This window comes from Nomascus leucogenys, chromosome 21, assembly GCF_006542625.1.
Source record: "Nomascus leucogenys isolate Asia chromosome 21, Asia_NLE_v1, whole genome shotgun sequence".
Classification (NCBI taxonomy): Eukaryota; Metazoa; Chordata; class Mammalia; order Primates; family Hylobatidae; genus Nomascus; species Nomascus leucogenys.
Genome location: NC_044401.1, coordinates 48,216,990 through 48,353,825, shown reverse-complemented (window position 1 = coordinate 48,353,825; position 136,836 = coordinate 48,216,990). Strand labels below are relative to the sequence as shown.

Here is a 136,836-nt window from a genome sequence, read left to right as displayed (position 1 = left end):
ATATCATTTTAAGGTTAAGGAATTCCCCTTCTAGTCCTAGGTTTTTGAGTATTTATATCTTGAAGCGCTGTTGAATTTTGTCAACTTGTTTTTTCTGACTCTGTTGAGATGATAATGTGTTTTTCTTGCCGAGGATCTTTGCATTTATATTCATCAGCAATATTGGCCTGTAGTGACTTTTTTTCTTTGGATATCAGGGTAACATTGACCTCATAAAGTCATAAAGAAAGTTTTCTTTCTTTTCTTTTTTTTTTTTTTGAGACAGAGTCTTGCTCTGGCTCTGTTGCCCAGGCTGCAGTGCAGTGGCGCGATCTCGTCTCACTGCAAGCTCCGCCTCCCGGGTTCATGCCATTCTCCTGCCTCAGCCTCCTGAGTACCTGGGACTACAGGCGCCTGCCACCACGCCCAGCTAATTTTTTGTATTTTTAGTAGAGATGGGGTTTCACCGCGTTAGCCAGGATGGTCTCTATCTCCTGACCTTGTGATCCACCTGCCTCGGCCTCCCAAAGTGCTTGGATTACAGGCGTGAGCCACTGCGCCTGGCCAAGAGTGTTTTCTTAATTTTTTTTTTTTTATGAAAATTTTTGAAGTACTGGTATTAATTCTTTAAACATTCTGTTGAATTCACCAATGAAGACTTTGGACCTAAATTTCCATTGGTGGGATTTTTTTTTAATTGCTAAATTAATCTCTTATAAATACATGCATTCATTTTCCATTTTCTTGAGTTAGTTTTGGTAGTTTGTGTCTTTCTAGGAATTTTTCCATTTCATATAGGTTATGTCTTTTTTTGGCATACAGTTGTTCATAGTATTAGTTTATAATCTTTTTTATTTATGTAAAATTTGTAATTATGTCCCTGTTTCATTACTGGTTTTACCAGTTTGAGACTTTTTAGTTCTTAATCATCTAACTAAAGATTTTTCAATCTTGTTAATCTTTTCAAAGAATAAAATTTTTGATTCTGTTGATTTTCTCTATTTTTATTTTATTTTCACTCCAATATTTATGATCGCTTTCCTTCTGCTTGCTTTGAGTTCAATTTGCTCTACTTTTCTAGTTTCTTAAGGTAGAAGGTTAAGTTATTGACTTGAAATATTTCTTCCTTTTTAATGTGGGCATTTATAGCTGTAAATTTTTCTTTAAACTCTGCTTTGATTGCACCTATACATTTTGGTATGTTGTATTTTTGTTTCATTCATCTCGAATTATTTTCTTTTTTTCTTTTTTTTTTTTTTTAGATGGAGTTTCACTCTTGTTGCGTAGGCTGGAGTGCAATGGTGCGATCTTGGCTCACTGCAAACTCCACCTCCTGAGTTCAAAGGATTCTCCTGCCTCAGCCTCCTGAGTACCTGGGATAACAGGTGCATGCCACCACACCCGGCTAACTTTTGTATTTTTAGTAGAGACGGGTTTTCACCATGTTGACCAGGCTGCACTCGAACTCCTGACCCCAAGTGATCTGCCCGCCTCAAAGTGCTGGGATTACAGGCGTCGGCCACCATGCCCGGCCCTCAAATTATTTTCGAATTTCCCCTGTGGATTCTCCTTTGACTCATTCATTTTTCTTCATTCGTTTTTCTGTTGTTTTTTCATAATGGGTACTATCAATTGGCTTATACTGAAGTTTGCTTTTCTTTCTTTCTTTTTTTTTTTCTTTTTTTCGAGACAGAGTTTTACTCTTGTTGCCCAGGCTAGAGTGCAATGGCGTGATCTTGGCTCACTGCAACCTCAGTCTCCCGGGTTCAAGCAATTCTTCTGCCTCAGCCTCCCAAATATTGCTGGGATTACAGGTGTGCACCACCACGCCTGGCTAATTTTGTATTTTTTTTTTAGTAGAGACGGGCTTTCACCATGTGGTCAGGCTGGTCTTGAACTCTGGACCTCAAGTGATCCACCTACCTCAGCCTCCCAAAGTGCTGGGATTATAGGTGTGAGCCACTGCGCCTGGCCTGTTTTTCTTTCTTCTGACTGCCGAAAATCTGCTGTTGAACCCCTCTAGTGAATTTTTCATTTCAGTTATTATAATTTTTTAACTCCAGAATTTCTGACGGAGTTTCTCTCTTGTTGTCCAGGCTGGAGTGCAATGGCGTGATCTCTGCTCACTGCAACCTTTGCCTCCTAGGTTCAAGCAATTCTCCTGCCTCAGCCTCCCAAGTAGCTGGGCTAACAGGCATGTGCCACCACACCCGGATAATTTTGTATTTTTAGTAGAGACGGGGTTTCTCCATGTTGGTCAGGCTGGTCTCGAACTCCCAACCTCAGGTGATTTGCTCCCCTCGGCCTCCCAAATTGCTGGGATTACAGGTGTGAGCCACTGCGCCTGGCCTAACTCCAGAATTTCTATTTTTAAAATATCTCTTTCTTGGTATTCTTTATTTGGTAAGATAGTGTTCTCATACTTTCCTTCAATGCGTTAGACATGTTTAACTTTAATGGTTTGTACATATTTAAAATTGATGATTTAAAAATATTTTCCTAATAAATCCAGCATCTAGGTTTTCTCAGGAATAATTTCTGTTGATTCTGTTGATTTTTTTCTCCTTGTGTATGGGCCATACTTTTTTGGTTTTTATTTATTTTTTGCATGTTTAATAACTTTTTGCCCAAAACTGGACATTAAAAAAATACAGTGTGTCAACTTTGGAAATCAGATTTTCCCCCATCCCCAGGGTATGTTTTTGTTGCTGTTTGTTATTTGTTTGTTTGTTTGTTTAGTAACTTACCTGCACAAATTCTGTAAACTCTGTATTCTTTGTTCTATGTGGCCACTGAAGTCTGTTTGAATAGCTTAATGTCAGCTAAATGATTAGACAGATTTCCTCAAACACTTGAAACCAGTAGGTCTCTTAATGTTTGCTGAGAGGCTCTGCGTATGTGTTCAACACTCAGCATACGGTTGACAGCTGTGCCTTAGCCTTCACTTTCTGCCGGTGTAGATCCTCAAGGTCAGCCTGATGTTAGAGTTTAGGATGTTCTCAGGTTATCCCAACCATGTGAACAGCCATGGGCATAAATATGTGCTCTACCAGTGCAAATGGCCTTCTAGATTCACAGGAATATGTTGGAGCTTTTCCAAGCCCCTATGGATGCCCATTTCCCAGTTTAAAAAAAAAATCCTTTTGGGTAACCTATTAATTGTTCTAAACATTACTCACTGCCTCAGGCAGTTGTGAAATTAAATAATTCCCTCTAAATGTTTTTGAGAAATGCCCCCGGGCAAAGGCTTTTTGCGCTAGGTGAGCTCTGAGTTTCAACTCAAGTCAAATAAAGACAGCCTTGCAAGTGGGATCTTCAGAGAACTTCCAGACAAGTCAAATAATAGGACTTCTGTTGGAATAGAGCATTGAAGGAACTCTAACCCTATTCTGCTTCCTCTAGAGACTGCCAGGCTGCTGGTATTCAAGGTAACTGCAGAACTAGGAAACAGGGAGAGGATGAAGGAGGACAAAGCTCACTGTTTTCATCATGACTCAAATGTTTTTCCAGAATAAGTGCTCCTGGACTGCTGCGAGCCTTTGGTTACTTTTCAGAGTTCTGAATTCGTGATTTTGACCATTTTTGCTAGGCTTCATGTTGCTTTTATGGAGGAGGGAATTTTCAGAGGTCCTTACTCTGCTAATTTCACTGATGTCACTAAAGTTACAGTTTTAAGTCTTGTGGGTATCTATCTTTTCAGGCAATGTCAGTTTACTAAAAGGGACAGGACGTTAGCAAAGGAAGGCATTACTAGCAATAAGAAGTGGTAGCTGCCACAGGAAGCAAATGCAGAAATAGCAGCCTGGGCTGTTCCGTGCAGGGGTAAGTGGTGGCTGTATATGAATTGCTCTTGAGTGTACTCATATTTAACCCAGGTTATATTTGTTTGCTAGGGCTGGGGTATTTTCTTACAGTTCTGGAGGCTCGAAATCCATGATCAAGGTGTCTGTGGGGTTGGTTTCCGCTGAGGCCTGTCTTTGGCTTGCAGATGGCCCTCTTGCTACTGCTTCACATGGTCTTCCCTCTGTGCACATGCGCCCGTGGTGCCTCTTTGTGGTGTCCAAATTTCCCCTTCTTATAGGGACACCAGTTATATTAAATTAGGACCCACACTAATAACCTCATGTTAACGTAGTCACTCCTTTAAACCCTGTCTCCAAAATGCAATCACATTCTGAGGTACTAAGGGTTAAGGCTTCAACATATGAATATTATGGGGACAAAATTCAGCCCATAATACCAGTATATAAAACTTATTCATATTGATGTCCATGAGACCTAAAAAGGGGAGGAAAGTTTTCAGTTTGGTGTAGCAGTCCTTGAAGGGAATTGTAAGGTGTATTTTATATGTATTCCATTCTCATTATAGAAAAGTATATAATGATCATGGGATGGACTCTGGGCTTCTAGAACAGCTAGTCTCAATAGTTTTTTCCTGCAGGGATGTCTGTTATGGGTGACAGTTATATGTGCAAACAGTCCCTTGGGCCTCTGTACCACCTTCATTCCCTTTTCAGGAAACCACTTTAAAAGGACAAATGATGGCTCAATCTGATTTCTACCAAAGAAAACCATTACTAAGAGCTTACTCACGGTGCACTTCACCATGATCTAGTTACATATATGATTTTATGTATTTTGCAACGTATAGTTAAATACTATTGGTTGGCCAGGCATGGTGGCTCATGCCTGTAATCCTAGCACTTTGAGATGCCAAGGTGGGCAGACCACTTGAGGCCAAGAGTTCAAGACCAGCCTGGCCAACATGGCGAAACCCGTTTCTACTAAAAATACAAAAATTAGCTGGGCATGGTGTCATGCGCCTGTCGTCCCAGCTACTCGGGAGGCTGAGGCACAAGAATCACTTGAACCCAGGAGGCAGAGGTTGCAGCGAGCTGAGATTGCACCATTGCACTCCAGCCTGGGCAATAGAGTGAGACTCTTTCTCAAAAAAAATAAAATACTGTTGGTGTACAAATTATACATATTAGAAAATCTTGGCTGGGTGCAGTGGCTCACACCTCTAATCCCAGCACTTTGGGAGGCCAAGGCTGGTGGATCACCTGAGGTCAGGAGTTCGAGACCAGCCTGGCGAAACCTCGGCTCTACTAAAAATACAAAAATTAGCCAGGCATGGTGGCGCACACCTGTAGTCCCAGCTAGTTGGGAGGCTGAGGTAGGAGAATTGCTTGAACCTGGGAGGCAGAGGTTGTAGTGAGCCAAGATCGTGCCACTGCACCCCAGCCTGGGTGACAGAGCAAGACTCTGTCTCAAAGAAAAGAAAAAGGAAAATCTTTATACTCCTATGCTGAGAGATAAATGAATGACTTGTACTACCAGAGCTGTTTTTGATGAACCGTGGTGTCAACTTGTATCTGTCTTCCAGGAGTTCAGCTCAGGTGGGCAAAACCAGGTAACTAACATGAACAGTGGAACAATCAGTGAACCAATACAAGGGTTAAATAAGCTAGCAATTAAAAACTGTATCACTGGTCTAAAGATAGAAGATCAAGTAGAAAATCAGCACAAGAGGAAAGATATACGAAAACTAATGACCTTCAAGGTTTGGCTGAACAGCTGAACTGCAGGACGGATGAGAATGCCTAGAACCAGAAACTTAGGATGCCTGGAACCAGAAACTCAGCCATTGCTGAGGTTCACTGCTTCTCATTGCTGCTGCTTTATGCACACAAACTGCATTCTCTCCCACTGTCTTGTCTTCTTTCATAAAGCAGGAAACATAGGTGCTCATAACTTGTGAGTTTTAAGTCTTACTCTAGAGTTTACAAATGCAAATGCCTCTAGGTGCCAGGAAAGTGACATAATTAAGTGAAGCAAGCTGAATGTGCCAGTCCTGAGTGGTGGGGACTCTGGCAGACTGGAAACCCCATGCCCTGTGTCCAGAGTCAGCCATGACTCACTGCCAGTCTATTGCCAGGTAGGAATGTGGGCTTAGACTTTCAGATTTTTCCAAAGAAACCTGGCATCTAGATTTTTATGTGAATATCCTGATTTCTAATGCTGGCAGTGAATTCAAACTAAAAACCAACACTGTTGTCCAAACAAAACACGTTTGTGGGTTACATTTGACCTCTTGATTCATGTGTTACTTTTGGAGTTAAATAACTCGAGGTCTGAAAATTGACCACTGAGTTTGGCCACATCAAGCTTATTAATGACCTTGACAAAGCCAATTTCAGAAGATGATGGGGTGAAGCCTGAGTAGAGAGGGTTCAGTAGAGAAATGGGGATGAGGAAGCAGGTATGACCTATATGGACAGCTCTTTAAAGGATTTGGCGTAGAGAGGAGCAGAGAATTGGGGTAAGAGCTGGATAGCACAGGAAGTTGCTAGAGGATCTAAAAAGATGGGACAAATGACAGCATGTCTGTCGATGCTGATGGAAATAATTCACTACAGGGTGAAAATGTCATGAAAGAGGAGGATTATGCTAAGACATGAGGAATTTCATGGGCAGGAAGAAATGGGGACTGGTTTACAAATGGAGGAGCTGGCCCTAGATAGGAGCCCTTGAAGCTCGTGTATTGGAACAGGACAGCAGAATATATGGGGGCAGATGCCTGTAGATTTAGTGGCAGCAAGATGAGGGAATTCTCTTCAGATTGCTCTAATTTCTTGTGAAAGAAGAGGCAAGATCACCATCAACTGAGGGTGAAGATGGAATAGGAAGGGACAGGAGAGGTTGTGATTCTGTCATCTTGGAGTAGGCCCACCTCTGGGGGGCTATCTTGGGGTGCTATGCCTTACTCCTCTTTTCTGAACATCGTTAAAATGTAATTTTGTATTTTTGCATTTAATGCTATCCCACAGGCCCTGAAAGATGCCTAAAAGGCAGCCTTCCCTCAGGTACCATTGTGCTGAGGTTTGCCACCCGCATCTTCTTGAGACAGCCCCACTAAGACAATGAGAGTGTGTCCTGACCCATTAATGTGCACAGGTTCCCAAACGCCTCTGTCAGCCTGTGGTCTTGACTTTGAAGTAAAACCAGTCGCCTGGTTGCTGTTTCCCCAGCAACATTAACTGCTGGAGTGCAGAGTGAGGCAGGAGGAGAGTCAGACTTAGCCAGGCTTTGAGTTGTACCAGGCAGGTAGTGTAGAGGGAGGGGGGCAAGTCATACTTTCCTACTTGTAGAGTAGTGCTTACTTTACAGAGTACCTATGAAGATTTGTAAAAATGCACACTTGGCTTCTGGCCTAGCACATAGGTAATCCAGTCATTACTTGGTGAAGGACATGAATAATATATGTAAAATATCTGGACATTAGAAGAAGCTTGGAAGGGCTAACAGGATGTATGAGAGACTACTTCTGAGTCTTAATGGCCAGGCATTGTGCTGAGGCTATGGGCCATGGAGGAGCTCCCATCTTGGAACAGGAGAAAGAAATGTGGACACGCCGCTACCGTGTAGTGTGATGAGTCTAGGAATTAAGATATACCAGTGGTAATTAAATCTCAAAATAATAGTGTCTTAACAGAAATAAACCCATGCATAAATGGTTGGTTGACTTTGACAAAGTGCCAAGTGCACACAATGGGGAAGGACAATGGTGTTGGGACAATTGGACATCCACATGTAGAAAAAGGAAGTTGGCTCCTGTCACGCCACATGTAAAAGTCAACCCAAATGGAGTGAAGACTTAAATGTAAGACCTGAAACTATAAAACTGCTGGAAGAAACATAGGAGAAATGCTTCATGATGCTGGTCTAGGCAATGACTTTTTGGATTTGATCCCAGAAGCATAGGCAAGGAAAGCAAAAATCAACAAATGGGATTATATGAAACTAACAAGCTTCTGCACAGCAAAGGAGACAATTATCAGAGTGAAAACACAGCCTATGGAATGGGAGAAAATATTTGCAAACCATATATCTGATAAGGGGTTAATATTCAAAATGTGTAAGTGTGGGCGACAAGCCACCCAGGCGCCGAGGCAAGAGACCGAGGACATGAGCTGTTCCAGTATAATAAAATATAAAACAAGAATAGTTATACCAGATACAGGTCTTAGATATGATTATATATCAGTATCAATAATCATTAGTTGGTAGTACTTACTCTTCATTCCAATATTATAATAATCCTTGCTCTATAATCATAGCCTAGGAAAAACCAGGCCACACAGAGATAGGAGCTGAGGGGACACAGTGAGGAGTGACCAGAAGACAAGAGAGCAAGCCTTCTGTTATGCCCAGACAGGGCCACTAGAAGGGCTCCTTGGTCTAGCGGTGACGCCAGCATCTGGGAAAACACCCGTTGCCAGGTGGACCGTGGTCTAGGGGTAGCGAAAAGTATCAAGGAACAACACCTGCTACTTAGCAGACCGGGAAAGGGAGTCTCCTTTTCCCCGGGGGAGTTTAGAGAAGACTCTGCTCCTCCACCTCTTGTGGAGGGCCTGACATTAGTCAGGCTTGCCCACAGTTATCCGGAGGACTAACCGTCTCCCTGTGATGCTGTGCTTCAGTGGTCACGCTCCTAGTCCGCCTTCGTGTTCCGTCCTGTACACCTGGCTCTGCCTTCTAGATAGCAGTAGAAAATTAGTGAAAGTACTAATAGTCTCTGATACACAGAAATAATGGCGTAAGCTGTCTTTCTCTTTGTCTCCTCTCTCTCTCTGCCTCGGCTGCCAGGCAGAGAAGGGCCCCCTGTCTAGTGGACACGTGACCCACATGACCTTACCTATCATTGGAGATGACTCACACTCTTTACCCTGCCCCTTTTGCTTTGTATCCAATAAATAACAGTGCAGCCAGACATTCAGGGCCACTACCGGTCTCCGCGTCTTGGTGGTAGTGGTCCCCCGGGGCCCAGCTGTCTTTTCTTTTATCTCTTTGTCTTGTGTCTTTATTTCTACACTTTCTTGTTGCCACACACAGGGAGAAGCCCACCGACCCTGTGGGGCTGGACCCTACATGTAAGTAACTCAATAGCAAGAAAACAAATAACTCTATTAAAAATGAGTAAAGAAGGCCGTGCATGGTGGCTCATACCTGTAGTCTCAGCACTTTGGGAGGCAGAGGAGGGAGGATAACTTGAGCCCAGCAGCTGGAGACCAGCCTAGGTAACAGTGAGACTCTGTCTCGACAAATAATAAAATGATTAGCCAGGTGTGGTGGCATGCACCTGCAGTCCCAGCTACTTGGGAGGCTGAGGCTGGAGGGTTGCTTGAGGAGGCTGAGGCTGCAGTGAGCCATAATTGTGCCACTATGCTCCATCCTGGGTGACAGAGAGAGACCCTGTCTGGAAAAAAAAGGACACAGGACCTGAATAGACATTTCTTAAGAGAAGACATACAAATGGCCAACAGGTATATGAAAAAATGGTCAACATCACTAATCGTCAGGGAAATGCAAATAAAACCACAATAATATATTACCTCACATCTGTTCAAATGATTATTATCAAAAAGACAAGAGAAAAGGGAACTCTTGTACATTGTTGGTGAGAATGTAAATTAGTACGACCATTACGGAAAACAATATGGCAGGCCAGTTGCAGTGGCTCACACCTGTCATCTCAGCACTTTGGGAGGCCAAGGTGGGCAGATCACCTGAGGTCAGGAATTCAAGACCAGCCTGGCCAATGTGGTGAAACCCCATCTCTACTAAAAATACAAAAATTAGCTGGGCATGGTGGTAGGTGACTGTAATCCCAACTACTTGGGAGGCTGAAGCAGGAGAATCTCTTGAACCCAGGAGGCGGGGTTGCAGTGAGCCGAGATCGCACCATTGCACTCCAGCCTGGGCAACAGGAGCAAAACTCCATCTCAAAAAAAGAAAAAACAAAAAAGAAAAAAAAACAAAAAAAAAATACGGCAGTTCCTCAAAAAACTAAAAATAGAACTCCCTATGACCTACCAATCCTACTGCTGGGTATAGATACAGAGGAAATGAAGTCAGTATGTGCAAAAGATATATCTGCACTCCCATGTTCATTATAGCACTATTCACAATAGCCATGGCCAGGTGTGGTGGCTGATGCCTGTAATCCCAGATGTTTGAGAAGCCAAGGTGGGAGGATCACTTGAGGTCAGGGATTCAAGACCAGCCTAGCTAACACGGCAAAACCCCTCCTTCTACTAAAAATACAAAAAGTAGTCAGGTGTAGTAGTGCATGCCTGTAATCCCAGCTACTCGGGAGGCTGAGGCAGGAGGATTGCTTGAACCCAAGAGGCAGAGGTTGCAGTGAGCTGAGATCATGCCACTGCACTCCAGCCTGAGCGACAGAGCAGACTCTTTTTTTTTTTTTTTTTTTTTTTTTTTTTTTTTTTTTTTTTTTTTTTTTTTTATTTTTTTTTTTTTTTTTTTTTTTTTTTTTTTTTTTTTTTTTTTTTTTTTTTTTTTTTTTTTTTTTTTTTTTTTTTTTTTGCGATAGTTACTGAGATATGTTTCCAGCCCTGACAAGGACATGACTCATCATTTTTTATGGCTGCATAGTATTCCATGGTGTATATGTGCCACATTTTCTTAATCCAGTCTATCGTTGTTGGACATTTGGGTTGGTTCCAAGTCTTTGCTATTGTGAATAGTGCCGCAATAAACATACGTGTGCATGTGTCTTTATAGCAGCATGATTTATAGTCCTTTGGGTATATACCCAGTAATGGGATGGCTGGGTCAAATGGTATTTCTAGTTTGAGATCCCTGAGGAATCGCCACACTGACTTCCACAATGGTTGAACTAGTTTACAGTCCCACCAACAGTGTAAAAGTGTTCCTATTTCTCCACATCCTCTCCAGCACCTGTTGTTTCCTGATTTTTTAATGATGGCCATTCTAACTGGTGTGAGATGGTATCTCACTGTGGTTTTGATTTGCATTTCTCTGATGGCCAGTGATGATGAGCATTTCTTCATGTGTTTTCTGGCTGCATAAATGTCTTCTTTTGAGAAGTGTCTGTTCATGTCCTCTGCCCACTTTGATTGTCTGTAAAAATAAAATAAGTCAAGATAGTCAAAAAAAAAAAAAAAAAAAAAAAAAAAAAAAAAAAAAACTCTTAAAAATAAAAAAAGTAAGTTCACAGTAGCCAAGATACTTATATGTGGAATCTAAAAAAGTCAAACTCACAGAAGCAGAGAGTAGAAGGTTGGTTGCCAGAGGCTGGGGAAGGAATGGGGAGATGTGGTCAAAGGGTTCAAAGTTTTAGTTAGACAGGAAGGATAAGTTTTTGAGATAAATTGCACAGGATGGTGACTATAGTTAATGTATATTTCAAAATTGCTGAAAGTAAATTTTAATGTGTACTCACCACAAAAAATAAGTGAAGTGATGAATATATTAACTAGTTTGATTTAACCATTCCACAATGGGTACATATATCAAAACACCACATTGTACCCTATAAATATATACAATTAAAATTTGTCAAAAACAAAACAAAATCATAGTATCTTGGACAAGATAGAAGTTTCTTTCTTGGGCATCAGTCTGGATATGAGAAATCTTGGGTTGGTATGGCAGCTCCATGATTATGAGGCAGCTCCTTCTAATGTCGCACCACCATCCCTAAGGTTGCCCTAAGGTGTCCCTAAGGCATCTCTAAGGCATCCCTAAGGCATCTCTAAGGCATCCCTAAGGTGCTATCTTCTTGTGGCCCAAAACAGCTCACCATCACACGTGCATTCCAACCAGTGAAGGGAAGAAAAGGAGATGCCTGGCACAGTGGTTCCTTGTGCTCTGGACATCACCCACGCACATCTCTTTGGCCAGAACTTAGTCTACTTGGCCATAAGGGAGGTTGAGAAATGTAATCTTTATCCTAGGCAGCCATGTGCCTGTCAAAAAATGGCAGGTTCTGGAACTAGGAGAAACTGGATATCTGGGGACAACCAGCAGTCTCTGGTAAGCTATAACAGTCATGGGAACAAAGTGCTTTGGGAAAGCCGGGAGGGGAACTGTGGAGAGGGTGGAGAGGAGGATTAGGAAGATCTTGGAGAAGAGGGGAGGGTGAGCTGGGTTTTGCAGGATGATTGCTAGTTGAGCATAGAGAGCCATGCAGTCTAAGAGAGGAGGTCCAGAAGATTGCAGCGTGTATGGTTCTGTGGTTGCCCCACCATCCCTGAATAGACCTCTGATCCTTTGCTCCTGGTGCTCCTTTTGTCTGGAATAATTTCTTGTTTCCACACGTGGAAATCCTTCAATTCTTAGCTCACAAGCCACCTCCTCCATGGAGCCCTTCCTGATCCCTGACCACTGGGATCGCTTTCCCTACTCTGAATTCCTGGCGTTGGGTTTCTTTTATAGCTTTTGTCTGATTTTTGCCATACTTGTCTCTTCATTCATCCATTCACTTATTTATTTATTTATTCATTTAACCTTCCCTCTCTTCAACATTAGATTTAAACTCCTTTTTGGGTGTCTATAATAAATGTTAATGCAGAGACTGGGGCATCCCCAGCGCAAACAGGGAAGATCCTTTTGGGTCAAGGCCCGACTCTGGTCTGACTTCCCCGTGGCTCTTCTGTGAAGCTGTAGCACTTTTGGCGAGATCAGGTCTCGTGTGTAAGTCCCTAACTGCGTATGGTCTTGCGTTCCTTCCTGTGTCTTGCCTTGTTTGTGAATCTCCCTGGCCGGGTTGTAAGCATCTGGAGGGCGATAGCCACTGCTTTCTTACACTTCTTTTCTACCGCCCCAGCACCCAGGGCACTTCCAGGCAAGCAGCTTTTCAGTACGTTTTCAGGAAAAGGGCCTTGGTGAGGGCAGCATGGAAAGGAGGAGAAAGTCCTGACTCAGTAGGTTTAGGATGACGCCCAGGAGCCTCATTTTGTTTTGTTGGTTTTTTCCTCCCTCCAGCTCTCTCTCAATCTCTCTCTCCCTGCCCCCCCTCTAGTTTTTCACTTTCTCCTTTTTTTGGTGGTAAAATACCCATAACATAAAAATAGGCTATTGGGGCTGGGTGCGGTGGCGCATGCCTATAATCCCAGTACTTTGGGAAGCTGAGGCGGACAGATCACTTTGAGGTCAGGAGTTCAAGACCAGCCTGGCCAACATGGTGAAACCCCATCTCTACTAAAAGTACAAAAATTAGCTAGGCGTGGTGGTGGGCACCTGTAACTCCAGCTACTCGAGAGGCTGAGGCAGGAGAATCGCTTGAACCCAGGAGGTGGAGGCTACAGTGAACTGAGATTGTGCCACTGCACTCCAGCCTGGGCGACAGAGTGAGACTCCGCCTCAAAAAAAAAAAAAAAGGGGGGGTCTACAGTTCTGTGGCATTAAGTGCATTCACATTGTTGTGCAGCCATCACCACCATCTGTCTCCAGAACTGCAGCCTCCAACTCCTGGGCTCAAGTGATCCTCCCACCTCAGCCTCCTGAGTAGCTGGAACTACTGGCACAGGCCACTGTGTCTAGCTAATTTTATTTTTTACTTTTTGTAGAGACAGCATCTCCCTATGTTGCCCAGGCTGGTCTCAAACTCCTGGCCTCAAGCAGTCTTCCTGCCTTGGCCTCTCAGTGCTGGAATTGCAGGTGTGAGTGCCCAGCTGCTTGTTGTCTTATTATTGAGCTTTAAGAGTTCTTTATATATTCTGGTTACAGATTCTTTATCAGATATATGATATGTCATTATTTCTCTCAGTCTTGGGCTTTTCTTTCATTTTCTAAACAGTGCCTTTTGAAGAGCACAAGTTTTAACTTTTGATGTCCAATTTGTCCAATTTTTTTCTTATGTGAATTGTGCTTTTGGTGTCATATCTAAGAAATCTTTGTTTAATGCAAGGTGGCAAAGACTTTTCTTCAATGTTATATTCTAGAACTTGTATAGTTTTAGCTCTCACATTTAGGTCTATGAAAAATCTTGAGTTAGTTTTGGATTATGCTATAAAGTCAGTGATTTTATATTTTAGTTTAATTTTATGCAATTCATACATTTACAAGGCTTGAAAAGTCGATGTGTCCTAAAATGAAAAGCAGCAATCCTGTGCTCTTTTTACTTCACACCTTCATTGCTCATATGCAGTCATTATCAACTCACTTATATTTTTTCTTCTGGTATTTACCTCCAAGTAACCACTGCATATACTACTACTGATTGATTTCTAACTTTAGACATTATCTACTGATTTCCTACCATTGAAGAGTAGCTTGGTTTACTAACACCTTCCCACAGTCCCCCCAACCCTACCATGATCCCAATAGAGATATCTCACAAATCTCAGCTGATTCAGTGTTTAATGCTTATGTTACTATGATTATGTACAGATTACCCACAGTGAAGCAAAATAGCATATTATACTGACATTTCCTTCTTTAAACTTTTTTTTCTCCTATAGTTAATAATTCGCCCTTTAATTTGTTTGGCTTTGTAAGTGCCAGTCACTAAGTTATTCCCATGTTCTCTGACAAAACTCTACAGTACCTCCCAACATAGTGAAAACAATCAGGCTGTCTCTAAGTGTGTCTGTTCTTGTGTATTTGATTTTTGGATCCTCTCTTGCTTCTTTGGCTCCTGTCTGGACTGGTGCCCTCTATGCCCACAGCCCACATGATGTTCTGGGACTTCTCTTCACCAGGGATGTTCTTTCTTCCTGTGTGCTGAATCTTGTTTCTTGGACATCATGTCTTCTTTTTTCTCGGTGGATTCCCTGTTTTGGTGGAGCACTTCCCCTATAGCACCCTAAAGCATGGTGCATGGGAGGGGAATTTTCTAAGATCTCGTTGACAGAATTGTCTTTATTCTACTTCCAGCCTTGTGTGAGAGTTTGGTTGCATATAAAATCTAGGTTGGAAATCCTTCTTCTTCAGAATTTTAAGGTCATCACCCATCATCATACAGCTTTGCTGGTGCTGTTGAGATGTCTGAAGCCATTCTGATCGCCAGTTCTTTGTATGTGTGTCTTCTCTTTTCCTCTCTGGAATCTTTAGTGAAGCTGTGGAGGGCGGTGTGCAGGCCTGGCTACCATGGTCTGGGAGTTGAGTGGGGAGTCTTGGAGTTTCCACTTTCACTCACACCCTCTCCCAAACACTGCCCTGCCTTCAGCTGGGCCTGAGTGCCCCGTACAGCATCTCCTGGTTCGTTTCTCCAGATGTAGGGTTGCCTACTGATAAAACACAAGACCCCTGGTTGAATTTGAATTTCAGATAAGCAACAAAGAAAGTTTTAGAATAAGTCTGTCCCATTGCAACATTTGGGATATACTTTTACTAAAAAAAAAAATGTTGTCTATCTGAAATTCAGATTTAGTTGGGCATCCTGTTTTTTTTTTTTTTTTTCTCGAGACAGAGTCTTGCTCTGTTGCCCAGGCTGGAGGGCAATGGTGCAATCTTGGCTCATGGCATCCTCCACCTCCTGGTTCAAGCAATTCTTCTGCCTCAGCCTCCCAAGTAGCTGGGATTACAGGTGTGTGCCACCATGCCTGGCTAATTTTTTGTATTTTTGGTGGAGACGGGGTTTCACCATGTTGGCCAGGCTGATCTCGAACTCCTGACCTCATGATCTGCCTGCCTTGGCCTCCCAAAGTGCTGGGATTACAGGTGTGAGCCACCGCGCCCTGCCGGGCATCTTGTTTTTTTTTTTGTTTTGTTTTTTGTTTTTTGGTTTTTTTTTTTTTAACTGGCTAAATCTGGTAACCCTATTCAGATGGAAACCTCCCTTTTCCTGTGAGGGAGGGACAGTCACCTAGCTGGGAGAGCTGGGGGAGGCATCTATGTTTAACTACCACAGTGACTTTGATTTCTAACCCAGATTTCTATACAACAGCCAAACTCTCACACAAGGCTGAAAGTAGAACAAAGACATTTCGCTCAGACAAGATCTTGCAGATCGACTCCTTCTGATTTTAATCTATCCCCATATACCCCTGCCTTCACAGGTGTTTGACATGTTTAGTTCCTGAGGTTTCCTCTCCCTGAGCCCCACTTTGCAAGCAGTTGCCAAAGAGAGGAAAACGAAATCACTTCATGTTTGTCTGTTGTCCAAATTCTGAAGTTCCTATGACATCTCACACCTGTTATTCTCTTTCCTTCTCTTTGGCTTTGTGGGTTTTTACCTTTTTATTCTTGAATTATCATGTCAGGGGGGTGACTTGAAGGAGAAGAGAGAATTTTAGGGGCAAACTTTTGCTAAAAGACGTATAGAAAATTGTGCAAATCATGAGTCTGAGCTCATTGAAGTTTACAAAGTGAACACAACCATGCAAGTAGCATGGGGATCAAGAGGAAGAACATGACTAGATGCCTTAGATGGTAGTTCCAGTTACTACCCACCTCTCCAAGGATGCCTACTATCCTGCCTTCTAGAAAACTTTTTATAAGGACTAGATAGTAAATATTTTAGGGTTTCCAGACCATGGGGTATGTGTTGTAGCTATTGAACTCTGCCATTTTAGCAGAAAAGCAGCCATAGATTATAGTAAATGAGTGGGCATGGATGTGTTTCAATAAAACTCTATTTAGAAAGAAAGGCATGGGCAAGATTTGGTCTGCAGCAGGCCTGTACTGTTAATGTTCATCTATTCCTGACCCTCTCCCCTCCATCTAGCTACGTGTTGCAGAGACTAATTTCTAGGCAATGTGGTTGAGAAGTTAGGGACTCCCATCTTCCACCCAGATTCCATCCATAGAGCAAAGGTTCTACCTCAGGCATGGCACACTGAAAACACGGGTCTCTATCATCATTGCCCCAGCTTGTTCATAGGGTGGAGTTTCTACACCAGGAGAGACAAGCAGAGAAGAACAGAGGCTTTGGCCCCTATACAGCATTCTGTCCCTAAAGCCGGATGTCACTCCGAGAGGTGGATCACTGCTCCTGCCCTGGTTTTTGAGTGATGGCTCAGAGGATTTGCCCAGGGAGAGAGGCAGACCATGAGTTCAGAAAACTTATAAATTCTCCCCAAAGGAACTAGCTTTATTTGCCACAAGATGTGGGTAAGTTCAAACCTAAGGGCACTCTCAAAAATGATACAGATTTTGATGGTAAGCATTTAAGAAGAGACTGGTAGCTCTGTGAGAGAAGTAAGATAAACCATAGACCAGCTAGTTTTCCAAAGAGAACCAGGGACAAAGACAGATAGGAAGATCTCTCCTGGGGTCAGAAGAAAACTCAAAGGCTGGCCTCCAGAACAAGGGCTGGAAAGTGATCCAGACTCAATTGAATTAGACTGTGGAGCAATTTAGGCACCAGACCATTGTGGAAAACAACAGAGTGATCAGCTAATGGTTAGTGGAGGCTAACATTTAGGTGCTAGGTGTGATACCAACAGAGGCAGACAGCTCAACAGAGAGATCTGGAAAAGAAGATGGTTAAAGAAAGAGCTGCTGAACCTATTGTCATCCCAGGGTGACTGGGCAAGCCAGAGGCTGCAATTTCTGAGGAGCAACATCAGAGGCTCCACGTTGTGGGGAAAACAGACTTCACTAAAACAATCAAGCCAAGCCACTAAAGAAATAAGTAAACAACAAAACTCATGGGCAGGTGCAGTGGTTTATGTCTGAAATCCCAGCATTTTGGGAGGCCAGGGTGGGAGGATTGCTTAAACCTAGGAGTTCAGACTGGGCAACATAGTGAGACCCCCATCTCTACTTAAACAAACAAACAAAGCCCCTGAAGAGAGGCTGGGAAATCAGTATGCAGAATTGATGTATTATCTAAACTGTCCACTTTTCAAAAACAACTGTGAGAAATGGAAAGAAATAGGAAAGTGTGACCTATACACCGGAAAAACAAAGCAGACAATGGAAACTGCCTGTGAGAGGCCCAGTGTCAGGTTTCTTTTTTTTTTTGAGTTGGAACCTTGCTCTGTTGCCAGGCTGGAGTGCAATGGCACAATCTCAGCTCACTGCAACCTCCGCCTCCTGGGTTCAAGTGATTCTCCTGGCTCAGCCTCCCAAGTAGCTGGGACTACAGGTGCATGCCACCACGCCCAGCTAGTTTTTATATTTTTAATAGAGACGGGTTTCACCATGTTGGTCAGGATGGCCTTGATCTCTTGACCTCGTGATCCGCCTGCCTCTGCCTCCCAAAGTGCTGGGATTACAGGCATGAGTGCCTGGCCCCAATGTCAGATTTAACTTGCAAAGATTTTAAAGCAGCCATTGTAAATATGGTCAAAGGACTAAAGGACACCATGCTTACAGGAGCAAAGGAAGGTATTATGATGTTGCATCAAATAGAGAATATAAATAAAAAGGTAGAAATGATAAAAATAACCAAGTGGAAATTCTGGAGTTGAAAAGCACTGGGAAAGGGGCCATGGGAGCCTTGCTGGGCAGAGTCAGCGCCCCCATGGTGACGGGAAAGGTGGGGCAATGAGTGAGTTGGCCTTGGAGCAAGGCTAGGGACTGGGCCCCTAGCCTGCCTTGACAGTCTTTGGGGTGCGGCTGTCTTGGGGGCCAATGGGGACAATAATTCCTTACCTGCCTGAGGGCCAGGGCTGGGGCTGGATCCCCACACTAGGTCCAAGTCTGCATTCCAGATGGCTGTTGGGTTTTCCTGCTCACGGTGTTACTCTTCATCCTTCCTAATTTGTTTGTTTTTGAGACATGGTCTCACTATGTTGCATAGGCTGTTCTCGAACTCCTGGGCTCAAGCGATCCTCCCACTTCAGGCTCCCAAAATGCTGGGATTATAGGCATGGGCCACGTGTCTGGTCCCTTCCTAGTTTTAAAGGAACCAAAGGGCAATCCTGGCAGCATGACCTGTCTCCGTGAGAGCTCCTGATGTCATTAGAGTTCTTGGCTTGGAGTTCTAACTCCGCTGAGTCTCACATCCTGCAGGTGGCTGGCTCCCATCTCACCTACAGCTGCTGTCTGCAGAGCTGGACTGAGGCTGGCACCTGGCACGGGGGAGCCAGGCAAGTCGAAACACCAAACAATGTGGCCTGGTTGGGAGTGGCTCTGAGCAGACAGCCTGGGGTGGAGGGCTGCAAACCCACCAGAAGTCAGCTGGGGCTGCTGCCAGGCCGTCCACTCAACTTGGACTCCTAGGTTTTTAGGACAGAGGAGGGCTTGGCCTCGAGGCACATCTGTGTGTGAGCCCCACCCCAGTGTACTTCCACTCCGGTGACCTGGGGCAGGCATCTGGTTTCCTGTCTCTAAGATGGGAATGATCATAATAGCCTCAACCTCCTTGCAGGGCAGGGCAGGGAAGGCTGTGCCAGGCCATTCGAAGGGCGAAATGACCTCATGTATAGGGAGTACAGGGCACAGTGCTTGGAGCTGGGCTGGTTGCATTCACTGCCGTGATTATTAATGATGTAGAGAAAATCCTCCAGCAGGCGCTACAAAGGGATCCAGAATGAAGTCTTTTCTATAAGATTATACAGTCACGTGTCATATCCCTGCTAAAAGAAAAACTTCAGCCGAATTAAATGTAAAGGAGTTTAATTGAGCAATGAATGGCAAATCGGGCAGCCCCCAGAATCACAGCAGGCTCAGAGAAACTATAGGGGTGCTGCCTCGTGGTCAGAACAAATTTATAGACAAAAAAGTAAAGTGACATACAGAAATCGGAAGTGAAGTACAGAACAGCTGGATTGGTTACAGCTCGGCGTTTGCCTTATTTGAACACAGTTTGAACACTGAGTGGTGTATGAGTGGTTGAAGTATGGCTGCTGGGATTGGCCAGGACTCAGCGATTGTTACAGGTGCATACTCCTAAGTCAGATTTTCAGTCTTGTCCACCTATTAAGTTAGGTTGCAGTTCATCCACAAGGACTCAAATATAGAAGTACGAAGTCCTTCTCAGGCCATATTTAGTTCGCTTTAACAATTTCCCCGCTTTGGTTCATTTTCTCAATTTGGAGAGATTGACCAAAACTTTAATTATTGATGTTACTATCACCATTATAAATGTACTTACTTGGTTTTGAAACCCACTGAGAAACAGTAGAACAGTGGGTTCTGGAAGGTGGGAACAAAGACTGAGTAGTGGGTACCCCCTTATGCTGGAATGTCGTGTTTACAGGAGAAAAACAAAACCTGGTCTGTTCTAGGATCTATGTGTTTCCTTAAAGTCTTAGTTTGATTATGTTACATTTTGCATGAGCAATGCCATTTTTGTTTGGTTTGGTCTGTTATGGCCTACTGCATCAGCTTAGTATAAAACAATGGTCTCCCATAATTTCGTTTTTAAAAATCCCCCCCTTGTGGCCAGGTTCTCACTTAGGTGAGAGTATGAACAAAACTTTCACAAGAGAATTTAAAGTCTGTTGTGTAACCATAGCCTTTACAGTAGAATCTGCTATAGTACCTATTATGAGGGATACATTTCTAATCATTGCCTCTTTTATTCCAAACCATGGAAAAAGGACCTAACATATAATCTCCTTCTATCATAGAAGAGTGAAGGCCTCCTAGCAATGTTCTCTTTAACCCATGATGTGGGTTGAGAGGAGTGAATCAGTGTTCTGTTTCTGACTGATTATGAAGCAACATATGTACCATTAAAGTTTCTCAAATACATTGGACCTTCATCTTTTACCTGTCAAAGTATAAGGTTATCCCTGTAAAAGACTGGCTGTAAAATCCTTCACAAATAAAAGTATACCCAATAAGTGCGCACAACAGACCCCCTTTTCATTTCTATTGTTCGTAGAGGCATAAACAAGAAAAAATATTTAAAGAGTCTCATGATACTAGAAGTCTTGATCCCTGATCTTAGGAAAAGCTGTTCACATCAAGGATGCCATCTTCTTATGGGGAGAGACTTTCCTGGCTAGTTTTACCTTACGAGTTCCAATGGGTGTACAGTTCTAAGAGTATGGAGGGAGCCTTCTCAATTGTGAGATTAGGAACCCAAAGTTCAAGGTTCCAATCCTTGTGGATGGCAAGGACAGTCTTTCTCTGATGTTCTCAGAAGATCCAGTCTTCAGGTTCTAGATTGTGAAGGGTTTGATTGTCCTCAGTGAACCATAGAAAACTTTCTTTGGTGAAAACACACTGTAGCATAATAACTTAGTGTTATAACATCAGCCTTCTTGCATGGGAGAGCTTTTATACAACCAGAAAACATGCATTGAAAATAACAATGGATGGCTGGGTGCAGTGGCTCACGCCTGTAATCCCAGCACTTTGGGAGGCCGAGGCAGGCCAATCACTTGAGGTTGGGAGTTCAAGACCAGCCTGACCAACATGGAGAAACCCCGTCTCTACTAAAAATACAAAATTAGCTGGGTGTGGCGGCACATGCCTGTAATCCCAGCTACTTGGGAGGCTAAGGCAGGACAATTGCTTGAACCCAGGAGGCAGAGGTTACAGTGAGCCCAGATCTCGGCATTGCACTTCAGCCTGGGCAACAAGAGTAAAACTCTGTCTCAAAAAAAAAAAAAAAAAAAAGAAGAGCAGATCAGTGATTTAAGGGAACCCTGTTTGTGCCTTTATTTTGATGTTCAATTTATGGAAAAACTGGAAAATACTCCTTTAAATTTAGTCAATATATTCACATACAGAATTTTTTTTAACAACATTAATTTTTACAAACCTTCCACAACTTGTTCAAATCTTTAGCTTATTCTTATCTAAAACAATCCTTTGGCTCTCTAAACTATGCAAAAATTTACATTCCCATGCCTTCTTAGAATCTTTTACCAAAAACACATTTCATTCTCCTCACACACCTTGCATGTAAAACTATTTCTTCAGTAGTCTCAATCACATGTTATAATGGTAACTCTTAGCAACTTTTACTTTTGGTGCATAAATTTTCTTTCACAAATCCTTTCACAATGTACACAAGCCATCTACAACATGCATAGACTTTCTGACTTGTCCTAAACATCCTGCTTTTTAAACAACAAGTTATTTTACTGGTTGTCCCCAGGCCTTATTTGGAATTTTTTTTTTTTTTTTGAGACAAAGTCTCCCTCACTCTGTCATCCAGGCTAGAGTGCAGTGGTCTGATCTTGGCTCACTGAAACTTCTGCCTCCCAGGTTCAAGTGATTTTTCTGCTTCAGCCTCCTGAGAAGCTGGAATTACAGGTACATGCCACCACACCCAGCTAATTTTTGTATTTTTCATAGAGATGTGGTTTCTCCATGTTGGCCAGGCTGGTCTCGAACTCCTGGTCTCAAGTGATCCACCTGCCTTGGCTTCCCAAAGTGCTGGGATTACAGGCATGAGCCATGCACCTGGCCCTTATTTAGAATCTAATGCTCCAAAGTAGGTAAATTGAATAATTTTCAAAAGCCTAAGAAGCAGTTTATGACCTTAAAGCATTTAGCAAATCAAATATCTAACCTGCCTAATTTAGACCAAATGTCTTTATTTTACCAATAATCTTTAAAGCTGTTTTTATTTCCCCAAGGTTACTAAAGTTATGTGAACTAAGACATTACAGTTTTTACTTTTCTGCCAAATTATTTGATTTAAGTGCTTATTTTTGTTAAAGCCAACTAATTAGAGCTCTTTTATATAAACATCACACACACAGAACATATATAACTACATAGACAGAAGTAGTGGTAAGATTTTTCATTTGCCAATTTTTAAGTTGTGTGTATGTGTGTGTGTGTTTTTTGTCTTGAGACAGAGTCTCGCTCTGTCACCCAGGCTGGAGTGCAGTGGTGTGATCTTGGCTTACTGCAACCTCCGCCTCCTGGGTTCAAGGGACTCTCCTGCCTCAGCCTCCTAAGTAGCTGGGATTACAGGCGTGTACCACCACGCCAGGCTAATTTTTTGTATTTTTAGTAGAGATGGGGTTCTACCATGTTAGCCAGGCTGGTCTCAAACTCCTGACCTCGTGATCCACCTGCCTCAGCCTCCCAAAGTGCTAGGATTACAGGCATAACCCACCGTGCCCAGCCAATTTTTAAGTTTTTTAAGTTGGATTACTGGCTTTAGAGTGGAGTCCTAGGGTGGAAGAACAAGGCCAGGAAAGCCTGCAATTTCTAGAGCCTAATAAGCAGGCACAGTTGGAAGGGAAAAACAGATCCCATTTTTATACCAGATCCTGGATCCTAAAAAGAACAGAGTCTTAGATTTTGAGGAGGATCTATCCATTTCCAATTCCTGAGGTTCCATGAGGAAAACAGATTTTTTTCCAAAACAGGTCTCTGGAGCCTCCTGTTTTTCCCAAGGATTCCCAGGCTGTTAGTGCTTTAATATCCAGTTTTAATTAAGCTGACTTTTAACTATAGTGCTCTTTTTAAAAATTCCTTTTAAATCTTTTATTATGCAACCTTGCCTAGGCCAAATGCACAATATTTTTGTGCTCAGAGAAAGGAAAATTTAAGATGGTTTGTGGAGGGGAAGAAAATCAACAAATGGTAAAGATTACACAGATATCAAACCAGAAAGTACTCATTTCCTAAGGGAATTGAACCCTGAACCTGGGCCTCCATTGAGAAAAGGGAAAGCATGGCCGCATGGTTATAAGGTCAGGCTCCCAAGGACATGACTGACCAGTTTTCTGGGCCATCTTGAACGTGGGTTTATGGTGTCCTAGACACATGCTTTATCCTAAGGTACTCCCTTTCATGACAGAACAATGCAGAAAGACACATAAACACACCACTTTCACTACAGCTTAAGACCAGCCTCAGAATTCTTTTTTGTATTAATCAAAACTTTAGAGAGGAGATAAACAGTGATTTTTACCATTTATTTAACCAGTTTTCACAGAGAGAGAAAGGCCAGAGTCTGGTAATAAATTCTTACCCTTTTGCTGGCATGCCAGGCTCCTGGGTTCCCTTTCCCTGAGCGACCCTAGTGACCCTGCTTGCCACACTATAGCCCTGGGGGCCAAGCCACATCATAAAGGAAAATCATCTTTTTATTGTTTTATGGAATCACAGGCAAAAGCCTCTCAATTTTGCAAGTTGCCGCTCAAGGAGTTGCATGGGGTAACCCAATTAACATTTTTCATTCTGGCCAGAGGAAAATATGAGTGACAAAACATAGACATTAGCCACTCTGTTTAGCACCCAATATTGAACTGGCAAGGCTTGCCCTCAGTTGGACCTTGTCATCTTTAATCCATTTTTAACCAAGAGGGACTTTACTGAGGGGAGGCCCTCTAACCCAATCTCATCCTTTACTCAAGTAAAATGTACCCCATTACTTATCCAAAGTCAGCCAATTGGTGCTGCAGTGTATTTCCTTTGGATCGGGATTCCTGTGCCTAATATATAAACTGGAAGGAACTCAGTTTTTCAGAAATTAAGAATCCCGGCTGGGCATGGTGGCTTACGCCTGTAATCCCAGCACTTTGGGAGGCCAAGGCGGGTGGATCACCTAACCTCAGGAGTTCAAGACCAGCCTGGCCAACATGGCAAAACCCCATCTCTACTAAAAATACAAAAATTAGCCAGGCATGGTGGTGAGTGCCTGTAATCCCAGCTACTTGGGAGGCTGAGGCAGGAGAATCACTTGAACCCAGGATGTAGAGGTTTCAGTGAGCCGAGATGGTGCCGTCGCACTCTAGCCTGGGCGACAGAGCGAGACTGTCTCAAAAAAAAAACTGTAAAAAGTACCCCTGTATAGGGCACTCACCAGGGATGGAGACTTGTGGGACTGGAAGTTGCCCTGGGTGAGTCGGTGAGTCGGTGAGTGAGTGGTAAGTGAACGTGAAGGCCTGGGGCAGTACTGTGCACTATAGCAGACTTTATAAATGTGTGTACTTAGGCTATACAAATTTATAAAATATATTTTATTTCTTCAGTAACAAACTATGTTTAGCTTACTGTAAGATTTTTACTTCAGAAACTTTTCAATTTTTTTAACTTTCAACTCTTTTTTTTTTTTTTTTTTTTTTTTTTTAGACAGAGTCTTGCTGTGTCACCCAGGCTGGAGTACAGTGGCGCAATCTCGGCTCACTGCAACCTCCACCTCCAGGGTTCAAGCGATTCTTCTGCCTCAGCCTTCCGAGTAGCTGGGATTACAGATGTGCGCCACTACGCCCAGCTCATTTTTGTATTTTTAGTAGAGATAGGGTTTCACCATGTTGTCCAGGCTGGTCTCGAACTCCTGACCTTGTGATCTGGCCGCCTCGGTCTCCCAAAGTGTTGGGATTACAGGCGTGAGCCACCGTGCCCAGCCATTTTCAACTCTTTTGTAACTTAACTTAAAACACAAACACATTGTACAATCGTACACAAATATTTTCTTTATATTCTTATTTTATAAAACTTTTTCAATTTTTTTTTTTTTTTTCACTTCTTAAACATTTTTGTCAAAAACTAAGACACAAACACACACATTAGCTGAGACCTACTACACAGGGTCAGGATCAGTGATATCATTACCTTCCACTTCCAACTCCTGTCCCACTGGAAGGTCTTCAAGGATAGTAACACCAATGGAGCCGTCACCTCCTGTGATGACAATGCCTTCATCTGGAATCCCTTCTGAAGGACCTGCCTGAGGCTGTTTTATCACTTTTTTTAATAAGTAGGAGTATGCTCTAAAATAACAATTAAAAAGTAAAATACAGTAAATACATAAACCAGCAATGTTACTGGAAAGGGGTCATGATCCAGATGCCAAGTGAGGATTCTTGGATCTCGGGCAAGAAAGAATTTGAGGCGAATAGTAAAGTGAAAGCGAGTTTATTGGAGAAGCAGATAAACAAAAGAATGGCCACTCTGTAGGCAGAGTAGCCCTGAGGGCTGCTAGTTGCCAAGTTTTATGGTTATTTCTTGATGATATGGTAAACAAGGGATGGATTATTCTTTTATTTTTATTTTTATTTTATTATTATACTTTAGGTTTTAGGGTACATGTGCACAATGTGCAGATTTGTTACATATGTATCCATGTGCCATGTTGGTTTGCTGCACCCATTAACTCGTCATTTAGCATTAGGTATATCTCCTAATGCTGTCCCTCCCCCCTCCCCCCACCCCACAACAGTCCCCGGAGTGTGATGTTCCCCTTCCTGTGTCCATGAGTTCTCATTGTTCAATTCCCACCTATGAGTGAGAACATATGGTGTTTGGTTTTTTGTCCTTGCGATAGTTTACTGAGAATGATGTTTTCCAGTTTCATCCATGTCCCTACAAAGGACATGAACTCATCATTTTTTATGGCTGCATAGTATTCCATGGTGTGTATGTGCCACATTTTCTTAATCCAGTCTATCGTTGTTGGACATTTGGTTTGGTTCCAAGTCTTTGCTATTGTGAATAGTGCCGCAATAAACATATGTGTGCATGTGTCTTTATAGCAGCATGATTTATAGTCCTTTGGGTATATACCCAGTAATGGGATGGCTGGGTCAAATGGTATTTCTACTTCTAGATCCCTGAGGAATCGCCACACTGACTTCCACAATGGTTGAACTAGTTTACAGTCCCACCAACAAAGCTGATTAGCAACTTCAGCAAAGTCTCAGGATACAAAATCAATGTACAAAAATCACAAGTGTTCTTGTACACCAATCACAGACAGAGAGCCAAATCATGAGTGAACTCCCATTCACAATTGCTTCAAAGAGAATAAAATACCTAGGAATCCAACTTACAAGGGATGTGAAGGACCTCTTCAAGGAGAACTACAAACCACTGCTCAATGAAATAAAAGAGGGTACAAACAAATGGAAGAACATTCCATGCTCATGGGTTGGAAGGATCAATATCGTGAAAATGGCCATACTGCCCAAGGTAATTTATAGATTCAATGCCATCCCCATCAAGCTACCAATGACTTTCTTCACAGAACTGGAAAAAACTACTTTAAAGTTCATATGGAACCAAAAAAGAGCCCACATCGCCAAGTCAATCCTAAGCCAAAAGAACAAAGCTGGAGGCATCACACTACCTGACTTCAAACTATACTACAAGGCTACAGTAACTAAAACAGCATGGTACTGGTACCACAACAGAGACATAGATCAATGGAACAGAACAGAGCCCTCAGAAATAATGCCGTATATCTATAACTATCTGATCTTTGACAAACCTGACAAAAACAAGAAATGGGGAAAGGATCCCCTATTTAATAAATGGTGCTGGGAAGACTGGCTAGCCATATGTAGAAAGCTGAAACTGGATCCCTTCCTTACACCTTATACAACAATTAATTCAAGATGGATTAAAGACTTACATGTTAGACCTAAAACCATAAAAACCCTAGAAGAAAACCTTGGCAATACCATTCAGGACATAGGCATGGGCAAGGACTTCATGTCTAAAACACCAAAAGCAATGGCAACAAAAGCCAAAATTGACAAATGGGATCTAATTAAACTAAAGAGCTTCTGCACAGCAAAAGAAACTACCATCAGAGTGAACAGGCAACCTACAGAATGGGAGAAAATTTTCACAACCTACTCATCTGACAAAGGGCTAATATCCAGAATCTACAATGAACTCAAACAAATTTACAAGAAAAAAACAAACAACCCCATCAAAAAATGGGCAAAGGACATGAACTGACACTTCTCAAAAGAAGACATTTATGCAGCCAAAAAACATGAAAACATGCTCATCATCACTGGCCATCAGAGAAATGCAAATCAAAACCACAACGAGATACCATCTCACACCAGTTAGAATGGCCATCATTAAAAAGTCAGGAAACAACAGGTGCTGGAGAGGATGTGGAGAAATAGAGATGGATTATTCTTGTCTCCCCTTTTCGACCATGTAGGATAACTTCCTGACATTGCCATGGCATCAGTAAATTGTCATGGCGCTGGTGGGAGTGTAGCAGTGAGGATGAACAGAGGTCACTCTCATGGCCATCTTGGTTTTGGTGAGTTTTGGCCGACTTCTTTACTGCAACCGGTTTTATCAGCAAGGTTTTTATGACCTGTATCTTGTGCCGACCTCCTAATTTATCCTGTGACTTAGAATGCCTTAACTGTCTGGGAACGCAGCACAGCAGGTCTCAGCCTTATTTTACCCAGTCCCTACTCAAGATGGATTTGCGCTGGTTTAAATGCCTCTGACAGTAACACAGTTGTTTATTAATAGGATCATGTATTACGTACTGTACATAATTGCATGTGCTGGGCTTTCATCCAACTGGCAGTGCAGTGGGTTTGTGTACACCAGCATCACCACACACAGAGAGGAGTGTGTGTGATGACGTCATAGTTGATGTGATGGCACTAGGTGAGGGGGATTTTTAGGTCCTTTTTTTGTTTTGAGATGGAGTCTTACTCTGTTGCCCAGGCTGGAGTGCAGTAGCACAATCTCGATTCACTGCAACCTCTGTTTCCCGGGTTCAAGCGATTCTCCAGCCTCAGTCTCCCGAGTAGCTTGGGATTACAGTCTCACGCCACCACACCCAGCTAAGTTTTGCATTTTTAGTAGAGACGGGGTTTTGCCATGTTGGCCAGGCTGGTCTTGAACTCCTGACCTCAGGTGATCCACCCGCCTCGGCCTCCCAAAGTGCTGGGATTACAGGCGTGATCCACCGCGCCCGGTCCCATTATCATCTTATGGGACCACAGTCATAGATGCAGCTCGTTGCTGAGTGAACTGTGATGCAAAGCACATGCACGTGCTTAGTTCTGTTGCTACACAGAGTGTATAGGAAAAAACTGGTTTGTCCCTCCCATCTCCAATTCCAGCTTCAGTTCCACCAGTCCTAGGGGTGTGCACTGAACCTGTTTTTTCTAGGACACTCTCCCGCTCCCACCGCCGCCATAGACACATATCTTAAACACACACACATAATTGGGGAAATGATTAAAAACAAAATCTGTCAACCCAGAAAACGTCTCCACAAAGGTAACAGGAAGTTAGTTTTGCTACAACTAGACTGCAGTGTGCATCACAGTCGGCTAAAGAGATTGCAAAGAAAAAGAGTTTTCATAGCCTGGCAGACACCACCCACTCCATACGTGCTAATTTCCCAAATGCCTCCTGTCTTTTGACAAGAAGTTTACTTTCTGAAGCGAGCACCTGGGCCTCACACTCCTGAGGATGGGGGAGATCCGGCGCCACCTCCTGGCTGTTTCCAAGGCGGAGAGAAGGAGCCCAGGGCTGCAAAACCTGTCGGAGGATGCCGGACTGAGGCGGACTCAGGGAGGTTTCCCACGCCTACGATTTCATCCCCAACCAATCAGTGATCACCACACTTAGGCCCACTCCAAAACCCTTGAAAGCCCTCCCCCAACTCCTCAGCGAGGTCTCCAGGGTGGCCGACCTCGGGTCATAAACTATTTCTTTACTGAAATAATAATAATACAATAAAATAAATTTACATACATCTCAAGGAGACAGAGGTAGCATTTACAATTTCAGCTTTATTAAAGGAAGTAGGAAGTGGGGGGGGGGTGCCTTATTCCCTTTCTTTGCACCAGAAAAAATACAAATTTTTTTCTCTGTAGATTTGTATTTACCCTAACAACACACACACATACTCATATACACACATATGTACATATATCCCATTCACACACACGCATATACACAATATATGCACTCTCATGAACACACACACACACACACACGTATGCACACCAGTTTGGGCCATAATCCCAAAAGAGGTAGTCCTAAATTCCATAATCCTGAATGCTGAAATCCTGAAAGATCAAAATCCCTAGAGTATAGAATCTTGAAAATCAAAATTTCAAAAGATAAAAATCCCTGAAACATAATTCTGGAAAAAATAATTTTAGAATTCTCTAAAAGACATTTATTTACATTTTTAAAAGGGGATTTATCTGCACAATAAATAAATGTGCCTGTTTACACCGAGAGCAGATCTTCCCCCGATCCACTCAGACTCACACACTTGTCTCCCCTGGAAACGCCCTCACAGACACCCCCAAAATAATGCTTACCAGGTTTCTCAAGTCTACAGCAGAGCCAGGCTTGTCAACTTGGCACCCAAACACATCTCCTTAAACCACACTGAATTTCCAAACAAAGATAACAAGGCAATAGTTCCACCCAACATGCAACCAACATGATGCAATGATCCTGAAATGCACTAATCCTTTTCCTAGAATTTGACTTTCAGGATTTCAACATCTGGAGTTTTGATCTTTCAGGATTTCAACACTCGAGATCATGGCATCCAGGATTGTGTCATGGGAGATTATGCATAATTTTCACCAATACATACCCACAACTATACGTACACACATATACACACCTGCCACACACAGTGTACACCTGCCACACACAATGTGCACCTGCCACACACGATGTGCACACATTCAACCATATAGCACCCCCTCATACATTCACACATGGATGTGTGTGTTCAGGGCCTTGTCTGCACCCCACCAGCAGAGCCAGGGTGTGAGCTGAGTTCTTCACATGCCTTTGGCACTGGGCATTGCACCATGAAGGCTGTCTCTTCTCAGTGGAGGGGAGGAGGATGGTAATGATGCGCTTTATCTGTATTAATGCAGGGGACCCTTACATAGCCCACAAGCACTAGCACAGCCTCATTTTACAGATGGGGCAACAGGGCCCAAAGGAACTCAGCTAGCTTTGCTTTACTGTCTGTAGGCAGCCACGCATTCTGCTGTGTGTGTGCACCAGGGCGTATTTCACCAGTCCCACTCTCTGCTGTGCAAGATTCCGGCACTTACACCTGTAATCCCAGCACTTTGGGAGGCTGAGGTGGGCTGATCACTTGAGATCAGGGGTTTGAGACCAGCCTGGCCAAAATAGTGAAACCCTGTCTCTACTAAAAAATACAAAAAATTAGCCAGTGTGGTGGTACACGTCTGTAATCCCAGCTACTTAGGAGGCTGAAGCACAAGAACCACTTGAACCAAGGCGGCAGAGGCTGCAATGAGCTGAGATCATGCCACTGCACTCCAGCCTGGGTGAGGGTAACAGAGTGAGACCCTGTCTCAAAAAAAAAAAAGAAAAAAAAAGATTCCGGCACAGAAGGGATATCCTGAGGTCCCCAGCCTCCCTGGCCCTCTGAACAGGCCAGAGGAAAGAGCACCAGACCCAGAGGCAGGGTGGGTTTGCATCTGGTTCTGCTCCAGCTCCAGGTGTGGCCTTGCATAAGCCTTCTTTCTTGGGCCTATGGTATGTGAGGCTGGGCTCCAAGGGCTGCTGGCTCAGATGCCCCTGAACTGGACAGCCATCAGTACCCAAGCAGCGGGCCACCCAGCATTGCCCTCAGTGGCTCAGGAGGCCAAGGAACATTCCTGTCGCAACTGAGGGAAGCCGCTGGCCTTAGGAGCATGGAGGGCCTCTGCTTCCTGAGGATACAGTTTGTCCTTGTCCCTCCCTTGTCCTGGTCCCTCTCTCCTTTTAGTTATTAATTCTGGCTCAGAGTTTATATTATCATAAACCAGTGTAAACACAAGGCACAGCTGCGCCACATGGTAATCTATGGTTACCTTCCCTCTTCTATGTAGCATTTTATTTTCTCTAGGGTTAATAATCATATGATGATTATTATTTTTCCTTGCACTTCGCCTCTGTGTTCCGAGAGACTCCAGAGCAGTGCCTGGAATTCGGTAGATGCGCAGCAAAGGTGTGTGGCAAAGAGGAGCAAGTGCTGGAATCGGAGCCGAGCTGGGGCACGCAGGTGACTGGATGCTGCTCTCTGCGCATCTCCAAATGCCTCTTCTCCACAACAATCTGTGAGACTCTCCTCATCCCTTTTTTGTTTTGCAGAGGAGGAAACTGAGGCATAGGCAGAACCAAGGTCACACAGTGAGTGCCTGGCAGAGCGGGTGGTACTGGGTGTGGTCCTGCCTCAGCCTCCCAAGCAGCTGGAACTACAGGCATGTGCCACCGTACTGGGCTAATTTTTGTATTTTTTGTAGAGACAAGGTTTTGCCACATTGCCCAGGCTGGTCGTGAACTCCTGGGCTCAAGTGATCTGCCCGTCTTGGTTTCCCAAAGCACTGGGATTACAGGCGTGAGCCACCGCACCCAGCCTTGTTCCATTCTTTTTAACAGGTCTACAATAGTCTGTGAAATAGGACAACATGACTTATTTAGCTAATCTGTTATTGATGCTCATTTAGGCTGGACAAATTGTTTCAAAGGTAGCTCAGCCCAAACTCATTAGCAGTTAGAGAACTGCAAATCAAAATAACAAGGAGGTGTCATTTTACAGCCATCCTATTGACCAACATTAGAAAGGTGGGTAATGGCCGGCACGGTGGCTCACGCCTGTAATCCCAGCACTTTGGGAGGCCGAGGCGGGTGGATCACGAGGTCAGAAGATCAAGACCATCCTGGCTAACACGGTGAAAACCTGTCTGTACTAAAAATACAAAAAAAAAAAAAAATTAGCTGGGCGCGGTGGCGGGCACCTGTAGTCCCAGCTACTCGGGAGGCTGGGGCAGGAGAATGGCGTGAACCCGGGAGGCAGAGCTTGTGGTGAGCTGAGATGGTGCCACTGCACTCCAGCCTGGGTGACAGAGCGAGACTCTGTCTCAAAAAAAAAAAAAAAAAAAAAAAAAAAGAAAAAAAGGTGGGTAATGCAGAAAGTGGAAAGGTGTGGAGCCAATGGACCGGTGTGTCCTGAGGGCAAGTGTGGCCAGCGCAGCCATCCTACAGAGGGAGCTGGCAAGCCACGGCCAATTAAGTCTGAGCCAGCCACCACTGCCCTGGGGACGTACCCAGGAGAGAAACTAATTCACACCCTAGCCTTCCAGGAGGCATGTGTGAGCATGTCACTGCTGCATTGTTTAGCGGGGAATTGGGGACAATGTGAGTGTTGGTCCATAGGGGACTGAGCTCTTGAGATGTGATTCATCTGAAGTGAGACGTGCTGTCAATGTAAAATACACACTGGATTTCGGGGACCTAGTATGAAAAAAAGAATGCACGATATCCCATCATATTTATATATTTTATATAGTTATATGCTTATATATTTATATTGGTTATGGGTTCAAATGACAATATTTTGGTTATATTGAGTCAGATAAAGTATATTATTTATAAAAGTATGTAAATTAACTATAATTAATATAAATTAATTGCACTCATTTCCTTTTACTTTTTAAAATGTGGCTACTGCATACTTTAAAGTCGCAGACGTGGCTGAGATTCTGCTTTCCTTGACAGCACTGGGTGAGAACTCTGCTCTATGAGGAGCTAGGAGAGACTGATCATAGGTTCCGTGGGTGGAGCTTCGACAGGCAGGGAGCAGGGACACAGCCAGAGGCTGGGCAGGTCTAGGCCCTCCTTCCCCAAGGAAACCGCTAGGAACAGCCTGAAATAGCTACCGGGCACTCTGGAAGGCAGTCACTGTGTGGGCAGGGGGTGGACCCTGCTACGGAGAAGGATACACCAGCGGGAGGGAGAGGACGTGCAGCATTGAATCCTGAGCACATGGATGGGGAAGGGCCCCGAGAAGGGGGAAGGACTTGGGAGAGGTGCAGGAACTGGTATTGGGATGTCTGGGGGAAGAAGGTTCTAGAGAAAGAACAGCTAAGCCACACATGGCGGTGGAGGAGCAACGAGAGGAATCCAGAGAGTGGGGCGAGGTGGGGCCAGAGTGCTGACGGCCTCACACACCTCCCTAGGGACCTCGGCCTCTGGGAGCCGGAGCCCTGGGACTTGCTGCACCGTTCAAAATTCCCTCTGGCTGCAGTGCGGGAAACCAGGGAAGGTGGGAGGCCTCTGCCATGGTCCAGGCGACAAACAAAGGTGGCCGGGGCCTGGCTCTGAACGGGCTTTGCGGATGCTCCACCTGGCGCCCTCTTCAAGGAAGGTTTGTTGCCCGGCTGTTGGCAGGGTTCCCTCAGAGGTCAGGGCTGGTCCTGGCTCAGGACCCATCCGGAGCTCCCTGAGGGGCCGCAGCCCTGTTCATTCCTCCCTCTGCCCATCCCACCTCCTCAGCCCTTCTGCAAGCTCCCTGCCCACCCAGCTCCATCCCAAAGAGGGCTTCCCACCCTCCTCTTCCAAGTGCCCAGGGGGCAGGGGGAAGGGGGCGGTGGCGGAAAAGGAGGTGGAGTGCCTGGGAAGGAGGGTCAGGATGACGCTGAGACTTTGTCCTGAGCTGCCATCAGCTGAGCTGCCTGGGGTCCTCTCCTCCCGCCTGCCTCCCAGCTGGGGATGAGGTTGCCTCAGCTCCTTTCTTCCACTTTTATTGATCACAGAGGCACGATGGCCCCAAGGCTGGCATCGTGTATACAGCAAGGGCTGGGGACTGTGTCTGCCTGAGAGGAGGGCCAGGCATAGCGGGGTGTCTCAGCAGGTGTGTAACACTCCTCAGCAGGCTGGGCTCTGTTTTGTTGTGTTAAAGGGTAAAGCCCGGTGCAAAGGGCCCCGGTCCCTGGTCCCTCTGGTCCCAGCATTTGGCCCTTGCAGCAGGCAGCAATTTGGGTGGGCTGCTTCTTGGAGGGCCGCCAGGAGGTGCCCCTCCCCTCAGTGAGCCTGGGAATCACAGTGACAGCGTCGGTCCTCTGCCCCTCAACCCCATCCCCACTGCCAGACGGCAGAAAGCCCAGGCTGTGCCTAGGTGTTTTTTTTTTTTCTTTTTCCTTTTTTCTGGCATTTGTGATCCCTGCTTCCTGACCCAGCAACAGGGGATGCCCCACTCCTTTCTAGGTTTGCTTAGTGTACGGAAACGCGAACAAATGGGGCTGCCTGCCCCTTTTTCTGTGTCCCCACTCCTTGCGAAGGAGCCTGCACTACCTTCCTCTCCCTCGCTTCATCCTTCCAAGTGTTGCAAACTGATGCCCCGTGGGCCAAATGTGGCAAGAGGGCTGTGTAGTATTAAATTTGTAAGAATTCATTGTCAACACTTAAAAATTGGAATGTTTGGCCAGGCAGGGTGACTCATGCCTGTAATCCCAGCGCTTTGGGAGGCTGAGGCAGGCTGATCACTTGAGATGAGGAGTTCGAGATCAGCCTGGCCAACATGGTGAAACTCCGTCTCTTCTAAAAATACAAAAATTAGCCGGGCATAGTGGTGGGCATCTGTGATCCCAGCTATTTGGGAGGCTGAGGCAGGAGAATTGCTTGAACCCGGGAGATGGAGGTTGGTTGCAGTGAGTGGAGATCGCACCACTGCACTCCAGCCTGGGGGACAGAGCAAAACTCTGTCTAAAATAATAATAATAATAATAATAATAATAATAATAATAAAATTGGAATGTTTGCCTTGGGCAATCCCATCTTGGGGTCAGAAACCTCGAAATGGGATCTCCTGGGACAGACCCAGGCATGGTTTCCAATGAACATATGGGCGTGGCATAGTGTGGTGGGTCAGGACTCTGATCCCAGAGTTTGAATCCCAGCTCCAGCAGTGACTAGCTACGCATATTGGGCAAGGGACGTGATCTCTCTGTGCCTCCGTCTCCTCACTTGTGGCTTGGAATTATTGTTAGAACTGCCTCTTAGAGTTCTGAAGATCAATGAAACAACGCCTGCCCCAGGTGTAGCGCAATCGCCGCTGCATGAACCTCAGTCACAGGTGTGCCACGGCTGCCCTGAGCATGCAGCACTGCCTTCTCCACCTGGTCCCTGTGGCACCTGCTTCTCTGATCCCAGGCCTAAATGTCTCCTAGGCCCATCTCTGTCCATCCGTCGCCACTGCCTGGTTTTGAGGTGGCGCTGACCCCAGGACGGGGCTGGGTAGAGGGCAGGCTGGCCCTCCGGCAGCAGCTGTGTGTATTCAGTCCTGGCAGTTGGGCTCTGGTCCAGCCCCTGTTCTTGCCTGCTGTGGGTGCCTGACTGCCCTTTGCTTGAGAAATCCAGTATTTTAGGATTTAGGCTAAGAAAAGCATCAGAGTTGGAGGCAAAGCTTTATACATAAAGAAGTTTGCTGTGGTGTTACTTGCAAGTGCAGGAAACCAGAAACCAGCGGAACAACAAGCATGGGGATGACCATGATGAGGATGACGGTGGTGACGATGGTAGCATGTCAGCATGCACCGTCAGCTCCCCTCGCCAGGAGCCAGCCCAGGTGCTCTGGTGTAGGACCCTTTGAGTCCTCACAACAACACTAGGAGGCAGCTCTATGTCACAGATGAGGAAGTCGAGGCACAGAGAGGGTGAGTTGCCTGACTGAGAACCTCAATCCCCAACCACCTTGCCTCACACCTCTCTGAATGTGGCCGGATTCCAAGAACCCACACGAATCCACGAGGCAGTCTACGCAGCTGTAGAGAGTGCTTATGAGGAGGAGAAGGTGCCCAATGTGATGTGGAGGTTATATTTTATGCTCCTTTTATTCTACTGAAATTTTCAAATGTACATAGAAGTAGAGGGACTGTATAATGCATGTACCCAGCATCTGGCCCCTAAAGTCATCATCCTCAGCCAGTCCTGTTTTGCCCGCACCCACCCATGTTCAAGTCTTCCAGTCCATGAACATGGCGTGTCTCTCTATTTAGGCCCTTAGAAATGACTCTCAGTAATACCTTGCAGTTTTCAGTGAATAGTTCTTGCTCATCTGTTGTTAAATATATCCCTTATTATTTTTTGTGTTTTTTATTCCATCTAAGGGCTATAAGTTTTAAATTCCATTTACCAATGGGTCATTTCCAGTTTATAAAAATACATTTATTTGTAGATAGACCTTGTATTTTATTATCTTTCTAAATTTATTAACTGGTTTCACTAATTTCTGACCCTTTTCTAATATAAGCACTTATTTATTTATTTTGAGATGGAATCTTGCTCTGTTGCCCAGGCTGGAGTTCAGTGTCATGATCTCAGTACACTGCAGCCTCTGCCTCCCGGTTTCAAGTGATTCTCCTGCCTCAGCCTCCCTAGTAGCTGGGATTGCAGGTGTATGCTACCACGCCTGGCTAATTTTTGTATTTTTGGTGGAGAAGGGGTTTCACCATGTTGGCCAGGCTGGTCTCAAACTGCTGGACTCAAGTGATCCAACCACCTCGATCTCCCAAAGTGCTGGGATTACAGGTGTGAGCCACCGCACCCTGCCATGATATAAGCATTTAAAGTTGTGAAGTTCACTATAAACACTGATTTAGCTGCTTCTCATAAATTGGATAGGCTATGTTTTTATTTTCACAGAGTTAGAAATATTTCTAATTTCTCCTATGATCTATTCTTTGACCCATGGGTAATTAAAAGTGCTTTGTTCAATTTCCAATTGTTAGGAATTTAAAAGATATCTAATTGTTATTGATTTCTTTTCAAACTATGTTTTAGTTAGAGAACATACTCTGCCTGTTTTTAGCGTTTAACATTTATGAAACTTGTTGTGTGGTCCAGCATATGGTTTATTTTGATGGTGGCTCTATGTGCGCTGAGAAGAATGGACATTCTGCCATTGTTAAGCGTGAGATGGTTAAATTGGCTGACCGTGTTCGAGTCTTCTGTGTCCTTATTGGGAGAGGAGTGTGGGAATCATGCATGAGAATTGTGGATCTGTCTGTTTTTCCTTTCAATTCTGCATGAGAATCACACATGAGAATTGCAGGTTTGTCAGTTTTTGTTTCATGCATTTTGAAGCTTTGTGATTAAGTAGATGCACATTTAGGATTATGATGTCTTTGTGATAAATTCACACCTTTATCATTATGAAACATCTCTATCCCTGGTAATATTTGCCCTGAAGTCTACTTTGTCTGACAAGAATATAGGCACTCCGGCTTTTGAAAAAATGACTAGTGCTTGCATGATATATCTTTTCTATCTTTTTATAGTTTATTTGTGCCTTTATATTTAAAGTAAGTTTCTGGTAGAGAGCATACAGGTAAGTCTAGCTTTTTTTGTCCAGTCTGATATCTGATTTTCCAAGTCCCTTGATAATTTATACTGAATGCAGGTATCCTTATGTCTGTATTTATACCTGCCATCCTGCTCTTTTTTGAGACGGAGTCTCACTCTGTTGCCCAGGCTGGAGTGCAGTGGCGCGATCTCAGTTCACCGCAACCTCTGCCTCCCGCGTTCAAGTGATTCTCCTGCCTCAGCCTCCCGAGTAGCTGGGATTATAGGCACGTGCCACCGCACCTGGCTAATTTGTGTATTTTTAGTAGAGATGGGGTTTTATCATGTTGATAAGGCTGGTCTCAAACTCCTGACCTCGTGATCCGCCTGCCTCGGCCTCCCAAAGTGCTGGGATTACAGGCATGAGCCACCGCACCTGGCCTTCAACAACAAATTGTTAACAGTTTCACCTTCCAGAGCCGATTATGTTCCAGAGAGATTCAAAATGAGAAAAGAGTTTTCATATGAGTGATGCATTTTCCATTTCCCAAACTCCTCATTCTCTCCTGTAGTTCCAGGCTTTTCATCTGGTATCATTCGCCTTTGGTATGAAGAACTCCTGTCAACATTTCTAGTATTGCAGGTCTGCTGCTGGCAAAATCTCTAGCTTTAGTTTGTTTGGAAAAGTCTCTATTTTGTCTTCTTTGGTTGCAGGATATAGATTTGTAGATCCCTGGCTTTTTCTTGCAGATGCCGTTTCATTGTCTCCTTGCCTGCAGAGTTTTTGAGGACGTGGCCATTCTTGCTTCTGTTTCCCTTTACCCCGCATTCTCAACCATTTCATTAGGATGTGCCTTTGCTAGTTGTCTCAGGCTGGCTTCCCTGGAAGCAGATGGAAGAGTGGAGTCTGGGGCACCAGGTGTTTCACACTTGTGACAGGAGGAGGCAGAAGCAGGCTTGGCAGTGGAGTTCAACCTCGGTCAGGCCTGCCCACCTCTACCCACCTGGTGGGGGCTCCAGAGCAAGGCCTTCCATCAGCATGTTCTGTGCTGAGCTGAAATGGCCAGATCTTTACATTCCCTGCCTGCTCAGTCACCTGGGCTGTCTGAGAAGGTGTGGCCTTTAGCCAGTGGCTCTCTCTGCATATGAGGGACTTGGAGGAGCTGGTGGCTGAGGGCATTCTGCAGCCTGCGCTCCCCACAGCCTCTGGGCAAGTCCTTCCAGGAAGGGATGCTGAGCGACGAGGCTTCCTGCTTCTCAGGCGGGGGTCCTTGAGTTCCCTGGAACTCTGCATCTATGATTTTCTTCAAATTTAGAAGATTGTCTTCCAATGTTTTTCTTGTCTCCTTGCTGGTACCCTAATGATACATGTATTGTTTGATAGTATCTCACAGATAACATTTCCAGTTCTGTTCATTTTATTTCAGCATTTTTCTCCCAGTGCTTCAGTTCAGTTTCTGTTGCATTGTTTTCAGGTTCATTGATCTTTCCTTTGTCAGTGTGTGATATGCTGTTAATCTCAGTCAATACGTTTCTCATTGCAGGTATTGTATATTTCACCTGTAGAAATTCCATTAGATTCTTGGTTATATTTTCCATATTTCTCCTCATTATGTTCATGTTTTTTTCTTTAAATTCTTGAGCATATTGAGCATATATCTAATAGCTTCTTATTTTATTATTAGTTTTTTTTTTGTTTTTTTGTTTTTTTGAGACGGATTCTTGCTCTCTCCCCCAGGCTGGAGTGCAGTGGCGTGATCTTGGCTCACTGCAAGCTCTGCCTCCTGGGTTCACGCCATTCTCCACGCCTGGCTAATTTTTTGTATTTTTTTGGTAGAGACGGGGTTTCACCATGTTAGCCAGGATGATCTCAATCTCCTGACCTCATGATCCGCCCACCTTGGCCTCCCAAAGTGCTGGGATTACGGGCGTGAGCCACTGCACCCGGCTATTACTAGTTTTTGAGACAAGGTATTGCTCTGTCACCCAGGTTGGAATGTAGTGGCATGATCATGGCTCACTGCAGCCTCAATCTCCTGGGCTCAAGCAATCCTCCCACCTCAGACCCCCAAGGAGCTGGGACTACAGGCACATGCCACCACTCCTGGCTAATTAAAAAAAATTTTTTTTGAGACGGAGTCTTGCTCTGTCACCAGGCTGGAGTGCAGTGGTGTGATCTCAGCTAACTGCAACCTCTGCCTCCTGGGTTCAAGCAATTCTCCTGCCTCAGCCTCTTGAGTAGCTGAGATTACAGGCACATGCCACCATGCCCAGCTAATTTTTGTATTTTTAGTAGAGACGGAGTTTCACCATGTTGGCCAGGATGGTTTCCATCTCTTGACCTCGTGATCCACCCTCATCAGCCTCTCAAAGTGCTGGGATTACAGGCATGAGCCACTGTGTCTGGCCAATTTTTTAAATTTTTTGTAGAGATGGGGTCTTGCTCTGTTGTCCAGGCTGGTCTCAAATTCCTAGCCTCAAGTGATCCTCCTGTTTCAGCCCTCCAAAGTGCTGGGATTACAGGTCTGAGCCACTGCACTTGGCCAGTAGTTTTTCTAAAGTCCTTGTCTCCTAATTCCATCATCTCTGCATTCCTGAGTCTGTTTTTATGGACTGGTTTTTCTCCTGGTAGTGGCACACACTTTCCTGCTCCTTTGGAAGTCTGGTTATTTTTGAATGGCCATTGTGGTGAGTGCTACATGCCCTTGTTTTTCTTTACACATGGCTGGGCTTGGTTCTGGCAGGCATTACATTTCTTGTGAATCAGCTTGGCTCTTTCAAGGCTCTTTTTTGTCTCCAGTACAGTGGGTTGAGACTGGCCATTCCTCTCTGGCTTGTCTCCTGACCCTGCATGATCCCTGGGAAGTTTTCAGCTTAAGTTCCCAGCTGTTCTTTGTCCAGCTCAGCAGAATTTGCCCTATGCACACACAGCTTAGCGTTCAGCAACAGACCCAGGCAGACCCCTGTGCTGAATGGGCAGCTCCATGTCTGCCCATTCTGTGTCTTCCCTTCTGTGGTCTGTCTTGTAAACTCCAGCTCATCACCTTCCCGGGTGCCAGTCCTTGCTGTGCTTGGGCTCCTACCACCTGCACTGAGGCAGGGAGCTGGGCCAGCCATTGGACCATTCTGTTTGCTTCCCTTCTCTCAGGGATCACAGTCCAGATACTGTACCTGTTGTCCAATGTCTAAAAACAGTTGTTTCAAATAATTTGTCCAGTTTCTAGGTATTTATGGCAGGAGGGCAAGTCTAGTACAGATATTCTCACATGACTGGAGGTGGAAGCCCTTAAAATATATACATTTTTAAAATCGTGCTAAGGAAGAGTCCATGTTTTTCTATTTTATTAAGAGTTTTAAAAACTGAGAATGTATGTTGAATTTCTCAAAATCTCTTTTTGCCATCTATTGAAATGATCATGTTTTTTTCAATCTGTTAATATGATGTTTTACATTATTAAGATTTCCTAAGATTTGAATATTTTACTCCCAATTGTAAGGCATTTCATATACATTTATTATTTTTTTTTTCTTGAGAAAGAGTCTCGCTCTGTCACCCAGGCTGGAGTGCAGTGGTGCATTCTCAGCTCACTGCAACCTCCGCCTCCCAGGTTCAAGTGATTATCTTGCCTCAGCCTCCAGAATAGCTGGGATTACAGGTGCACGCCACCATGCCTGGCTAATTTTTATATTTTTGGTAGAGACGGGGTTTTGCCATGTTGGCCAGGCTGATCTTGAGCTCCTGACCTCAGGTGATCTGCCTCTCTTGGCCTCCCAAAATGCTGGGATTATAGGCGTGAACCCCCATGCCCAGCCTACATTGCTGTTTTTTATCTTCACCATAATCCTTAAAGTGGAGCCATTTTAAGGATGAGATGGGATGTTGTTTTTCTTCATTTAGAGACAAGAAAGTGGCCCAGGAAGGGCCTGCAATGGGGAGGTGGCAGGGACATGGAGACGGGTGCCATGGGCAGCCCGCCTTTAGAGCTGCACTCTCCCTCCTGGGCCCCTAGGACAGTTTCCACAGCCAACCTTAGGAATCCGGGGTCCTAGAATGTTCTGCCAGTTCCTGCCCCAGAAGGCTTCCATTTGGGGACAGCCCCGACTCCTGGCAGATCAGCCCCGCATTCACATGGGGTTGGGGGTTGGGTGACCTTTTCTTTGGAGCTTGTTCAAGACCCAGAGAAGGAAGCCTTCTCTGTTCAGTGGTCACATCTAGGCTGAAACAGAGTTCAGAGACTTCTTCAGTTGGGAAGGGAGATAATGAAAACCACATTTGCAGGTTTTCTAGCTGCTTTTGGCTCAGTAGTGCATGTTGGGAAGACATCCAGGTGGCTGGGAAGACTGGGATTGTGAAGTCACGGCTGGTGCACTTATGCAGACAACCTCATCCTTCTAAACCCTGGTCTCTCCATTTGTAAAATGGGAATAATTATCCCAATCTCATGTGGGCAACTGTGATGGTGGCATGAGCCCACACATATGGCAACTCTAGAATCCTGCTTAGATAAGAGAGGCATTTGCCATTTACAGAACAAGGACACCAGATCTCGATCTCTGCCCTCTGCCTGGGCCTCCTCTTCCCTTCCGGATCCTCAGTGGCTGGTGAGCAGAAGCTGACATGCACAGATGTGTCGGTTGCCTCTATTAAGAGTATTGACTCAGTTGAGTGCAGACACAGCAAGCCCATGGGGTCAGCAGGGAGCTGATGTGTCTGGCTCACCTGTCACAGCAGCATTCCTGGGTGCTGAGGGACAGAAGAGTGTTCAGTTCTGCAGTTGTACCGGCAGTGGCTTGTCCTCAACAGCTGCTGCCCCTGGCTTGCTTCAGGGACAACAGAGGACTCCACTGCAAATATCTAAGTGGCCAGGTCTTAGGCCTCATGGAGGGGCAGTGGTTTTTCTGTGGTGGAAGCTATGGGTTCCCAGAATCATAAGTCTTGGCTTTGGGGGAAGAAGGAGTCCATCTTCTGCCGTGGAGACTGGGCTGCCTCAGATGGGTGGCTTCCCTGGAGCAGAGCTCCTAGCTGGCTTCCAGAATTGCTCAGGAAATGTATCAGCAAAAGACTTTTTATTGCAGTAAAATATACAAAACATAACATTTACCATCTTAACCATTTAAAATATATAATTCACTGGCATTAAATACATTCACATTGTTGTGCAGCCACACCACTGTCCATCCACGGAAGTCTTTTCATCTTGCAAACCCCATCCCAGTTAAACAACAGCTCCCCATTCCTCCTCCCCAGCCCCTGACACCCACCATTTGCTTTCTATCTCTGTGAATTTGACTACTCTGTGTACTTCGTACAAGTGGAATCATATAATATCTGTCCTTTTGTATCTGGCTTATTTTAAGTTTCACCCATGTTGTAGCATGTGTCAGAATTTTATTCCCTTTTAAGGCTGAATCATATTCCATTGCACGGACAGGCACATTTTGTTGATCCATTCATCCGTCGGTGGATGCTTGGTTGCTTCTACCTTTTGACTGCTGTAAATAGTGCAGCTATGAATACTGGTGTACAAATCTGTTTGAGTCTCTGCTTTCAATTCTTTTGGGAATACACCCAAAGTGGAATTGCTGGAACATATGGTAATACTAATTTAAGTTTTTGAGGAACCGCCAAATTAGTTTCCACAGTGGCCGCAACATTTTACATTTTACATTCCTACTGGCAGTGCACAAGTGTTCCAATTTCTCCACATCCTCACCAACACTTATTTTTTTTTTAAATTTTATGTGCATGTTAAAAGGCCAAACAGTTCAAGTGGATGTACACTGAGAAGTAAACCACCTTCCTATCTTCCTACCCCTGTCTGTATCTCTCAGCGTCTTGTTTCTTGTGTGTCATTCTAGAAGGAAAAGCTCATTTGCATATATATCTTCTACCTTTTTACACAAATGGTAGTTTCCGGTACAGACACCTCCTCATCCTGTTTACCGGACTTAACAGCTTATCCTGGAGTGAGTCCCACAGCTCTATCCATCAGCCTCGTCTGTTTTAGTTCCTGCAGGGTATGCATGGCACAGCTACAGCATCATTTGTGGATGGGCACTGAGCTTGTTTCCAGACTTTGCTGGCATGTTTTGGTGATGCCTTTGTGTGCCTGTGGGAGTCTGTCTGTAGGATGCTTTTACAGAAACAGCTGCTGGGCAAAGGGTATGGGTGTCTAAAACGTATGCTGTTGTCAAATTGTCCCCCAGAGGTTTTGCCAATTCCTACTGCACCCACGGCATCTGAGAGGGCCTGTCTCCCACCCTCAGTCCAGCCTCTGTCATTTCAGCACCTGCCCTTTCAGCCCCTCTATCTTGGGGCAGATAGCAGGGCCTAAATGATCAAGGCCATGCCCTCTTCCCCAGCTTGGGGGCAATCCTGAGCCCTCCTGGGATTCCTGCGCCAGCCCCGTGCTGAGAAGAGGCAACAAATATTGTCAAATGAACTGGCAGTGACATTTGAAGCTATGGAGGAAAATGGCTTCTGAGGGCCAGGTCAGTTGCAGCTTGAAATACAAGGGAATGGAGGCTTCACATCTCAGCAGAGTAAATCAGGCTTTCTGGGAACAGCCAACCCTGGGGCCCCAGGGCAGATGGGAGTAACTCATACCCACTCCCTGACCAAAAGTGACAGTGAACTGGCCTGCTTATGCAGGCAGCAAAGCCAGGAGAGAAGCGGCCCAGGGCTTAGGGACCAGACTCCCGCTTTCAGAGTGAATGATGGCCCAGCCTGATCCAGTTATCTGTCCCACAGGCAGCAAGCATCTGATTAATAGGTCACTTCGTGGCTAATTAATCACACTCCTTTTTCTTCGACCTTTGGTGTTCCTAGCCATGTGGGGCCATCTGAACAAACATCAGGGGTTGATCAGGACACACACTGCTGGGCTCAGTGGGCGTCAGCATTGCAGGGATGGGCTCCTTGTTAGCTCCAGTGGTCTCACGCTGAAGTCCCTGTCCAGTCCCCCAATGCTGGTGAGGCTGGTGACTTCCCAGGAAAGCATCTTTAAGGTCCTGTCTGGCCCAGAGTATCTATTATGCTAAGTAACCAATGAGACCCTTTAGACACCCCTTTATTTTAACACATTTTAAACGTCAAACACTTAGCATTTTACAAACTAGTACATGCATGGAAAAATTCCAAAAAGCTGATAATTACACAAGTAGCCCCTGCCCCTGCCTCTGTCCAGGCCCTTTCCTCAGAGGCAGCCAAGTGAAATTTTTAGCTGGGTTTTGTTGCTGTTGTTGTTTGGTGGTTAACCCATGTTTCTAAACAATAGGTTTTGTTGCTATTTTTTGGTTTGTTGATCTTGGGTATTATAGGTTGGTTGGCTGATGATTTCTTTCTTTACACCCCATTCCTCCTCCACCCTCCCCAAAGAGTTAATTTTTTAAAGAGTTATATGGTGCCTAGTTATTATGGCTATGTAAATTTTCATTTCAGACCCGAGTGGTGCACTGTGATTGTTTCCATTTGTTTACCCCCCACTTTTTTTTTTTTTTTTTTTTTTTGAGACAGGCTCTCACTGTGTCACCCAGGCTGGATTGCAGTGGTGCAATCACGGCTCACTGCAGCCTTGACTTCCTGGGCTCAAGTGATTCTCCCACCTTAGCCTCCCAAGTGGCTGGCACTATGGGTGCGCACCACCATGCCCAGCTAATTTTGGTATTTTCTGTAGAGACCTGGTTTCCCCACGTTGCCCAGGCTGGTCTCAAATTCCTGAGTTCAAGCGATCTGCCCACCTTGGCTTCCCAAACTGCTGGGATTACAGGTGTGAGCCACCGTGCCTGACCCTACCCCATATTTTTTTTATTATAGTCATAATTTGCCTCATGTTTTGACTGCAGAATTGTCTCTATTTACATACTTAATTCCTTTCCCATGTTCTATCATTTCATCAATAACCCATCTAGCCTCTAATTGTTTTTGTTTTTGCTTTTGTATTGAACTCCTTCGTGGAGTTCTTTCTCTTTCTCCCACCCGGAGTGGGTGCTCTCTGGCCCACAGTGAGTTGGTCAGCCTGGGACTTCCTGAGACTGTCCTAGTAGGATCCACTGTTTCCTGGTCCATGTCTTCCTTTTCCTTGGTTTACTACCTTATTCTGCTTGAGCACATCCTCAAGGAGCCTCTTAAGAACGCATGGATGGTATATGTGGCAGTTTTGAAACATGGCTGCACATTTGTTGCCTCTTCTGTCATTGAGAGGTGGGTCTATGTCCTTCCCCTTGAGTCTGAAACTTGTGACTGCTTCAACTAATAAAGTACAGTGGAAGTAATATTAAGAGACTTCTGAGGGTGGGTCATGCAAGGCCATTCTGCTTCTGCCTTTCTTGCTGGAACACTTACTCTTGGACCTGTGTATCTGCCATATTGGAGGGCCACAGGGACCCAGTTGAGCTCACCAGGTTAAAGAGCCATGGGGTGGCAGTTAAGCCCATCATGTTGGAAAGCCAGGGGGTTCCAGTTGAGCTCACCATGGTGGAGAGGCCTTGGAGTTCCAGCTGAGCTTGTAATGTTGGAGAGGCTGTGGGGTCCCAGTTAAACCACCATAATGGAGAGGCCATGGCGTCCCAGCTGAGCCTGCATTGTTGAAGAGGCCATGGAGTCCCAGTTGACCCTGCCATGTTAGAGAGGCCATGGGGTCCCAGTTGAGCCAGCCATGCAGGAGAACCATGGAGTTCCAGTTGAACCTGCCATATTGGAGAAGTCATAGTGTCCCAGCTGGGTCCAGCCTTATAGCTATCCTCCCCACTTACCAGGCCTGTGAGGGATGCTAGGCCTGAAAACCACCGAGGACCTCCATCAATGCCATATAGAACAGATAAATCACCAGGATGAGCCATGTCAGAGTTCCTGGCCCATAAAATCATAGGATTTGATAAAAGGGTTGTTGCTAAGTTTGGGTGTAGTTTGTTACACAACAATAGACAACTGGAACAAAATGTTTTCTAGTTTTTGCATGTCTAAAAGTGTCTTTGCTCTGCTCTCTTGCTTGTTGAATGGTAAGTCTGGGAATAAGAATATAGTTTGAAAATGAATTTCCCACAGAATTTTGAAGGTTTTGCTCCTTTAATCTCCAGCATGTGTTAGCTTTTTTTTTTTTTTTTTTTTTTAAGTAGAGTCAGGGTCTTGCTTTTTCACCCAGGTGCTGGAGTGCAGTGGTGTGATCACAGCTCACTGCAGCCTCAAACTCCTGGGCTCAGGGGATACTCTTACCCTAGCCTCCCAGGTAGCTGGGGATACAGGCACATGTGCCACTGTGCCTTGCTAATTTTGTTTTTATTTTTAGAGATGGGGTTTTGTCATCTTGCCCAGGCTGGTCTCGAACTCCTGGGCTCAACCGATTCTCCCACCTCTGCCTTCCAAAGTGCTGGGAGTGTTAGCTTTTGAGCACCTGATGCCACTCCAGTTCTCATCACTTAATTTGATTTATTAATTAAATTAAATTTATTTTGACAAAGTCTAGCTCTATTGTTCAGGCTGGAGTGCGATGGCATGATCATAGTACACTATAGCCTCAAAGTCCTGGGCTTAAGTGATCCTCCTACCTCAGCCTCCTGAGTAGCTGGGATTGCAGGCGTGTGACACCACAGCTGGTTAATTTTTAATTTTTTGGTTGAGATGGGGTCTCACTATATTGCCCATGCTTGTCTCAAACTCTTGGCCTCAAGTTATCCTCCCACCTTGGCCTCCCAAAGTGCTGGGATTACAGGCACGAGTCACTGCACCCTGGCCCAGTTCTCATCCCTTTAAACGTTACCTACTCCACCCACTCCACACTATTAGGGCTTTCACTTCATCTGGAAGTTCTGAAACTTCCCATGAGGAGCCTCCTGTGGGCTACTGCACACTTGTTGTGAGAGGCGAGTCCTGGGGAAAGCCTGCCTTTTCCTGGGTCTTTTCCTTTCTTTTGGTCTCTGTCCTCTTTTTGGACTCCCAATTGCTGGCTGTTGGTCTCCTGGGTTGATTCTCTAGGTCTTTCTTTTCTCTCTCTCTGGTCTTGTAGCTCCACTTTCTGGGCCATTTTCTTGCACTTTATTTTCCTACCCTTCCATTGAAACTTTCATTTTGGCTCTCATGTTAAAACATTTCTAGTAGTTATTTTTCTCTATTCTTTTTCATAATTCATTTTCATTTGTTTTAGGGAGGAAATATCTTCTCGGAGGGTCAGACTTATCTGGGGCTGCAATATTATCTCCTGTCGAGCTCCCCCATTTTTGTTTCCACTTTTCCAGACCTTAGCTTGGAGTGGAATTAGGACAGCCACTATCGCGACCTAACATTTTGGGGCACTTACTATGCTAAGCACTGTTTTAAGAGTGTAACATGTATTATCTCATTAATTATCATAATAACCCTATTAGGTAGTAACATCATTATTCCCTTTTTGTAGGTGGGAAAAGTGAGCAGGAGGGTGTCTAAGTTCCCCAAGGTCACATAAGGAAGGAGTGGAGCCCGGTTAGGAACCCAAGGGCTCAGGCTATATGATCTTAGTTAACATGTTCCTGCCAGAACCCCGAAGGGGCCAAGGATCTGTTTTTACTATAGTCTGTAGGTAGAAGGGGCATTTCTCACACCCCTTCCAAAAATTAATTTTTTAAAAAATTGAGATAGTTGTAGATTCATATGCAGTTATACAAAATAATACCAGAGAGATCCTGAGTAGCCTTTACCCAGTTTCCCAGGAAGGGCATCTCCTAATAAGCATATTTTTTTTCCTTCCTGTTTTCTAATGGACCACTTTCAAAGTAGCTTGTTTCTGCCCCATAGGGCCTTATTGGAGGTCCCGTGAAACAGACAGGCCCCATGAGGCAGCCTCGCGCTCCAACATCAGGAGTCTTTCTCAGCAGGCCCTTTTGAATGTTAAGCTTCTATCTGCAGTGGGCCTCATCCCAAGTGCAATTGACACAGCTCAGCCCATGACAGCACAGTCGCAGAGCCTGAACGCCAGCTTCTCAGCCTGGAGTATGGCCTTGGGCACCCTCCACCCTGCTCCCCACATCCTGCCTATAACATCCCACTTTTTGCACCATCCTCAAGATATTTTGGGATGTAAGAAACAAAAAACCTATCCACAAGGGAATGTGATGTGTTGGCTTGAAACCTGGGAGTGCCAGAGGTACAGCTGGCTTCCGGCCTGGCTTCATTCAGGGGTACAGTGATGTGGTCAGTGGCCTGAGTTCTTTTTGCTTTGCTGTTTTCCTTCCATGGTGTGAGCTTCACCTGCGGCTGGAAGAGGGCTGCCACCAGCCCCAGGCCTGCGTGCTTCCTCCAGCTCCTCTACAGAGCAGAGGATCTCCCAGAACCTCTCAGCGTGCCCTTGCTGGTCATGGAGGTCCCAGGGCAGCGTGCTCTAAGGACCAGGCATCTGTGTATGTGCTCCTCTTTCCCTCCTCGCTGGGGTTCCCAACCTCGGTATGTATGTGAACTCCTATAAACGCCACACATGCACATCTGTGATGACCGTACTTTATGGGGATTTGGGGGTTGTGGTAGGCAAAATAATGGTTCCCCTAAAAGGTCCACAGAACCCAGAACTTCCCAAGTGGGTGGCATCACACAGGAAGGGGGCTGGGGCTGCTGGTCAGAGAGAGCATCCTGGGCTGTCCAGACGGGCCCAGTGTAACTCCAGGGTCCTGAAAAGTGGAAGAGGGGTCAGAGAAGAAGGTGTGATGAAAAAGCAAAGCTGGGTGGCTCAGCTGCCGGCCTGGAAGGTGGAGGACAGGCCACAAGCCACGAAATGGTGGCGGATTCCAGTGGTTGAAAAAGGCAATGAAGTGGATTCTTTTTAGAGCTTCCAGTGGGAATGCAGCCCTGCGGACACCTTGATTTTGACTCACTGAGATCCATTTTGGGCTTCTGAACTACGGAACTGCAAGAACATAAATTTGTTTTAAGCCACTAAATTTGCGATCATGTGTTCTGGTGGAGGCAGGAAGCGAACACAAGTGGGGACCGTGTGGCATTCTGCCTGCAGTGTCACCTCCGTGTCTGCACATTTCCTCTCCTCCAGAAGGCGAGCTGGCTCAGAGCAGGGCCTCGTATCTCATCTTTCACCTCCCTGCCCAGTGCGGTGCTGATGCCAAAAAGGGCTCAGAAAATGCTGAGTGTGTGACCAATGCCTTGAGGTCATTGCCATGACTGACCTCCTCCAGACCATCCTCCATGGTGGGGTGGCCTCCTGCCTTGTTCCGGGAGTCCTGATCAACACCAGTACATGCTCTGCAGAGCTGAAGGGGGAAAGAGAGGCTTGCCCCTGGAGCTGGGGCTGCTGATTCCCAGCCTCAGGGACACTTTGCTCCCTGCCATTCCAAGGCCACCCTCATCATGGCTCAGCCCTCAGATGCTTCACCTTGAGGATGCCGGGCGCCCTGCAGACCCGCGGCTGGAAGAGGGCAGACGCGAGGCTGCGGGGAGGCTGCGGGCCGGCTGTGGGTCTTCCCTTTGCCTCCACCCACATCTGGCCATGGAGCTGGAGGCTTCGGTTGCGATTTTGGGCCATGAGTTTCTGTGCTGCTTCATGGCTGGTAGAGGATCATGAGCTCCTGAGAGTCTCAGTGCTTCAGGGCCAGTGTGGCTTCCAGGAGACACCAGCCTGCGTCAGTTCTCCTCTCTGTGCCAGCTGTCCACTCCCTCTCTGGGCTCCTCTCTACAGTGGAGACCAGGCTTCATGTGAGGCTGGCCTGCCTCCTCGCTTGGCTACCACCCGCCACATCTCTCAGTAAGCCCAAGTGCCTCCAAGTGGCTTGAAGCCACTCACAGCACAACGGGAGCCTCCCAGCGCTGTCTCTGTTGCTCCTGAGTGCCCACAGAAAACATAAGTGCACTGTAAAGGCCACCTTCTAAACAACTGCCAACCCCTAGCAAAAGAGGGGATGGTCAGACGCCCCTACCCCTGCAGCCCACCAAAACAACATCTGTGGGAAACAATGGGAATTTCCAGCTCTGGGTGACTTGTTAACAAAATTCTGCTACACCTGTGATGGAATACTGTGCAGGTGTTAGAAACTGGCAGATCCACACGCTGCCATATGGAGCACTGTCTTTAAGAGATATTGTTGAGTGAAAGAATAAGTTAGAACCATGTCTTGTGTGTGTGTGTATATATATATATATATATGCGTGTATGCATGTGTAATATATCATAGAGGAATATGCATATATATTCCTTTATAGTACATATATTCCCTTAGCTTAGTATTTTTCTTCTATCAAAAGAAAATTTGATGGAATACACCAGAAGTTGGCAAGCTTTCTCTGCAAAGGGCCATAGACAATACAGAAAGCAGCCACGGATGGTGCAGAAATGAATGAGGATGGCTGTGTTCCAATAAGACATTTACAAAAATGAGTGTCGGGTGGGACTTGTAGTAAACAAACAAATATGTTGAAGATCTGAGAGAAAAAGCAATACCGGATAAATAGCTAAGAAGTGACTTAGGCTCGTAAACCATCAGCTTTCAACAGCCCGGCAGAAGCTACCCTACTGCAGTGAATGACAACCTTGTCACCTGACATCCCAGGGACCAGGGACTGTCTGAGTCCTCCTCTTTGGCAGGGGTAACAAATGCCATCCCAAGAGAAGGTGGAGTTGTGGGGGAAGATTGGAGTACTACTTAGGAAATCCTGGGCTACAAGTAACTCAAGGTAGCCTAAACAATAAGAAACATTCATTGTAACAATTAGCATCTGGCAAAAAGCCTCCTACCTGGTTGGTTTAGTGGCTCAATTACATCTCCAAGGCCCCAGATTCTGCAGGGCCCATCCCCCTCTGTGGATCACCTGTGGCAGTCTCCAGCCACCTCTGTCACCACTGCAGGGCGGTGGCTGCAGTTCCAGGGGGCAGGCTGACTTGCTAAGCAGAAAATAGCCCATCTCTTCCTCAATATCACTTTTAAAGGTGAGAGAACCTTTCCCTAGCCCCTCTGCAAACTTCCCTTTATGTCTCTTTAGCCGGGATTGTGCCACATGGCCATGTCTAACTAACCCCTGGTAAAGGAATGGGATTGTTATGTTTATTGTTATGCCTGGGTTGTGCTGGGCATATAAGCTGGGTCAGGGTCCTTGCCTCTGTAAATGAGGAAGAGCAGGGACACACCCGCCTGTCTGCTAGGTAGGCAAAGTGGGTGATGTGACTCTACACCCCAGGGCCTTCTCTCCTGTCTCTTGGTGACCCCAGGTGGGCCAAGCGTGAACAGCCAAAGCCACTGGGTAGTGGTTCTGTTTTAGGAACACTGATGGAGGGGCAGGTCCCCTTGCCAATAGGGTACTCCGTGCAAGATTTTCTGGTCTTTGAGTTTGGCTGACTGGCCGTTCTTTTCTGGCCAAAATCCTGGCCTGCCCCTGCTCTCTGAATCTGACAGCAAACACAGACATCCTCCATCCTGGGCTATACCCAACCCATACTGTTGTTCTGATCCCACTGCTCAGGTTTGCCCAGGCTCCACCCCGCTAGGCCCCCAACATGCGTCTTGCTGGGCTGCCGGGCCTGCTCCACCCTGCTCAGTGGCTCTAGGCTGTGGATGATGTTCTCAGAGGACTTCCTTGCCTGAGACTGTGTTGCTGGGGTGTAAAGACCCAACTCTCGGTGTGGCCTCAGGTCTTTTGTGAAAGGCACCAACTTTTTTTTTTTCGATGGAGTTTTCGTTCCTGTTGCCCAGGCTGGAGTGCAATGGTGGGGTCTCGGCTCACTGCAACCTCTGCCTCCTGGGTTCAAGCGATTCTCCTGCCTCAGCCTTCCAAGTGGCTGGGATTACAGGCATGTACCACCACACCCGGCTAATTTTTGTATTTTTAGTAGAGACAGGATTTCATCATGTTGGCCAGGCTGATCTCGAACTTCTGACCTCAGGTGATCCACCTGCCTCGGTGTCCCAAAGTGTTGGGATTACAGGCATGAGCCACCACGCCCGGCCTCTCTCCAGTTTCCTGGCTGCCCTCCTGTGCAGCACCCTGGGGATGCCCCTGCTGCCCCAGCGGTCTCACAGCCCTGCCCCGGGCCTGCTGCTTGTCCCCTGGCCGTCACTCCCCAACTCAAGGGACCCTCAGCATTTCCTGGAACTGCAATGTGAAAAACAAAATGAAAGTGATCTTTTATTAGTAAAAATTTATTCCTTAAGTTCAAACGTGAAGCATTTGCTCATTATGAAGTCAGGGAGAACAATGCCACCGTGTTGAACACACTGGGGCAGGCTGTGGTTGACAGCTGCAGGCTTCTGCCAGCCTAGCATCCAAATTACTTCCTTATTGTGTTTCCTTGCTCAGTGTCAAACAATCCTGTCACAAAGATAAGAATTAGCAGATAGCAGAAGTTTTGTAAGAGCCCTTTGTGCAGTACTGCAACAGCCTTCTATTAAAGTGAAAACAGGAGTGATTGGAATATATTTCAAAGTTGAATTTCTAACAATATCTGGCCACAGGTGGGGAGGGTCATGTTGTTTTTAATTGCAAATATAGAAGGCAGACAAGAAGCACCAAGAACTTAAAATAAGCACTAACCCAGGCAAGCAATCTGTTGTATGGAATCAAAGAAAAATCAAGATCAGACATCTGAAATCTGTGAAGCACCGGTTTCGACCTCGGGGATTCCTCAGAAGAAGTTTGAGAAATCCTGCCCTGGATGCCTGCCTCCCTTCAGTGCTAAGCCAGCTCCTGGTCACTGCCCTCCTGGCTCCAGCAGAGGTCATGCGCCTTCTCGGTCCTCCCTCTGCACTCTCTGGAAAGCTCCACTGGGACACTGCCCAGACCTCACATTAGACAGGAATGATGTTTACCCATTTATCTTGCCTCCCACAGGCGGGTGATGGTCTCACCTACTGCGACCCTCAGGTGCCTCTGCTGAGCTGCCGCAGGGCCGTGAATGTGTCCATCGAGGGCATCAGGGGCCTCAGATCCGAGTAAACCCTTGCTTAACTCTCAGCCGCTAACTGGAGGAGCCAAGCAACAGGGTATGGGAAATTAAGAGCCATCTCAGCCAGGTGCAGGGGCTCATGCCTGTAATCCCAGCACTTTGGGAGGCCGAGGCGGGCAGATCACGAGGTCAAGAGATCGAGACCATCCTGGCCAACATGGTGAAACCCCGTCTCTACTAAAAATACAAAAATTAGCTGGGTGTGGTGGTGGGCGCCTGTAATCCCAGCTACTTGGGAGGCTGAGGCAGGAGAATCACTTGAACCCAGGAGGCAGAGGTTGCAGTGGGCCAAGATCATGCCACTGCACTCCAGCTTGGCGACAGAGAGAGACTCCATCTCAAAAAAAAAAAAAAAAAAAAGAAAGAAAGAACCATCTCAAGCCATATGCACATCTGCCCCACTGCACTAAAGCACTGAGTCTGTTTTGGGCACCTTGCTTTGGGAAGTGCTGACTGCAATGATAATGACAGTGATGATAATAATGGCAGCTAAAACATGCTTATTATTTCAGGATTTCACAAGCACTTTGCTCAGCACTTAATCCTCACACCAACCCTATAAAGTATGTATTAATATTTTCCTTCCCACTCTGCATATGAGGGAAACAAGGCTTTAGAAAGGTCATCTTGCCCAATTCACATGGTTAGCTAAGTAGCAGAGCTGAGGCTGAAACCCAGACCTTGAACCCAAAACATCTGGGAGATGTGCCATGACATGCCAACAAGGCCTCCTTGAGCCTGGGAGACGCGGCAGCTTTCTGGACTGTTCAAGCAGGTAGAGTAGGCGGAGTGACTATGCGAAGAGGAATGCAGGGAAGTGGAGGCCCTGTGGAGGCCGTCCTCAACCCTGGCCACCGACAGCCAACACAGCAGCTAGGAGGAACATCTCTGTAGCAAGAAAAAGAATGCACAGATCATGACCATCCACTGGGGAAAGAGTAAGCTCACTTTAACTCAGATTCCTGGACATGCTCGGGGCCCAGGCCCTCTGGCTGAGAAACACTGCCCCATGCCGGCCACCCAAAAGGTCACCCACATGCCAGGTACTGTGAGTGCACTTGGGGCACAAGTGCGAAGAGAAAGGCAGGACCCCCACCCTCCCAGAGTTGAGCCTACTTGGGGCCAACCTACGCTGGGTCTCCTGGTCCCTGTCCTTGGTGGCAGAAAAAGGTTTCCAACAGGCTCCAATTTTGGCAAGACCTGCCTGTCCTGCCTAGTGGGCAGCTGGAACCTGGGGGCACAGGCTAGCGGTCATCACAATCACACAGCTCAGCACCAAAGAAAGCTGTCTCTACTTAGGGTCTGTCTCCCTCTGAATTTACTGACCACTCCTGCTTCCAAAAGAGCCTTGTGCAATGTGAAACTCTTTGGAGAAGTTGCTGAAGAACAGCTATGAAGATGCACTCATTGAATCCACTGTGCTTCCAGAATTAGAGACGGGAAGTAAGATAGACGGACTTCCCATGTGTCATTTAAATGTTATTTCTAACATATATTTTGGGAGTGACTGTCTTCTGATTACGCTCAATTGTGGGCTGAAGTGAGTGGCTCCATCTTTATTGCAAAGGCCGGGCCACGGGGTTGGCAGCAGCTGGAGGAGATGCTGCTTCCCCTGTCCTCAGCCAGAGCCTTCTCTGTCCCTGGCTTGGGTGGCTTGGGCGAGTCCTGTTCAGCCAGGACTACCCTGCAGAAGGTCGTATGTGTCCGAGAGGTGGGCAAAGGCAGCCTGGGTAAGCCCACTCCAGGACACTGCCTGCCAGCCCCGGAGTGGACCAGGCTGCAGAACCCCACATCCCTGTCCCGGACAGAGTCAGCCCAGGGCAGGATTCTCTGGCCACTGTGGTCTGGCTTCAGTGCCTTGGTTGTTAGGGGCTAGTAGCACAGCTATCCCTGCTGCTGGGTGGCGTTGCTTCAGTAGAAGGGGATTCTGAAGGAGAATGGCCAGTGTTTATAAGACTGAAGCTGGAACAGAGCACAGAGAGAAGTCTCCCTTAATTCACTATTTTGAGACAATTCCCTGGCTTACAGACCAGGTCCAACTCCTCATTCTTTCAGGTGTTGGTCATCTAGCTACAACCTACTTTTCCAGCCTTGACCATAAACCCTGTGCCCCAGGCAATCTGGCCCAGCCAGGATGCTGCAGACAGGCATGAGCTTTCTGTCTCTGGGCCCTTGCTTGGCTGTTTCCATGAACTCATCATTGACTGCACCCATGGGACCACTTCCTCCTCATCCTTTTGGGGGCCCAATAAAAGGTCTGCTCCTTGGCAGTGCTGTTCATGGGTCCCCAGCAGAGTGAGACCCTCCATCTGCTGCTCTCCTGTGGCCCTGTGCCCCTCCTGTGGCTGTCATCACCTCTTCTTTGTAGTGTCTTATTTACCCTATCAGACTGGGAAGTCCCTGAAGGGAGACTCCCCATGCTCCCCGCCCAGTGCCCAGCACACACTGCTTCTTCACACACAGGCCACTACGCATGCAGTGCACATGACTGGCATGACGGAGATGCTGTGGGCCCTCTCTGTTCTGAAGGCCTTGTTTGCAGACACAGCAGGAGGTCCTCCAGCAAGGTCACCTCAGTGCTCATTGCCTTCTTCCACCAAATCTGAAGGCGGGGGGATGAGGTCTCGGGGATTCATCCTGGCTACCAGGCAGACATCATAGCTGTCATGCATGAGGACGTTGATGGCTACAACATTCCACTGGTTTTCCCATGGGTCCAGTTCCAATATTTCTTTGGAGATAACCTCATGGCGATCTGAAAAACAGCAAAGTGGGAAGACAAAAATCTCATGTGGGTATTAAATTCAGAGGCCATTAGCACCATACTGAGTAACTTCCTCCAAAAGGTGAGGTCTTAGTCCACTTGCTGTTACTGTTAACGGAATACCCAGGACTGGGTAGTTTATCAAGAAAAGACATTTACTTGGCTCATGATTCTGGTAGCTGGAAAGTTCAAGACTGGGGATCTGTATCTGGTAGGGGGACTTGGCTTTTTCAACTCATGGCAGAAAATGGAAGGGGAGTGGGTGTTTGCAAAGGGGTCACTGGGACAGGGAAGGAATAAAAGAGAGAAACCAAGAAAGCCAGACTATTTTGTTTTTTGAGACGAGTCTTGCTCTGTCACCCAGGCTTTAGTGCACTGGTGCAATCTCGCTCACTGCAACCTCCGCAGCCCGGGTTCAAGCAATTCTCCCACCTCAGCCTCCTGAGTAGCTGGGATTACAGGCATGTGCCACCACGCCTGGCTAATTTTTGTATTTTTAGGAGAGATGGGGTTTCATCATGTTGGTCAGGCTGGTCTCGAACTCCTCACCTCGTGATCTGCCTGCCTCAGCCTCCCAAAGTGCTGGGATTACAGGCGTGAGCCACCGAGCCCGGCTGCCAGACTATTTTTAACAGCCCCCTTTCCCAGGAGCTAATCCATTCTTATGAGAGCCCAAGTTCACCCCCAAGGGAGGATGTTAATCTATTCATGAGGGATCCATGGCAAGACACCTCCCACTAGGCCCCATCTCCAGCACCGCCACACTGGGGACCAAATTTCAAGGAGTTTCAGAGAGAACAAACTCAAACCACAGCAGGACTTAAGCACCAAAAATTAATTAACAACTGAATAAAGATACTTTAAATGGAAGACAGTGTTCCTGATTTCTAAGAAACGAAGAAAGGCCACGTTCACAATTCAGTCAAAAATTATTCAAGAAGTTCTGACAGGGCATGCCGTTGTCTCCAGTTGAAAAAGTATTCCAATGTCATACGAATGATTTAGCAATGATGCGAACAAGGGTTGAAACTGCCCTATTTCCACCCCCATAGAGGAGGCGCAGCTGTAGTGATGTGGCCCTGGGCTTGCGCTGCCCTCTGAGCTTGTGTTTGGGATAGGGATACTCACATTCAGCTGGGGTCCTGTGGAAACACAGCACACTCCACCTGGGCAACATGAAGAGTTCAGTCAAGGGACCTTTAGAACGCTGTGAGCAGGCTTAGGAAGGCCTATGGGGGATGGCACAGTACCCAGGACTAATCACAGCAAGGGGCTGTCACTGTCCCTAGACCTGGAAGGAGAGGGAGGGAGTGAGCACTGGAGCTGGGACAGGGGAGCTGTCTGGGGAGCAGCACCTGGCTTGAGCAGAGAAAGATGGACACAGCCATCCTTAGCAGGGAGGCAGCAGGGAGGGCAAATACCCTGAATTTTCTATCTTTTTATGTGAAAGTCAGGTGCAGGCAAGGGAGAGGCTCAAGAAAACAAGGTTTCTTATCCTCACAGAACCCAGAGGCAGGAGGCAGAAGACAGGACTGAGGGGAAGGTGTAGGCCACGGGAGAGTCCAGGCAGGGGAGATTGGACACCTTAGGACTGGCTGGTTTGAATAATTTCAGTGGGTGTGGGGACAGGAGTGGTCTCTAGTTGCCTGGTGCCTGGCCCTGGGATGACTGAGGCAGAGGCACACTGCCTCCCGGGGTGTTGGGGCCAGACAGAGGAGGTGTGGCTCTGGGCTGGCTCATGTGCACAGCAAAGACGTGCTCCAGGTAGAGCCCTTTCTTGTCCTTGAGGACTGGCCAGCCTGGGGAGGTCTCTTAAGATGTCAAAACATCACAATATACAGAAAATTTAAAATCTTTACAATATACCCTGACTCTCCTTTCTTTTCACCTGATAATTTCCTGCTCTTTCTTCCTGCTGACTGAACCATCCAGAAACCAGAGGAGAAAGGAACCATTAATGCTGTCTATAGAGGCCAGCCTGGAAGGACACAGCGAGAGGTGGGGAAGGGTAGGGGTGAGTGCGGAGGGACAAACGGAAGATTTCCAGCTTGGATGCCTATTTAACAATTTTATGGTAATTAAAGAAGATAATGTGTGTAAAGTGCCCAGCCTCATTTCAGCATGTGGAAGTCAATTTTTGAAATGGTCCGCTTGTGCTCATAAAGGATGCATATCCTGTAGCTGTTGGCTGTGGTGTTCCACATGTTCATTAGGCCTTGTTGTTCAGCTCTTCTACATATTTACAGGCACCCGCCACCACTCCCAGCTAATTTTTGTATTTTTATTAGAGATGGGGTTTCACCATGTTGGCCAGGATGGTCTCAATTTCCTGACCTTGTGATCCGCCTGCTTCAGCCTCCCAAAGTGCTGGGATTACAAGTGTGAGCCACCGTGCCCAGCCAAAAAGACAATCTTTCTTAAACCTGGGTATGTATCACAAACACACTGGAGAAAAAGTGGGAACTTTTGAGGAAAACTGGCGGGACACTGGATTACAGAATTTCTTTCCTCCAAAACCTAATGAAATAAATCTTCAATCCCCAGATATACTTGCACCCACTAACCAATCTCAGCAACATCAAAAGTGGGATAAACTGTTTCTAGAAGTAATTCTATTTATGTCAGAATCGGTTATGTTAATAATAATGACTATTTGTTGGATAGTATTAGGTGCTTTAAATGTATGATCTCATTTAGTCTTTTGAACAATCATCTGAGAAGGATTTATTATTTTCTCCATTTTGTAGAAAAGGTAACAGGTCCAGAAAAGCTAATTAACTTGCCTCAGGATTGACAGCTGATACATGGCAGAACCAGGCTCTGAAGAAGCACATGGAACAAGCTATCTTAGACAGTCTAGAATCTGGGATGTGTATCAGACAATAGTAAGGGATTATGTGCATTTTTTAGGTGTGAATTTGGCACAGTAGGTATATTAAAATATCCATCCAGTTAGAGATGGATATTAATGTATTTTTGGATAAATTGGCCTGATTATTAGATTTGTTTTAAAGTACACCAGTAAAGAAAAGTAAAAAGAAGAAAAAAAGTATGTTTGGAAATAAGAACAGCAAAATTGTTGAATTTGGTGTGGTTAGATTGGCTTAATTGTATTATTGTTTCTAATTTGGTATATAATGTGAAATTTCTAAAAATGAAAACCAACCAAAAATCTAAAACAGAATTTGTATGATTTTGATTGGATTTTTATTAAATTTATAAATCAGATTGGGAAAGGTAACATCTTAACAGTTTTCTAATCATGCAGCATGATATATTTCTCAATTTTGGGAGTGGGAGAAATGTTTTATGTCTTTCTTTTTTTTTTTTTTTGAGACGGAGTCTCACTCTGTCGCCCAGGCTGGGGTGCAGTGGTGTGATCTCGGTTCACTGCAAGCTCCGCCTCCCGGGTTCACGCCATTCTCCTGCCTCAGCCTCTCTGAGTAGCTGGGACTACAGGCGCCCGCCACCACGCCTGGCTAATTTTTTTGTATTTTTAATAGAGACGGGGTTTCACCATGGTCTTGATCTCCTGACCTCGTGATCCGCCCGCCTCGGCCTCCCAAAGTGCTGGGATTACAAGCGTGAGCCACCGTGCCCGGCTGTTTTATGTCTTTCAATGTAATTTATTTAAAATAACCCAACGGCTGACTCAGAGTACTGCATTCCTCCTGGCCATAGAGGGGTGATTTATGGATGGAATTATAATCCAATCAAAGACAACTACACTTGGCCAGGCACAGCTGCTCACACCTCTAATCCCAGCACTTAGGGAGGCCAAGGTGGGCGGATCACTTGAGGTCAGGAGTTTGAGACTAGCCTGGCCAACATGGTGAAACCCTGTCTCTACTAAAAATTAAATTAGCTGGGTGTGGTAATGCCCACCTGTAGTCCCAGCTATTCAGGAGGCTGAGGCAGGAGAATTACTTGAACCCAGGAGGTAGAGGTTGCAATGAGCTGAGATTGCACCACTACATTCCAGCCTGCGTGACAGAGCGAGACTCTATCTCAAAAAATGAAAAAATAAAATAAAATAACCCAATGATTACACTAGCAGTGCCAAATTTGGGAATTCTGTTAGACCTCTTACCTCAAACCAAAAACTTTGAAATGTGCTTCAGAGACAGATTAATTTGAACCAACCTTGTTTTATCTTCTCTTGTTCTATCTTCTTGAAATGGATGCTTAGTTCCTTTTTTTTGTATTTCAATGTCTTCTAATATGTGCACTTAAGGCTATACATTTCTTCTGAGTACCACTTTTTAGAAAATTTCTGGTGCAGTTCAAATTTCTCCATAGTTTGCAATCTCAGGCCTAAATTCTGCTTTAACCCAAGACTTGTTTAGGAAAATGTTTTAATATCTCCAGCTGAGTGTATGTGTTAGTACATGCATGTGCACTTGACTACCCTTTCACTGAATGCTTCTAATTTAATTTGCATTATGGACAGCACATATTGCTTCTATAATTTCTATTTTGGGAAATATATTGAGATTTTCCTTTGCCCTAATTTATGGTTAGTCAATGTGTGTTTTCTATAAGTGTTTAAAAGGAAGGTATAGGTTTTGTTTGCTTGGCAGAGGATTCTATATTTCTATGACATTTAAGTTGCTAATTATGTTATTTAAATCCTTGATACCAGTGCTGTCCAAGAGAACTCATTGTGATGAGGGAAATGTTCTGTAATCTGTGCTGTCCAATACAGTAACCACTGCCCGTATGTGGTGTGGAGTAATTTGAAATGTGGCTAGTGAGACTGAGGCACTGATTTTTAAATTTTATTTAATTTTAATTAGCTTAAGTTGAAATTCAGATAGATGTAAGTGGCTACTGACCATTATGTTGTGTTGGGCAGCTCAGTTCTGGATCTCTTTTTGCTTTAGTTTTAAAAAATCAATTTGATCCATGGATTTCTGAAAAAGTCCATGCAAATTTTGCGGATTTATCCATTTATGTTACTGTTTCCAATAGTTTCTGCTTTATATATTTCAAAGTTGTGTTGTTAAATGCACAAGGGATCATGCCTGTTATTTCAGAGTTCTTCATAGTAACAACAGAAATCAATGTTGGCCGGCTTTAGCAAAATGGGGATTTATTGGAAAGAATGCATTTCTCCAGACTGAGGAGAGCTAGAGGCCCAATCTGGCCAGAGAGCCACCACTGCTTCTTTGCACTGCCTGCTGCAGCTGGTGGGCACAACTGCTGGACACACTGCTGTCCCCTCTGGGTCCTGGAGTGAGAAGCTTCTTGGCACAACACTGGGACTGTCTGTCAGAGGGTAGCTGAGGAAGGCCCCTCTTCCGGCCTTCCAGTAAGATCAGGGCACTGCATCCACTGTAAAGGGAGAGGGCTTGGACAACGGGTGGCCCAAACAGTGACAGGTGTCTGGTACAACTGTGACATCTTCTCGATTATCTTCCTACTGAGGTGAAGTAGCCTTCCCCATCTTATTCACTGCATATGTCTTGGAGTGCATCTTTTACTATTGCCATGGCTGGGTTTTGCTTTTGTTTTAGTTGGATGAAGGCTTTCAGTGTCCTTATTCAAATTAACACAGGCTGGATCTTTTAAAATTTCAGAGTAGATAGATTTTCTGCAATAATTTGTTCGTTTCAGTGTTTATTATGGAGGTTTTTTTTAAAAACCATGTATGCATATCACATCTTTCTTAGAAATCTCTTATTTACAGGGGATGAAAATCATCGCATTAATGCAAAGTAAAGAAGCTCATCAGAGAGTTTTCTAAACTGTGAATGAGAGTGTGCTAGTTGGCAGATCTCTCCTATGGCCCCAGAGATGAACTCTCAGGAAGAACACACATGTCAACATTTCACCAAGAATAGCCTGAAGACTTTGTGTATCCTCTTGGGGTCATTCTTGGTGCTCTCTTAAGTTTTCACCCTAGCAGAGCTCCTAAAGCTGTGCTTCAGGAGAGCAGGCCAACTTTAGGAGAGCGTACCAACTTTATCCCTATCTTGCTTAACTTATTTTTCTGTCTTTATTTTCCCTTCATCTTGTTTCCTGATTGACTTTCATTTCTATCTGGCTGTGTTTGATGCTATGTGTGTTGTATTTGATCTTATTGTGTTGATGATGTGATGGCCCATGATAAGCCATCTTGGATCTCATTCTGTCATGCATAAGTGGGTGTATGAATAAATCACTTTAGGAGAAAGTGATTGGTATTTGTAGCACCTATTTATGTGAGTTTGGGTTCTTGAGGTATTATCCACTAACAAGGAAGAAGAAACAGGAGGATGAACCCGTGTTAGCACCATTCAATTCAGTTAACTTTCCAAAAACAGGCACACTTAAAGCACTGATTAAGGCAGTCAGGAAACTCTCCTGCATCTTGCCACCCCAATAGTAAGCAACTTAAAACACTGTTTTGTAGGAAAACAGACACAGATACATTATGGAGTAAATAAGAAATTGACATGTTTTCTTGAGGTAAACAATAAGATGTCAAAGAAATTCCCTGTGATGGTAGGCTGCCGTGGGCCGCAGTTCATGATCTTTAGGGGGCGCTCTCTGTTGCTGGAGGTACTTGAGTGGGCAAGTTTGAGAAACAACGCTTTAGTCTAAATTTCATCCTTGAACTCAGACTTTCAGAAAACTGAAGCCGTCGGGTGCTTTTTCGTCCCATGTAGATTTCCTCTGACTTGCTCTTTGGTAAAATACTAACTTGCTATATTTTATTTATTTTAGGAATATTATTGAGGACATTTCCCACTACCCTATGTGAGGCTATGGGGAGAAGTTTCTCTCATGTTTAAAAGATGTGTGTCCTCTAACAAGGGATTTGTTCTTTCCTGGAGGATACTGCAAATCTGTAACAGAACATGCTTTTCCTTTTTGCTCTGGGCTCTAGTGAGATCAGAGATAAACTGGTGGTCCGTATATGGCCAGTGCATAAGAGCTTTGGGGCATACTTACATACCAACTTGACCCCTGTCTTGCTTAACTTATTTTTCTGTCTTTATTTTCCCTTCATCATTTATATCTGGCTGTGTTTGATGCTATGTGTGTTGTATTTGATCTTATTGTGTTGATGATTTGATGGCCCATGATAGCCATCCTGAATCTCATTCTGTCTTGCATGAGTGGGTGTATGAATAAATAATAAACCATACAATGAGTAACTGACCCCAGGCTAACTTGGCTTGCCCAGCTGGTTGGCTTGTCTTTGAGTAAGGGGTGGTACCTACCTCCCTAGTGGTGAAGAAGCTACCTGTCAGTGAAAGGGGCAAGTTAACAGCCCCTGACTCAAATAAAAAAGGGAGCACTATGAGTGTCACAAATGGGCATGACCAGCAGATGGCCCTGGCCAGTGGAGAAGGCTGATCATCCACCAAGTGGGCAAAAAAGAAACAAATGAATGTCTGTGTGTATGTAGTTGCTTATCTGCAAATGAAATGGAACAGAGGAGTACCGTTCTTTATTCTTCTTTAGCATATACAAGCATCATTATAAAATGTTGCATATCAACATTCTCTGTGTATGAATTTAATTAATCACAGATTTTGTATTTCTATCAAATTAAAAGAATGGATATGTAAAGTCACCTTTTATTAAGGGATAATTGGTATTTCATGTAATGGATTATAAATGAACTCTAACTATTCTGGGTTTATTTATAAAACATATAGAGTGGTTTATGCATCAAGTCACATATAAGAGTTAAAACAGGAAATGGTTCTTAGACCTTTTTAGGAAATGCATTAAGCTTTCTTTAAGCACAAGTGGAAGGCCTGTGAGATGAAATTATCTGATAAAGGGTTAGGCCCTCGGCCAGCAACGTTGGAAGAGTGTGGTAGTGTACCTGTGTGGTTCAAATGCTCAGCCTAATGTATGTGTGCAGACACAAATTCTGGTATTGCCATTCTAAGTACCTAGGAGGGTATGTCCACTCAGCTTTTTATTATTTTAAAAATTTACATACAGTAAAACTAACTTTTTGGGGAGTCTACAGTTGCAAGAGTTTAAAACATGTGTAGATTTGTGTAGCCACTATCACAATCAGTTTCATTCTTCCAAGAAACTCTATTCTCTGTCCCTGTAGTTTTGCCTTTTCTGGAAAGCCATATAAACGGAATGCAGTATGGAAACTTTTGAGTCTGACTTCTTTGACTCAGCAGTGTCTCTGATATTCGTCCACATGGTGAGTGTTTTATTAGTCTGTCCCTAGTCTGTGCTTTTTTATTGCTGAGTAGTATTCCATTGTATGGTTGTACCACAGTTTGTTTATCCATTCATCTGTTTAAGGACATTTGGATTGTTTTCCATGTTGGCAATTATAAATAGAGCTACAGTAAATATTCATGTATAAGTTTTCATGTTAATATAAGTTTTTTTTCTTGGGTAAATACTAATACCATGTGCTGAGTCATGTGGTAAATATATTTGAACTTCATAAGAAATCAGAAACTTTTTCAGGGTGGCTGTACCATTTTGCATTCCCACTGGTAATAACAGAGTTTTTGTTGCTCCACAGTCTCCTCAGCTCTTCATGTTGTATTAAAAACACTTAGCCATTCGAATAATTGTGTAGTGATATCTCATTGGATTTTAATTTGCATTTCTATAATGGCTAATGTTGTTGAACATCTTATTTCACATCTATGTATCTCCTTTAGTGAACTGTCTGCTCAAATCTTTTACCCATTTATTCATTCCTGTGTTTGTTTCCTTACTGCTGAGTTTTGAGAATTCTTTCTGTGTTCTGGATAGAAGTCTGTTGGATGTGTGGTCTGCAATATTTTTTCAGAGTCTGCAGCTATTCTTTTCATTCTCAACTGTCTTTTGCACAGCAAAAGTTTTTCATTTTGATGAAGTTCAATTTGTCCATTTTTCCTTTATGGATCACGCTTTCAGTGTCACGTGTTAGAACAATTTGCCTAATCTAACGTCATGAAGATTTTCTTCTATGTTACCTTCTAGAACTTTTAAAGTTTTATGTTATATTTAGATCCATTATGAGTTAGTTTTTATATAAGGTGTGAGGTATAGGCTATGGTTCTTTTTTTGCATATGGATGTCCAAATGTTTCAACATCATTTGTTCTTCATAGGTGTTTTGGTACTTCATGGCCTTGAGGAATTTGTCCATTTTATCTTAGCTGTGAAATTTACCTAGAGTTGTTTGTAGGATTCCCCTTATTAGCCTGCTGATATCTGTGAGGTCTGTAATAATACTCTTTCTTTCATTCCTGATTATTGGCAATTTGTGTCTTTTCTACTTTTGTCATTTTCAGTTTGGCTAGAGGTTTATTTTGTTTTTCTTTTAGAAAAACCAGTTTTTGGCTCATATATGTTCTCAATTGTTCCTTTGTTTTTAATTTCTGCTGTTATCTTTATTATTTCCTTTCTTCACTTGCTTTGGATCTATGTTTCTCTTTTTTATCTAGTTTCTTATGGTAGAAGCTCAGATTGTTGACCCGAGACCTTTATTCTATTTTTGTTTTTGCTTAGTTCAAAATATTTTCTAATTTCCCTTGAAACTTCCTCTTTGGCATATGCATTATTAGAAATGTGTTGTTTAATTTCCGAGTATCTTCCTGTTATCATTCTGTATTTGATTTCAAGTTTAATGCCATTATGGTCAGGAAGCATATTTTTTGTGGTTTTAATTCTTTTAAGAATTTAAGATTTGGTTTATAACTAAAATATGGTCTATCTTGATGACTATTCTGTGTGCTGTTGAAAAGAATGTGTATTCTGCTGTTGTTGGATGAAGGCTTCTATGAATGTCAGTAAGATCCAGTTGGTTGGTGGTGGTGTTCAGTTCTCCTATGTCCTTGTTGGTTTTCTGGCTACTTATTCTATTGTTTAATGAAAGAAGAACATTGAAATCTCCAACTATATATATGAGTTTGTTAATTTCTTCTCTTTTCCATTCTATCAGTTTTAGTTTCATGTATATTGAGCCTTTTTTTTTTTTTTTTTTTTTTGAGACGGAGTCTCGCTCTGTCGCCCAGGCTGGAGTGCAGTGGCGCAATCTCGGCTCACTGCAAGCTCCGCCTCCCAGGTTCACGCCATTCTCCTGCCTCAGCCTCTCCGAGTAGCTGGGACTACAGGTGCCCGCCACCACGCCTGGCTAATTTTTTTGTATTTTTAGTAGAGACGGGGTTTCACTGTGGTCTCGATCTCCTGACCTCGTGATCCGCCCGCCTCGGCCTCCCAAAGTGCTGGGATTACAAGCGTGAGCCACCGCGCCCGGCCTATTGAGGCTTTTTGTTAGGTGCAGATACATTTAGCATGGCTCTATCTTCTAAGCAAATTAATCGTTTTATCATTATGGAATGTTCCTTCTTACTCCTGGTAATTTACTTTGCCTGATATTAATACAGCCACTCCATTGTCCTTTTGATTAGTTTATGCATTATATGTCTTTCCACCACTTCTACTTTTAACCTACTTATGGCATTCTATTTAAATTTGATTTCTTGTAGACAGTATATAGTTGGGTCTGGTTCTTTATCCATTGTGACAGTCTTTGTCTTTTAATTAATTTGTTTAGACTCCAGATGCAGGTGAATGGGTGTAGGTGTTTTCCAATAAAATTTATAAAAATATTTATTTTTAATAATATTATAAATAAAATTTTATTTATATATTTTATTTACAAAAATTCACCTGTGAGCTATTGTTTGCCAACCCCTGGTTTAGACCATTATATTTAATAAATATTGATAAATTTGGACTTAGGTCTACTATTTTATTATCCAAACAATTTTTCCCAGCTGGACACGGTGGGAAATTCCCCACGGCCTGTAATTCCCACACTTTGGGAGGCCGAGGCAGGTGGATCACGAGGTCAGGAGTTTGAGACTAGACTGGCCAATATGCTGAAATCCTGTCTCTACTAAAAATACAAAAACTAACCGGGGGTGGTGGCACGGTAATCCCAGCTACTTGGGAAGCTGAGACAGGAGAATTGCTTGAACCTGGGAGGTGGAGGTTGCAGTGAGCCGAGTTCGTACCACTGCATTCCAGCTTGGACAACAGAGCAAGACTCCATTTCAAAAAAAATTTTTTTTTCCCTTTGTTTTCTCTTTCTTGCCTTCTTTTTGGATTATCTATTTTAAATATTCCATTTTAATTCGAGTTTTTTACTATACTTCCTTCTATAGGGATTTTCTTAGTAGTTGCTCAAAGCATAATATACATACTTAACTTTTAACAGACTACTTTGGTATAATGTTTTATCACTTCAAGTGGAACATGTGACTCTTTCCACCACATAAGCCCCTTACCCTCCCTCTCTACATTGTAATTGTTGTCACAAACATGGCCCAAGGAAATGACCCTTGCTGTATAACATAAACATGCATTGAAAATACCACTAGAAAATGTCAACATTTTTGCTATGAACAGTCATACATATTCTAGAGAACTGAAGACAAGAAAAACGGTCCATTATATTTACCCAGGTATTTGTCTTTTCTGTTTCTTTCCCTCGACTCCTGAGGTCCCAGGTTTCTCTATAGTATCATTTGCTTTCCATCTGAAGAATTTCTTTAGCTTTCTCTTTATGAGTAGGTTGCTGGGAATAAATTATCTTAGTTTTTCTTCATCTAAGAATATCTTATCTTAATTTTGCTCTCATTCTGAAGGATATTTTTGCCAGATATAGAATCTAGACAGTTCTTTTAATTAATGCTTTAAAAATTCTGTTCCACGGCCTTCGGGCCTGCATGGTTTGAGAAATCCAGTCATTCTAATAATTGTTCCCTCATTGTTATCTTTTGCTTTTCTCTGGCTTCTTTCAAGAATTGTTTTTTTAATCTTTGGTTGATTATAATGTATTTGTATGTGGGTTTTTCCAAGTTTATTCTGTTTTTAGTTTTGTGGGCTTTTTAAATCTATAAATTTATGTCTTTCATCAAATTTGGCAAGTTTCAGCCATTATTTCTTCTAATTTTTTTTTCTGCACCCATATTCCTTCTCCTCTCCCTCTAGGATATGAAGACATTAATATTAGACTTTTTGGTATTATCCCTGAGCTATGTTCACTTTTTTAAAAATTTTTTATTTATTTTTATTTTTTATTTTATTATTATTATACTTTAAGTTTTAGGGTACATGTGCACAACGTACAGATTTGTTACATATGTATACATGTGCCATGTTGGTGTGCTGCACCCATTAACTCGTCATTTAGCATTAGGTATATCTTCTAATGCTATCCCTCCCCCCACCCCCCACCCCACAACAGTCCCCGATGTGTGATGTTCCCCTTCCCGTGTCCATGTGTTCTCATTGTTCAGTTCCCATCTATGAGTGAGAACATGCGGTGTTTGGTTTTTTGTCCTCGCGATAGTTTGCTGAGAATGATGGTTTCCAGATTCATCCATGTCCCTACAAAGGATATGAACTCATCATTTTTTATGGCTGCATAGTATTCCATGGTGTATATGTGCCACATTTTCTTAATCCAGTCTATGGTTGTTAGACATTTAGGGTGGTTCCAAGTCTTTGCTATTGTGAATAGTGCCGCTATAAACATACGTGTGCATGTGTCTTTATAGCAGCATGATTTATAATCCTTTGGGTATATACCCAGTAATGGTATGGCTGGGTCAAATGGTATTTAAATTTTTTTCTCTTTGTTATTTAGATTGGGTAATTTTGATTTATCTGTCTTCAAATGCACTTGCTCTTCCCTGCCATCTCCATTGTGCTATTGAGCCCATTCAGCATTTAAAAATCTCAGTTATTTTCTTTTTCAGTTCTAAAATTTCCATTTGGTTTTTCCTTTTTTTAAAACACAACTTCTATTTCCTGCTGAGACTGATTTTTCTATTGAAACTGAGACTTTATATCCCTTTCTTTTTTTTTTGAGATGAAGTCTCGCTCTTGTCCCCCACTCTGGAGTGCAATGGAGCGATCTTGGCTCACTGCAACCTCTGCCTCCTGGATTCAAGCGATTCTCCTGCCTCAGCCTCCCAAGTAGCTGGGATTACAGTTGTGTACCACCATGCCCAGCTAATTTTTTGTATTTTAAGTAGAGATGGGGTTTAACCATATTGGCCAGGCTGGTCTTGATCTCCTGACCTTGTGATCCACCTGCCTCGGCCTCCCAAAGTGCTGGGATTACAGGGATGAGCCACCACGCCTGGCCTTTTTATTTTTTTATTTTTTTGAGATGGAGTCTTGCTCTGTCGCCCAAGCTGGAGTGCAATGGCATGATCTCAGCTCACTGCAATCTCCACCTCCAGGGTTCAAGCAATTCTCCTGCCTCAGCCTCACGAGTAGCTGGGACTACAGGTGTGCACCACTACGCCAGACTAATTTTTGTATTTTTAGCAGATATGGGGTTTCACTATGTTGGCCAGGGTAGTCTTGAACTCCTGACCACAGGCAGGTGATCTGCCTGTCTTGGCCTCCCAAAGTGCTGGGAATAGAGGTGTGAGCCACCGCGCCTGGCCTTTATCCTTTTCAAAAGTGTTCACTCTTAGTTCCTGGAGCACTAAGTCTTAGAGACTGCTTTGAAGTCTCTGCCTAGTTATTTCAAAATCTGTGCCATCTTGGGGTTAGTATCTGTTGATTGTCTTCTCTCTTGTATGATCTGATATTTTCTTGGTTCCTGGTAAGTCAAGTAATTTTGGATTATATGCTAGGCATTTTGAATATTATACCATATTATTCTAGGTCTCATTTAAATCCTGTGGAAAATGTTGATTTTTTTGTTTATTTATATTAGCAGAAAATCAACAACTGACCCAGTTAGATAGGCCACAAGTTCCTGGCTATCTTCTGTGGGCTGTGTTTCCAATGTCAGCTCAGTTTTCAAAGGCTTTGGTAGACAGTTTAGGGCTAAATCATGTGTGTGAGGCCCAGGAGCTCACGTCCAACTTTATGAGATCACTTTCTTGAGCTCCCTCCTGTCTGCAATCTTCCTCACATTTTCCTGATTCCAGGAACATCCTTATGCCCCTTCCTGGCCTTCTGGCTAAAGAACTGGAGCTTTGGATTCTCTGTTCTGCTGCCCACTTTCTATGAACATGCCTCCAAGGTGAAGTGGCCAGTAGACCAAGATGGAAAAACAATGGGGACTTTACTCAGACTCTTGGGACCGAAGTTTCCCTGTTCAGAGAAAAGGGGGCCAGCCCAGCCCCTGCTGCTGCTGCCGCCTGGGAATGCCTGGGGGCTTGGGAAGGGGGTGGGGTAAAGAATGAAAAAAAGAAGAAAGAAAAAATTCCCCCTGTCTGACCCATAGGAGCCCTGTTTCTTCCTCCTTGGAACAGAACAAGAGGGTTTTCTTAGAGTTTCTGTCCATACTTGTTCTGAAGTTCCAGGCTTCAGGCTGTCTTTGAGTCCAGGCCAGGAGATATCAGGGGAAAAAAATGAGACAATTATTGTTGATTTGGCAGTATTTCAAGTTCTGACTTCCTTCCCCAATCTCCCCACTACCATTTACTTTTCAGAGTTCTCAGATTGCTGCTCCATGCATCTGGCCAGGGGATTTAATTGACTTTAGTGGGACAGACAGGGTGGAGTGTGCTGACTATCCTGACTAGAACCCAGTATTCCAGTCTGTTGTTAAAATCAGGGAACGGCCCTAGTTTTTGGCCCAAAGAGATGTTGGGAAGTTGTCTCAGCAAAAGGTAAAGAACAGAGGTCGTAATGGAACAGAATAGAGAGCTCAGAAATAATGCTGCACACCTACAACCATCTGATCTTCAACAAGGTTGACAAAAAGAAGCAATGGGAAAAGGACTGTCTATTCAATTAATGGAGCTGGGATAGCTGGCTAGCCATATGCAGAATGTTGAAACTGGACCCCTTCCTTACACCATATACAAAAATCAACTCAAGATGGATTAAAGACTTAAATGTATAGCCTAAAACTATAAAAACTCTGGATGATAACCTAGGAAATACCATTCTGGACATAGACTCCAGCAAAAATTTCATGACAAAGATGCCAAAAGCAATTGCAACTAAAATAAAAATTGACAAATGGGACCCAATTAAACTAAAGAGCTTCTGCACAGCAAAAGAAACTATCAACAGAGTAAACAAACAACCTACAGAATGGGAGAAAGTATTTGCAATGTATGCATCGACAAAGGTCTAATATCCAGAATCTATAAGGAACTTAAATAAATTAACAAGCAAAAACCAAACAACCCCATTAAAAAGTGGGCAAAGGATACGAACAGACACTTTTCAAAAGAAGACATACACATGGCCAACAAACATATTAAAAATGCTTAATATCACTAATCATTAGAGAAAGACAAATTAAAACCACAATGTGATAGTATCTCACACCAGTCATAATGGCTATTATTAAAAAGTGAAAACAGATGCTGGCAAGGTTGCAGAGAAAAAGGAATGCTTATACGCTGCTGGTGGGAATATAAACTAGTTCAGCCATTGTGGAAAGCAGTTTGGCACTTTCTCAAAGAACTTAAAACAGAACTATCATTCGACCCAGCAATCCCATTATTGGGGATATACCCAAAGGAACATAAATTGTTGTACCATAAAGACACAAGCGTGTGTATTTTCACGGCAGAACTATTCACAATAGCAAAGACCTGGAATCAACCTAAATGCCATCAATGGTAGACCAGATAAAGAAACTGTGGTAGACACCATGGAATACTATGCTGCCATAAAAAGGAATATCATGTCATTTGCAGCAACATGGTTGGAGCTGGAGATCATTATCCTAAGTGAAGTAACACAGGGACAGAAAACCAAATACCGCATATTCTCACTTATAAGTGAGAGCTAAACATTGAGTACACATGGACACAAAGAAGGGAACAACAGACACTGGGGCCTACTTAAGGGTGGAGGGTGGGAGGAGGGTGAGGAGGATGAGGATCAAGAAACTAGATGATGAAATAATCTGTACACCAAACTCCTGTGACACACAGTTTACCTATATAACAAACCTGCACATGTACCCCTGAAACTAAAAGTTAAAAATAAATTAATTAAAAGTGTAACAAACTAATACACACAAAAAGAACAGAGGCCCATGAATAAGGACAGCCTCTACTACCTGACATGGAAAAGATTTCTGGGAGACAACTTAAGTGCAAAAAGTAAACTGCATGGTTTTACAGGATCTCTTCCACATATTCTACCATTTGCAAAGGAAAAATAGTAACTACACGGTGATGAAATTAGACCATATCTTGACTAGGTAATTAAAATGAACTTTGCCAGCAAGGGGCAGAGAGACACAGTTTGCTTCCAGATGTGATGTCCTGAGATGGACATATATTAGTTATGTAATATTCCAGCCAGGAATGTATAACCTGAATTTAATCACCAGGAATATCGGATAGACCTCAAGAGAGGAAGATTTTATTCTAAAAGGGGGAAATTGTGCTAATTAAACATGTTAATGTTGTAAAAAGCAAAAAAAAAGATGTGTCGAAATGTTCCAGATTTAAGAAAACTGAGAAGACATGTCAGCAAGCACAATACTTGATCTTAGACTGGCATGGAGAGAAAAGGTGCCGCAAAAAGAACATTACTAGGTCAACTGAAAAAATCAGAAGACTAAGAGTCGAATAAATAAAAATATGGAATCAATGTTAAAATTCCTAAAATTGTTAGCTATCCGTGTTTATGTAAGAAAATATTCAGATTCTACACACTGGGTATTTAGGTGTAAATTGTATGATGTATGCAACTTACTCGCATATGGTCAAAACAAAATTATGTATCTGTCTATATGTATGGGTATTGCATGATTGAGCAAATGTTAAATAATGCAAATTAGGAAAAATATTAGCACTAAGTGAATCTGGGTATTCATTATACCATTTTCCTTTTTGTAACTTTTCTGTAAGTTTAAAATTATTTCAAATAAAAGGTTTAAACGAGGAAAGAGTTCACCAAGATTCTATTCTCTCATGGTTGCTGTAATGTCAATGTTGCAAGCAGCAGTAACCAATGAGAGGCTTAAAGTCCAATGCTGCCTAAAGTCCAAAGCCAACAGCAGACCTCTTTAGCCTTTCCTAGCTTGATAGAGTTCAGAGAGAAAATTCCATCTCATGCTAACAAATCACTGTCAATTTTTCAAATTTGCAAAAACTTATAAAACATATAAAACTTTAGGGATCTACAGATCTGCATGTCAGCCTAGCACAGAGCACAGAGACTGAGTTCCTACTCTTGGATGCATTCTAGGAAAAGGAGAACCAATGACTACGTGGTAAGAAGAAGCTGGTGCAAGGTGGGACAATGACAGTCTGCTATCACTGCAAGCTGAATCTGTCTTTGCTGACCCACACAGTGCTCCTGATGTCACGTGTATCTTCTTGGTTAAAAGTAATAAGCCTTCTTTACTTAAAGGTGGGTGGTTAGGGTGCCATAGAAGAGACTATCAGAAGAATCAGCTGACATACCAGATGTCAGCCATATCTCCTCTGTGATCCCTGTTCCAGAACAGGCTGACTACATCCATCTGCTACTCTTTGCCTGAGGATTTTCTCTTAGCTCCAGGGGGTCAGATAGGAAGTTAGTCTGAGGATAAACACCTCCAGATCCTTCACCCTTTGGATGAGACAACTGCGAGGTGTGTTCTACACTGCCTCCCTGAATTTCTCAGTGGGACTGACCCTCAGTGGCCCACAGTGGTAACCTGTCAGGTCACACTGCTCTCCTGGTGCCCCTCCTTTCCCATCTTACTCTCTTCTCCCCTCTTAGTAGCCTCCTGGAAGCACCTCCTCATCAAAAAACTATTTGCACTCAAAGCCTTGTTTCAAGGTATGCTTTGGGGGAACTCAAACTAACAGAGATTATTTATTTTTTTATTTATTTTGAGACAGAGTCTCGCTCTGTCACCCAGGCTGGAGTGCAGTGGCGCGATCTTGGCTTACTGCAAGCTCCGCCTCCCAGGTTCATGCCATTCTCCTGCCTCCCGAGTAGCTGAGACTACAGGCACCCGCCACCATGCCCGGCTAATTTTTTTGTATTTTTAGTAGAGATGGGGTTTCACCATGTTAGCCAGGATGGTCTCGATCTCCTGACCTCGTGTTCCCCCAGCCTTGGCCTCCCAAAGTTCTGGGATTACAGGTGTGAGCCACCGTGCCTGGCCAGATGATTATTTTTATACTTGGAAACTTAATTGGAAAATAAAGCCAAGTGGTCTGGAGGGGAAAGAACAGGTCAGATGTATGAAACAGGGAACTTGTCCCTGAGCAATTAGGTTGTGAATGAATGTGGTGAGGCTCCAGGATTTGGGGATGGGATCTTAGCTTCTCACTCTTAAGGGACAGGAGGTTCCTGTCAGTTGAAGGACATTCCCTTCCTGATGGCCCATACAGAAACCTGTTCACAGTCTGCTGCTCTGGCATCTAGGGAGAGCAATGCTGTCAGGCTGGAGTGATGGTACAGGATGAAACTGATGGCTGTGGAGCCCCGTTTCCATATCGTGGAGGCCCCTGGGAAGAACACAGTCAGAAGAGAAAGGAAAGCATGAGGCAGACTTAGGAGGAGAAAGCAGCAGAAGCAAAGATTCAGATGCTTCCCGCAAGGGCTTCAAAATCCATCAGTTTTCTTTCTTTGCTTTGGTGGCTAGGAAGCTGGGCCAAATTCTGGAAATGTTTCTTAGCTTAGGTTTGTTGATATAATTGCTCTCTGCACTTACTGCTAAGCATGTTTTTAGTTTTATTCTGTCTATGCCGGTTCCGTAAAATGTCTCCATTCCTTGTGGAAATAGAAATGTTTTATATATATATGATATACACAGTGTATGTAGGTATGGGTATATGGTATATATTGTAGGACAGATATGAAGTTGAAAATGAAAATAGTAACCCTCCTCCAGGATATCATAAGTTCAGTACAATTTCTCCAGGGTGGGGCTGGGGGGCACGGGGATGCCAAAGGTAAAACAAACCACTTCCATCATACCATCTTTTTCTCTGTAGTCATTAGTGCTAGGATAAAACAGACTTGTAGCATAGTGGCCACCATAGCTAGTGTCTACCAAAGCTTTGTTCTTTTATCGGTTTTTTATTTTGAGAAATTTCAAACACACAGAAAAGGTGAAAGAATAGTACACTGAATACCAGTGTATTCTGCATCTAGAGTCAATAATGGTTAGTATTTTGCCTTATTAGCTTTATGTCCCCACCCCATACACACACATACTTTTTGTTTTCTGAAACCTTGAAAAATCAATTACAGGCATAATACTTCACTCTTAAATACTCAGCATACTTCTTCTAAGGATGAGGAAATTCCTTTACATAATCACAAACCATTATCATACCTAAGAAAAAATAACATTAATTCTATAAAATTGAATAAAATCCTGTTCATATTCTAATTTCCCCAGTTGTCTCCAGAATAACTAAATAGCTGTTATTTTCAAACCATCATCCAACCGACCTTCACACATTATACTTTGTTATTATGTCTCTCTGGTCTCCTTTCATTTAGGAAGGCCCCCATCTTGAGTTTTTTCCCCCGTGACATTAATTTTTTTGAGTCAGGGTCAGTTTTCTCATAGAATGTCCCACACGCTGAATTCACCTATCTCCTCATAGGGTTGTTTACTTTGTTCTTCCTCTATTTCCTATAAACTGGAGGTAAAACGTAGAGGTTTGATTAGACACAAGTATTTTGGTGGTGGTGGTGACATGAGAAGACTCTATACTGAATGATATAGGAAGCAAATACTATCAAATTATATCATTATTAATGATGATTATTTGGTTACAGCGGTGGCCATCCAATTTCTCCATTGTAAAAGTACATATTTTTTCATGTTGTAATTAGTCTGTGATTTATCAGGTAATAGGTCTTCAGTGCCATGTGACTATCCTGTTCTTTATAACCTTTCAACCGATGCTTTTAGCATCCATTGATGATTTCTGACTGAACCAACTATTATACAAATTAGAATCTTGGCTATCCTTCTATCATGACTTCTACATTTATTACCTGGCTTTTGATTCAATGTGTTTCAGTCAATTATAGTCAATTATGATTTTCGATGTTTGAATTATTTTAAATCTAGCCAGTGACTGCCCTTTTAGGCTGGTTTCTCTGTCTTCTCATGACTCCCTTAAGTCTTTGACAATGTACCTGCTTTCTGGTGTAACAGGATATCCGAAACTTACCTTGCAATTTCTGTGCTCCAAACCTAGAATCAGCTATTTCTTGAAGAAGCACAACTACATTCTAAGCAGCTAGCTGAGTCCATCATCCAACAATACAGCAAATTCCTTATTTTGCCCTCAGTGAGCTCTGTTAGGGCTGGAACCAAACATGTTTGTATGTGTATTTTGGGGTTTAACATGGGCTTACTACCTAGAAAGGCATTCAATAAAGGTTTGTTGAATGAAAACCCAACAGACGTCAGCCAGTGCAGTGGCTGTTAACCGTGACTGCATGTTAGAAAAATCTGAAGACTTTTAAAAAATATTGTTGCCCAGGCCCCATAACCAAATATTCTGATTTGATTTGTCTGGTATGGAGAGACAGTTTAGCCTACTGCTAAAAATATAGACTTTGGGGCCAGACTATCTAACTTTGAATCCCAAATTCAACATTTACCCTCTGTTTGACTTCTTTAGATGGCTTCAGTTTCTGCACCTTTAAAATAAGGGAAATAATAGTTGCAGGCTGTTAAGAGAATCAAATAAATTAACACATGCAAAGTGCTTAGAATTTTCCCTAGCACAGGGTAACCAGGTAACTGTCAGCTGTCAATTTTAATCTGCGTTGGTTAGTAAAAGAATTCATTTTTGAAGTACTTCCCAGTGCATTTTCTCTTTCTGATAATTCAGATTTGTCCTCAATAGGCTTTTCACCATTAAGACTGTGCCACAAGGCTAAACTAGAGGAGGCAGAGGAGTGATTTGAGGGAAGTTCTTGCTGGACAGATAGAGGAGGTAGAGAGTCTTTCCAGTCCTGGGTGAAGGAAGGAAGATTTGGAGTGGCTGGTACTAAGGTGAAAATGTTGTTTGGGTCCCCTAGAAGTTAGCCAAAGAAGATGAAGAAAATGACTCAGATGGGTTGAAGGCAGAAGGGACTTAGCCTGGACTCTGGGAAGAAATCCCCCTGCCCACAGCAGGTCCCACTGGCAGCCAGTGTAGAGTTGAAGTGGAGAAACAGGAGGCCTCCCTGCTCCCTCAGCCTGCTCTCTCAGCATCCCTGCCATCCTGGAGGAAGGGAAGACAGCCGCAGGTGGCAAACAAGTGTGTACTGATGGGCTGCCATAGTAAGGAATGAGGGAACCCTGCACCAGAGTCAGGGAAACAGACAGAAACCAGAGCCTGGCAGGAATATGCAGTTGAGTCTCAAAGGGCCAACAGCTGGAACAAGAGCCAAAGTGGGGGCTTTGTCAGCAGGGAGAAGGCTGAGCCCTCTGGGAGCAACTCCTCTTTGTGAGATATACAAGAATCCTGAGGGCACACTTGAGCTAGAAAACATGAGAGTGGCTCTTTGGTATTCAGTTCATTATGATTATCACCAAGATGCCCTCTATCCAAGCCCACAGGGTCCCTTAAAAGGCAGGATTTCTGCATGCCAAACACAAGAATCTTTTGCAGGTACCTAAGGCCACAGTGTTGTCATCCGTTGGATGTTCTTATAGCAGGGAATAGTTTCCTGCCACTAGGTGTCATCTGCCACCACTGTCTTTTCTGTCTCAGGAAGCCTAATTCTGTCTCTGGAATGGGCCATTTCTGGCCTCTTTCACTCAAGGAACCTGCCTCCAAGCACCCTCACCATGGGTGGTTCAGCTTAATTCTCCTCATTAGTGTCAAACACCAAACTGATTACTGTGAGGAGATAAGAGAAAGAGTTCTGACTTTTTCACCTTAACAGCAGCTTTATTGAGGTATAGTTCATATGTCATAAAATTCACCCCTTGAAAATGTATAATAAAATGGTATTTTAGTATATTCACAGAGTTGTGCAACCATCACCACTATCTAATTTCAGAACATTTTCATCACTCCCAAAATAAATCCTCTGCCCATTAGCAGTCACTACCCATTCACCCTTTCTCCAGTTTCTGGCCATCACAAATCTACTTTCTGCCTCTATCCATCTGCCTTTTCTGGACATTTCATATAAATGGAATCATGTGATACGTGGTCTTTTGTGATTGCCTTCTTTCACTTAGCATGATGCTTTCAAGGTTCATCTATGTTGTAGCATCTGTTAGTATTTCATTCTTTTTTATTGCCAAATGATATTCCACTGTTTAAATAGACGGTATTTTACTTATTTGTGTATTTTACTTATCTCTCCATCTGTGGATGGACACTTGGGTTGTTTCCACTTTTTGGCTGAGACGAATGCTGCTGCTGTGAACATTCATGTACAAGGGTGGGCATATATTTTCATTTCTCTTGGATATATACCTAGGAGTGGGATTGCTGCATCATATGGCAACTCTGTGTTAACCTCTTGAGGAACTGCCAGACTTTTCCAGAGCAGCTGCATTATTTTATATTATCACCAGCAACCAGTATGGTGGTTTTGATTTCTCCAAACCTTGTCAACACTTGTTATTGTCTATCTTTTTTTCATTGTAGTCATCCTTGTCGGTATGAAGTGTATCTCATCATGGTTTAAATTTGCATTTCCTTAATGGCTAATGATGTTGAGCACTAGATCATCTGTTTATATTCTCTGGACAAATGTCTATTCTGTTCCTTTGTCCATTAAAAATATGTTATCTTTTTATTATTGAGTTATAAGATTTCTTTACATATTTTAGATGCAAGTCTCTTACCAGATACGATTTGCAATTATTTTCTCTCATCCTGTGGGTTGTCTTTTCATGTTCTTGTTGTTGCTCTTTGAAGCACAAACGTTTTGATTTTTGATGTACAATTTATCTTTTTTTTTTTTTTTTTTTTGGTTATGTGTGCTTTTGGTATTTCTAAGAAACCATCACCTAATTCAAGATTTATGCCTACATTTTCTTCTAAGAATTTTACAGTTTTAGGTTGTATGTTTAGGTTTTTAATCTACTTTGGGTTCCTTTTTGTGCATGGTGTGAGGCAGGATTCCAACTTCATTATTTTGCATGTGGATATCCAGTTATTCCTGCACCGTTTGTTGAAAAAAGGATCCTTTCCTCACTTACTTGTCTTGGCAGCCTTGTTGAAAATCAGTTGACTGAAATGGAGGGATTATTTCTGAACTCTCAAGTCTATTCTACTGATCAATATGTTTTGTCTATCATTATGCCGGTACCACATGGTCTTGACTGCTATAGCTTTGAAGTAAAGCTTCCGAATTAGGAAGTGTGGGTCTTTCATCTTTGTTCTTTTACAAGATCATTTTGGCTTTTCTGGGTCTCTTACATTTCCATATAGATTTTAGGATCATCCTATCAATTTTTGTATGTAATATCTTACCATTTATATAGAATTTTAATTCCTTTTAATGATGTCTTGCAGTTTTCAGTGTACAAATCCTGTACTTTTTTGTTAAATTTACTCCTAAGTATTTTATTCTTTTTGATGATATTGTAAGTAGAATTGTTTTCTTAATTTCATTTTTTAATTGTTCATTGTAAGTGTATAGAAATACAATTTTTTGGCATATGGTCTTATGTCCTGCACCCTTGTTGAACCTGTCTATTAGCTTTAGTAGCTTTTTAAAATAATTCCTTAAGATTTTCTAAAAAAAAGATTATGTCGTATGCAATTAGTTATTACTTTCCAATATGGGTGCTTTGTATTTCTTTTTCTTTCGTAATTTTACTGATTAGAACCTCCAGTATAATGCTGAATAGAAGTGGCAAGAGTAGGCATTCATGTCTTGTTCCTGATTTTAGGGGGGACACTTTCAGTCTTTTACCATTAAGTATGATGTTAGCTGTAGATTTTTCATAAATACCCTTTATCAGGCTGAGGAAGTTACTTTCTATTTCCAGTTTGTTAAGTATCTATATCATGAAAGGGTGCATCTATTTTTTTTCTTTGCATCTATTGAGATAATAATCCTGTTTTTTCCCTTTATTCTACTAATATGGCGTATTACATTGATTCGTTTCCTTTTTTTTTCCTTCAACTTTTATTTTAAGTTCCGAGGTATATATGCAGGATGTGCAAGTTTATTACATAGGTAAATGTGTGCCATGGTGGTGTGCTGCACAGATCAACCCATCACCTAGGTATTAAGCACAGCATCCATTAGCTATTCTTCCTGATGCTCTCCCTCCTCCCACACATTGATTCATTTTCAAATGGTAAGCCAACTTTTCATTTCTGGGATAAATCCTTCTCGAACATGGTGTATAATTCTTTTTGCATGTTGCTGGATTCAGTTTGCTAGTATTCTTTTGTAGATTTTTGCATCTATATTCATAAAGGCTACTAACCTATAGTTTTCTTGCAATGTCTTTGCCTAGTTTTGATATCAGAGTAACACTGGCCTCAAATAATGAGTTTGGAATTCTTCCCTCTTGTATATTTTGTAAGAGTTTGTGAAGGATTGGTGTTATGAGCTCTGACCTTTTTGAAACACAATACTGGCTCCCTCATTCTGTGTTGGAGGTGGAGAACAAAGCCTCCTGGTGAGTTCCAGGACTCTGTCAAGAACTGCAAAGAGTCTGGGATTTTATGAGTAAGCTTGCTACAGTTTCATGGATGCTAATAGAAGACATAAGACTTCTAGGTCAGAGATGAAAGACAGTGTTATAGCAATAGTAGCAACTAGTATATCAGCATTTTTATGCCAATTATTATGCCAGTTTTTTGACCTATTCTCACAGGGCAATATGAAGAGTGCCAGCTGACACCTGTACAATCAATGGGTTGCATTACTGGAGAGAAATGCTGAGCTTAGGGAACCTGAATTTTTCATAATGACCAGTGAGCATGCCTGCTCTTTGCTATGGAGATACTTACTATATCTTCTAAGGCTGTGTGCTATCAAAGATGCTTGAAGAAATAGTCCAGAACAAAAGCAGTCAGTACTTCTGCTCATAAGACATGCAGAAACACTTGAGACCCACGGAAAATTATCTCCCAAAAGACTCACTTGTTCATATTTTTCTTAATACTCTCTTGTTATTCTTCTACTATATGCACTATATTTACATATTTTAAATTTAGGTTTTGTTTTATTAGTTACACATTTGCATGATTTAAAGAGCTGCTTTACAAATCTTATTCCTTAAAAACAGTTGTTCCCTGACCTGCTCCCCATTCACTGCTTCTCTCTCCGGCTGATTCTGCTGGCACTGACCATGGTCTCTATAAATAACACTTTTTATATTACTTCTGCCTCTTGCTTTGTCAGATGAAGGCATTAACTCTTGACTTCCACTGTGAAGAATGTGGACTTGGCTTTCTCTCACATTCCTACCCTATCTACCTATGGTCTGTTTCCACATTTTCCGGTACAGTTAAGGCATGATTTTGGTCAGCTCAGTATCAAGTATGTTTATTATGATATTGTTATAAATGCTATTCACAGATGGACTGTGTGGCATACTTTTCCTTTTCTGCACGACGTACTGTTTTCTCTCATTTTATTTTTGCTAGTTTTCATTGCTCTTCTCCAAATGTTGGAATCTTGAAGGCATCTCTCACAGAGCCCTTTGACCGGCTCCATTCTATTCTGGCCACTCTTACGGCCTGCTGTGCAGCTTCTTGAATCTCCCCTCAATATCATCCACTGATTTCCTTTTCTCTCTATTATGTTTAATTCTGTTCTTGGGTCCCACATCTATCTTTTTTGGTTTATATGTTCATTTTTGGTGAAACATGTCCTGATAAAAGGGCACACAGGATACAAAATTTTGGAGGCACTGTATATCTGAAAATGTGCCCTCACATTTAATAGTTCAGCAGGCATAGAATCGTAGGTGGAAAGTAATTTTCCCATAGAAATTTAGATAGCATTTGCTTCATTTTCTTCTAGCTCCCAATGACATCATTCAGAAGTCTGATTCTTGGCACTTTGTGTAAAACTATTGTTTTTTCTCTTTAGGAACTTTTACGGCCTTTTATTTTTTCCCCAATGTTCTGTAACGTCACAATGATGTGCCTTAGTTTGGGTCCCTTTTCATCCTTTGTCCTTGGCATTTGTATATCCTTTCAATCTGATGACTTCAGTTTGGGGAAAAATTTTTAATTTACTTTATGGATAATTTATTTCCCTCTGTTTTCTCTGTTTAGCCATTGACCAACTCCTATTATTCAAATGTTGGACCTCTTGGCCTCAATTTCTCTTTCTCTAATTTTCCATATAATTGCTTTTTGTTCTGCTTTGTGAGAAGTTTCCTCTACTACACTTTCCAAATTTTCCATTGTAAATTTAATTTCTGCTATATTTTTTAATTTCCAAGAAAAGTTTTAAATATCCTTTTCCTGTTCTATTGGTGCAATATTTTCTCTCATCTCTCTAAGGACACCTCTCCTGGCATATTCTCTGTTTCCTGCAGTTTGCTTTCTATCTTTAATCTATGCACTTCCTCAGATGTTCGGTGATCCTTAGTTGTTTGTTCATCTTTAAGAGTAGGATGCCATAAAATACTTTTTCTGTGAGATTCTCTACAGGGTAATCTGGCTTTGCCTTAGTTGGGGGCTGGTCAGACCCCCAGAGAAGAACCTCCCAATCTCTTGCCGAGAGGGTATGGCTGTGCATATTCTGGGAGTCAGGGAGGGAAGGAGGCTGAGGATCTCAATATTCAATATGCAACCTTCCACTCAGTCTCTTTTTAAATTACTGGATGCCTGACCTTAACTCCTGTCCTTAACCTCAGCCTTTGTCAGGGTGAAAGGTCTTTGTCTCACTATCAAGAGTAGGGCAGGAAATTAGAGGTCTTCCTGTCTTTCAGCTAATCTTCATGTTTTCAGTATCATTTTCATTTCAATGTCCAGAGTTACCTTTTGTTGCCAACTCCTGAGATTATCTGGGGTTCCAGGTTACAAATCAGGGGTTTTGTTTGTTTTTTGTTTTTTTCTGTTGCCGGTTAGGATTACACTTTCTCATACATCTGCTTTTTAGCTTCCAAATTGTTGTTGCTATTTTCCTCTCTCTTCTCTTTGTCTGTGTTTATTCCACTTACTGTCATTTTAGTGGGGCTTAAAGATAAAATAGAGGTGTTCAATCTACTATTTTAACCAGAAACAAATTACTATGTTTATTACATGTTTATCCATCTGTCTTTCCCACCAAATGTTGAAAATCTCGATTGTATCCCAAATACCTGTTCACAATATATTTCAATATATTTTTGTTGAGTTAAGTATATTAAAAGAGATTATTTTCTCAACTGTGGTTTTCTGAAAAAATAAATGAGACAAGTAGGTCTGTGTCACACAGGGAGAAAACATTTAGTGTCTGTTTTAGGTCTGATGAGATCTCCAGACCATAATAGGCATGTTATTATACAATTGTTCTATTTTGTATAAAATCCCAGTGATAATTCATTCAGCGAATCCCAAACAATCTACCATCTTAGAAACAAATAATTAAAATGGACTTTGAGAGCTCATATAGTAAGTCCCTTTGGCTGAAAGCATTACCAGTCCATTATATTAATAGTACCAAGAAGAGAGGTTAGCCCATAGTATGAGTTTATTTGACATGTTTGAAAAACTGGAGGATACCAATTCTCTAATTCAATATTATATAAAGAAAGATAAAGAAGCAAGGCAAAACAGAATGTCTTCTAGATCCTTAGACGCAAATAACCACCCAACACTCTGGAAGCTAACCCTCGGATTCTCTCTCCTTTTCTGGTCAAGAGAAAGCCAAAGGCCAGAATATGGGAGGTGCTCATGTAAGCAAGCTGGAGGACAGCCCTGCCACATGAGTGGGCACAGCACCAGGGCTCTCCCTCCTGGCGCCTCAGCTCCCTTCTTACACACAGGGCTTGAGCAAGGGGCCCCTATTAGGATTCCTTGCTGGACCAGGGTTCTTACTACTATGATAGATTACAATCTTTACCCAAGCATAGCATGTAATGTTTAATGTAAAAGAGATTAAAACAATTTTTTAAAAACCTCTTTGAAAAATGTTTTGAAGAGCAAATAGAGAAAGAAAAAGTAAAGTTTTTATTATGGCAATTTTCAATGTATTCTTGCCACCTCTTGCCATTAAAAACAATATTTGCTAGAATAGATTAAAACAAATTTCAGACAGTATATCATTTTCATCCACAAATTCTTTTTCTTTCTTTTTTTTTTTTTTTTTTTTTGAGATGGAGTCTCGCTGTTTTGCCAGGCTGGAGTGTAGTGGCATGATCTTGGCTCACTGCAACCTCCGACTCCCTGGTTCAAGCAATTCTCCTGCCTCAGCCTCCCGAGTAGCTGGGATTACAGGCATGCACCACCACACCTAGCTAATTTTTTTTTTTTTTTAAGTAGAGTCTGAGTTTCACCATGTTGGCCAGGATGGTCTCAATCTCCTGACCTTGTGATCTGCCTGCCTCGGCCTCCCAAAGTGCTGGGATTACAGGTGTGAGCCACTGCGTCCAGCCACCATCTTATTCTTTAACATATCATGTGCTTAAAGAGTGAAGGCAGGCTTGCAAAAGGCTCTGCTTTGCTGCAGTATCAGCTTTACTTTAACCTGGCATTCTTCCAAAATTCTAAGTGCTCTTGAGGCACATGTTTCATGGGTATGTACGGCCTTGTGCTTGTTAGTGAGAACATAATTCAACAGTTAGTCATTTTTAATATAACTGCATTCTGCCTTATTTATTTATGCCACTAATCAAACTTTGGAGGCATGTGCCTACTAGATTTATGCATAGTTTAGAATCTCATTGTTACATTAAAAACTTATAAATCCATACTGCAGAATGCAGAGATGGTACAATTAGATATATGGAAAACAAGTTTAGTAATAAATACATGCATTAGGTATTATTTTAGAAATGCTTTCAAGCCATTTATTTCAAGTGGTAGTCATGGGGTAGGAATAAGAGAGTTTTCTGAGTCTCAATCAGATAAAACCCAACACTTCTGATCAGTACTCCACTTTCATCTACTCTTCCCATTTTAAAATCTCTCCTTTAGTCTCACCATAGTCATTAGGCTACCTCTCCCATTTCTCTTCTCTTCATATTCAACCACTATTTAGTGAGTGTCTGCTATGTGCTAGATGCTGTACAAACTAGATTCCCTTTTAATTCTCCCACCCAAGTACTAACCAGGCCCGACCCTGCTTAGTTTCCAAGATCAGGTGAGACTGGGTGTGTTCAGGGTGGTATGGCTGTAAACTAGATTCCATTTAATTCTTACGACAGCCTACGGATGTGCCAGCTTCACTTTGTCCATGTGAAACCCAGGCCCAGAGGTTTTGCACAGGGTCCCTGACTCTAAAAGCCATGCTTTTGCAGTGCTCACATTGCTCTCAGGAATATTAGTGGTGATTGGATCAGTTAAAGAAGGTCAAATCAACACCAAAGGAGGTAACTAAATGTTTAAAACTGGACCCATACCTGCTCCATGGAATCCCCCGCAGACATAGAGTTTCCCATCCACTGCCCCTGCATTGGTGGAATTGGTGCGGAGTGAGAGGAGGGGACTTGGCATGGGAGGGCCCTCTCGCCAAAAGTCCCCATCTGGGTTGTAGATCTCCACCACGTCAAGGCATTTTCGAACCTGGCCCTTGTCTCGACCTACACAGCCAATGCCACCTGCAGAGAATGATGTGGAGAAATGAGAGGATCAGGAACTGAAACTCAATTGTGGACAGCACCGCCCCCTGCATGGTTTGTATCAAAGGTTTATGGGACTGTAACTTTTCTCTTTCTTGCCAGGTGCTACCTTGAAGACAACTTCTAAGCAATAGTGATGTCTACTGTGTACTCCATAGCCACATTCAATGTCATTTTTATTCATAGTGTTCCCCTTGTTTGTGATCATGCATGAGACTGAGTCCACCACTGGCTTATATTCTATAATATCCAATGCTGGTTCACATCATGAGCATCCCCTTTATAATAAGAATTTCAGGGTTGACTGTAAAGGTAACCCGACTTTGACATCTGCCTTGCTGTTGATGGTTAGCAATGCTTTTGCTGATGTGGCTAGCTAGGAACGTATTCTTCCCATCCCTTATCATTGCAAGCTGGTTTCTCCCTCTCTTCCTAAGTTGCATGATCTTTCCCAACTAGGGAAGGACTATTCTTTGGTAAATTTCAGGAAAGGCCCTAAACCCAAATGCCCAGTGCATCTTCCAGTTTTGGATGATATAGTTCATTCATCAGATAATTATTAAGTGCCTATTATATGTAAGGCAATGTGCTAAGTTATAATAAGGAGTTCTGAAAGATGCATAAAGCATGTTTCCTGCTCTTAAGAAATTAATGGGATGGAAAGGGCCATGTTTGCAAATAAATAAAGTAGAGGACATCAAGACAGGTGTCTTAAAGAGATAAAAATGAGATTTAGAAATCCAGGGACTGTAACAAGGAATATAAATAACACTTAGAGAATCACGACTTTAAGTACAACTCTCCATTGGAAAAATAATTGTATACAAATTTCCTATCCACTGTTACAAGAAACACATTTCTATGCACTGCTTTTGTTTTCCCCTCCCAAGTCCACACTGGAAGGTCATCAAGGTCAGGGCCATATTTCCTGATCTGAAGGATGGCTCCTGAGACTGAGGTAAACCCCCCGGAAGGAGGGACACGCCTGTATTTGCAGACACGCCTCTCATCGATGACCTCATTCTATCCAGACTCACAGCCTGGTCTGTGTGACTAATCAAAAAGCCTGTAAAGCACTGGCCTCAGGTAAACCAGCTCTCCTTCACACAGAGAGGGTCCTGGAAGAGTCACTGCATAAACTGCATATGTTGGGTGGTGACTGATACTGGAGTATGTTGTTGACAGCGATCTCAAAACCAAAATTAAGAACTCTGCTTTGATCTCATGGCTTTTACTATATGTATCACGTACTGAGAAATTAATCTCATGTGTCTCCTGGCCTGTCTTCTCTCAGTGTCATTTTATACCCTTTGCCCATCACTGCATCAGTCAGGTGGTATTTTCACCATCACGTGCTTTCCTATCTTTCTCACTGGACTGTCGTTTTCCATATTGCATCCCCAGTACCTAGCCCAGTGCCTGACACGTTGTGTGCATGGAATGAAGAATAAGAAGTTTAATTTTGCATGTGTTTTCCCTGCCTGTCCAAGTGAGTGTGCTACTGGGGGCAAAGGCCACTATTCTGCATCTTTCATATCACAGGGCCTGCCACACAGTACTGAATGAATCCAAGAAGATTAATGGGAACAGCTTATTTTCACCATGGTTGGGGCTTATGCCAGGCATAAAAGCTGATGGAAGAGCACTTTGAAGGGAAAGTCTTTTTTTCTCTTTGCTGATGTAAACTGGCATGTTTCCTGTCTCAGTTTGAATCCAGAGACTGAGGCTATAAACTAACTCAGGAGGCTCTTAGCTGCCTTCTCTCTTATCCGACTTGATAAATAATTTAGCCTATTACAGTGCCAAGTCTGAGCTGCAGCGTTTCCAAGGAGGGGACACACTGGCCTCGGTTAACAGCACAGCTCTGCTGTTCCTGGGCCCTCTTTCAATGTGGCACTGTGGTAGCGAGAGCTTTCTCAGCCTAACAAAAAGTGGAGTTTCCTATTTGTAGGGCAAGAAGGACTTAAAGAAGAGGATTTATCCATAGGAGTTGAAACGAGCAACCACCCATAAAGTAAGAGTAAGATGATCTAGTTGTCTGTTTTTGTGAGACCCAGGAGAAATGTTACTAGGCTGGTTTGTATTACAACTCCTCCAGAAGACCAGCAAGTGGAAGCAAAGAGGTCAAATGTGAGTCACTAGAGTTGGATTAGGGCACACGGAGCAACCAGCATCCTGAATCTAGCTCACAAGTTTCACATAAAAGCCCATTAGAAGACTTCCCCAACATGATGCATATACAGAATGGGTATTATTCTCTTGATTTTTGCAATAATTAGTGTGTTGTCACTTTTGTTGCTCTGTTACCAAGTGTATTTAATTATAATGTTCAGCCCTTACTCTACAAAACTAGCCCTTTCTATTTGGTTGGCAGGCAGTTCACACGCTCCACTCAAGGGGTGACATGAGCTTACAGGGTGCTCTGTCTTTGTTTCCGACCGTTAATGCCTGAACACATTCTCTGTCTCACTTGGATGTAATTCCACCATCAAGCACACTCTATTAGCAGCAGACTTAATGAGCTTAAACTGAAGGTGAATCCTGATTAGGTAAATAATCAAATGAAAGCATGATCTTTATTAATAAGTCAGCACCAGCACTACAAGAGAAATCTTTTGATGAGAGGTGTCCTGGGGTAGCATCAGCACATCTGTAGAATTTCAATGAGATACCTCCATATCTTTAATTTATACGAACCTCTGAGCATGACTTTTCTCTATTCAAAAACAGACAAATGAATAGAAATTATATTTGCAAGTCATATCCAAATGGACCTCAAATGCAAAATATATACCCTGGTTTTTATTTATTTATATTTTTTGGTGTGTGCGTAGTGGAAAGGGGGAAATTATAGAAGAGGACGATGCCTCCCTCTCTTCTTTATCATTTCTATAAAGACTCCCTCCTTCTTGTGTGCATGGCTATTTTAGATTCTTTCCCTTCTCGGGGGGCAGGAGTGAACCTCTCCTCCCACACAAAGCCTGGCAGGGAGCTGGCTGAGGCAGAGGGGAGTGGTACTCGCTGCCCAAGATGCCCTTGAATGCAGCAGTGCTTGCTCCCAATGCCCTCTGCCTGCAGGGTCACCTCAAGGTGGCAGACTTATTCTATTTTCCCCTGGGTTTGATCCAGAACAGGAGGGGGAGGTTTGCAATCCTTTGGATAAGCTCCCAAAGTTGCCTGTCGTGCTAAACCAGTCTTAGGGGAAAAATATACATATATTTATATTTACTATTGTCAGCACCCATGTGCCCCGGAAAAAGCATGTGGACCTTGGAAACACACAGACCCTGGTCTCTACCCTGTGTCACCATTTGCTAGCTAGACAAAGTTGGTCAATTTAATTTATCTCAGCCTTTTCTCATCAGTAAATTAAGGAAAATGACAGCAATTCCATAACTTGTTGCAAAGATTAACTTATTAGGCAACCATGTAAAGGTGGAGAAGGGTAAGGAGGAACTCCTATTTGTTGTATACCTATTCACATGTATTGTCACGGGAATTTTCCTTTAATACCTATTCTCACGCATGGTGTGTAAACAAAATGGCTAGCATGCAGGAGGCACCCAAATGTTAACTCTCATTCTCTTTCATGTTCTAGGATGTTGCATGAGTAACCGGTGTTTATTAAAGTTGCTGAAATCCTGCCTTTGATTACTCTCAATTTAATTATTTGCTACGTCTATAATTGATAGTTTACTAACTATATGGTCAAATTGTCCTTAATAGTTTCTTTTGGGGTTGGATAGAGAGATTCAGAAGGCCAAAGGGCTGAGGAATGGGCAGAGCCTTCCTCTCAGGTTTCAGGTGGAGGGAAAAGCTCCCTGACATGACTTAGAGTAACTCATTTGGTCATAAACGTTTGAGAGAGGTAGGAGCTGTCGGTGGACATAACAATAGAAAAGGATTTTGCAATCCATAGGCTTCTAGGAGTTAAACTGGCCCATATATCTGAGTGGATGGGCTACTTTCTGACTCACATGTCAAACATGATCTATTCACTGCCAATATAATGCTTGTGATGATTTGTTTCATTCTCACACAAGTTGTCTGCTTTCTGATTTTTTTCCAACCTCGTATCAGAATTCTAGCTTTGGTGCCTAAAACCCTAGAAAACATGAACCTAGCTTCTTGCCATTTTCTCAAGTCTAACACAGGAGGCTCTTGGGTATTTTCAGAATGAAGCCCTTCAGTACAAGGCTGACAGCTGCTTACCTGCCTTCTACTGGATTCTGGTTGATACTGTGCAGTGCTCATCAACAGGGTGCCTGGGCTCACAGAACAGGGCTGCTGGGCCCCCATGTACTGTGGCCATTCTCCATTCTCTCTATCTGCTGGCCTTCCTGGCCCTTGACCAGCTTTTTCTTGCCAGGCCAGGAAAACACAATCATCTGTCTGCTTTTTGTTTGCTACCCCACACAGATGACTATGAAAATAAAATAAAAGAGCTTCAAGGGGAAGACCAAGTTCCATTTGTTACAGCTTGATTTTGCTTCATTTTGGAGGGGAAAATCAAGTGTTGGAATTATCTGATAACTTCCGAGTGGACATGTAGATGGTTTAATAGAACGTTCTGGAGCTGGGCCCTGAGTGCCAAATAAGCTGCAATTACACAATGCTGTCCCATCTGATCCTGAGTGATCCCTGGGCTTTTGTGTCAACCCAGCACTGGGTCTTAGTGGATTTTCAGTCGAGTCTGGGCCTTTCAAACCCTGGGCCCATCTTTTCCTTGTCTCTTCTCCATCCCACCACCAGTTTGTCCTGCAGGGGTCCCAGCAGGTCTAAAGCCTGGGCCCGTAAGGGGAGAGCACAGAGGGGAGAGCCTGGACGTGGTGGGTGGGAGTGAGCTTAGGGGATGGCCCATAGATGCCACAGCAGGCTAGAGGTGCCAGCTGCAGATGAATGTCACCACAGCCCTCCTCTCAGCAGTCACCGACTCTGCTGACTGTACCTCCTCAGTGCCTCCCATACTCATCCCCTCCCCTACAGACACCAAGTCTTGATGGTGACCCAGCTGCTCCTAACTCCTCACATGCCTGGTCTGCCCTTTTCCCTCCTGCACCGCCCCTGCACCTGAGGCTCCAGAACACTCAACCATTCCCCAAATAAGAGAGGCTGTTTGTCTCTAGGCCTAGGCTTGGGCTGATCTCTCTGCCTAGAATGGCCTCTTCTCCTCCTCAACTTGGCAAACCCCTACTCCTCTTTCAAGGCTCAGCTCCACCTTCAACCTCTCACAAAACCTTTCATGTCTCTACACAGAATTGGCCATTCCCTCTTTTTTGGCTTCCGCTGTCCTGAACAGAAATCAAGGTTCTTATGAAAATACATTGCTCTAATTTATCTCCCTATATGCCTCCTTGTTAGATGAGACTATAAGTCCCTTGAGGGCAGATGTCTAATCACATCTGTATCCCCAACACTTTCTACACTGGGTACGGACAGTGAAGACACAAACACTGAACGGAATGCATGGGTGGGTCAGCTCCTTACTCATGTCCTATGTATCTTTTTTTCTGATACTTTTTTTTTTTTTTTTTGGTGGGGGTGGGGGGAGTGGTCAAAACAGAAAGTGATAACTGGCTTTTCAGAACATGGTAAGTCCTAAATCCAAAGAGCTAAAAGTTGGCTGATTATAAAAGTCATCTTCTTAAGAATATAGGAATCTAATCTCAGATCCTGAGAAAAATGACTGCTGTCTGTTATTGGGCTCATCTTTTCCCCCAGATTTGCCTGCCTAATACTAGTACTTCTATGAAGTGGTCCTGCAAAGAGCTATTAGTCAAACCTATTCCACAGCTTACAAGTGAAAGAGACACAAAATTTTATAAGTCCTTGAAGGCAAGGTCTACATCTTTATCTTCCCTGAGGTGCCAAGCACAATATCTTCTAAAGGATGCTTGACAGTATTTGTGAAATAAATATTAAAGAAAAAATATTATAATAAGTCTTCGGCATATTTATCTTGTGTCTAAGTGAAATGATTTACAGAAAATGATAGTTTTTGCTCATTTCCATATTTACCCAAGAAATGGCAGAGGAAGGGAGTGATAAAAATATTGATCACATGTATGAGTTAGGATGAAGGAAGAAAGATAGTACATTTTACTCCAAATGACAGTTTTTTGGTAATTGATATTTTCCTCTTTAAAGCACAAAAATTTTCCATTTCAACTCTTTATACTGTTTTAAAATATGTATTACGTTCTTCTCTGCCTTAGTGAACTGCAGATACCAAATATAGTGGAACATTTTCTTAAGGATTCAGGAGTAACAAAATGATCTGCTGTTTATAATATGCCATGGATATAGATGGTTCTACACATTAAGCTGCACAAAGACATGCCTAAGATTTGCTTTCTTAAACAAATCCTTGTTATTGGCATGTTTTTTTCTTTAACAATTTACCTCTTTTTCATAAAAGCAAAGCACAGATTGTATAGTCGTACAACTCTTTGCCTCTGCAACACTCAGCTTTCCTGCAGACACACACTAGTCGATCGGAGCCTGAGACAGCATTCTCCGAGGCTATTTCTCATCCACCCGCAGTAACATGAGTACTGTCCTGTGGGGCTTTCACACTGTAGAAGCTTCTGAACATTCTAATTTCAGAATCAAACACATTTTAAACTTGTAGTTAATTTAAGCAATCTAAAAGTATGTTTTGGATACCCACTCATGTTTGTACTGGGTGTCATAGAATAACAAGTTTGAGGATTTTTTTGTCCATAAGACACTCAGAGTCTGCTGGGAAATAAAGGACAAATATGAAAACATATATAATACAGGATTATAATTACACACTGATGGGATAAAGTGTAATTTCTAACTCACTGTCACAATAATATATAGAATGCTAACTCTCTGTGAACTTGTGGGATATCAATGATAAAAAGTACTATAGCTAAGTTGCAATTTGGGAGCCACAGGTAAACTTTGGTCTTTTAGAATACTTATTTCCGAGTTACTCATTGAGGGTACCAGATAATAAAGGTTTAAAATCCCTCATATGCTTAACTGGAAATATATTTTATAGATACTTATAGCAAAAACATAATGAGCCATTCACTCTAGCTCAGAGCTACTGAATCTCTAAATCCAAGTCTTTTTTCAGAACAAGGAGGCATGAGGAATATCCTGTCTGACTTCTTTGGCCATGGTAAAGCATTTCTTTCTTTGTTCATCATGAATGTATGAAATGTATATCTAAGCCCAGAACACTCTTGCAATTAGAGCAGAACATAACTGACAGCCTATTCTGGCTTATCAGTGCCAGGACACTTTGACCAAGTAACTTTATCCAACTTCCTAGAATATTCAAGTACACAATGATGCTGTCTAGAGGAAGAGATATTGCCTTATTCATCTGTATCTCTTCTAAAAGCCAGCCCAGGGCCTGGCTTATGTAACACATGCTTAGCAAATATTTTGAGCATATAATATGTCCATTAATATGATATTACCTTTCCACTTTCCTCAGAACATCTGTGTTTTTCAAAGTGCAATCTTGTGATTTTTTTTCACACCAGAATTGCCTCTATATTTCCTACAATTCAGATTCCTAGGTTTCATTTTAGACTTACCGACTCTGAATCTGCCAATAGTGAGGGCCAGGAATCTGCCATTTTAGTAGGCAACCTAGATAATTTGAGACTTATACTTTTTAAAAATTGCTTAGAATTTTATCAAAAGAAAAGGGTAAAATCTTACCACAATGAAGCTTGGCCCTCTCATTTCACAAACTAATTCACCATTAAAATTATCTTTGAAATGCATTTACTGTAATAATTTGAACCTTTTATGTAACTTTTCCCTTCATTACTCTTTAATGGCATTCAAGCTGAGAGTCAGACTTGGACAGTGCTGTTATGTTTTCAGTAAACCAATGAGGCACAAAATGGTTTCCTGGAGAAAACATTGATAGTTTGGGACATTAGCTATGTGGGAAAACTCAACATTAGCTGTCTCCCTAGACAGGGAAATGAAAAGTCCCTATTTCAAAACATTCTCCATAAGACCTGTAAAACTCTGATAATTTCTGTGGCATTTTACATGATAGAAGAATAGGACAGGTTACAGAGATGTGAAAATGCAATTCAGTAAAAAAATACTTAACTGAGCATCTATAACGTAAAGCCAGGCCCTGGGCTGGCTTTCAGAGGAGACACAGAGATGAGTAAAACAACGTCTTGTCGCTTAGACAGTCTGAGTATAGTGTGACAAAGGCAGCGACTGGCAAAACATCATGCTGTTCGTTCTGACCAAAGGATTACATAAACCACTACAAGGAGATGGGATTTTTGCCAGAATTTGAGGATGTTGAGTTAGGCCCTACATGCAAAGGGAACAGGGTAAACAAAGGCACAGGAGGAAAGCATGTTCAGGAAGTGACCCCCAGTCCCTGTGGCTGGCGCTAGGCTTTGTGGGGTGGAGGAGTGGCAGAAGGAGCTGAGGCTGCAGGGGTAGGCTGGGGCCATGTGTGAAAGGTCTACTGCCTCTATAAATAGATTCTGGCCTCACTTTCTATATTTGGTTTTGCCTGACCCATCAAGCTAAAGCAACTTTTGAATGCAATTTGACATTTTAAGAACACTTGATGGAAATCCAAAGCATATTCATGAATATACATTTTCATTTCAGAAGGAAGCATAATTTATTCAAGAGCATAACTAATAGTATGAGATCTAAAATGCTTGCCAGTTTATCTTACATGCAAACTTCTTTTCAAAGAGAAAGCCCCTGGTACCATATTTAAATCAGTATTTTATAACAGAAGCATTCACCAAGGACTCATAATGAGATTTCAATGAGGTTGAACCCAGAATATTCTACCTTCCCCCAAATTTTACTGATAGGAGTCTGTATTTGATTAATTTTCTACTTTATTATTCATAAAATGGATTTAAAACCTTGAAAACAAGGCATTAATATTTTCTACAGCAATAAGATATATTAACCTAACATTTCTGGACTACCTTTTTAGGCAATTAGGATGTATTTTGGATTAAAGAAGCTTAACGAGCTCTTATAATGAGCTTTCACTGTACAAATGACAAAAGATTTTTCCTTAGAACTAAGACATCTTCCCTTTGGTCTCCTCCTGCATGTCAGTGGTTCTGTCATTAAACAACAGACCACTCCTTTCTGCACTTCCTAACAAAAATAGTTACATTCCTGAGAAGGGCGTCAGGAAAAAAAAGTCAAAAGGAAAGCTGGCTGGTTTTAAATACCTGTGTTTCCACTTAGGGTATCAATGACTCATAAGACTTATATAGACTAAATTATTTTAGGCTTTCTAGGAAGTTATCCAACAGAAGAGCCAATTACAGTGTGGCAAAGCTGACAAAATGCACATGTAACCACATGAGCAATGGAGTCACTTGAGCAATCTGGCCATATCTATTCCTTTATTTTTATGTTAAGAAGGCAATTTATAGATTTCCAGGAAAAACTGTCCAGTATATGACTAATATGCCCCTTGGCTAGTTTGCCATAATTCCAGAAGCTGTTTTCATCTAAATTCAAATTATTCATGGTATCTGTGACAACACACTTTTTAAAGACAAACATTTACACAAGAAAAATTCAGCATAGGTTTTAACTGAAGCCCATATTCTAAAATCTTTACAACTCAAAGCAAACCTCCAGGGTCAGTGCTACCACAATGTCCGGTAGTACAATGTTTTCATCTTTAATTCCTATTAAAAGAATACATTCCAGACAATATTTTCAAAGAGTTCCTTACATGAAAATGTGTACCTGGCTCCATATAGAAAAGCAGGCTGTGTGAATGTGCAGTAAGTATGTCATTAGCGCTTATTTACAATAGGAGGAAATGAAGAAAGTAGAAAGACTCAGTCCTTTGACTCCCAACGCATGAGGACAGAATGACCTCATCTCAGTATGCCTCCTCTTTTGGGCCCAGCAGGGTACTAACAATAAGATGACAGGCTGAACATTATTAGGACACTAAAGCATAGTGAACTCCTTGCCACTTATTGTAAGCAATAATGATTGTTATAACTATCATCTATTGAGCACTTCTCATATGCCAAGCACAGTGTTCAGCATTTGGCATAATACTCTCTTAAGCTTCGCAACAACCGCCTGAGTTAATAATGTATTATTATCATCCTTATTTTATGAATAAAGAAAACAGATTTGGCAAAATTCAGCAACTTGCTCAAAATCACGTGGTGCGTTAAGTTGCAGAGATAAGATTTGTCTGCAGAAGGACCTTTCCATTCTATGACTTATTTCAGTTAAAGAAGACACCTGGGAAATCTTTGTACACATGAGATTTACTCAGAAAATTTATAAAAAACGTAATAAGGCAAAGGTAAGGGCTATTAACCAAATGATTCTGATTATCCTGCTTGCCTAAATCTTTCCCTATGGTGGTTAGATGCTGCCTGTTACAGTAACTCCTCATTTAACAGGAAGTCAGACAATTGCCAGTGCCCAGATCACAAGTGAAAACCCTGAGCAATGTAAAACAAGTGTCTGAGTATTGGTGCTGTGATAAAAGACTTTGAATTTTATTCTGAAAAAGCTGGAGATATTGTTAATGACACAAGGTCTAATGGCCTAACTGTATGTGTAATCTAAACATATGTACAATTGCTTGCATATATAATCTTGTATGTAAAATCTATTTATATGTATGATTGATGCATAATCTTGTATGTACAATCTGGTAACATAACAGGGAGAGAGCAACAAGAAAAGAAATGGTAACCAACAGCAGTGGGAAGGAGAGGAGAAAAACCCATGAAACCCTGTAATTTGTGGCCTTCTAGTTTAGGGAGCAAATACAGTAGTACTACATTACTCAATGGCCAATGGACATCACTCACATACAGAGAAGCACAATTTTTGATGCTCTTAATGACTGAGATATTTTAAAAAGTTATTTTAACTTTAAAATTGGACAGATTTGAGTTTGAACCCTGGATTTAGTCACAATATTTGTGTAATAAAAATAAAAAATTTACTTTTGTAGGATATTGTGAGAATTGAGACAATACATGAAATCACCTAGAATATAGTAGTTCTTCAAAAAAATATTATTTTCCTTCGAAGAACTCTTTCACAAGGCAAAGAAGAGTGTGATATCTTGGGATACATTTTCCTTGTTAAAAATGTGATCAGATTTAGCCACTTAAAGGTGCTGGCATGAATTGTTGGGAAAATGTAACTATATAGAATCTTTCATTTTCCAACAAAGCCAGGAAGACAGTGTTTTTACTACTGAGAACTCAAACTGTCAAGGCAGCTTATCTACTTAAGAGTATGTCAGACCTTGGAAAATCTAGATCATGCCTTTAGACTGCCCTCTGATCCCTTCTTGCAATACCTTTGTTATACTTTGTTGCACAGTCTGATATGTTTATCCAGAGTCTTAAATCTACAGAGCCACTGTCCTAAGAAATGTTTCAACGAATAATTTGAAGACAAAATTAACAATGGTGGTGAATATCAGGACAATCCCTGATGGTCTGTCTTGCTGCTTGAAGATGAGAAAGGGAGGGGTGGGATACAGAAAAGTCCCATGCTCCTGGGAAAAGACTAATTGTTCCCGAGCCATGACAAGTCAACATCAGAAGTGGTTTTCAACCTGATTAATGAATCAATGACAATTTGCTTCAGTGACCATGACTCTGGAATCAACCAGTCAGAGACAGCCTCACACTCTGGAAGGGAGCCAATCAGAGGCTGACTCACTCCACTGAGTCCTCTTCTAAGGCTGACCTGACCCCCTCCTGCCTCAGTAATGAACAAACATAATCCACACTTCTGAGGAACAGTAATCCACTCTCGTCTTTGTAACCAACATTAAACCAAACTCAACTCCTGCCCACAATCCTATATAAAATCATCAATTTGCTTGTTCAATGAGAATATCTCTGACCAAGTAACCATTCCTACACTAAATAATCAATAAATTCAGTTTTCGTGGTTTCATATACTGAGTGTGGTCTTATCTCTTAACAATAATTGACATTTAATCAAAAAATAGATTAAATTAAGATTCATTCATGAATACTAGAGAATGAAGACATTAAAACATTAAAGTAACTCAACCTACTCCATCTCTACCATGCTTTGATATATATTGTTTCTGGTGTAAAGTACAAACAACTTTCTCATTTTTCTTTTCTTTCTTTTTGAGATGGAGTTTTGCTCTTGTTGCCCAGGCTGGAGTGCATGGTGTGATCTCGGCTCGCTGCAACCTCTGCTTCCCATGTTCAAGTGATTCTCCTGCCTTAGCCTCCTGAGTAGCTGGGACTATAGGCACCTGCCACCATGCCTGGCTTTTCGTATTTTTAGTAGAGACAGGGTTTCACCATGCTGGCCAGGCTGGTCTCGAACTCCTGACCTCAGGTGATCCACCCGCCTCAGCCTTCCAAAGTGCTGGGATTACAGGATTGAGCCACCGTGCCCGGTCTCATTTTTCTTTATTGGACAAATTCCTCCCTGTGGAGTGAGTTAGCTGATCCTTCACTATGTACACTTAACTATATGCGTAGTTGATCTGTCTTGCCCTAGTTCCTGAGTTCCTTCTGGGCATAGAGTGCGTCTTTCAACTCTGGGTCCTTAGCACCCAGCGTAATATTTGATGTATTCTTTGCTGCAACAAAGTATTAGTTGAATCAAATCACAGTATGATAAAAAAAAATCCAGTATCTCTTCAATGGACATTATTAGTCTATTTGATATCAATGTTACTTAATTGAATTTTACGTATTATTTAAAAAGGCTTACTTTCTGCTGAATTACTTCTCCCTTCAATTCTGAGAGGCCAAACTTTGCTTGTTTTCACTCATCTAGTTCCTAAGAACTATTTTCGTCCATTAAACTCTGGATGTTTCTTCCTCTCCATTAGCCTAGGGCCCTTCTATCTCCTTCTTCCGACTTCCCTCCCTGTGATAATTCTGAATTTCTATACTATATCTTCTTTCCCCTGCATGTGTGTTTTCCTCCTCCCTTTACATCCTTTGTAGCTCAAAGGCATGTTTTGTAATTTTATTTTTTAGGCATATTTCAAATATTACTATGTCAAGTTCAATTACTCAAGAACAGAATTCAAAAACTGAAAAAGTAATAGAAGTCACATTACATTCTTATTCAAACCCAGTGGGTCAAACTATAAAGCCAACTCTTAAATTCTCATACTCTGAGAGGGAACAAAGAACATGCAGGTAAGAATGTACCCTTCACAAGTCATAATTTAGTGATTACCCTGTAAAACTATTTATAAATGCTATTAAGTCAGAGGTCAAAATTAGCTAATTTGATTTCCAGCTCCTTCCCCTTCAGTTTCCAACTCCTTCCCTTTCTCTGGCTCACCACCTGGCTTACACAGCCACAAAACAGGGACTAAATGTAGGAATACAGAAGAGCAGCAGCCTCATCTCCTTTAGTCTCTAGAGAGCAGGAATTTCAAGATCCAGCTACGTCAGCTTCAAAATTTCATCCATTCTGTTTCACAACTTGGATTTTGTGACAGGGCCTTACAGAGCCTGTTAATTCAGGATACCAGAGATGGAGTTCTTGACCATCTGTCCACTCAAGAGCTATATTTAGGGCAAATACCTGCGGCAGTGAGTGAACTCTAGGACAATCACTCATTGTCCTAGAGTTATTAAGTCCCCACACTTAATAATTCCAAATAGGACAATCCCTTTTAGTCTCTTGAAGGTGTGTGCAGGTAGAATTGAGGCATCTGGTCCTTTTAATAAGCACTAATCTGTTATTACTTTACTGTTGAAATCCTTCAATGGCTCTCCCTCATTTAGAGATAAATTATGAATTCCAAAGCATGGCATTTGAAGCTGTCTGTGGGCTGACTCTTGTCTAGCTTTCCAGGTTCACCTCCTGCTACTGTTTCATTGTGCAGCTAGTGTTCCTGACACTCAAAACTACCGTCAGGTAACATGACATGCAATTGGTATGTTAATGACCAAGAATTCTCTCCTTGTGCTGTTCTGTTGGGCAAACCCCAACTTCTTGAAGTAAGCTCAGAGTCAATCTCTCTGTGACATCTTTCCGAACCCCTAGATTTGTATAGGCCTCTGTAAGTAGCAATCATCGCATGGAATTCTTTCTGTTTGGTGTGTCTTCCCTGCCAGCTTTCTTGAGGTTAACCTATGCAGCAACGGTGTCCATTATATCCATATAATAATGGTTGTGGGCAAGGAAGGGAAAATTTACCCCTATTAGTATTCTGTCAGAAATATTTATTGAGCACCTATTATATGCCAGACAGGTATTAAGCTACAGTGATTGAATGCAGGAAAATTTCTAGTCAGTTTTACAGCTGATAGGTTAGTTCCCTCTTTCCTCCCCTTTCACTGTCTTTGCTTGTTTTGGGATGATTTTGCTATTAAATCCTAATTTGGGTACAAACTATTTCATAAGGTAATCTTAGGTAAATGGATCTAACAAATGTGACTGAATGTCCACCTGCTTGCTGGGAGGAAGAAGACACTTTGTAGATGGGCTCAGGAGCCTAGCCCAGAGCTGGAGGCTTACCCGGTACACCAGGGATTCTCACTGCCACCATGAGGGCCATCTGTACTTTGAAAGGCCCCCTTGCAAAATGAGCATTTACAGAGGAGATGCTGATGTTGACTAGGGTTTGTCTGTGCTTTATCCCACTCTTCCAGTTACGGAAAAACATCACAGAATGATATGCTTACATAATTTGAACCAGTTTCCCTAAGCCGCCCCATAGGGGAGGGTCTAGTTTATGATCTTTGGCAACAGATAAGGAAACACTGTAATTCTGAAGTCCAAATCCTGAAGGCAAGAGTACCAGAGAGTACGGGGCCAGCATCAACCAATATATAACTCAGCGGGGCTACTGGCTCCACCCTCAGCTGCCTCAAGGTAAAGACAGAACTAGGGACTCCCCAAGGCCTCTGCTAACTGCTTAGGATGGCACTGAAGTGGCCTCAGTGGAACAGCAGGACAAAAGTCTATGATCCTGAGGTCAGGGAGGAACTCATGGTAAGAGTTTTGTTGTCAGATAACCTGCTTCTATTACTGCTATGCTACTTAGTAACCATCAGTTTGAATAAGGTACTTAACCTCTTTGAGGTTCCATTCTTTTCCTTTTTCCCTTTGTAAAATTATAAAACAAATATACAAAAAGATATGTGTCTAAAACATAACAAGTATGATAACCATTCTCCACTTCTTTATAAGACGTCATGGAAGGCCAGTGATCATAATGCAGTGATCGTTACGATCATGGATATATGGAAAAGTCATATGTTGAAAGGCATCGGAGAGGTGCGGAAACAGTAAGGACTAGATGAGCTAACATTCCAGAGAGGGAAGAGCCTCTTCTAGGCTGTTTTCTGCCCTAGAGGGATTTGCTGATTCTGGACCAAGGCTAAGAACTGGATTTGGCACAGACAGAGGAACCCTGGTGAAGGAAAGCGAGACCAGGGGGGTTTTTGGCAGTTCTGTGGGGCTGTCATGACAGATTGGTAGCTAAAGGATCTGCACAGAGGAACCTCAAACACGTGGCCAACTTTCTCCTCAAAAGCACTGATTAATGGGCCAATCTGGATTCTGGGCCAAATACTTTTAATGGTCAGAGAGAAATCTCTCACAGCTGCATGGTATATAGGTGACCAAGTCTGGCTTAAGTGAGGGGCTTGCCACAAACACACATGTGGTCTCCATGTCAAGAGATCTCTCAGGTTTTGAAGTTGTTCAGGGAGGCTAAAAAGCTAAGCTAAACAACTCTGAAGTTGTTTAGAATCCCCACAGTCTTCCAGGATAGAGGAGACAGATCCTTCCAGCTTACCGTCCAAAGTCAGGAGTGGCGGGGAAGAGTGGCCCATGCCTAAGGAACAGGGCTGAATCACAGAAGACTGAGACTTATTGAAGCTGCAACTTCCCCTGGCCCAGCCCAGGCCCTGATTGGACTGAGGGAATCAGTCCCTTGCTCTAACTTACCAAGGAAAGGCAGAATCTTCTCAGGGAGGAGATCATTGGGAGCCTCTGGTTCTTTTCCATAGCTCAGTATACAAGAAAAAAATCACTAGACATGGGCATAGGCAGGGAAATACGGCTGATCAAAGAAAAAAACTTAACAGAAGCTGACTTGTGAACTATCCAAATATTGAAATAACTGAATAATAATAAGATAAAGAAAATAGAAAAAAACAGATAGACAAAAATGGATGAGAAAAGTAGAGAAATTCACAAAATAAGTGGAATCTATGAAAGAGGATAAGGTGGACATTCTAGAAATGAAAAACATAGTATCAGAAAAGAAGAAGAAAATGGCTGGGTTAACAGCAGTCTGAATACAACGGAAGACAGGATAAGTGAACCTGAAGATAGTTCAATAAAAAATATTCAAACTGAAGTATGGGAAGAAAAAAGTATGGAAGAATTCCAGTAAGACCCCAAGAGACACATGGCACATAAAGGTCTAGTGTACAGAAAATGAGCATCTCACAAGGAAAGAAGGGAGAACAAAATAGAAGCAATATTTAAAAAGACAAAAGCTGAGAATTTCCCCAAAACTGATAAAACATCAATCCATAAATTCCAAAAGCACAGTGAACCCCAAGTAGAATAAAAACAAAGAACCTACACTTAGGCAGATCATAGTCAAATTGCTGAAAACAACAGTGAAAAGAAAAATCTTACATGAAGTCAGAGAAAAAAGGACACATTACCTTCAAAGGAACCACTATGAGACTGACATTTGTTTTTTAAATAAAAACTATAAAAGTCAGATGAAATAGACTGACATATTAAAGTGTTGACATATACTGCCAATATATAATCCTATAACCAGCAAAACATATACCTTGAAAGTGAAGACAAATGAAGACATTTACAGACAATTAAAAGCCAAGGGAATTAATTACCAGAAGACTTGCACCACCATAAGTATTAAAGAAAAAAACTTAAAGGTAAAGACACTTTATTGAAACGTTGGAAGCCTGTAACTTTAGGAAGGAATGAAGAATGCTAAAAATGGCAATTTTGTGAATAAACATTACAGGTTGTTTAAAGAACCACAACCACAATATAAGGGTATATAAACTATATAACAACAAAAGTACAATGGGTGGAAGGAATGAAATTAAACTGTTGTCAGGTTCTTATATTGTTTGAGAAGAGGTAAAAGTATTAAGGTAGACTGTAATAAGTCAAGACATCATATTGAAATCTCTGGGACAACTAATACAAAATAATATAAACGGGCCAAGCGTGGTGGCTCATGCCTGTAATTCCAGCACTTTGAGAGGCCGAGACAGGCAGATCACTTGAGGCCAGGAGTTCGAGACCAGCCTGGCCAACATGGTGAAACCCCATCTCTACTGAAAATACAAAAATTATCCAGGCGTGGTGGCACATGCCTGTAGTCTTAGCTACTCGGGAGGCTGAGGCAGGAAAGTCGCTTGAACCTGGGAAGTGGAGGTTGCAGTGAGGTCACACCACTGCACTCTAGCCTGGGTGACAGAGCAAGACTGTGTCTCAAAAAAAAAAAAAAAAAAAAAAAACTTGAAACTAAAAAGACCAGTTCAGACTCAACAAAAACATAACCCAAATGAAAACTGGGGAAGGGACTTAAACAGACCTTTCTCAAAATAAATACAAATAACCAACAAGCATATGAAAAGATGCTCATCATCACTAGCCATTATGGAAATGCAAATCAAAACCACAGAGACATCACCATTAAGATAGCTACTATTTGGCCGGGCGTGGTGGCTCATGCCTGTAATCCCAGCACTTTGGGAGGCCGAGGCAGGTGGATCACGAGGTCAGGAGATCGAGACCATCCTGGCTAACACGGTGAAACCCTGTCTCTACTAAAAATACAAAAAATTAGCCAGGCATTGTGGCGGGCGCCTGTATTCTCAGCTACTTGGGAGGCTGAGGTAGGAGAATGGCGTGAACCCGGGAGGTGGAGCTTGCAGTGAGCCGAGATCGTGCCACTGCACTCCAGCCTGGGCGACAGAGCGAGACTCCGTCTCAAAAAAAAAAAAAAAAAGCTACTATTAAAAAAAAAACCACACAGAAAACAACGAGTGTTAGACCAGCCTAGGCAACATGGAGAAACCCCATCTCTACAAAAAAACAAAAACAAAAACAAAAAGAAATACCAAAATTGGCTGGGTGGGTTGGCATGAGTCTGTGGTCCCAGCTACTTAGGAGGCTGAGGTGGGAAGAGCACCTGAGCCTGGGAGGTTGAGGCTACAGTGAGCCATGATTGTGCCATGGACTCTAGCCTGAGCAACAGAGCAAGACCCTCTCTCAAACAATAAAATAAAATAAATAACAAAAAATAAAATAACATAGAATAAAATGTAGAGAAGAACATTTCCTCAATACAGTAAAGGCCATTTAGGAGAATCCCACAGCTAACATCATAATCAGTGGGGGCCGGGGGGGGACCTCAAAGCTTATTCTTTAGATTTATTACAATGCAAGGATGCCTTACCACTTCTATACAACATAGCACTGGAATTACTAGCAAGAGCAAATAGACAAGAAAAAGAAGTAAAAGCCACCCACACTGGAAAGGAAGAAGTAAAATTATCTGTTTGCAGATGACATGATCCTACATATAGACAAGCCTAAAGATTCCACAAAAAAATTGTTAGAACTAATAAATTCAGTGAAGTTACAGGATACAAAATCAACACACAAAAATCAATTGCATTCTTTATACCAACAACCACTTATCTGAGAAGGCAGTAGAGAAATCTCATTTACAAGAGTACCCAATAGGATAAAATACTTAGAAATAAATTGAACCAAGAAAGTGGATAATCTCTGCACTGAACACTTTATAAAACACTGATGAAAAAAATAAGATACAAATCAATGGAAGCATATCCCATGTTTGTAGATTAAAAGAATTAATATTGTTAAAATGTGCATATTACCCAAAGTGATATATAGATTGAACAAAATCCCCATCAAAATTTCAATGAAAATTTTCACAGAAATAGAAAAAAGCTATTCTAAAATCTGTGTGGAACCATGAAAGACTCCAAACTGCTGAAGTAATCTTGAGAAAAAAGAACAAAGTTAGAGTTACCAACTTCCTGATTTCAAGTTTGATTACAAAGCTATAGTGATCAAAACAGTATGGTACTGGCAATAAAAACAGACACATAAACCAATAAAATGGAATACAGAGCCCAGAAATAAACCCAAGGATATACAGTCAACTAACTTTTGACAAGGTGCCAAGAATATACAATGGTGAAAGGACAGTCTCTTCAATAAATGATGTCGGGAAAAATGAATATCCACAAGCAAAAAATGAAATTGGACCTTATCTTACACTATACACAAAAAGCAACTCAAAATGGATTAAAGACTTAAATGTAAGACCTGAAACGGTAAAACTCTTAGAAGAAAACATAGGGAAAAGTTGCTTGACATTGGCCTTGGCAATTTTTTGAATACGACACCAAAATCTTAGGCAACAAAAGCAAAAAATAAACAAGTCAGACTACATCAAACCAAAAAGCTTCTGTACAGAAAAGAAAAAAAAATGAAAAGGCAACCTGCATATCGAAAGAAAATATTTGCAAATCATGTATCTGAAAAGGGTTAATATCCAAAATATATTAGGAACTCACACAACTCAATAGCAAAGAAACCCAAATAACCTAATTAAAAATGGGCAAGGGACCTGAATAGATTTTTTTTTCAAAATCTATTTGTATATCAAAAAAGATATACAAATGCCCAATAGGTATATGAAAAAAGTACTCAACATCACTAATCAATAGGGAAATGCAAATCCAAACCACAATGAGACATCACCTCATATCTGTTAGGATGGCTATTTTCAAAAAGTGTTGACAATATAGAGAAAAGGGAACATTTGTACACTGTTGATGGGAATGGAAATTGGTATAGCCATTGTGGAAAAAAGTACAGAGTTTCCTCAAAAAAACAGAAATAGAACTACCATGTGACCTAACAATCCCTCTTCTGTGTATACAGACAAAGGAAATGAGATCAGTACCTCAAAGAGACTGCTATAGTTTGGATATGGCTTGTCTCCACCAAAAGTCATGCTGAAATTTGATCCCCAATGTGGCAGTGTTGGAAGGTGGGGTCAGGTGGGAGGTGTTTGGGTCATGGAGACATATCCTTCATAAATGGCTTGGTGCTGTTTTCAAAGTGGTGAGTTCTCTCTCTGGGCAGGCTGGATTAGTTCTCATGAGAATAAATTAGTTCGTGCAAGAGTCTGTTGTTATAAAGCCAGCATGCCCCTGGGATCTGTCTCTTCACACAGGTCAGCTTCCTCTTTGACTTTTGCCATGTTATGGTGCAGCAAGAAAGCCCTTGCCAGAAGCCAAGGTCATGTCCTTGAACTTCCCAGTCTGCAGAACCGTGAGCTAAATAAGCCTCTTTTCCTCATACATTACCCAGTCTCTGGTATTCTGTTACAGCAACACAAGATGGACTATAGTTGTATATATAGTTATATGTAGTTATATATGTAGTTATATATAGTTATATATATATAACTAGCACAAGAATGCTCATCTTTGTCACAGCATTCACAATAGTCAAGATATGGAAACAATCTAAATGTTCATTAATGGATGACTGAATAAAGAAATGCAATATTATTCAGCCTTAAAAAATGAGATCATGCAATTTGTAACAACATGGATAAACTAGACATTACACTAAGTGAAATAAGCCAGACACAGAAAAATATTGCAAGAACTCAGCTATATGTGGAATATATGTAGAATGAATAAGTCTAAAGATCCATAGTACAGCATGATGATTACAGTTAATAATGTATCGTATTCTGAAAATTTGCTAAGAGTAGATATCAGGTACTCCCACTGCACATACACATAAAATGCATGTGAGGAGACAGGTATGTTAATTAGCTTGATTATAGTAATCTTTTCACTATGTATATCAAAATATGTTGTATGCCTTAAATACATACATTTTTCAAAAGTAAATGATTGACCTTTTGTATTTGCTGACTACACTAAACCCCTTTATTAGTTCTAGAAATTTAAAAAATAGGCCCTTTGAGATTTTCTACATAGATGATTGTGTCATTTGGAAATAGGGATAGGTTCATTTCTTCCCTTCTGCACAACTTTATCTTTCTTTATGGTATTAAGACTTCCACTATGATGTTGAATATTAGTGATAAGTGTATTCTTGCCTTTTTCATGAACTTAGGGGGAAAGCATATAAATTTGCCATTAAGAATGATATTGGCCAGGCATGATGGCTCATGCCTGTAATCCCAGTACTTTGGGAGGCTGAGGCTGGTGAATCAATTCAGATCAGGAGTTCAAGACCAGCCTGGCCAATGTGGTGAAACCCCGTCTCTACTAAGAATACAAAAATGAGCTGGGTGTGATGGCAGGTGCCTGTAACCCCAGCTACTTGGGAGGCTGGGGAGAAGAATTGCCTGAACCCAAAAGATTCCATCTAGGAGATGGAGACTGCAGTGAGCTGAGATTGCACCACTGCACTCCAGCCTAGGCAACAGAGTGAGACTCCATCTCAAAAAATAAAAATAATAAAAAATTAGAATGATGTTACCTGTAGATTTTTCATAGGTGTCCTCTATCAGATTGAGAGGTTGAGGAAATTCTCTTCTCTTCTTGGTTTGCTGAGAATTTTTCATTATGAACAAATGTTATACTCTTTCAAATGATTTTTAGGCATCAATTGATGTGATTATGTGGCTTTTCTTCTGCAAACTATAATATGGCAGATCATATTGATTGATTTCTGAATATTGAACTAATCTTGCATTCTCAGGAAAAAACGCGTTTGGCATGGTGTGTTCTTTACATATATTGCTGGGTTGAACTTGCTAATATTTTGTTGAGGTTTTGTGTGTTTGTGTTTATGAGTGATATTGATCTGTAGTTTTCTTTTTCTGTACTGTCTTGTCTGGTTTGGTATTAGGTAATGCTGGCCTATAAAATGAGATGGGAAGTTTTCCCTCTTCTATGTTCTAAAAGAGGTTGCAGAATTGCTGTTATTTTTAAATGCTTGGTTAAATTCACGAGTGAAATCATTTGGACCTAGATATTTATTTTTTGAAATGTTTTAAACTAAGAATTCAATGTATTTAATCATTTTGGGGTTATCTCTTTTATCTTGGGTGGCTTTTAGTAGTTTGTGGTTTTCAAAGAATTGGCCCATTTCATCTAAGTTGTCAAATGTATTTCTGTAGAGTTGTTTGTAGCACCGCCCTATTATCCTTTTAATATTTACAGAGACTGTAGTAATATCCCTTTTCATTTCTAATATTGGTAATCTGTACTGTATTCCTCTCTTTATTGGTTAGTCTTGCTAGGGTTTATCAACTGTATTGGCTTTTTCAAAGAAACAGCTTGGTTACATTGATTTTCCTTATTTTTTCAGCCTCTAATTTCCCTGTTTTCTGCTCCTATCTTTATTTACTTTCTTCTACTTGATTTATGTTGTTCTTTTTCTAGTTTTTAAAAGCAGAGGCTTAGACTATAGATGTGAGAACTTTCTTCTTTTCTAATACAAGCGCTTAATGCTGTAAATTCCTTCTAAACACTGCTTTAGCAGTACTCTTCGAATTTTGATATGTTGTGTTTCCATTTTCATTCAGCATAACATATTTTCTAATTTCTCTTGAGATTTCCTCTTTAACCCATGGATTATTTAGAAATGAGTTGCTAAATTTTCAAGTATTTGGAGACTATTCAGTTATCCTTATGTTCCACTGTGGTCAGAGAATATACTTTGTATGATTTTACCTCCTTAAATTTTGTTAAGGCTTGTTTTATGACTCAGGATATGGTCTATCTTGGTGAACATTCCATGTGCTCTTTCTGGGTGGAGTGGGCAATAAATGTCAGTTAGATCTAGTTGGTGGATGATGTTATTGAGCTCTTTCTATATACAGGTACTTGTTGTTTTTCTATCTACTAGTTCTATTTATTACTGAGAGAGGAGTGTTAAATCTTCAATTATAATTGTGGAATTGTCTATTTCTCCTTTCAGTTTTGTCAGATTTCACTGCATGTAATTTGGTTCTGTTGTTAGGTACATGCACATTTAGTATTGTTATGTCTTCTTAGCGAATCAATTATTTTATCATTATGTAATGTCCTTCCGTACCTCTGGTAATTTTCTTTCTGCTGAAGTCTATTTTATTTGATGTTCACAAAGCCACCCCAGTTTTCTTTTGATCGGTGTTTGCATGGTATACATTTTCCAGCCTTTTACTCTTAAACTACCTATATCATTATAGTTAAAGTGGGTTTCATGTACACAGAACATTTTTAGGTCATTCTATTTGTAATCCATTCTGACAATTTCTGTCTTCTAATTGATGTCATTAGAACATCTGCATTTAAAGTAATTATTTTTGTGGCTAGATTTAGATCTACTGATTTATTGCTTGCTTTGTTTGGTCTCTCTTTGGTATTTTTTCACCTTGTCTGATCTCTTTTAAATTATTTAAACATTTTTCAGTCTTTCATCTCAATGCATTTATTGTGATTTTTACTGAATAGCGTTTCTTTTGGGATTACAAAATATGTACTTATTTCATAGTCTACTTAGTATCAGTATTTTATCACTGTAACTGGAATGTTGGAATCTCCACCTTATAGTTACATTTACCCTCCCTCTATCATGCTATGTAAATATATGTCTCATAGATTACACCTAAATACATTGAAAAACCCTCCTTGAGATCTCCCTGGTACTTTCAGTTCCCACATGTTCCCTTTTTCAGTTCTCTGGCTAGAAACTTGAGGTTCTAGTTACTCCTCTCTGCTATACATTTCTGTATTTGGACCCTCGTTGGGCTCAAGTGACAAGACAAGAGAGAAAGGAAAAGAGGAAAGCAACCTGGGTTGACCACACCCTCTTGGAACTGCAGCTTGACTAAATGCAGAGGAAGTTTCTTCTCCCTTTGAGTTTTGGCTCTTGCTGGTCATCATTGCCATGGGATTGTCTAGGTACTGAGATGTAAGAGTACAGAGAAAAGAGAGAAAAAAGTGAGGGGATATCTACATTCTGATAATTATAACCTCCCTTTCAAGTAACTCATGCTGGAGCCAGACAGATTTTCTTGGAGCTCTCTCTGTGCACAATGGCCACTTCCAGGTTTCTAGTTGCATTGACTTCAGGCTAGGGGCTATCAGAGGAGAAAACATAGTAAGTCCTATGGTAGTGGTACTTAAAATTCTGGTGTTCTTTCTTGATGTACCTAATTCTGTTTACAGGGTCTTCAAATACATGCATTCTGTCCATGTTTTATAGTTGTATTCAGTGGGAGAGAACGTGAAGTATGCTTACTCCATTTTACCTAGAGCCAGAAACTCTATTAATCTATTTTGCTTTAAAGTATATTTTGGCTAATACTAATAAACAGCTATACCAGCTTTCTTTTAGTTAGAATTTACCTAAAATGTATTTTTCAATCAATTCATATTTTAAACAGAATACTGTTGGTTTTCTTTCCAACAGACTGATAATCTTTGTCTTTTAACTGAAGCATTTAGTGCATTTCCATTTAATATAATTGTTGATATATTTCATCTAATATCTAGCTTTTTATTTCATGTTATCAGTTGTCTTGTTTATTCCATTTCTTCTTTCTTATTGCATTATTTTGCACTGATCTTTAACTCTATTTTTCCCATTTGTTAGTTTAAAATTTGTATACTCTATATTCTCTTAGTGGTAAGCCTAGAAATTTAGCATGCATACTTAATGTCTGCATTAAATGTTGCAAATTTAATCCTTTCCTTGGTCCTCCTCCTGGATAATAAGGGGATCTTGGGACACTTTCACTCCACTCACCCCTGTCCCAACTTGTTATTATAATTTTGATTTCATTTCTTTTACTACTATTTTATCACTTTAAAAATAATTATTATTTTATAAGTCAATTTAATATTTGTAACTGATATTAAAATAGTCTATCTTAAATATTTAACTGTGAAATGTTTCCATTTACCCATATGTTTACCACATTCTTTGCTCTTCATTTCATCTTGCATTTTAGATCTTCAATCTGGGATCACATTTTTTGCTTAAAAACATACTTTAAAATTCCTTTATGGTGGTCTGCTGGTGGTCTGCTTTCAGTTTTACCTCATCTGAAAATGTCTTTATTTCATCCATGTTCTTGAAAGACCATCTCATTAGGTATAGAATTCTACTTTAGCATTTATTTTCTCCTAGCAAATTAAACATGCAATTTAACTGTCTTTTGGATTCCATTATTCTGTTGATAAGTCAGATGTCAATCTGTCACGTCTTAAAAGTAATCAGTCTGTTTTCTTAATCTGCTTTTAAGATATTCTCTTTTCATTGGTGTTTTTCAGTTTCATGATCACTACAAATCTAAGTGTACATTTCTTGTTTGTTTGTTGTGCTTGGCATTCACTATTTTTGTTTGATTGTGTGCATTAGTGCCTTTCACTGGTTTTGGAAAATCCTCAACCATTTTTCTTCAAATATTGCCTCTGTTCTGTTCTCTTTCCTCTCCTTATAGAACTCTGTTAAACATTATTAATTCCCTCACTCTATTACCCATCTATCTTAACTTTTCTTCTATTTAAAAAAAGTCTTTGTGATGTACTCTGGGCAAATTCTTCAGAACTCTCTTCTGTTCACTAATTTTCAGAGCTCTCTTCTATTCACTAATTTTCTCTTTATCTTTGTGTGATCTGCTCTCAAATATACCCCCTGGGTTTTAATATTGTTCTATATTTTTACATTCCTTGCAGTTATAAAGTCACTTCTTACCCAAACAGTTTTGATCATTCTCTATCATTTTCTATTTCCTGATGATATTGTAAATTTTCTTTTATTTCTTTAAACAGAGTAAGCAAACTATTTGTCTGACACTTCCAGTATGTGAGGTCTCCACTGGTTTTTTGTTGTTGTTGTTTGTTTTTTTTTTCTGGCCATTATTTCCACCGGTTCTTGCTCAAGGTGTCTTGTTTCATTAACTGTGGAATGCTTATTTTCCTTGGAAAATTATCTGTGCGGGATTTTTGAGGTCTAGGATAAAGATGCATTTCTTGAGAGAATGTGAATTTGCTTTTTCCAGGTAACTGAGCACACTACCAGTCTAAGGCATCTTAAAATAAATTCATGATTCAAGCTTTTTCTTTTCTTTTTTCCCACTTGGGTATGCGAATTTGGGTTGCAATTCCACTCAAGAGCTTATTTATGATTATTACTTCTCAGGCATGTATGAGCCTTTCATCAGTAACTTTCTCAGTGCCAAGATGTTTCTTTGAAGTCCTCTGAGATGAGAGATGTAAGGCAGGTTTACTTCTAGTATATGCTTACACAGAGGCTATAGCTTTTTGAAGTACCAGCTTTATGTGCATAGTAACTCTAATTAGATTTCCCACCTTGAGTAATTTTGGTAAGCTGTAAGCCTGGGAAACTAAAGCTTACAATTTTCCAGGCTTGATAAATGTTTGGGTGTCCTGCACGTTTATTTATTGAGACAACTTAGATACCACATTATACACCCATTGTGTGTACAATTTAGTGATTTTTAGTATATTTACAAAACTGTGCAGCCGTCAGCACAAACCAGTTAAGGTAAGTAAAGTTGGTTGATAGTGCTGTTCAAATCTCCTAAAACCTTGCTGATACTCTGTCTAATCCGATCAATTCTTGATAGTTGTATAAATCTCCATTGATGATTGTTTGACTATTTCTCATCTCTTTTTTTTTTTTTCCTGGACTCCTAGGTGGAGTCTTGCTCTGTCGCCCAGGCTGGAATGCAGTGGTGTGATCTCAGCTCACTGCAACTTCTGCCTCCCGGGTTCAAGTGATTCTCCTGCCTCAGCCTCCCAAGTGGCTGGAACTATAGGCACGTGCCACCATACCTGGCTAATTTTTGTATTTTTAGTAGAGACGGGGTTTCACCACATTGGCCAGGCTGGTCTTGAACTTCTGACCTCAAGTGATCCACCTACCTCGGCCTCCCAAAGTATGAGATTATAGGCATGAGCCACCATGCCCAGCCTCATCTCAGGTTTTGCTTCATGTATTTTAGGTCTCTATTTTTGGGTATGACACATTTATAATTGATATATTTTCCTGATATTATTGACAATTTTATTATCATGAAATTTTCCTGTTTGTCTGTAGTAAAAGTTCTACTCTATTTTGTCTGATGATATAGTCACTGCACCTCTCTTAATATTACTTTTTGCATTTTATGTCTTTCTTTATTGTAAAATGATAGTAAACATTTGTGTATTTGAATACAAAATGTGTCTCTTATAGAGAGCATATATTTGGTCTTAATTTCTTATTCAGTATGAAAATCTCTGACTTTTGATTAGGGTGTTTGGTCCATTCCCTTTTGATGTAATTTTTGATAATGACTGGCTATACATCTGCCTTTTTGCTATTTATTTTCTGTGTCTTGTAACTCTTTTTCTCTGTTCCTCCTTTGCTGCCTTCTCTTGTATTTAACACATTTTTAAGTGTACCATTTTCTTTTCTAACTTTCTTTGAGCAGGGGGCTCACTATATTGCCCAGGCTGGTCTTGAACTCTTGGGCTCAAGTGATCCTCCCACCTCAGCCTTCCAAGTAGCTGGGATTACAGGTGCATGCCACTGTGCCTGGCTTCTTTAGTTGACTTTTAAACTATTGTTTAAAATCTCAGTGGTTGCTCTAAAATTCTAACATGTATTTTACTTTATCATCCTCTATTTTAGGTTAATACTGAGTTGATTTCATTACAAACAGCAACTTTGTTCCAAAATAACCCCATTTTCTCCTCCTCTACTCTCTGATACTGTCATATATATTACATCTGCATATGTGAAAAACCCAACTATATAGTATCACAATTGCTGCTTTACAGATTGTCCCCAACTTATGATGGTTTGACTTAGGATTTTTCAACTTCATGATGGGCTTATCAGGGTATAAAATACACTTTTTACTTTCTATTTTCAACCTATGATGGGTTTATTGGAACATAATGCCACTGTAAGTTGAGGAGCATCTGTATTCTTTTCTATCTTTTAAATAAAGAGAAGAAAAAAGAAAAACACGTACTATGCAGCCCTTTATATTTCCTTACATATTTACCATTTATTGTGCTATTCATTTCTTCCTGTGGACACAGGTTACTGTCTAGCATCACCTCCTTTCAGTCTGAATGATTTTAGTGTTCCTTTGGTATTTCTTGTAAGTCTGCTAGCCACATATTATCTCCATCTTTATTCATCTGGGAATGTCTGTTTCACCTTAAGTTTTGAAGCACAGTTTCGCTGGATACAGAATTCTTGATTGATCAGTTTTTTTTCTTGTAACACTTAGAATATAATATTGTACTGCCTACTTGCGTCTATTGTTTCTGGTAAGTCTCATCTGTTAAGTATAATCTTGTTTCCTTGTACATGATATAGCATTTTATCTTGCTGCTTTTAAGAATTTTCTGTCTTTAGTAGTTCTTCTATTATGTATTAGGTGAGGATCTCTGGGAATTTATCCTACATGAGGTCTGATAAACTTCTTGGATCTGTAGATTAATGTTTTCCCATCAAATTTCAGAAATTTTTGGCCATTATTTCTCTCTCTCATTTCCTTTTGGGATTCCCATTAAACATCTGTTCATAGGTTTAATATTATTCCATCTGACTCTGAGCCCTGCTAATTTTTCTCCAATTTTTCTCTCTTCTTCAGATTATATAATCTCTATAGATTTCAAGTTCATTGATTCTTTCTTCTAACATCTCAAATGTGCTCCTGAGCCCCTTCAGTGCATTTTTATTTGGTTTATTGTACTTCACAAGTTTAACATTTCCATTGGTTCTTTTAGATAATTTCTAGCCTTTATCAATATCATAGTGGACTCATTGTCATATTTTCCTTTAATTCTTTAAAATTGGTTTTCATTAATTCTTTGAACATATATTTGATAGTCACGTTGAAGACTTTGCCTCCTAAATCCAACATCCAGGCTCACTCAGAGACAGCTTTTATTGAATACTTCTGCACCACCCCCACCCCCAATTGGGTTACGCTTTTCTGTTTCTTTTCCTTTGCATGTGTTGTGATTTTTTGTTGGTACTGGATATTATGGATAATATATTGTAGCAACTTTTTATTCTGATTTTCTTTTTTTCCTTGAGGGTTTCTTTCTTTTCTGTTTTTTGACTGCCTTTTGGTTGTTGTTTTTAAGTGATTTACCTAAACTGAATATGCCTCTTCTACTGTTTCCTGCGGTTTCCCCTCTGTTTTCAGAAATTATCATTTTTATATTTTAGCCTATGTGTTACCCTTATTTCTGCACAGTTTAGTCTCTGTCAATGACTGGTGGTTGTAGTCAAACACCAGTAAGGCTTCCACTCTCTCCTGGTGGATCTGCATGGGAGTACCTTAAAAGTTCAGATAGTTTCCAAGTCTGCTATGACATTTACCTTCTGCCTGGTCCTCTTGGATCTGCTCTGTACATGTGCTCAACCTACCAGTCATCTAGGAATGTGTGGAAAGCTTGGGCTCTCTATGGGGCTGCATGTTTATGCAGCTTTCTTGGCCTCCAGGGGATGAGTTTATCGAGTCTCTCTGTGACTTTCTGATTTCCGGGATCTTCCTGTTAAATTTCTGGCCAGTTCTTTTGTGGGCTGTTGTACCAACCAGGAATAAAATCTCAGCCTAGGAGAACTGTAGGCTTTTCCTATTTTCCACTGTGAGTGTGGGTTTTCCACCCTCTACTCACAAACATGTCAGCCCCCTTTGGCAAAAAAAAAAGCTGTTAGTTTTTGTAGCCAGCCCCACTCTAGCAGTATTACCATGTTGAATGAGCTGGGGTGAGGACAGCGCCTCACGAGAGAATGCTACAGACTGCCTGAAGTCTTACTTCAAGCTCAGTATTGTTTTTAAACAAAGAAACTATTCTCAATTTGTTATTTATGATTGATCTCTAGAGATCTAAAATGGTTGTTTTTGACAAATTTGCCTAGTTTTGTTTTATTTTATTTTTAAGCATAGAATGTTGACTTTTTCAGTTCTTCATAGTTGGAAATCTGCTTTCATTTGGCTTTTGGCCTGCTAAATTCTTACTGGCATATCAGATCTTAAAAGGCTTCTAAAGATATGCTTTAAAATGTTTTTAGGTTGTTTTCAGTCGGAAGATGAGTCTTGATATCTAGCCAGCTATATAGAAGACAGTTAATAATTTATCTGCTTTTATGACTATTAAGTGAAACTTTAAGCAAAGAATTTAGCAAAGTGTAACAAAGGGGCTCAATAAACAGAAGTTACAATATCTGAACACTTATATTGTAGAAATTATACTTATATTATCTTAATATCTCAAAGAGGTAGGCATTCCTATTTTAATATTAGCAACAGCAACATAAAAAGATTTACCAGACCAAGAATATGTAGGTAGTATGTCAGGATTTCAATCCAAATATACTCAACTCCAAAGCTAGTGCCTTCCCTACTTTACCATGCTGGCTTCCTGGTGAAGGAGGTTTCAGTGGCTGCTTTTTGGGAGATACCCTGTAGACTATCTAGGACATAGTAAGAAATTAAATCCATTATAGAGATTAGAAAGAGGGCTTATTGTTATACTAATTGACGGTGACCCAAAACACAGTGGGGGTACATATAGATTCCTAAAAGCACGCAGGGCTTTTGCTAAGATAATACGAATGACTGAAACTAATAAGGTTTTAGGGTTCTACATGATAGTTGCCCGAATTCCAATTATATATACAGTGAACAATTAAATATGAACTAAGACTACTACAAAAATACCTAAACAACTGAACTACATTCCATTTCAAAGTTTATAAATATATTTGGGAATTAAGTAGCAAATGTTGAGGAAGTTGACCCTTTTGGGCTGAATCTTACAGGGTGGTAAAGCTTACTGGGGTGATCATGAATCTGTTCTCCAGTTCTGAATATTCAGAAACTAGAGTGTAAGCTATTGTAAAAACCTTTCTAATTAGTCTCTCCACTTCCAGTTTCTTCTTCTCTTTGCTGTGTTCTTTATATGCTTATCTCACCAGTTTTTCTAAAACATTCTTTAATGGTGTTGCTTCTGTGTGGTTTCTTACTGTTCACTAGGATTTCCTTAATTCTTCATCCAAAGGCCTCTATAATCTGCTTCTCAGTTTGCTACTCAGCTCTTTCTCTCACAACTCCCTGTCCCTGGTGGACTCATTTACCCTCTTTTTATCCTCTACTCTCACCACTTTCATTCTCACCTCCAAACCACTGCTTATTCCATTCTCCTTGTTTGTTCTTTTTTGCCCCCTCCCATTGCACCTTTTCCTAGAGCATGCTCTTTTCTAGATTTCATCCACTCAAATCTTACAAGTTCTCTTAAATCTACCTCCTTTCATTCATTCAATGGACTGTGTCCATGCCTTGAAGTGTAAGCTCCCACAAGTGCCTTTCCCATGTAGTTTATCAAACAATATATTATCATTTAAATTCCACATCTAGCCTTGTTGTGGCTCCACTTTAGGGGGAAATCTCACTCTGGTCCAATTGATATATCACTTTTATCCCACTTTTGGCTGCCCCCAACTTTAATATGTTTAGTAGATAGGCCCTTCATCCCCTTGAGTGATACACCTATCCTAGGTGATCTATCATAGGTTAGGGATTGTCTCTTCTGGGCCTGTGACATAGTATATGGTTATAACAAAGTAAGAAATATATATCAAGAGAAAAAACTTAATTATAAGTGAATCTCATAACTGAGGTAGTCATAAATTATGTTGTATAATGTTCTTGTCATTAAAATCATAAAATAACTACTAATGCTTGAGTGCATTACTTATTTTGCTTCATGCTGTGCAAACAGCTAAGAGATAATGGCCTCCCTTTAGTAAAAAAAAAATCATCATGATAATACTTTCTATTTAAATGCTTAGTTTGCTTCCATTCCCTATTTCATATTTCTTCCTTGCCATATCTTTGCTATCCATCATCTTCCCCATGTTTTTCCCGTTAACCATCCATGCAGATTGGATGAAATAAAGAATTGGCATAGGTATCATTCCTTTAGTCCAGTCAACCTCCCTGCCTCATTGTTTCTTTCCCATACTTAGGGAGGTGAGGGAAGGTGATAGAGAATAATGTTAGGCAGATGGAATGTACTTAAAAGGGCTAAGGACTTAACAAAACAGGAAAAATCAAGGAATGGAGAAGGATGGGGATACATAGGGGATGTTGCGGAATTGTTTTTACCCACCTTAGTGGAACTGAAGTCTTTTACCAATTCTTGCTAGTTATGGTTAGTACAAGACCATACATATAAGAAGTACAAGACACACATAAGAAAAAAGTGCATTCAAATGAAAATTGTTTGATAACACCTCTCTAGAAATTTGGTGGGTTAGGCAAAATGAGGATTGGCACAATCTGTGGCACAGTCTTACCTATGGTGGCTTTCTCTTCTAATGGCACAGATCAATCACAGTTGGTGCAAAGCCCACATTTCATTGACTAAAAGTGACCAAAGGCTTATTCTTATTTCAAAGTATATTACTTGGTAGTATACATAAGGATGTATCATTATTGTTTTTACATTCCGAGGCACTTGTAAATGCCATAAAAATAATTTTGCTCTCAATATGTCAATGGACTTCCTTTAATCTTATTTGACTGTGCTCTAGAAAACAAGAAATAAAAGACAAAGTTCACTAGTTGTATATAAATTTGAACTGGAATATAAGTGCAAAGGAGAACGTTTCATTTTTGCTGAGGCAAACTGCTGAGGAAAATAAAAATAGTTATACTGTTAGCAATCTGCTTCTTCTTACCCAAAACATAAATCTCACTGTTGACTACCGCTGTACTGAATCGGTACTTAGAGTACTTCATGGGTGCCCGCACACTCCATTGATCTTGGCTGGGATCATACTGCAACAGTTTGTTGCTTAATCGATCAGGTTCTTCATCAGGAAGATCCATCTGTATGAAATATGACAGCCAATATAATAACATACCATTTAGCGATCTTTGTGAGTACATGAATGCAATTAATCAAAGCAGACAGCCAAAGAGATAAATAGAGGTTAACTGCAGTGACTCATACTCACAAACACACCAAACCCCATGACGGGGGTTATAAGTATACTGTCAATATCAGAGGAATTTATATTCTGAAATAATGGGCCAAAGGTGTTCGGTTATTGCAAAAAATCTGTGATCTTAGCAGTGAGACATTCATTACAGCTTTTTTTTTTTTAAAGAAGCAACTGCAAATCCTTAAAAACAAAACCAAGCTCTCTTGAATAGTATTTAAAGTGTAATTCTATTTTACCAAACTTTATAGTTGTTGATTTTAATATTTATGAGAAACTAATTTTAAGAATTTAGAAGGCATTTTCTTTACATTTTTCTAATCCATATGAAACGAAGTTGCCAAAACATTGTAGTGTCTTCATAATTATCTTTACAGCATAATTATGGCCTATATAGGAATGATGTGAATTTAATTTTCAAGATTTATGGACTAATATAAATTATTTGCAGTTATTTTAACATACTTATTTTATATATTTTTAACGACTAGAGAAGGTACAAATTAAACAACTTTATTCTTACACAGATGTGGCTTTTCCTATCCATAAATGTTAGGTGAAATAATGTTTTTTGTATACATGTATGTGGAACTTTATATGACTTCAAGCTAAGGATTCATGAGTGCTATTTTTCTGGGATACAAGTGTTCAACAAAGAAATAACTGGCATACTTATGAAAGTTTATGCAATTAATTTTAGTTAACTACTTTAAATATACCAAGAGTTATGCTCACCATGGCACATGCACAACCCTGTGTGATCTTTCAATTGTTATACAAGGTACTCAATCGAGGAGCAAAGCCCTTCCTCTATGAGGTAAATGTTCACGTTATCTGTTCAGAAACTTTATAAATTAACAAACGTTGACTTTATGGTTTTAATTTTCCTTCTAATTTAAGTATTTAATCTCTATTTTAGTGAAAAAAATGCAAAGAAAAGCCTCTGAGTTGTTTTTGGGGCTTATGCATGCAAAATTAACTATGTAAATGGATAGTTTTGAAAAAGTTTAATTACAAATAATCTGTCAGGTTTTTCCTGCTAGCTGTGATGAAATCTGTACTACTTTTTGACATAGCAGAAAAAATTAAATGTGTTACATGTGAGGTTTAAGTTTTTAAAACAAGTATGATATACTATAAATAAATGGCCAAAATCCAAGCTTCTGGAATGAATGCAAATAACATCAGTTTTATCATGAAGCAAATTTGGAGAAACAAAAAATAATACAGGCAAAAATAAATTTACTTTATGCCATGAGGATGACCAACGAGCTAGTGAGATTAATTTTTATCAGAAAGTCCGGCTGGCCAGGGCATGAGGCAGATGAAGTGATCCTAAGAAGAGTGCTCCAAGGCACCAAGAGAGGACATCCGGAGCGGAGGGAGAAGGCCACTATGGCCACACACCCCTGACTTTTCATTCCGGTTTGCCATCACTTCAATGGGCTTCAACAGAAACAGCATTCTGGGTTCTCTGCCTGCTGATGCCCAATAAAAACATCAAGTGTTACAATCACGATATGCTTTCATAGAAATGATTGTGCCATCACAGATCAGTATTCTGGTGTCTCACTTAGAGTAAGAATTTTAAATATGGAAAAGGCCTATGAGTTACTTGCCTCAGGTCACAGAGCTATTAGACACACAAAACTGGATGAGGATCCAGCTTCTCTTCCTCCTAGTTAGATGCTCCCTACAGATAATCCCTCAGCACAAATATCTTTCATAATTAGCAAAAATGGGAGGATTATGAAGAGCACAGCATGAATACTGAATCAAGTCACATCTATGAAAACACACTTTAAAAATCCATTCTCCTAAATTGCTTTAATACTTTAAAACCTTGAATTATATTCTATAAAACAGAAAGCATTTTACCAAAATGTAAGTCACACTCTTTTAGCATTCAACAACTACAACAATTTTTAACATAGCAGCCAGACTCAGTATAGCCATGCCAATTATGTATACAGGAAATTTCTTAACCTGAGGGGTCCAGCCTCCAATTACATAAAGTTTATTATTCACTGTCACTACAGCATGACATGCCAATTGCAGTGGAAGGGGAGACACCCTTTTCCAATTGTCCCGTTCTACAGAGTACTTATCAACACAGTTTGTAATAAGATACTGGTTTTTAATTTTCATCTGTCCTCCTATAACATAAAGGTCATTATGAATACTGCCCAGAGCATACAGTTCTCGAAATTCAGCTGTGCATAACTTTTCCCAAAACTGGTTTCCTCTATCATGATACCTGCAAAAGAGAGAGAGAGTATCCAGGATTAGAGGTAACATGAAAGCAATTTACCCAAGAAATACACTTATTTATTTTCTGACCAAAAATAATGAGATATGGTTCTTCCAATTGGAGGACAAAAAACATTAATACAAGAAAATGATACAGGTTTGCTTTTTTTAAGGAATAATGAACAAAATATAATGTGCTTTAAAATAATTAAGCACATATACCTGAAGAGTTTTGGGAAAAATATAGAGAAAAAGTATAGATTTTCCAGGAGTAGCCTTCATTTTCTAATTCTGGGAAAGAAAATCAAGAATGAATAGAAAGTTTTTCAGCAAATCATTTTTAATTTTACCATAAAAGTAAGCCAAAATACAAGAATGCCTTATTCTGTGGACAAGAAATATCACTTTCATACGAACATTAAAGAAATCACAGTTTTGGGGCAGAGAATCTAAAAACATCTCAATTCATAAATTTCTCTCAGGATGATTTAGAATATGTAGAATTTTAAGAACTGTTGTAGTTCCAGCTGGCTTACAATTGGGTCAAGAGCACTGTATAAAAACCTACCTGTAGATGTCTGCTGGGCACTTAACATCTATTTTAATCTACTAGATGTGGCAATTTCGGTAATTTCTTCCAGAGTATCACTCTAAGAAGAGTCTTAAGAGCTAGGGACATTAGTATATATGGTCTCTCAATGCCTTCTAGAGTCCAGCACATTAACTGATTATGCGTGTGACGGGGCATTGTTTGGTCACTGGGTAGATGAGTCTGTGGCTATCCTTTGTCTTGCATCATGATTATGGTAAGTCTTTATCTCCAATCATGATTGAAGATACGCAGTCTGAGAAGGACAAAAGTACTTCATGGGGACAGAGGGGTAAAATATGTGAAATTAAATATCCCAGAAAATCCAGAAAGTATATCTGGAATTCAAAATTAAACAAACACACACACGCAAAAACAGGAAAACATGGAAATTAAGAAAAAAGTTGTTCTGTTTGGAAACAAATTAGGAACTTATGTGTGTTTTATACAGAGTACAATTTTTAAGTATAGACTACTTATTTTGCATTTAACACCTGACAGTTAATTCTATGGTAGGATTTTTTTCCAGTTGTCTAGGCCAACTCTTAACGTTCTTTCCTAGAGAGACATCTTTACTTGAGGCTTGACAGGGCAGTTAGAAGGCATGCTCCTTTCTAAGAGGTATGTCTGGCTTGTCACAGCTGAATGCAGAAATTTATCAAGCCTTATGATGGCTGTCTTCTATGTAATTCTCGGCAGAGAACCAAAGTCTCTAGAATCATAGGCAATATTTTTGTCACTATTTTTAATTGTATGAATTTTGGAAGAGAAAGGAGGAATAGGTATCTGTAATATATGTGGGGGCTACCAAAGTAAAGCCAACTGAATGAATATATAAATGAACTTTAAAAAATGAGTTTGGGTTTTCTGAGACATAGTTTAAGAAAATAGGCTAGGAATGAAGTACATCCCATAAAGGTTAGGAAGTAGATGTTTGCTGGGTGACTTCCTAACCTGATTTTTGTTTTCACATTTAGAACTGAAGACAGGGAGAGAAAATACCCAGAGAAAACTCTAAAACTTACTATTAAGTGGATATGACATAAAAAAGAAAATAATAGTGACAAAGTCCTTCATTGTTAATAGAGATTGATAGTTTAAAGACAAATGGAGATAAGTGAAGGAGATGGAAAGGTACATCTTTTTTAAATAGAAATAATCTTCCAGAGTACTAGTCTACTTCCTCTTTTAAGTCAAGAAGAAATATATCTGCATGGAAATCTATGAGTAGAGGCAAGCTGAAGAATATCTGGACAAAGATAAAAAGAATAAGATACACAAATAATATAACAGGGATGTAGCACTGGATGATAAATTTCTTATGCATATTGCAAAACTGGCACTACAGTGACCTTCAGTAGGGCTAGGAGATCTTAACTACACAGAACATCAGCTGGAAGTCTCATTTAAGCCTAAAGCAATGCTTCTGACAATTTCTTTATTGGAGGAAATGATGGGAGTAACTAATAACTTTTACTCTAACTCTGACCAATGTGGAGGGTGAGACGGTTGGTGATGGGAACCTGGTTGAGTTCAAGATAAATAGGAAGGAAAACATGGGGTATATAGTTAGACATTTGCTGTTAGAAAGGGAAATGGGCTTTCAACAAGTTAAAAGGAAAGATGTCTGAGGACCAAAACTGAAAGACATTTTGACAGGGCTGGAGGTTTACTAAAAATAAGATGTGATGGCAGAATTGTAGACTATCTTGAGAAGGAAGAAAAAGAACTATGTAAAGAACCTGAAGTATCGGGTCAAGAGGTTCTAAGGTGGAAAGAAGGGCACCCAACCAAGAGCAAGGGGAAAACTGGTAGCACGGACCCATGAAAACCACATCAGGAAGTCAAGGCTTCCTCTTCCTGTGGGGATCTGCTCTCTTGGCTCTGTAGTCTCTCCCTGATAATTCTGAAGAAGGCTGCTCCTGTGGCTCAGGGACATGCTTGGTACCCATGGGCACGGGTCTAGGTCACTCAGCCAGGGCTCTGCATTCTGTCTCCTACTAGGGGAGATTAGACACGTCTTCAAAGTATGAATGTGGAAAAGGGACAGGACTATGGCTTGAGACAGATAATGTAATGCTAGGAGACGACAGAAAAATAGTAGACCTCTTCATTCCCTCTTTGGTCCCATCTTTACTGCTAGGAATTACTTTCTGACTGAAAAGTCTGAACAAACCATGGTAAAAGAGAACTGAGAGGAGAAAAATATTGGGGGAAAGTTTTACTATGTAGTATTTATTCCATGTGCATATTTCTAATTTTCTCACTTAGATTCAAGTGCTAAATACTCATTTAATACGGGCTGAATAAACAGTAAATAAATGTATGTGTTCTCATAAGCAAAACCTAGATGATATGCTACTTCTTAGCAGGCATTCTTTCCTCTTACTACAATTCTAGGATTAAAGCATTCTTCAACTACAAACATTTTACGGTGTTGGAGATTTAAGCAAAATCCACAAATTAAGGACATAGAATGAAAACTGACAGATTATTAGTAATTTATGGTTAAGGAAAAAATTACTTATTGCTCTAAATTATGAACTAAAAAAAATTCAAAGGAGTCTGTGTTAATAAACTTTCCTTCTTGTTATATTAAGATCTTTAAAAACAAAGCAGTATATTAAACGCTATATATGGATAAATAAAGCTAAGAGTAAAAACTAAAATGGGATCATAATAAACACATTTAACTTATGCAAATTCAACTATATGTTAGCAAAGGAAGAGAAAAATAATTTAAAAATGTGGGAGATTTAATTATGAAAGTTATATATATGCTACATTTATATTTCATATAATATACATTATATATTTATATATTTTTATATATGCTATATTTATGAGTTATAGATTATATATATATATATAAAAATGTATACACACACACACACACACACACACACACAAGCATGTTCTGTATACTATTCCTTATGGGAGATGTATAGGGTAATTTTGACTACAAATAATTTAAGATGTGATGACTTTTTGCAGTTCTTTCTTCTACTGCTGCTAGTATCAAAACAACATAATCAAGCAAATTTGCTGCTAGATACAAACCTATAAATTTCAACATTCTTGTTCTTTTGTCTAGAGAGTTTAGAGGCACTTGCTTCTCCAGCCACAATTATAGTATTATTTTCCATGACAACACCAGTACACACAGTTCCTAAACCCTCTCCATACTTGGGAGATGAGATGAAACAGGTTTTCCGTGATACAGGATCATAACAAAAGCTGGCATCCCCATAGCTCCTATGTCTTGATCTGATTCCTGAAGAATTGTTGCCAATGCAAAGTAGAAGACTGGTAGTCTCCATGCCATAGCGCAGATTTAGAGAGTGCTGTTGGGGTGTCTTGATGGCTTTGAATGCATTTTGAATTATGTCAACACAATCTGCATCACACAGAAGCATTGTGTTCCTTCTTAGGGCTTGTCTTAAAAAAGAAGGATTTACAAGTTCCAATCTGACTTGCTTCAAAAGCTCAACAAGATGCTCTGTACGCAATTCTTTGTTATGATTTACCCATCTCAGAACTAAGTCCAGAATGCTCTCTTCTCTGGATATGTTAAGATCATCTGATTTAATAAGTGTCAAAAATTGGTGCACCTCGATTTCTAGTATTTCTTCATGTAAGCTCACCTCGGCAAAGTGCTGATATAAATATTTCTTCGATCGATCAGATAAATCTTCAGCTCCAATCTGCTTTGCAAAATAATAGATACCTAAACAGTTGGAGGCATCCATGTGGTCCATCATATATTTTTGACACACACTGAAGACTTCTTCCATCTGCATAAAATAGGCGGCCATAGCTACAGTCTGTACATTGGCATTATTGATCTCCAAAGCTGCATTGTACATGTAATTTAATAACACCGACACACTTTCTGCTGTGATGTCATAAAGTATGACTTCCCTTTGATTACATTCAAGTAATCCACAGGTGAACATAGCTTTGAAATAAGGGCTAAATGCAGCCAGGACCAGTCTGTGGCAAGAAAATTTCTCTCCTTCTGCTATGAGTACCACATCAATCATTTCTGCTAATTCTTTCATGTTCTTAATTTTATTCAGTAAATTCAAGCTATGTTGGTATTTTTCTTTTCCCTCAATCTTGCACTCCATGATCTACTCTCCAAAGTTTCCAACTAAGTCTTCTTTAACTGTAGCTTGATTCCTGAGGGGCTATTTTCATGTCTGATTACTCACAAAGCTACGGAGATGTCAGGAAACATTTCTAAGGGAAAGAAAAAAGGCAGTTTTCTTCTAAGAAAAAATTCTCTATAATTTAGATATGTAGCATTAGTTCTAAAAAGTATTTATAAACAAATATTATTCACTCTAGCAGAGCAGTTTAAGACAACTACTTTTGTATCTAAAAATATTAATTTTGATTATGTAAACAGTAATAAATTAACTGCTGTGACAAATTCTCCTAATCAGTGGCAGAGATTTTTCTAGGACTGCAAAGACTTCCCTCCCAACATGTATGGAAAGAGAAGTGAGAAGCTGGGCACATTTTGCAATTCCATTTCCAGTTACCAAATACACCTGACCTGCAGGCAGAGGATATAGGGGCATCAGTTAATATTCTCTCCAAGGAGATGCAAAATCACCCCAAAGGTTATATGCATCCGCTCCAAAAAATACACCCAACTGTTATAATAGTCAGTCCATAAATTCATGACTGGGGCCTTGTACAATATACCCTGGAAGAGGAAAAACTGAAAAAAAGTCCACTAAAATTCTGCTCAAACTTTGATGTGGGACAAATAATTCAAAGCAGTAGATAACACAAAGATTATATCTACTGGGCTTTGGAAGGCACTACCAAATGTCAGCTGATCTGAAAAGTCACAATATTTAAAACATACAACTAAATTACCCTAAACTTAGAAAATGCCTAAAACTATATGATTTCTCTGTTCTTCCTCCTTGCTCAGCTTTTATTTGTTCCCCAATTCACAGTGGCAGAGACTGAATCTCTCTTCACCTTAAAAAGCATTAGTCTAAGTTTTTTAAAGCTAGCTGTCTTATCTTCACATTCCCTGGATAAATGGAAATGGGATGTTTCAAGGAAGTTCATTTAAATTAGCTTTTGTTTTAAAGAAGGACATTCCTAGAGTCAGAAACCTTAATGTTAGAAGAGGATCTCAAGTGTCTACACCTTTTCCAGTTCTAACTTGGCTGTAAGTTGCAAGCAGTGAGAATAACATTGATGGGAAAAGTTAATACATTTATAAATTATGATTAACATAATATTGTAACTATTCTCCACTTCTCTGCTTAAACCCAGCTGAAGTTTGGGGTGATATTCTCCACTTCTCTGCTTAAACCCAGCTGAAGAGTTTTGAGAAGTGAAATGGTCCTGTTTTAAAAAGAGCATCTGGATATCCCCAGATTCCCAAACATAAATCAACTTATTGAATAAATATTTTGCTTGGATGCAGTTTCTCTGTCTCAAAAACATTGGCTTTGACAACCACAAAAAACAATTTATTTTAAAATGGAAATAACTGGCATATATATATTTGTTGTATCCCTTCCTTCCAACTGCATTTTATACAACTCCTGAAAGCTACTCTAATTGTTAGGGGTTTATAGACCAAATGAATTTACTGATGGAAATCCAGAAAAATACCTGGGCAGTTATATTAGCCACCACACCTCAAAAAAACATTCTCAGCTTTGTTTCTTGTGCATATAAGGTACATAGAAGACACTGGCATGGTACATGGGGGCTTTAAAGTGAGAGAGCCCTGGTTTGGATCCCAGTTTAGCCTAAACCTTGGCATCTTCATCTGTAAAATGGGAATAATGTACATAAATAAAGTAGCTAAGTTAGTCTTTGGTATCCAAATGATCAATAAATGGACATTATTATTAGTTTCCAGTGATACAGCATAGTAAGCTCAAAGGTTAGGAACACAGATTTTGGCTTGGGTGACGGAGGCCTGGTTTTGAATCCTTACTCTATCATCTAGCAATATGACCACGTTCCTTAGCCTCTTTATGTTCTAGTTTTCTCACCTGAAGTTCATGTTGAGAATTCCATAAGAATATTCGGGAGAATTAAATAAGGCCATGCATGTACAATATGCAATTTTCTTGGTAAAACTTTCTTGGTAAAGGTGAAGCAGGGTATATCTATACACTTTTCAAATAATAAAAATATTTGGGTACATATACAAACCACTGTGGGTATAGACACAGCCCCTACGTGGAGGGAGCTGATAGTAACTTTCCCTTGTAATGAGGGCAGAGTACATTCTCCTTTCATCAGCAAAACAAAACTGTATAAGTGTTCTCAGTGATATAAATGGGAAGTTACTCACTGCTTCAATTTATAGAAGACTGAACTGATGCATTCATAATAATAGTACCCATAATAATAGAGAAAAATGGAGTAGCAAAGATGCATATAAATCACAAGAATAAACGCTAATTACTTTCTAAGTCCAAAAAGCAGTTATACTCCTGTCCACTGTATTTCATTTTGAGAAATGGACCACTGTAAATGTTAATGTGGTGCAAAAAAAGTCAATTTCTTTAAGTCACGAATGTTTGACAGAATTTTATAATCTTTACATTATCTTTACTATATTATTTTTACTGCTTAAGTTGCTACTTTCTCTAAATAATGGTTGATATATGACCATGCCTTCTTTTCTAGGAAACTCTCCATGTTCTGCTGAAGTTTCACTAGTTTAAATTACAGAAGCACCGTCTGAAATAGCAAAAATTTGGAAATAACTTAAACATCCATTAATAGGAGATCAGATTGTAGTATATTCACTAGAGAATACAGTACAGCAAAAAAAAAAAAAAAGAACTAGATCTACATGTGTCAACATGGCTGTATCTCACAAACATAATAATGTGTGAAAAAGACTGGGGAATATACATGCCACATACCACTGATATATTTCTAATATGCAAAACAATATTATATATTCTAATAGAGTAAATACTGATGATCGATTTCAACAAAGTAATTATGAGTATTTGGTGAATCCGGCATAGGGCATATAGGAGTTTTTTGTACCATTCTTGGAACTTTTCTGTAAGCTTGGAATTATAAATTCTTTAAGGATCTGTACAACTGTAGTGGAATATAAAGACACGAAGGGTAATTAAAAACCCCAATTTCAAGACAGTGTTTCCCTTCAGGAGTTGCAGAAAAAGAGGGATGCAAGTGGGGAAGGATGACAAGGAGTTTCAACTGTATAAATGTTTAATTTCTACAGCTGTTTGGTGGGTATCCAAGACATGCTTTATTATTCTTAATGCCTCTTTGTATATCTTAAATATTGTATAAGTTTAAAATTTTTAAAAATTGTATTGGAGTCACAGCTTTTGAAAAACCTAAATGTTGTAAACCATATGTGAATTATCAGATTTACATACACATATATATATATTAGAGAGAGAGATAATAGATACATCATGAATTTTCTTTTTAATGTGTCACGGTGTAGGGAGCCCAATTTATGAGTGATTGGAAAAAACAAAAAATTATGACCTCTTTATCTAGTCTGAATGAGGACTGCTTTGAAAACTGTGGTTATAGCCCTCCCTCCACCTCAATATCCCTGGCATCAGCCTGTATGAGAGGGAAGAGCAAATACAATTCCTAATCCTGCTTCAGTGGGAAAATAAGTTACTGCATTCCTAAACTGGCATGTATTTTCTCCCATAAAAATGTTCAGTATGCACTTTGGGAGGCTGAGGTGGGTGGATCACAAGGTCAGGAGTTCGTGACCAGCCTGACCAACATGGTGAAACCCCGTCTCTACTAAAAACACAAAAATTAGCTGGGCATGGGGATTGCACCTGTAATCCCAGCTACTCAGGAGGCTGAGGCAGGAGAATCACTTGAACCTGGGAGGCAGAGGTTGCAGTGAGCCAAGATCGTGCCACTGCACTCCAGCCTGGGCAACAGGCTGTTTAAGTTATTTCTAAATTTTTGTTATTTCTGAGACTCTGTCTTGGAAAAAAAAAAAAAAAAAAGTTCCGTATGGTGAGTAGCTTATAATCATGATAGAGTCGATCAACATCAAACCCACTGATTTTTATCGAGGAAAGACTGAAGACAAGAGAAATGACTTGGACAGGGCTAAATTCCAGTCTGTGGATAGGATAGGAGCAGGGTCTTACACTTTGTTCCTTGGCAATCCAAGGAACATCGACATTATGATGTCAGAAAATGATGTCCCAGTTTCAGTGTTTAAAACAAAACCATTTTTCAGGGTGGGACCCTTTTGTACATTGGTCACTACCGTGTATAAAGTTATTACCCCACATTACAAAAATATCCCGGGCCTATTTTCACCAACACTACCCCTCATTCAGGCATTCTGGCACCTCCCAACCTTTCCTGCCTCATCTCCTGACTTTCCTTCCTTATATTTTTCAATCTTTGAGTAGTACCAAACTACTACAGTTCTAACGCATATGGGCCTTTAACATGCTGTTCTTTTTTCTTTTTTTTTTTGAGATGGAGTCTCGCTCTGTTGCCCAGGCTTGAGTGCAGTGGCGCGACCTCGGCTCACTGCAAGCTCAGCCTCCTGGGTTCACGGCATTCTCCTGCCTCAGCCTCCTGAGTAGCTGGGACTATAGGCACCCGCTACCACGCCCAGCTAATTTTTTGTATTTTTAGTAGAGACATGGTTTCACCGTGTTAGCCAGGATGGTCTCAATCTGCTGACCTTGTGATCCGCCCGCCTCGGCCTCCTAAAGTGCTGGGATTACAGGCGTGAGCCACCGCGCCCGGCTAACATGCTGTTCTGTCTTTATCCGTGTCAATCTGTGTCAGAAATATCTCCCCCATCCACCTGAAAAAATATAACCTGGTCTTCAAAATTCAGCTCCGATATCACTTCCTCACTGACGCATCCCTTTGCTTTCTTGCCTGTGTTGTGTACATTGTGGTTGCTGTACTGCTATTGCCATTCACTTTTGTAGATGCTTGCCTCTCCTGTCAATGATGAGCACACTGTGGGTAAGGGACTTGTCTTCATCACTTCTGTATTCTTGAAAATGTTTACTTATTTATTTTAGAGACAGGGTCTTGCTCTGTTGCCCAGGCTGGGACCTCAGCCTCCCCTGTAGCTGCACCACTACATGCACCAGTACACCTAATTTATTTATTTTTTTTGTAGAGACAGGGTCTTACTGTGTTGCCCAGGTGCGTCTCAAACTCCTGGCCTCAAGCAATCCTCCTGACCTGGCCTCCCAAAGTGCTAGGATTGTATGCTTGAGCCACCATACCTGGCCACTTCTGTATTCTTGTCTGTGATGACACCTAGCACACAGGAGTTGCTCAATATGGTTTGTTCAATTAAATTAATGCTTTGTTTAGTCCTAAATTACAAGTTAATGATAACCTTTTTTCTAGGTTTTATGCATGATAATAAAACATTATATTCAAGATTTTTTTCTACATATAAAATTTATTGTGATACTATAAAATATTTATTTGGTGTTTGTCCTTTTCCTGACATACAACTCCTAAAATCCTTGGAATCTCCAAACTGATAAATACCTTTCTGTACACTAATGAGTTGACTGAGGTCTGGCAGCCTCTAGAGCTTCAGGATAGGAGCTGGTCCCCGGAAAGAATAAGGCAGGATTAGAGCATTGGGACTTTCAGCTCCATCCCTTGACCTCCAGGGAGAGGGGCAGAAAGTTAAGTTGATCACCAATCAAGCATGCCTATGTAATGAAGCCTTCATAAAAATCCCAAAAGGACAGGGTTTGGAGAGCTTCCAGGATAGCTGAACATGTGGAGGGTTCCTGAAGTGTGGTGCACCTGGCTGTACCCCTTCCCCCATATCTCATCCTATATATCGCTTCATCTGTATCCTTGTTAATATCCTTTATAGTAAACTGGAAAACTTAAGTGTTCTTCTGAATTCTGTGAGCTGCCCTAGCAAATTAAACCCAAAGAGGGAACCCCAACTTGTGATGGGTCAGTCAGAAGCTCTGGATGCTGGGACTAGTGTCTGAAGAAAGTGGTAGCCCTGTTGGACTGAGCCCTCAACCTGTGGGATCTGATGCTGTCTCCAGGTAGATGGTGTCAGAATTGCACTGAGTTAGAGGACACCCAAGCTGGTGTCTGCTGCAAAACTAAGTGATTGGTTGCTGATGGGGAGAAATCTCCACATACCTCTTGGTTAGAGGTCACAGACATTTTCTGTGTTGATTGTGTGAGAGCAGCAGACAAACAGTTCTGTGTTTTTTCCTACTCACCAATGCTTAATGCTTCAAGTTGCTATCCTCTTGTTCCAGTCAAATAAATCATTCAGAATCGTGAAGTGACTCCCTTGCTTATAGCTTGGTGCACTATGACACCCAGTTTTTACTTGCACCCTCAAAATTAATTCCCAGTCATTTGCTGTCTGGGATTTGGCCCCATTCTTAAGGAACAACTGAAGCCATGTATTGGCTTCACTTACGCCTGAGATTACAAATTGGCTGTTCAGTTTTTTTTGTTTCTGCTTTTTGTTTTGTTTTGTTTTTGGTAAATTAGCTGTCAACATGCTAAGCTGAAATATTCCAGCATCTACTGAGAAAAATGAAAGCTATGGCAACACTGAGTCCTTAATTCCCAAGTGGAAACAATGTGCCGGACCTGAGTACCCAGCTGCCACCTATCAGCTGGCACATCTACTGGGCCCCATTATCCTCTTTGAGACCTGAGTGACAGTCATTATTTGTAATTCTTATGCTGTTGCTTTTCTCTTTCCTGTCCATTTACATTATCCTACAGCCATTTAAGTTTGTGACCCCCAGTTTATACGATTACGTCTCCACACCCTATTTTGTTTCAGCAACACCATCTTGCTTAAATCCTACACTTGCAGAGGCTGGTAGAAATGGCTCAGAACACACGCACCACCCTAAGTGTACTCTGTGCTTCTCACTAGCATGGAAAAAGACCTGATTCATTTCATCATAATCCATCCCACACACCGGGCATCCAGTAACAGCCAGGTACATGGATGATAAAGGCAAATAAGACTAGTTTTCTTTTCTTTGCCGAGTTCACACTGTTTTGCGTTCTCACAGTGCTTTATACTTTTCAAAGTGCTTTAATCCGCATTATAGCTCATTAGTTCCTCTTAAGAATCATTTGGGGAAAAATGTAGGGCAATTATTCTCCTGGCTTTAAAGTTAAGAGAGTTGCTCAGGGATACATTCAGCGTTTATTAAACTTAAACGAACCCTTCTAAGTGCCAGGCACTATCCTAGGTTCCGGGAAGACAACCAGGAACAGGGAAGTGCCCCTACCTTTGTTGTGCTTACAGTCTAGTTAGGGAAGGAAGGCACAATAACACATTGGTCAGGTAATTTGGAGTATGATAATACTATGAAGACTACCAGCCTGAACAACCCAATGGTGAAGGGCGGAGAGGTCGGAGATGGCCTGGAGGGGAAGCTCCTGGCAGCCCGACCTGACGCCAGGCGCCGGCCCACCGCGACCCGAGGGAAGTCACTTAGAGCGGAGCCTGTAAGTGCCGGTGGCCCCAGGCCGGCGCCCAGGTTCAACCTGGCCCGCAGCTGAAGCAGGGCTTGTGACTGGGGGCCGCGTTCCCCCAGGGCGCTACCCCTACTTACGAAGGTGCTGCCTGGTTCGGGGCTCGTCCCCACTCGCTCCGCAGGGGCCCCGCGATGGGCCACGACCTGGCCTGGACACTACCGGGTGGCAGGGCGGCCAGCGGGCCTGATTGACGCCACTGCCCAATATGGGCCTGTGCTGGCTGAGCGATATAAATAGAGGTCCCGCGCCCTGCGGAGGAGGAGGGAGGGCGCTGGCAGCGCCTCCGAGGCAACAGGTGCTGCCTTCGGCTTGGAGGTGGCCCGAGACCACGCCGCCGCTGCCCTCCAGCCACTGTGCGCCTGCGCACCTATTCCCGCGCTGGTTCCAGACGGCGACTACAGCCCCGGTGTCGGCTTTATGCCTGCGCAGGGTCTTCCCGCGCGCGTCCCAGACCCTACTGAGCATCCCCCGGGGAACGCTGTGCGCCTGAGCAGGGTATTCCCGCGCTGGCCCGTTTGCCAGAGTGACTGAAGGCCTGCGAGGAGGGGATGGGGACAAGTGTTTAAAGAGGGTTTGGAAATCGAGCTTTGAAAAATGCCAATGTTCCCGTTAGTCTTTTAAACTTGCAAAATGACCAAAAGACCCCGTGTGTAGTCTCACTGTGACCCGGGGGTAGGGTTGCCCGGTAAAATACAGGAGCCCAGTTAAAGGTAAATTTCAGATATACAACCAGTAATTTTTAGTGGTAAGTATGTCCCAAATATCGCATGGACAATTCACGTTTAACTTGGTGTTCCGGTTGGGTTTCGTTTTGGTCTTGTATTTTTATTTGCTACATCCTGAGCCATCAGCTTGTGATTTTTTGCCCTACACCTCTCTGAGTGGGAGGTTTCCAGGAGTTCCGAGAAAGGACTGGTTAGCCGGGAGCAGTGCAGGGATGGGAAGACTTCCTTAGGCAAGTGTCACAAAATATGGCAGCTGTATTAGCTCAGTTAGCTTAAACCAAAGCAAAATAAAATTGTTTTCAGTGGTGGCAACATAACTTTATTATCTTACTATTATTTTAGCTCTGTAGGTCAGAAGTCCAAAATATGTCTCACTGGATTGAAATCAAGGTGTCAGCAGGGCTGTGTTTGTTTCTGGGGCTTCCTGGAGCGAATCTGTCCCTGCCCTTTGCAGCTTCCGGAAACCGTCTTCATTCTTTAGCTCCTGGCTCCTTCCTCCAGCTTCAAAGCCAGAAAATAGGGCTGAGTCTTTCTCACATGCATTGTGTCTGGAGTTGGTTCCTTTCAGTGGGTTTGTGGTATGGGTCTCCCTGACTTCAAGAATGAAGCCATGGACCTTCAGTGTTAAAGCTCTTAAAGGTGGTATGGAACCAGAGTGAGCAGCAGCAAGATTTATTGTGAACAACAAAGGAACAATGCTTCCACAGCCTAGAAGGGGACCATTCCTTTTCCTGTTGTATATCAAATGCTTTAGAAAGATTTCAGGTTCGGGGTACTGATTCCTGAATTCCTTTTATTAGCATCTCCCTTAAGTACTGCATATTTTCCTGGTGGTCTGGTTGTTATTGTCCCACTGGCGGTCTTGGGTGGGGAATTTCTGGTCTGCGGTAGGAACATTTTCACAGGGAGGGTGCTCACATTCCCAAACTACCATAGCGGCCCTACAAATCATACTCCTTTCTTTCCTTGAAAAGAGGACACCCAAGATAGACATTAACTTGACCCAAGTGTATAACTGAGGTCCTAAGAATTGGTCAATTTGATCTGCCCATAAGGGTCATCTAGTAGCAGTTTAAGCTCCTTTTTAAAGTTCCAGACTTCTAAACTGGTTAAAAGAGCATTTAAGAAGCCAATGGCCTCCCCTCCTTGTGGCACGTATTTCAAAGGGAAGGGTGTCGAGGCTGGCCCCTTAGGTATGGAGGGAAATGGGAAATTCTGAATATCTTTTTTACATTGTTCTATCTCACGCTGGAGTCCTTTTAGAGAGGGGTATTTAGATTGGGAGGGAACAGGCTGGTGGGATCGTAAGTCCCAAGAGTCAAGGTTATAAGGAGGAGGGATAATGTGAGTAGAGGAAGGACTTGGAACGGGATCTGAGGTGGCAGTGGCTGCCTAAGGGGAAGGATTGGGGACACCGAGCGAAGGAAGATAGTCCAGGGGATCTCATGCATTGGAGTCTTTAGGCATGAGGGCTGGCTCCTCTGACTTTTCATTTGAGGTGCCAGATTGGGTTTTTCCCTATTTGTTTTTAAGGGAAAAAGGGGGACAGGTCCTTGTCTCCTTTCAATATCCTTCCAGTATTTTAACATGAGACCTAGGGGGCTATCCGGGGGGATATCCTTGTTACCATCTTTATCCCTCCCGTCTTGATGGTTTTGGGGTAAGGTTCAATTTTCCTTACTGGAAATTTCTCACCTTTTGGAATGAGGCTCAACTTCCCCTACTGGAAATTTCTTGCCTTTTCTACTCCTGGAGGTTTGTGTGAGGTTCAGTCCCCTGAAATTTGCAGAAGGCTCAACCCCTCAAACCAGGGGTGTCTTGCCTTGCCTGCCCTGGAAGCCTCAACCCCTTAAACCAGGGATGTCTTCCCTTGCCTGCCCTGGAAGGCTCAACCCCTCAAACCAGGGGGTGTCTTGCCTTGCTGCCCTGGAAGGTTGACCTGTTTCCTGTTTCCTCCCTTCCCCTTCTGAAGGTCTCTTGCACACTTCTCACTCATGTTGTCCTCTCTAGCTGCTCTCCCAATGGAGAATTAGGCCCCCTTAGCATTGGCATGCCGGTATAAATCCCACGGCAGGATCCGTCCTAAGCCATATGAGGTAGCTACGGAATTGCAGAGAGGGCCCACTCACTCTGTCCAGCAGTAGGACTTGTCACCATCCACACGAACAACACTGCAAGTAGGGTTGTTTGTGATCATTCACGCACACACACATTTAGCCCTCGGATTTGACCACCAAGGAAGTACTTTACCAGCTCCTGCAGCTTCTCCTTCCTTGGTCTGTGCACAGAGCCATCACCACAGTGTGTGAGGATCCTTTACCCTAGGTTGCTGGCCAGTTTCTTTCCGTATTGCTGAGAGCTTGGGTTATTCCTCGCACTGGGTGGGTCCTGATTTCTCACCCCTGAGGCTGCCACAAGGGGGCGGGGCACACTTCCTCATAAGAGAGAACCCCTTAGAGGGAATGTAATCATGGGCAAGCCCCCAGACTGTTATAAATAAAGTTTTGGTGCAGCAAAAGAAATAGGACTTGAATATAAAGTGTTCTTTTTTTTATTCTCAGCAAGGCAATTTGCTTCTATAGAAGGTGTGCCCTCACAGATGGAGCAATGGTGAGCACACACCTGGACAAGGGAGGGGAAGGGGGTCTTATTCCTGACACATGTGGCCCCTGCTGCTGTGTCAGTCCCCTATTGCCTAGGGTTAGACTGCACAGGCTAAACTAATTCCAATTGGCTAATTTAAAGAGAGTGACTGGGTGAGTGGTTTGGCGGGAAAAATGGTCATGGCAGAGAAGGAAATCAGAGTCAGAATGAGTCAGGGTGGATCGGGTGATCGGAATGAGTCAGGGTGGATCGGGTGATCGGAATGAGTCAGGGTGGATCGGGTGATCGGAATGAGTCAGGGTGGAT

The 136,836-nt window shown here is 41.8% G+C and overlaps 1 protein-coding gene across 3 annotated transcripts; it reads right to left on the bottom strand.

Annotated features, from left to right (window-relative positions):
- Nucleotides 1-52,350: 52,350 nt before the first annotated feature.
- On the bottom strand, nt 52,351-133,660 carry KBTBD12 (kelch repeat and BTB domain containing 12). 3 transcript variants are annotated; one of them, XM_030802165.1, is made up of 7 exons: nt 133,279-133,660; nt 124,715-125,896; nt 120,802-121,072; nt 118,552-118,702; nt 85,519-85,716; nt 55,921-56,103; nt 52,351-52,714 (listed from the first exon to the last, which is right to left on the bottom strand). In XM_030802165.1, the coding sequence occupies exons 2-6, from the start codon at nt 125,782-125,784 to the stop codon at nt 55,922-55,924; spliced, it is 1,872 nt and encodes a 623-aa protein (XP_030658025.1). In that variant the 5' UTR covers nt 125,785-125,896; nt 133,279-133,660; the 3' UTR covers nt 52,351-52,714; nt 55,921. The 3 variants fall into 3 exon arrangements, with proteins under 3 accessions (XP_030658025.1, XP_003279935.2, XP_030658026.1); XM_003279887.3 differs by having other exon boundaries at nt 52,525-56,103; XM_030802166.1 differs by lacking the exon at nt 133,279-133,660 and having other exon boundaries at nt 52,525-56,103; nt 121,002-121,072; nt 125,299-125,433.
- Between the last annotated feature and the right edge of the window lie 3,176 nt (nt 133,661-136,836).

Bases quoted from the DNA above. Each gene is read 5' to 3' on its own strand.
- KBTBD12 (XM_030802165.1), bottom strand. From the start codon at position 125,784: ATGGAGTGCAAGATTGAGGGAAAAGAAAAATACCAACATAGCTTGAAT. The intron at 121,073-124,714 runs GTTTGTATCTAG...TCTCTTTTGCAG, and splicing joins AAGAATGTTGAAATTTATAG to GTATCATGATAGAGGAAACC. The intron at 56,104-85,518 runs GTATGGGTCCAG...GCTGTTTTTCAG, and splicing joins CGGGGGATTCCATGGAGCAG to ATCGCCATGAGGTTATCTCC.